General features: G+C 44.4%; 1 protein-coding gene across 2 annotated transcripts; it reads right to left on the bottom strand.

The window, feature by feature from the left end:
• Positions 1 to 26,123: 26,123 nt before the first annotated feature.
• Positions 26,124 to 98,546, bottom strand: LOC140103942 (uncharacterized). 2 transcript variants are annotated; one of them, XM_072127258.1, is made up of 15 exons: positions 98,487 to 98,546; positions 98,311 to 98,378; positions 84,642 to 84,698; positions 84,485 to 84,541; positions 83,824 to 83,880; positions 81,575 to 81,640; positions 80,934 to 80,981; positions 78,806 to 78,850; positions 78,096 to 78,143; positions 68,919 to 68,963; positions 55,524 to 55,574; positions 55,154 to 55,222; positions 45,333 to 45,368; positions 29,412 to 29,494; positions 26,124 to 26,262 (listed from the first exon to the last, which is right to left on the bottom strand). In XM_072127258.1, the coding sequence occupies exons 1-14, from the start codon at positions 98,533 to 98,535 to the stop codon at positions 29,450 to 29,452; spliced, it is 741 nt and encodes a 246-aa protein (XP_071983359.1). In that variant the 5' UTR covers positions 98,536 to 98,546; the 3' UTR covers positions 26,124 to 26,262; positions 29,412 to 29,449. The 2 variants fall into 2 exon arrangements, with proteins under 2 accessions (XP_071983359.1, XP_071983360.1); XM_072127259.1 differs by lacking the exon at positions 55,154 to 55,222.
• Between the last annotated feature and the right edge of the window lie 20,396 nt (positions 98,547 to 118,942).

Below are 118,942 nucleotides of genomic sequence, written 5' to 3'. Positions count from 1 at the left end.
AAAAAAAAAAAAGTGTCGCTCGACACGTGCTTACCTTCACTCGGCCCGGCTTGGTGAACTCCAGTGCATTCAGCGCAGCAACGACACGTGGTGAACGTCGGAGGAACTGCCTTAGTGATTTGCCGGAAAACCCGAATCCACCGCAGAGAACGCGCCGCTGGATCGCGAATGGACCGGGTAAGTAAATCTGCCCCAATGTATAAGACTGTCATGTCCCACAAGTCAATAGACTAGTAAAAGCTTCCAATTCCTATAATATGACTCATTTCACATTCTAAAGATGTGGCTGCAGACTCGAGACCTGCCCAAGTTAAGTTGAATTTGTATGCAAGTTGGAACTGTACATTTTATTGTAACCTCAGCCAAAATTTTTGCTGACAAATTAACAACATTTTTGCTAAATCTATATAAATGAGGTCTTTTCGTAATCGTGGCACCCCATAGAATAAAAATAATATACTATTTTTATGGTATGGTTAACGGCAAAAAAAAAAAACACATAAAAATTTTACTAAAAATTGATGATTTTCATTTCCTCCACCAACAAAGAGTTAATAAAATCTCACCAATTAGCTATAGATGCCCCAAAATTATGTACCAGAAAAGGGCATCTCATGTGGCAAAAAAATAAGCCCCTATAGGTCCACATTAAAAAAAGAAAAAAAATTATAGCCTGAACAATGTGACATAGCCAATCTGATCTGCATGGCGCCTCCTTCCCTTCTATGCCCGGCCGTGCGCCCATACAACAGGTTACCATCACATACGGGGTATCGGTGTACTCGGGAGAAATTGGGTATCAAACTTTGTGGAGCCTTTTTTCATTATACCTAAATTCTGAGCCTCATAACATTCTAGTAAAATATGTGGAATCTTAAAAAACCATGCCAACATAAAGCAGACATTTGGGAAATGTAAGTTATGAATTTATTTGGGAGCTATGACTATCTACATCAAAAGTAGAGAATTTAGAACATTGAAAATAGAGAATTTTTCCAATTTTTTTCCAAATTTAGTTTTTTTTCATTACTAAACACAAAAGATGTCATCCAAATTTTTAAACTAATTTGAAGTACCATGTGTCATGAGAAAACAATCTCAAAATCCCCTGGATATCTCATAGCGTTCCAAAGCTATAAGCACATATAGTGACACAGGGCAGATTTGAAAAATGGGGCCGCGTCCTTAAGGCCAAAAGAAGCTGAGTCCCTTAGGGGTTAATACAGCCCTGCACTCAGCGGTACCACTGCGCTTCTCATTACATGGAGGGGCTTAACTACAGCCAGGGGGAAAGATGGGCCCGGGACACACGGGCCAATAAGGCCCATGACCCTGCCGGGCCCTATAGCAACTGCTACGTCTGCTACAGCTGTAGTTACGCCCCTGATAGGGGTCCGAACAGTTTATGACCGAGTTGACAGACTTTAATAACATTTATGGATTGTATTTATAACTTACGGATTGTGTAAGTGAAACAGTAAGTTATGTTTATGTGGAAGCATCATCATTTCATCCCTGTCTCTGGCATATTTATCATCTGTATAACTTATGCTCCAACATAAAACAATGGGCACAGAAGCATTTGTTTAATGTTCTCTCTCTATTTACCAGGGGTGGAGGAGGTAAATGCTCAGATGCCATCCTGGCAGAGATGTCACAGGTGTAGTCAGGGTACAGAACAGGGGAAAGCGCTGTACTGAGATGCGCCCTGGAGTTCTTACATTTATTTTCTACTGAATAAACTGGGGCAAATTTACTTTCCCGGTCCTGTTGTGATCCCTGATCGGGGCGATCCGACGAAGATGAAGTCGGCGCGATTCACGTAGCTCGTGCCCCAAGTGCGGACTTCAATCTGAGACACAATTTGAATTTTAAATCCCGCGCGTAGTCCGAATCTGTTGAGTTCTCCAACGGCCATGCTTCCCGATTTGTATCGCATGAAAGTTGGTGCGATTGCGCCAAAATCAGAGCACGTGCGTCAAAAAACCCTGTCAAATGCGGCACAAATCTGAAATCGACGGAGAACCCGACAAAAATGTGGTCCGTGAACCCTTAGTAAATGAGCCTGGAGTTATTGGGAAACATGAGCAGTCACAATGTCATCCACAACACAGTATCACTGCCTGGTGTGCTATGGCTATATCCCATCAGTAGTGTAGCCGTGACACCGCACTGATCCACCACATTTCCAGGACACACAGACAACATATAGCATCAGCCATCAACTCCCAGATGCCATGATCCCATGTCCATCCACCTGCTCTCACTTCTCTTGGTTCTTTTATACCTGCTGCTTTTTTGGAGACTCATTTGCATATTTAAATCATAATTTGAGGATTTAACTTTCACCTAGCAAAGTTAGCCGCACAAGAATTTTTCAGTGCAGAGCCATGCAATATCTTAAAAAAATCAATGTGGGCATAAAAAAGACTCAATTTTGGCACCAATCACAGTAAAATGCCACAATTTTGGCACAAATAAGTCTTGAGCAGGTGTAAGCAAACTTTTAGAAGAGGGTTGCAGAAGAGTTTTGTGTGAGACTTAAAAAAAAAAAAAAAAACGTTAGGACACACAAACCATATACGGTATATATCACTTTCTAAGATAAATGAAATAATTCCAGAATCCAGAAAAGGCTAAAAAGACACTGTCAAATGTCCTGACTAAAGATAAATGACACCCAGCAGTTATTATTTTATATTTCTGTGTACATAGCCGTCTAAAAGTTTGTTTTAGGTAGAAATAATGCAAAATTATAACTGATGGTAAAAATGCAGATTGCAAACACATAAACCCAGGAATATTATTGTGTCTGCGCCATTTTTTTTGTATGTTTGCAGGTAAAAAAAAAGTGTCTTTGAAACTTACTCATGTATTTATTCTGTGCCTGTGCTACTATTGTTTCGCGGTTGCATTTTGACCAACACATTCGAAAACTTAGATCACCATTTGCAGATTCATATTGTTACAGTACACAGACAACGGAAGGTACTTGGGAGTACCAGGGATGAAAGTCTCTGTGGGAAGTCCGGAAAGTGGAGTCAGGGAACCAGTGGACCCTCTGGACCACTGCGGGAGATGTAGATGGTACTAGCTGACACCTCGGACCGGAGTCTAAGTGGCACCAGGTCGTTCCACGTGTGCGCCTAGGCCCGCGGTGGCAGCCTGGGAAACAAGGGTAGCAGGACACAATCCGAGCATGTGATGACAGCAGGAGTACGGCTTGGAAGGATGAGCTGGAACTCACGGCAGGCAAGAAGGCAGCTGGCACACAACCCAGGCAGACCAGAACGGAGAGGTCCTTGAGGGAGAGCTGGTGGCTTGGAGTGTCTCGGAACGCTGGAAACACGGGAGTCACCAGGAGCGTCTGCGAACGCTGGAGACATCAAACATGGTGGAGGAACAGGAAAGCGTCTGGGAATGCTGATGGGCTTTCTCTTTCTTAGAAGTAGCTTTAGGAAGCTAGGTCTGGAAACCCTGGAAGATCCTAGGAGAAGATCCGGCGAGGCAGGAAGGGAGGTGCCGGATTATAAGGGGAGCCGGATTAGCCAGCCCCAATTAGGAGGATGCTGGCCCTTTAAGAGCCGGCATGCACACGCCCTAGAGAGTGGGGATGCGCGGCCTGGTCGGGAAGCAGGAGCGTTGGAGAGGTGAGTCCGGGCACGGGTGTACCCGCGATCCGTAACGAGGATTGCGGGTGCAGTCGTGACTCATATGTTGAGTCTGCCTCAGATATTGAAGGACTCTACAATATTGAAGAAAACTTCCATCAGCTTGACTTCTTGTAAACCCCTTTTGCAGTAGAACATCATTCAGTTTAGTGTTCCAAGCTCTTGCCGATTGCCATAAAAAGATTTCTGCAGCTTACACATAAGTTGTTCTTCATCTTTCTTAATATAAACTTCTGGTTGAGACATATAAACCTCTTCTTCTATTTCACCATTTAGAGCTGTCCAAATGTCTTACTTTCATGTTGTGCACAGCTGCTACAGACGGAAGACTCTAAATGTTGTTTGTTTAGCAACTGGAGAAAATGTAGCATAATAATCTTCTCCATATTTTTGTAGGCACCCTTTTGCAACTAATCATGCCTTACATCTATGCACTCTACCATCAGAGTAATACTTGGTTTTGAAAACCCACTTACAACCGATTGCTTTCTTACCCTGTGGTAGTTTGGTAATCTTCCATGTCTGAAGCTGAAGGGATTCCATCTCTTCATCTGCAGCTTTAATCCATTTCTGCTTTTCATAGAGTGGCAGTTGTTGCATTTCTTCCCATGACTGAGGCTCTGTCTCACAAAATGTTTTCACTATGTAAGACAGGCGTATAGCTGCATACCTCCCAACCGTCCCGTTTTGGGCGGGACAGTCCCGTTTTTTAACCCTTGTCCCGCCTGCACGGATCGTTAAGTGAAAGTCCCGTTTTTTTTGCGTTTTCACGGATTTTTCCGTCTTGTCCCGCCCCCGAGTCCCGCCCCCGAGTCCCGCCCCCGAGTCCCGCCCCCGTCCTGCTCAGGATACAGAGAAGCCAGGGGGCGGGGTGCAGTGTCCTCCTCCTCTCCAGCTCCCGGGCTGTCTGCTGCAGAGCCGGCACCTCCCCCCATCCCCTCCCCTGGGAGGCAGAGCCCTCCCTGTCCTCAAGCTGCCACTTGCAGGCACATGGATGGATGGATGGATGGAGCAGTGCAGAGTGTCCTATTCTCTGCACTGCCCCTGCACAGCAGCCCCAGGGGATCAGCCTCCGTGCAGGCAGGAACTCTCCAGCTCTGCTACATCAATAGCTCCCTGCCCCCACCTCCTCCTGCTCTTCACTGAAGTTCGTCTGATGAAGCAGTGCCGAGTGTGTGCAGCTGCTGCAGTGTGATAACAGGTACTCTACAGGGACTGCAGGCAGCAGCTAAAGGGTTAAACACTTAACTTTCCTCCATAGACCCCCTGCCCCCATCCCTAATCCCCCCAGTGCCCTTCTATTCTGCTTTTATTGTACCATATACTTAATCCCATAACCCCTTAAGGACGGAGGGTTTTTCCGCTCATTTCTCGCTCTCCAACTTCAAAAATCCATAACTTTTTCATGTTTCCGTGTACAGACCTGTGTGAGGGCTTATTTTGTGCGTAACAAATTTTACTTTCCCGTAATGTTATTTATTTTAACATGCCGTGTACTGCGAAGCTGCAAAAAATTCCAAATGTGGAAATTTTTTTTAAAAAAACCGCACGTGTCACGTTCTCGTGGGCTCAGTTTTTTCGACTTTGACTGTGCACTCAAAATAACACCTCAGCTTTATTCTTTGGTTCGGTGTGATCGCGGTGATACCTGATTTATAGGTTTTATTGTGTTTTAATACATTTTCAAAAATTAAACGAATGTGTGCAAAAAAAAAAAATAAAAAAATTTTGCCATCTTCTGACGCTAATAACTTTTTCATACTTTGGCGCATGGAGATGTGTGAGGTGTCATTTTTGGCGAAATGAGCCGACGTTTTCATTGCTACCATTTTGAGGTCTGTGCGACATTTTGATCATTTTTTATTTCATTTTTTATGTGATGTAAAAAGGTTTAAAAGTCGACATTTGGGCGCCATTTCCCGCCTCGGAGGTCACCGCCGCCCGTAACCGTTTTTATATTTTGATAGATCGGGCATTTTGGGACGCGGCGATACCTAATATGTTTGTGATTTTTACTGTTTATTATGTTTTATATCAGTTCTAGGGAAAGGGGGGTGATTAGAATTTTTAATATTTTATAAATTTTTTTTATTTTTAAAACTTTTTTTTTCTTTTTTATTTCCACTATTTCTTAGACCCTCTAGGGTACATTAACCCTAGATGGTCAGATCGCTCCTACCATATACAGCAATACTTCTGGCTCATTGTAACGAATCTGCAGAAGCCATGTAGCCTCGTGTCAAAAGAAGACCCGAGGCTACCACGGCAAACGATCGCCGCCCCCCGATGACGTTCGGGGGCACAGCGATTCTAAAAAAGACTTTGCCGGCGACAATGACCGACCGCGGTTATTAGCGGTGGGGGTTTTCTGCAACATGCAAAACCCCCCACCTTGTATGAAGAGGACTCAGCCCGTGAGCCCTCTTCATACACTCCTTATACTCTCTGCGCCGTAGAGCTACAGCGCAGAGCGTTAAGGGGTTAAAGGGGTTTTCCCACAAATACAAGTTAGGCCCTATCCATAGGACAGGGCTTAACCTGCTGATGTGTGGGGGTTTCAGTGATGTGACCCCCACAGATCATGAAAACGAGGGGTCTGTTGGGGTCCACATAAGGTCCATGTCATCGCTCTGTGACAGTAATGGAGCAGAATGGTCATACACGGCCGTCTGCTCCATTACTCTGACGGAACGATTTTTGCGTTTCCATATTTCACTCCCCACTTTCAAAAATCAATAACTTTTTTATTTTTCCATGTACAGAGCTGTGTGCGGCCTGTTTCTGCATAACAAATTACACTTCCTAGTGACAGTATTAAATATTCCAGGCCCTGTACTGGGAAGCGGGAAGGAAAATATCAAATGTGGTTTTTATGGCTTTCACTGCGCGCTCCATAGGACCCCTCCCCTTTACTGCGCTCCATTGGACCCCTCCCCTTTACTGCGCTCCATAGGACCCCTCCCCTTTACTGCGACAACGAGCATGTCTCCCCCCCCCTAGACAACAAGCATGTCCCCCCCCTAGACAACAAGCATGTCCCCCCCTAGACAACAAGCATTTCCCCCCCTAGACAACGAGCATTTCTCCCCCCCTGGACAACGAGCATGTCCCCCCCCCAAGACAACGAGCATGCCCCCCCCCTAGACAACGAGCATGCCCCCCCCCCAGACAACGAGCATTTCCCCCCCTCTAGACAACGAGCATGTCTCCCCCCGACTTCTAGACAATGAGCATGTCCCCCCCCCTAGACAACGAGCATTTCCCCCCCCCCCTAGACAACGAGCATGTCTACCCCTGACCCCTAGACAACGAGCATGTCCTCCCCTGTGGCTGCGTGCCCTTTTTTGTGTGTTTGTGTTATTTTTGTCTTCCAGGACCGTGCCTGCTGTGGACTGCTTCGGATTCGAAGGATTACGTCGATGACCGACATTTCTAACAAATAAAATGGTCAACGAGGGTGTGTCTGCGTTTTTTGTTCAATAAAATTTTCTGAAAACGGTGTGATTATTTATTTTTTTGCGACACTCTTCATAGTTTGCCATAGTAGTGGTGCCGGCTAGATGACGGTGCTCATTACTAAGGGCTGGCCTTAGTGTTTGCCTTAATTTTTTTGGCAAATTCACACTAACGCCCATACCATTACCCCGGTACCCACCGCCACCAGGGGTGCCGGGAAGAGCCAGGTACAAACCAGTACCTGACCGTCTATAGATGGTCAGGTAGTGGGGCGGCTGCAGGCTGTTATTGTTGCGCTGGGATAGCCCCCTAACAGTGGCCTATCCCAGCGCAGTAATGGCGGCTGCTGCTGCTTTTTTGTATCAGGCTGATTTGAACAATAGGGGGCACCCCATGCCGTTTTTCACCCCATTTTTTTGTAAAAATGGGGGAAACAGCCTGGGAGCCCCCTTTAAAGGGGGAACCCCACGCATATTTTTGTCAAAAATTTGAAGAAAAAACGGCATGGGGTGCCCCTATTTTTCAAATCAGCCAGATACAAAAAAGCAGCAGCAGCCTGCCATTACTGAGCTGGGATAGGCCACTGTTAGGGGGCTATTCCAGCGCAACAATAACAGCCTGCAGCCGCCCCACTACCTGACCATCTATAGACGGTCAGGTACTGGTTTGTACCCGGCTCTTCCCGGCACCCTTGGTGGCGGTGGGTACCGGGGTAATGGTATGGGCGTTAGTGTGAATTTGCCAAAAAAATTAAGGCAAACACTAAGGCCAGCCCTTAGTAATGAGCACCGTCACCTAGCCGGCACCACTACTACGGCAAACTATGAAGAGTGTCGCAAAAAAATAAATAATCACACCGTTTTCACAAAATTTTATTTGACAAAAAACGCAGACACACCCTCGTTGACCATTTTATTTGTTAGAAATGTCGGTCATCGACGTAATCCTTTGAATCCGAAGCAGTCCACAGCAGGCACGGTCCTGGAAGACAAGAATAACACAAACACACAAAAAAGGGCACGCAGCTACAGGGGAGGACATGCTCGTTGTCTAGGGGGGGGACATGCTCGTTGTCTAGGGGGGGGACATGCTCGTTGTCTAGGGGGGGACATGCTCGTTGTCTAGGGGGGGCATGCTCGTTGTCTAGGGGGGGCATGCTCGTTGTCTGGGGGGGACATGCTCGTTGTCTAGGGGGGGCATGCTCGTTGTCTGGGGGTGGACATGCTCGTTGTCTAGGGGGGGACATGCTCGTTGTCTAGGGGAGGACATGCTCGTTGTCTAGGGGAGGACATGCTCGTTGTCTGGGGGGGGGCATGCTCGTTGTCTAGGGGAGGACATGCTCGTTGTCTAGGAGGGCATGCTCGTTGTCTGGGGGGGGGACATGCTCGTTGTCTAGGGGGAGTGGAATATGCCCCCCAATTATATACATAAATATACATTGGTGCCAGTGGATGCGTTGAAGGTATGAGCAGTGACGTGGCCAGGGGGTGTGGTTAGGGGGCGTGGCTAGGGTGTGGCTTCTGTGGGTAAAAAAATCGCTCTTTCTCCTCCACAAAAGTTGGGAGGTATGTAGCTGGAATACCTTTGTTGCATTTGTTGGATCTCCTGACTGCAGGTTCAGCTGGTATTACATTCTCCTCTCCAGTAGCTAGGGAGCTGACTCACACTTCAGTGTTTTCTTCCTTGTTTTCTTGAATTTGTGACTGTGGCTCAAGTGGAATTATTGGATTAACTTCATGAAATTTGACTGATACAGAGTTCTCATCTATCACTATATCTCTGCTGATTGTCACCTTGTTGGTCTCTGTGTGCAGGATTCTTAATACTTTTTGAGTTTCACTGTGGCCTACCAGGATGCCTTCATTTGAATGAGCTTCACACTTTGTGTGCTTTACTCATATGGAGTTTTCTTTGTAGCTTTCCCTGGTAATCTGTTTTGAAGATAGCAAGCAGCATTATTGCTTCTTCCCAAAATGTTATTGGTGGCTCAGCATCAAACAGCATACTTCTTCCACTTTCACAAAGAGTTTGGTTCTCTCTCTCAGCTATATCATTCTGTTCTGGGTGGTATGGCATGGTGGTCTGGAACACGATTCCATTTCTTCTTAATATGGCTTGTGTCTTACCACTTGTGTATTCAGTTCCATTTTCTGCATGTAGTGTCTTTGGCATTCTTCCAAATTTGTTGGATACTTCAGCTATGTACTCTTTTAGTTTCTCTGCAACTTCATCTTTGCTGTGAAGCAAATAGACAATTGTATATCTAGACTAATCATCAATAAATGTCAGAAAATATCTCTTCTTTTCAGGTGTTTGAGTACTCATTGGGCCACACACATCTGTATGAATCAAGTCCAGTGGCTGTGCTGATGTAATGGTGCTGTGTTTAGGAAATTAATTCCTTGTTATTTTACCTCTAAGGCAGATTGTACATTTCATCTTTTGACTGCATTGGTCAATTGTAACGCCCTTAGCAAGTGCTTCCTGAACTAGCTTTTTTATTGCTTCTGGGTCTCTGTCCGAAGATGCCTATGCCACACATGGATGCAATTCTCATGTTGTTCTTGTTTTACAGTATAAACAGCGTCTTGGTGTTGTAACAGGTACACTACAGTCATGGCCAAAAGTTTTGAGAATGACATCAATATTATATTTTCACATGATCTGTTGCCCTCTGGTTTTCATGTGTTTTTGTCAGATGTTTTTATCACATACAGAAATACAAGTGCAATCATATTATGAGTAACAAAAGCTTTTATTGACAGTTAGAATGAGTTAATGCAGAAAGTCAATATTTGCAGTGTTGACCTTTCACTCAACTTCAGGACCTCTGCAATTCTCCCTGGCAGCTCTCAATCAACTTCTGGACCAAATCCTGACTGATAGCCGTCCATTCTTGCTCAATCAATGCTTGCATTTTGTCACAATTTGTTGGTTTTTGTTTGTCCACCCGTCTCTTGATGATTGACCACAAGTTCTCAATAGGATTAAGATCCGGGGAGTTTCAGGCCATGGACCCAAAATCTCTATGTTTTGTTCCCTGAGCCATTTAGTTATCACCTTTGCTTTATGGCAAGGTGCTCCATCATGCTGGAAAAGGCATTGTTGATCACCAAACTGCTCTTGGACAGTTGGGAGAAGTTGCTCTTGGAGGACATTCTGGTACCATTCTTTATTCATAGATGTGTTTTAGGTAAGACTGTGTGAGAGCCGATTCCCTTGGCTGAGAAGCCACCCCACACATGATTGTTTCCACGATGCTTTACAGTTGGCATGAGACAAGACTGGTGGTATCGCTCACCTTGTCTTCTCCCAACAAGCTGTTTTCCAGATGTTCCAAACAATCAGAAAGAGGATTCATCAGAGAAAATGACTTTACCCCAGTCCTCAGCAGTCCACTCCCTGTACCTTTTGCAGAATATCAGTCTGTCCCTGGTGCTTTTTCTGGAGAGAAGTGGCTTCTTTGCTGCCCTCCTTTAAACCAGGCCTTGCTCCAAGAGTCTCCGCCTCACAGTGTGTGCAGATGCATTCACACCTGCCTGCTGCCATTCCTGAGCAAGCTCTGCACTGCTGGTAGCCCAATCCCAAAGTTGAAACACTTTTAGAAGACGGTCCTGGCACTTGCTGGTCCTTCTTGGACACCCTGGACCCTTTTTGGCAACAATGAAACCTCTCTCCTTGAATTCCTTGAAGATGCGATAGATTGTTGACTGAGGTGCAATCTTTTTAGCTGTGATACTCTTCCCTGTTAGGCCAGTTTTGTGCAGTGCAATGATGACTGCACGTGTTTCTTTAGAGATAACCATGGTTAAAAGAAGAGAAACAATGATGCCAAGCACCACCTCCTTTTAAAGTGTCCAGTGGTGTGATTCTTACTTAATCATGACAGATTGATCTCCAGCCCTGTCCTCATCAACACCCACACCTGTGTTACTGGAGCAATCACTGAAATCATGTTAGCTGCTCCTTTTAAGGCAGACCTGCAATGAAGTTGAAATGTGTTTTGGGGGAAAAAGTTCATTTTCTAGGCAAATATTGAGTTTGCAATTAATTGCTGTTAAGCTGATCACTCTATATAACATTCTGGAGTATATGAAATTTCCCTTATAAAAACAGATGCAGTAGACTTTGTAAAAATAATCATTTATATAATTCTCAAAACTTTTGGCCATGACTGCACGTCTTTGATATTTCCTTCTTCAAGAGTATGACCCTCTCCTGTGATGATGCAGTTGTCTTCCTTAAAAGTAACTACATTCCCTTCTCTTGTGAGTTTCTTCACTGATAACAAGTTGCTTTCAAGACTTGAAACATAGAGAATATCGTTTACTTGGATCTTTCTGGTTTCTGTTGGATAGACTTGGCAGTGGAGATAGCCATCTCCTATTCCTTCTGAAGTTATATACTGACCATTAGCTAAGATGACTTTTTCTGATTTGCATTGGTCTAGGGTAGAAACTTCAGCTATTTGTCATATGGCTTGTAGCACCAGATTCTATACACCATACATGCCTTGCTGATCTGCCTGTACTTGTATTAAATACTGATTCAACACACACAGGGGCAGATTTACTTACCCGGTCCATTCCCGATCCAGCGGCGCGTTTTGTGTGGAGGATTCAGGTCTTCTGGCGATTCACTAAGGTAGTTCCCCCGATGTCCACTAGGTGTGGCTGCTGTGCTGAGGTTAGTCGGAGTGCACTGAAGTTCACCATCCTATCCTAGGTGCAGGTAAATGCGTGTCAAGCGACACTTTTTTTAAAAAATGCGGCGGTTTTTCCAAATCCGTTGGATTTTCATACGGCCAAGCCCCCCAATTTCCATCGCGTGCACGCCAGCGCTGATGCGCCACAATCCGATCGTGTGCGCCCAAACCCCGGGGCAATTCAGGGAAAATCAGCGCAAAACACTAAAATTCGGGTAACCCACCGGAAAAACATGATTCTGGCCCTTAGTAAATGACCCCCATAGTGTCTATTTCTTCTTTAATTAGAAAATACAAAAGAACATGTGTGTAATAGCCAATAGGAGTAATCTTTATTAACAAATGAAACAATATATACAAAAACGACACACAGGACGGACACAAATGATTAAAAACTTCTAAAAGGGGAGGGGGATACAGCCCAGCTGTTTCCCTCACACAAGTATGGACAGAGGGGGGACAGTGGCACCTAATAATACCAACAAACTGTCACCCCAAGGCGACCCTGCTCAAGGCACTGTCAGGAACCCATGCAAGTGCAATGGATAATGTGAATACTACACAAAAAGCAGCTGGTAAGTAATGCTTGCTAAGCTATGCTGAGCACTCAAATAACAAGCAACCTGTCAGGCTGGATGAAGCGTGCAACAAATCGGCACAAGATGAGAGCCTGTTAATGAATGTCCAGGAATAATCTGCACCCCTAACATGCATAAGAGATGAAACTCTGCATAAACACCCAAGCAGAGGGAGCGAATAGCTCCTGGCAATAATTACGCTGCTGTGAAAATAATGGGTCCGGACAGTGCAGGGAGAGACAGGGTCGGAAAAAGATGGCCCACACGTATCGCCGCGGATTGTGGCTTCTTCTTTAATAGCACTTTTATCCTGGTTCATTTTTGCTTTTCAGACTCTGCAGTTTGACTTTAAGTGACCGGGTTTCTTGCATACAAAACATTCACGTGTTTTTTATGCAAGATTCTTAAGTGTTGTATAGTCCTGAGTCTTTAATGCAGATTCTGCGGTGGACACATCACTGCTGCTTGCACTCTCTGTTTTTCTCTTGTACTCATCCACAAGTTTGCCTTTAACATACTCTAATGTGAGCTCATCATCTGGCCATGCATCTAGTGCGGTGACAAGTGTGTCATAGCTTTCTGGGAGACCGCAGAGTAGCAGTGCAGCAACATGGAAGTCTTTTATGTCTTCTCCTATACCGCGCAGAGGCTCCACTATTTCTAGGGTTTCTCTGATGTAGTCCTGCATATTCTGGCCCGTGCTTAACTTAGACTGATAAAGTTTCCTCCTTAAATAAAATTTATTGCTGAGATTGGTTCTTTCATGCACTTTTTGAAGCTCCTCCCACATGTCCTTTCTTGTGGGTTCTGCTTTTACTGCTTTCATTTTGCACTCCTAATGACACCGTCCCTTTATTCTTAAAGACTTTTTTTTATAGTTCTTTAGAATATACTGCAAATCACAGATGCAGATTATAGATGAAAGTTATAGACCATGGGAAAAGAACCGGTCTGAGAATCTCACACAGACTCGCCACTCTCATGGCAGGGGATCGTCACTGCCTGATGACACTGTTTGGGGCATGACAATTCAGCCCAAGATGGGAGTGTGCTTGCACCACCACCATTCAAATACTGCTTGTCACTGTTATGCAGCATATCCGCAGGTTGGAAATATTGTCAAGTTTTAGGAAGGGTGGGCGCCATGCCTTGCCACCTTATGTAGAAAAACACGTGGAAGAGCCCTTTAACAATGTCAGGAGTTCTCAGAGATGAAATACAATAACATAGTTGGCTTTTCTTGCATCAGCTCCTTCGTCTGTTTCCTTCCCTCCGGCGTATTTCAGTTATTCCAATATCTATATACACTAACCTGCAACATCAAAAGATGGGCACAGAAGTGTTTGTTTAATGTTCCCTCTCTGTTTACCAGCGGTGTAATAGGTAAAAGCGTAGGAAGATGCCATCTGGCAATATTCATTGTCACAGAGAAGAGAAATGCGCTGTAATAAGATGCTCGCTGCACCCTGGATTTCTTAATGAATGTTTTGTCAATCAGGTGCACAACACATCTATAGCTAAAAGCCCAAAGTGACCCACACACCAGCGAGGCCAAGAGACTGATGATCTGGACATTGCTGCCTGCCCTAAGAATCCCTTCACTGCACAGTGACTATGCCCAATGCCCCTTAGCAATACCAGTACATTGATCCAAGCCACCTCCGGGACACCCAAGAGCCAACATATAGGACCAAACATCAAGTCCCAGCTGCCAAGCTCCTCAGGGTGCGGTCACAAGTTGCGTTTGACACATGCAGAAGAGTGATTTGCCTAATTAAACAGCTGTTAACACGTGTGTTTACAAAACGCTCAAGCATTTGTTATTTCAATGTTAACATTTGAGTTTTGTAAATGCAAGTGTTAACAGCTGTTTAATTAGGCAATCACTCTTCAGCTATTGCATTTTAAACGCATGCGTTAAACGCAACGTTTGACTGCACCCTCAGTCATTCCAACTCCTCTCACTGCTGTTAGACCTACAAAACCAATCCTAGTCTTGGTGCCGCTAATTAACCCCCAATGTACGTTAGATCTACAATGGGAAGAAGTTGGAACTGCATGAAAAGCAAGGAAAGAGAGGAATGTAGCCATAATACAGTCAGAGAAAGAAAAAAGGAAAGAGACTAATGTTACTTTCACATGATCAGGATAAGGTAATTTTTTATACCAATATTTAGAGAGAGAAAGATTTGTGCAATCCACACATTATACAATGATCTATTGTCGCTTGGCTACATTAACGAAACAAACCCGCTACCCACTAAAAGATGACCTTGTTTTAGTGAGTCATCACATGGTGTCCACTGTTGCCACAGCTCATCACTAGCAGTGACTGAGACCCATCATCCCCCAGTACCCATACTGTGAGGCTAAGTCCCCATGGTTTTGGGCCCCAGGTCCTTACCAGCACCACGCCACAGGAACAGGGGACCATGCAGTATGGCACCATGTGAACAGGTCTTGAATGGTCACCATTTACCATGTGGTCTCAGAACTGGCGACTATATGCAATCTCCTGAAAAGTAAAAACACTTGGGCCAGATGGGGAAGAGTGCTGGTGCCAGTGGAAAAAAATGTAAGGGGACAGAATTTAAGCGATGCCACCTCAATCAAAATATAAGAAAGAACCTAAAGTTTGCTTTTGTTAGGCAGCCTAGCGGCAATAGATCATTGTGTAATATGTGGATGTGCGGCCCAGATCTGTCTATCTCCAAATGTTTAGGTAATATATTCTCCAGCATTATTTGTAGCATTGTTGAAAGAGAAATATTGAGGCAAATTCTTAATGAGGTGGAATAGACAAAAAAAAAAAGAATTTGCCACCAATACCCTCTCTCCTCTTGATAAAGTTAGGGTTACAGTGAGGGCTTAGACTCATATGTCTGATGATTGCCCTTATCATTTGGCAATTATTGGTTGCCATTACAGCTGGGAGCATGTAAGAGACTACGATAGCTGTGATCCGGAATTATCTATTACAGTCTGCAGAGACAGACTGTAATAGAGAAACAGTAAAGTTGTATTGCAGTATAATGTATAAGTGATCAGAACCCTTAGGGTTCAAGGACTCTAGAGAGTCTGAAATAATTGTTAAAAATGCAAAAATATGAATAAAAATTCTAATGATCCCCTTTCCATAACAATTTTCATGAAAAGTGATCCAAATGCCATGTAGTTTTCCAAATATATCAATGAAAACACCATCTCAGCCTGGAAAAGCACAAAGTATAAAAAAGTTATGGGAGTCACAATAAAACCATACAATACATTTTTTCATGTTATGTGATTTCGGTGATGGTATGTAAGGTCCTTAACCCCTTCACGCTCCGTGGCGGATATATCCGCAGTGACTTAGCATCGGGAGACACGGGGTGCCGGCTGTAACTAATAGCCGGCACCCCAGTGTAACACCCGCGATCGGAGTTGTCTCCGATCGCGGGTGCTTAACCCGTTAAATGCCGCGGTCAGCGCGACCGCGGCATCTAACATGCATCTGGGGGATCTTTCCCCCACGATCGGCCCCCCCGAACCGTTTTCGGGGGGCGCCGATCGTTGCTATAGTAACTCTGGGGTCCGATCTGGACCCCAGAGTTACCTGCAAGAACTGCCAGTAAGATGGCGTCTGTGACGTCATCTTACTGGCACAGTGCCAGCCTATGCAAGTGTATAGGCTGACACTGATAATACTCTGCAATACATGAGTATTGCAGAATATTATCATGAAGAAGCAATCAGATGATTGCTTCTTCATGTCCCATGGTATAAAAGTGAAAAAGTTAAAAAAAAAAAGTTATTCAAAAAATAAAGTCATAAATCACTAAAAATGCCCCAAACTCCCAAAACATATAAAGAGACATATAACTCAAAAAAAAGTCTAAATCATAACACAAACCCCACATATATAGTATCACCGCGTCCGTAACAACCCGTAGAATAAAAGTAAATCATTATTGAACCCCCACGATAAACGCCGTAAAAAAAACTGCTATAAACCTTCCAAAAATTATGATTTTTACCTTTTCAATCCCACAAAAAATGCTATAAAATGCGATCAAAAAACCATATGTACTCAGACATGATACTGGTGCAAAGTACAACATGTCCCGCAAAAAACAAGCCATCAACCAGCTCCATAGCCAAAAATGTAACAATGTTATGCCACTTGGAAGACGGCAATACATAAATGATAGATTTTTCCCCACATTAGGGTTTTGTTTGACAAATTTAGTAAAACGTAAGAAAATATATTCATGTCTGGTATCCCCGTAATCGTATCAACCCATAGAATAAAGATAACATGATTATTAGTCTATACGGTGAACACCAAAAAAAAAAAAAGTAAAAAATCCAGTACAGAATTGATGCTTTTCTACTCCTGCCCTCAAAAAAAGTTCCTAAATTTTCAACAATAGGTGATACCAACCCCAAAATGGTAACAATGGAAAAAGCATCTCGTCCCGCAAAAAAAATGCCGTCACATGGCCCCAATAACGAAAAAGCGAAAATTTTATAGCCTTCAAAAGGGGCCAATGAGGAAACTAAAATCCTGGCAGCTGCAGCGCCCTCCTTCCCTTCTGCACCTCGCTGTGCCCCCATAACACAAGTCACAGCCACATGTGGGGGGTCTTTGTACTCAGGAGAAATTGCAGAACAAATTGTATGGTGGGTTTTCTCTTTTTATATTTTGGAAATGTGTAAATTTTAGTGCTAAATGAACGTATAAGGGAACAATATGACCATTCTAAATTTCACCTCCATTTTGATTCAATTACTATGAAGATCTCAAGGGGTTAACAATCTTCGTAAAAGCTGTTTCTGATAGTTTGAGGGGTGCAGATTTGAAAATGGGTAGATTATATAGGGGGTTTTGATGCTAAATATGTAAAAATTCATTCAAAACTGTATTTATCCCCAAAATAGTCAATCCTGAAAATCCGGAAAAGCGATATTCTATTTGCAAGCCGCGTGACATCAAAATAAATTATCCAAACATTTCAGAAATTATGAAAATGTAAAGTAGACAAATGGGAAATGTTATTCAGCAACTTATTTAGGTGGTAAATCTATCTGCCTGAAAACGCAATGACTTAGAATTTCGAAAATGGCAAATTTTTCAAAAAATTTATCATATTTTCTTTTTTTTTGTAAATAAACGCAAAACTTATCAGCCAAAATTTACCACTAAAATGAAGTACAACATGTGGGGAAAAAACAATCTCAGAATCGCTTTGATAAGTAACAGTGTTCAAAAGTTATAACCATATAAAGAGACGCAGGTCAGAATCCAAAAAATCGGGCTGAGCCTTAAGCTACAAAAATGGCTGCGTCCTTAAGGGGTTAAACAACTAACATTTGCTACATCTACCCCATGTATGTATCTGATAACATGAAATCACAGCATGCCTCCATGGACTTCTAGTCCTCATTGTGCCTTCATGGAGGTATGATGTGATCAGACTGTATCTAGGTACTGGTAGCAGGAAAGCAAAGTAAAGCAGTGAGCTTTCACTATGCAGGACATCATCAATATCATCTGACTCACCACAGGTGAGTTGCATAAAACTTTTAAAGCTGACTTTTTTTTAACATTGCAGCCATTTAGGAATAAGGGCAGTGCTTTTTAATCATAGTTTTTTATGAAGTATCTATTTTTGGTGGGTTAATTTGAATAGCAGGTCCCCATTGACAAACTGCAATAGCAAAGCAAGAATGTATTTACCATACATAAGATGTACAAAGAACAAGATGTCACAGGTGTCTCTGCGATGCCTGTCACGGATCGGGGGCACACCTTCGTTCCTCTCCATGGCGGCGTCTCTGCCCTCATCCCCGGACTTACCTATCCTTGCTCCTGGTCTCCGACGTGCAGGCCGCAGTCTCCTGCCTTCCAGGCTGTGCGCTCCCGCACCTAGGGCGCGCGCACTGACTCCTCAGAACTTAAAGGGCCAGCGTCCTCTCCATAGGCGCTGGTCACTTCCGGGTTTCCTATACAACCCGGCGATCTCCTTCACTCCCTGCCAGATCTTCAAGTCTTTCCAACTGAAGTGAAGCCTCCTGTGTGTATTCCACGGTCCCGTACCTGTGTGTATCCTGAGGTCCCGTTCTGTGTGTATCCTGTGGTCCGTATCCTGTGGTCTGTATCCTGTGGTCCATTCCCGTACGACTGTGCTCCTGCTGTGCCTTCCAGGGTTTCAGACAGTGATGACCTCCGTATCCGGTGGTCCGTATCCTGTGGTCCATGTCCGGTGGTCCGTATCCTGTAGTAAGTGTCTGGAGGTCCGTATCCTGTGGTCCTTATCATGTGGTCGGTTCCCGTACGACTGTGCTCCTGCTGTGCCATCCATGCAGCCCAGTGGTGACCTCCTGCCTTCCTGTTCTTCTGCCATGCCTTTCAAGGTCCCAGCCCAGCGGTGTCTTCACTCCGTACCAGCGTTACCAGTGCTTCTCTGCGATCCTGCTGTCATCTCAGGTTGTGATAGTTTCCTGCATTTATTACCTAGGCTGCCACCGCGGGTCCCATACCATCCCTCGGGGTGGTCCAGAGGGTCCACAGACTCTTCCCAAAGAGACTCTCAGACGCTACACCCCTCACAAACCTGTGACACAAGACAATGGGGCAGATTTACTTACCCGGTCCATTCGCGATCCAGTGGCGCGTTCTCTGTGGAGGATTCGGGTCTTCGGATGCACTAATGTAGTGTGCCCGATGTCCACTAAGTGTCGCTGCTGCGCTGAATTCCGTCGGAGTTCACTGAAGTTCACCAAGCTACGCTGGGTGCAGGTAAGTGCGTGTCAAGCGAAACTTTTTTTTTTTTTAAATACGGCATTTTTTCCAAATCTGTCGGGTTTTCTTACGGCCACGCCCCCCCCCCCCCCCGATTTCCATTGCGTGCATTTCGGCGCCGATGCGCCACAATCCGGTCGCGTGCACCAAAAACCCGGGGCAATTCAGGAAAAATCGGCGCAAAACGGTAATATTCGTGTAACCTGCGATTCGGGCCCTTAGTAAATGACCCCCAATGAGACAAAGTAATGTAAAGTTCTTGGAAGAAGGCTCCATCTTGTGGTGGAAGGAATAAGGGGCCGAGATCTATACGATAACATAAGGGATGCAAATGCAGAACAAAAAAGACACAAAAAAGTACCCTGGATGACAAATTCTAGAAATTTGTGTAATGAGAATGAAAACACAGAACAATGGCGCAGATTTACTCATAGTCCAGTGCATGGTCTTCATGAATGTGACCCAACCTGGGGGCGCCCAAAATGCCTAAACTGAGTGCACTTGTTTTTTTCTGGTGCATTCAGTTTAAGGGGCATTTAAAAAAAAAAAAAGGAAAAAGCAGTAAAAGAAAAAATCAGGGACACTATTAATGGTCTTTTATCTGAGACTTCCTTATAATGCAGCAATGTAACTTGGCTATGCAAGACGTGCGAGACGGCCATTGAGGGAGGTGGTGCTCTTACAAAAATCAGCCATAGATGCAGTCTTCATATCAAGAAGTCATAGAGTAGAAAATAAGTTGGCACTCACCATTGCAGACTTTAAAACGTCATTTTCTTTATTTCATATTCTTAAAATACGTACGTGCAAAGACAGGGAGAGAAAAGACCACAGGGCCTGAGGGAGTGAGAGGGATGCAAGATGAAGCACTAGGACAGCGCGGAACGACTCTCTCAGTCCATGGACCGGCTTGCTATGTACCAATGCTTGCTGGTTATATAAAAGGGGTGGATGGCTATATACTGAGGGCTGGCATGCAATATACAGGGGTTGGCTATATACAGGGGTCTGATTATATAAAAGGGTTGGCTAGCCATATACTAGGGGCTGGCTGGCTATATACTAGGGACTGGCTGGCTATAAAGAGGAGCTGGCTGGCTATAAAGAGGAGCTGGCTGGCTATATACAGGGGCTGGCTGGCTATATACAGGCAGAGTCTTGCTATATACAGGGGCTGGCTGGCTATATAGTGTGGGGTGAATGGCTATATAGAGGGGACTGGATACTGACTGTATACAGGGGCTGGCAGACAATATACTGGGGCTGAATATATGCAGGGGACTGGCTGGTTATATTTGGGGAACTGTATGGCAATATACTATGGGGTTGGCTGGTGATATACAGGCACTGACTGGCTGTATATAAGCTCTGGCTGGCTATATACAGGGTACTGGCTGGCTATATACAGGCAGAGTCTTGCTATATACAGGGGCTGGCTGGCTATATAGTGTGGGGTGAATGGCTATATAGAGGGGACTGGATACTGACTGTATACAGGGGCTGGCAGACAATATACTGGGGCTGAATATATGCAGGGGACTGGCTGGTTATATTTGGGGAACTGTATGGCAATATACTATGGGGTTGGCTGGTGATATACAGGCACTGACTGGCTGTATATAAGCTCTGGCTGGCTATATACAAGGGACTGGCTGGCTATATAGAGGGGCTAACTGGCTTTATACAGGGGACTGGCTGCCTTTATACTGGGGATGGCTGACTATATTCTGGGGTCTGGATGGCTATATACAGGAAACTAGCTGGCTATATACTGGGATTGGCAGGCTATAAACAGGAGATTGGCTGGCTATATACAGGGGATGGTTGCCTATATACAGGTGCTGGCTATATAAAAGTGACTGGCAGGCTATATAAAGGGAATGGCTTGCTATGTACAGGGGTTGTCTGGCAATATACAGGAGCTGGCTTGCGAAGTACCATGGCTGGTAATCTATATGCAAGGGACTATCCAGCAATATGCAGGGGTTGGCAGGCTATATACAGAGGACTGTCTAGCTATATACAGGGGCTAACTAGCTATATACAGGGGAATGTCTAGCATATCCAGCACGGGAACCACTGGATACCATTAATGATCCAGTACTTTGTGAACATTGAGTGAATACCCTATTAATTCCTGTTGAATATCATTTCAGTAGTGTTGAAATCCTTCTGAATAGTGTGTAACAGTAGTGTAACAATAGTGTATAACAGTGTAAGTGTCATCTGAATGCTATCTAAACTGTTCAAATTGTTTTAAATACTTAAACATCACTTAAATACCATATTGATATGCACTGAAACATCACATATTGGGGCAGATTTACTTACTCATTCGCGATCCAGCGGCGCGTTCTCTGCAGTGGATTCGGGTCTTCCGGTGATTCACTGAGGCAGTTCCTCCGATGTCCACCAGGTGTCGCTGCAGCGCTGAAGTCCGCATTTTTTTCTTAAATGCGTCGGTTTCTCCGAATCGTTCGACCACGCCCCCCGATTTCCATCGCGTGCACGCCGGCGACGATGTTCCACAATTCGATCGCGTGCGCCAAAAACCCGGGGCAATTCAGGGAAAATCGCCGCAAATCAGAAATATTCGGGTAACCCACCGTAAAAACGTGATTTGGGCCCTTAGTAAATGACCTCCATTGATGTCTATTAGAATTAGAGATGAGCGAGCACTAAAATGCTCGGGTGCTCGTTATTCGAGACAAACTTTTCCAGATGCTCGAGTGCTCGTCTCGAATAACGAACCCCATTGAAGTCAATGGGAGACCCGAGCATTTTTTTGCTAAAACAGAACAGTAAAAGAACAGTGCTTAATTAAATATTCCAGATGTTTCCTGATATTTTGCTTGTAAGAACACATTGAAATAACACTAGTCTTCACTTTGCAGGTGTGCGGTCTCCGAACCTATCGGAAGACACGCACGCACATCTGCAAAGTGAAGAATAGAATTAAAACATTAAAAACAGTGAATACAGGAGCATTTAAGTGCAGAACACATTGAAAGAACAATATTCTTCACATTCCAGATGTTCTGAACATTTCCGAACCTAGCGGAAGACACGCACGCACACCTGCAAAGTGAAGAATAATGTTATTTCAATGTGTTCTTACAAGCAAAACATCAGGAAACATCTGTAATATTTTATTAAACAATAAAAACACTGTTCTTCACTTAATTTATTGCTCGATCGCGAGCAGGGGAAATACTTGTCCGAGTAACAAGCCGGTCCGAGTATGCTAATACTCGACCGAGCAGTATACTCGGACGAGTATACTCGCTCATCTCTATTAATATACAATCCAACATACTCCAAATAATTTAATTCACATTTACAATTGCTCATTGTCCAGCAATGCTGTTTTTAAAGTATTCCGCAGTTCACATATAATATTTTAATAGGGTAAAAAAAGTTCTCAAGTAAATTAAAAAGGGATCTGTCCAACTCCGTAATGAAGCTGTATCTATATGGCAAATGGATGAGCTATGAATGATTCTTTTAAAGTGATTCTCTCTAAAATAAAAAAAAAGTTATATTTTATATTTATTTCCTGGTTCATTTTTTGCCACTTTTGGCTTAGTAGCCCTTCTTTTTCATTGCAGATTAATTATTGGAAGCATGTTGAAGTCTTGTTCTAATATTATTTTCACTGAAAGATGAAGTACTGATAATATAGTGGATGCCAAACTCACTCCTCACTACTCCCTGCAGTGTAATCATATTTGGGACATTTACATACATTTGCGCTGTATTTCACCGAAAGTGCATTGTCTGACAACAATGCATTGTGCCGCGATTCACTAAGATCATGCGCCCGATATCCTGCATGTGTCGCTTCCCTGCTCAGATCCGACGGAGTTCACCTTCTTTTGGATGGTGCATGTAAGTGCTTGGGCTTGCGACACAATTTGAAAGTTAAATCCCACGCTCAGTTCAGATCAGTCTGATTGTCCGTGGCACGCCCTCTAAATAGTGTCGCCTGAAAACCAGCGCAGCAGCGCCAAAAAAGGATTGTTTGCACCGAAATCCCAGCGCAGACACTTGTTAAATACCTGTGCAAGCCATGTAATCCCCGAAAAAGGTTAACAGTCTGACGAAAGTGAGCAACGCGACCCTTAGTAAATGAGCCCCAAAGTGTTTGAGTGCAAAAAGAGATTAATGGGGGGGCACAGATGTGTCATAATTAGAGATGAGCAAGCACTAAAATGCTCGAGTGCTCGTTATTTGAGACAAACTTTTCCAGATGCTCGAGCGCTCGTCTCGAATAACGTGCCCCATTGAAGTCAATGGGAGACTCGAGCATTTTTCAAAAATGTGTAAATTAATTGAAAAGGAATGTCTTCTGATAAGTTAGCAGATGTACACAAACATCTGCAATCTATTCTGTTCCGCGCGCATACTATCTCCCGACAAGTTAGCAGATGTGAAGAACAGCGAAGAATAGAATAAAAACAGTGACCAGAGGATCATTTAAGTGAAAAACACAGTGAAGAATAGATTGCAGATGTTCGGCACATCTGCTTACTTGTCGGGAGATACGCTGTCCCGGGATCCGCTGCTCTTCTTCCACTGAAGTCTCCCCGATCTCTTCGTGCTGCCACATGTCTCCCTGCTGCCCGATGTCTCCCTGCTGCCCGATGTCTCCCTGCTGCCCGATGTCTCCCTGCTGCCCCATGTCTCCGTGCTGCCCGATGTCTCCGTGCTGCCCGATGTCTCCCTGCTGCCCGATTTCTCCCTGCTGCCCGATGTCTCCGTGCTGCCCGATGTCTCCGTGCTGCTCCACGATGTCTCCGTGCTGCCGCTTCCCCGGTGTCTCTGTGCTGCTCCCCGGTGTCTCTGTGCTGCTCCCCGGTGTCTCTGTCCTGCTCACCGTGTTCTTCAATGTGTTCTTCACACATATATATTGTTCTTCATGTACTATTTTCGTTCCACACGTATCTTCCGACAAGTAAGCAGATGTACCGAACATCTGTAATCTATTCTTCACTGTGTTTTTCACTGTGTTTTTCACTTAAATGATCCTGTGTTCACTGTTTTTATTCTATTCTTCATTGTTCTTCACTGTGTTTTTTTAATTAAATGCTCGATCTCGAGCAGGGGAAATACTCGTCCAAGCAACGAGCCGTTTCGAGTACCTTAATACTCGAACGAGCATCAAGCTCGGACGAGTATACTCGCTCATCTCTAGTCATAATGTATAGGGCTCAAGGCAGTAGTCTATTGAGATGGGGTCACAAGGGGTGTCATAATCTAAAGGAGGGTGGGAAATGTGTCATAAGAGAGGAGTACATGTATATAGAAGTATGGAAACATTTGAGTGGTTATTCTACTTAAATGTGACTGTTAAATTTTACTGAGGGTAGCAGGGAGGGACTAGAACTGGGGGAAGCAGGGGGAGTACTAAAACTGGGGGCAGCAGAAGGGGGACTAGAACTGGGGGCAGAAGGGAGGACTAGAAATGGGGGAAAAAGGGGGAGATTAGAACTGGAGGCAGGAGGGGGTGGACTAGAACTGGGGGCAGGAAGAGGGGGACTAGAACTGGGGGCAGAAGGAGGGGGACTAGAACTGGGGGCAGGAGGAGGGGGACTAAAATGGGGCAGTAGGGGGGAATAGGACTGGGGGCAGTAGGGGGGACTAGAACTGGGAGCAGGAGGGAGAGCTAGAACTGGGGGCAGAAGGGGGATATCAGAACTGGAGGCAGGAAGGGGTGGACTAGAACTGGGGCAGAAGGAGGAGAACAAAAACTGGGGGCAGTAGGGGGGACTAGAACTGGAGGCAGGAGGGGCGGCTAGAACTGGGGACAGGAGGGGGGACAGGAGGGGGGACTAGAACTGGGGACAGGAGGAAGGAACTAGAACTGGGGGCAGGAGGAGGATCCATTTACTCTTGGGACCAGACCAAGTATACTTTATCCATGTGTGCACAGTCGCCTATGGCCTGATAATACGACCCATGGGCAAGCCGACTCTCTTTTTCTATTTATTTTTGGCTATTATAGTAGTTATAATTCTTATACACATAGGGCCATATTATAGTAGTTATATTCTTATACACTGTCAATGTCCCAGTAGTGGTCCCTTACCCTTCTCTGTAATTCTCTATAGTTCTTAATGCAGAAGAGAGAAACAAATGAGGGGCACTACGCTTCAGAAATCATCATCCCAGGTAACCCATTACTGGAGTTTTTAGTGCTGGGCATGGAGGCTTGGAAATGGCATACGGAGGTGCTCAGCTTTAGAAATAACACATCTTTGGAACATGTACATATTAAGTAAAAGGAAGAAAGCTGCCACTCACCTTTTGTATAAAATATTCAATCTTTATTCCAATGCGCTTAAAAGTCTTCCCTGTGGGAGAAGAGGGTATAGAAGGAGCCTGTTTCGCACTACAAGCGTTTATTCCTGCCTTCGAGGAGTTTTTCGAGGAGATTGGAGTTTTTTTGCATTTCCTAAGAGAATGCTATGGCTAGGTTTGTGCTCTTGTCCCGGTATCGGGAGCTATGAAAGGGTTAATATTTGAAAATTACCTTGCAAATGATAAGAATGGTTTAAGCCCTAGATAAAATCTCTATCACCTTGAGATTATCTTTTAAGACCCTAACAATACCCCTGATCTTTATCATATTCCCTCCATGTCCATTACAAGCTGGTACCTAGTTCTATGGATCTTAAAGGAAAGTTCCAGAGAAAACCAAAACATGTTTAACATATCCACATGATAAATCTCTTATATCCTTTGGAGGACCCGTTCTAAGTTTCTCTCACCTCGTTCTGGTTGCCTATCCATAATCTGAATGTATTAATAATAAATTGTACATGAGTTGATGAAGGACAGACCACAGAATTATTTCTCTGGTGGCAGAAATCTCCGTACAACTAAATAAAACAACACAAGTGGATTGATTAGAAGAAAGATTTATTGATTGGATGAAACATTAGATGTATAAGAAACAGATTGGTTGATCATCAAGAAAATCAAAAAGATTAATCATAACTTTTTATAATTTTGTATTCTTTTTTTATTGCTTGCTCTCATCTCTTCTACTTTTTAAGTCCATTGTCCCTAAAAAAAAAATAGATATGTAGGATAAATAATAAAGTAAAATCTAACATGATATAAACAGCTTTAACCTTTTTTGGAGAATACAGTAGTTGTATCTCCAGTGATATAATAAAGTCTGGGTGCAGGGTTACCTTAATAGTGAAACATTTTGGAGGAGAGATAATGGGACAGAAGGGATTGTGTAAAACACGGTTATAAAGGATTGTGCTCTGCTTTCTAAATCTCAGGTTTCGTCTCCCTGCGCGTTAACATGTACTGATCTCTGGCTGCAAATAACGGATCTGTGATCTACCTTTGTCCTCCAAATGTCATCAGTGTCTAATCTGTTGCAAAGCCGTATGTCAGCAGGAATAATTTGTGTGTTAACGGTGGCGTCACAACAGCCTTCGGCGGCTGCTTTGAGGCCCGCTGGTCAAGGGGCCCACGGTTCATAACTTTTCAAATGCTGTAGATGGCACAACTTCAATACAGGGACCCGCCATCCAGCAGAGAGGAGGAGGCAGTGTTGTTTCAGGTTTATTATCTTCACTCTTCCCAGGCCGTGGGCCTGTCCTATGTTCTGTCCCTGCCCGCTGAAGGTAGCCAATCAAACCCTTGCACTCCCCAACCACTTCCCCGCCACAAGGAGCGTGGTGCATTAATTTTATGCAGCCCCGGCACTCCCCCGCATCCCCTGATTCCTTCCCAGCGGAGAGGAGGAGGGAGCATGGTCTGCCCTAATACAGCTGCTCGTCCACTCTCGTCCGGGCCTCCGGCTACTTCGTTTGCGCGCACATGACCCGACGACACATGACCTGATGGCGCAGGATCTACAACCACGAAGCGTGATGGATACAAAGGTTGACAAGTCTGGTAAGATATATATATATATATATATATATATATATATACACATATTTGTGTGTGTGTGAATATGTGTATGTGAATATTCTGTATGCGTGTTTATGTATGTGGTGTATAAGTGTATATAGTATATACTGTATGTCCATGCATATTATGTGTTTGTAATGTACATGTACTATACTGTATCTGTATATACAATGTGTATAAACTATGGGGGAAATTTGTCACTGCTTTTAATCCACTTTTCTGGTAAAGAAACAGTGAAATAATAACAAATTTTTGTGCACTGAAAAAATAAGCATTCACTTTATGATTACGCCACCTACAGGCCATAGGGACGTGGGGGGGCATGGCCACTGGCGAAGTAGGCAGGAATGGGGCATTCTTGCCATGTGTCTGCGTACTTTTCAAAAACCGCAAACTTCTCAGCTGTGAGATTGTCCCGGATATTCCCTCCAGGTCCCACACTGTCTGGGGTTGTACCGGCTCTGTGTCCCGCATAGTAAATACTTTCAAAGCCAGAACTGAAGTGCTTCTACAGACATCGGGCAGGGAATCCTCTTGAGAGAAGTGTTGGGTTAGCAGTGAGCAGGGACCACATCACCATCTGTCCATATATGGTGTCTACTTAGGGCTTCCCCAGACACAAGTATCAGATAAATACATTTTGCCCATCCTGGGATTTGAACTCTAGACCTTCTGCCATAAAGACACAGCCTCTATCCATTAAACTATGAGCCCAGCAATTAACTAGCTGAGGATTTTTGGTAACTAAGAAGTTATCTGCAGCTGTTACACTGTCACACAGACTTAATGCCCTGATATATAGAGAGGGATCTTCTCAGAAGTTATTATTGTAATTATTGAGACATTTCTTCTTATTATAAATTTTATTATTTTTATAATTATAGAGACGATTATTAATAATAGTAAAAATAATAATCAACCCCATAATAATAACAAAAATAATAATAATTGTCTCAATAATTCCAATAATAATCTCTGAGAAGATCCCTCTCTATATACCAAGGCATTAAATCTGTGTCACAGTGTAACATTAGCAATTACCAGCTAGATAATCACTGGCATCATAGCTCAGTGTATAGAGGTGCTGTGTCATTAAGGCTCGTGGACTCTGCAGGTTCTAGGTTCAAATCCTAATCAGGTTAAAAAAATGTTTATTATTCAGAAGATTATTTTTATTATTATAATATGGTAAAAATTTGGGGCGTGGCCAGTGAGAGGTTGGGGGTGTGGCTTAGGGGGATCGCCGGTCATGACCCTCCCCCTTGCCGTGCAGGTGGCGGAAAGGGGAAAATTATCAGTAGTGCTAACATTTGCCATTATTTCAGGCTTCTATGCCAGTGTTCTGGCTCAGAACCCCTGATAAAGAAGCCTATATGAGTTTATATATAATGTATGTATTTTGCATATAATTTTTTCAAGGGGAAGGGGGTCCCCATGCAGAAATCTGCTCTGGGGCCCAGCCTCTCTTAGTTACGCCCCTGTGTGTTATCCATATCTGATCCTCTTGAGGAGTCACATGACTGTGTTACCTAGCAAGTGATCTGCAAACATGATCTGTTTCACATGACTCCAGAGTCACCCATGTGAAGTCAGGATTTGTCTCATGGGGAGCATCTGTCTTTATTTCTGCTAGCTAAATTGTCTCTTTTTTGCAACTTTCGTAGTTTTTTCAGAATTTTCAGTGCAACTTTTGCTGTCGTTTTTCAAGTATACCTTGGTCTGCATCTTTAGTTTCCAGGTGTTCTGTGCGGCTTTTCCCTTATATATCACTTTTTTACTTATTTTTGTGACTTTTTCATGGACCCTGTTTTAACATGTAAATTGGAATTATTTCACATGCTTTAAATGTTTCAAATTTTGCATAGTAACCTGTTTTTTTCTAAAATTCATCCATTTTTGCATTTACATTTAGGATAGCACACAGACAAGAAAGTCATTCATGTGGAATAAGATTGAATACTAACCATTCACATCTGGATGACATTGTTCCAAATCCATATGTGTACAGAGGGGAAATTTATGAATTTTTTTTCACTAGCCAAATACTTCCATAAATTGTGTATATATTGCATTGTTTCCCCATCTAATAAGCTCTGTGTGATTAATATAATGTATGCTCTACCCTATATGTACAGAGGTCCCTAGTAACACTGAGGCACAATACTACAGAGCAAGGTGAATATGTAAGGAAATGTATCCTCCAAATGGTCACTATTACCAATGAGACATAAATATATATATAAAGAAATGATAATGTTATGAGATTTTGTTTAGTTTACCGGATAAGTTGGGATTCGTTTTTGAATTAAACCAGACCTCAGGCAGTAATAGCATCACCAATACCGTCATCTACAATTGGTATCTAAATAAAATAAAATCATTTGGTTATTATTAGGTAATAGCAAAGCAAAATATATGTTTAAAAACACAGAGACACAACACTAGAGTCTTGTTGAAGCCCTGCTATAAAAATGCATCAGAAATGCTCAGATTTTTACAGGAAATAATTTAAAAGGAACCTGACAGCAAAATCATGACAAAGGCATGCGGCTGCAGATTCTGTTATATACAATACAAACCTGTATTTATCTAACTTATCCGCTGGTTTATTTTTCAGAAACTACATTTCCTAACTATTCATAGCCTGTGGGGAGGGGGTTCCACGCTGATTCAATGACTAGAGCTGTTGCTTAAGTACCCACATTAATATATATATACACACACACATATATTAACCCCTTCCCGCTCTGCTTCCGATATATCGGACGCTGAGCGCAGTGACGTAGCGCTCAACGCTACGGGAAACACGTGGTGCTGGCTATGACTCCAGTGTACCACCCACGGTCGGAGTGAGCTCCGACTGCGGGTGTTTAACCCCAAAGGCAAGTTAAATGCCGCGGTTGCACCGACCACGGCATTTAACTTGCCTTTGGAGGGTCTTTTCCACACGATCACCCCCCCCCCCCCCCTCTCGTGCGCCCTTTTCCGGCTATGGCAACTCTGGGGTCCGATCAGGTTACCTGTAAGTCTCTGACGTCATCTTAAAGGCACAGTGTCAGCCTATGCATCTGCATAGGCTGACACTGCTAATACCCTGCAATACACCATTATTGCAGAGTATTATCATGAACAAGCAATCCGATGATTACTTGTTCATGTCCCATGGTGGAAACTATAAAAAAAAGTTTTTAAAAAAAGGTTATTCAATAAAAAATAAAGTAAGAAATTAATAAAAATGCCCATAAGCCCCATAACATATAAAGAGACATAGAACGCAAAAAAAGTCTAAATCATGACACAAACCCCACATAAATAGTATCACCGTGTCCATGACAACCCGTAGAATAACAGTAAATAATTATTGAACCCGTGCAATGACGCCGTTAAAAAAATTGTTATAAACCCTCCACAAATTATGATTTTTACCTATTCAACCCCACAAAAAATGCTATAAAAAGCAAAGAACAACATGTCCCGCAAAAAAACAAGCCATTAACCAGCTCCATAGCCAAAAAAGTAACAATGTTATGCCACTTGGAAGATGGCAATGCAAAAATGATATATTTTGCCCACATTAGGGTTTTATTTGACAAATCTAGTAAAACGCAAGAAAAAATATTCATGTCTCGTATCAACCCATAGAATAAAGATAACATGATTATTAGGCTATATGCTGAACACCAAAAAAAAAAGAAAAAATACAGTAGAGAATTTATGCTTTTCTACTCCTGCCCTAACAAAAAAGTTCCTAAATTTTCAACAATAGGGGAAACCAACCCTAAAATGGTAACGCTGGAAAAAGCATCTTATACCGCAAAAAAAATGCCGTCACATGGCCCCAATAACGAAAAAGCTAAAATTTTATAGCCTGCAAAAGGGGCCAATGAGGAAACTAAAATCCTGGCAGCTGCAGGGTGCTCCTTCCCTTCTGCGCCTCGCTGTGCGCCCATAAAACAAGTAACGATCACAAGTGGGGGGTCTCTGTACTCTGTACTCTGTACAAATTTTATGGTGGGTTTTCTCTTTTTATCTTTTGGAAATGTGTACATTTTTGGGATAAATGAACATATAACCGACAAAATTTGACCATTCTAAATTTCACCTCCATTTTGATTCAATTACTATGAAGATCTCAAGGGGTTAACAATCTTCCTAAAAGCTGTTTCTGATAGGTTGAGGGGTGCCGATTTGAAAATGGGTTGGTTATATAAGGGTTTTGATGCTAAATATGTAAAATTTCATTCAAAACTGTATTTATTCCGGAAATAGTCAATTCTGAAAATCCGGAAAAGCGATATTTGATTTGTAAGCCGCCTGACATCAAAATAAATTATCCAGACATTTAAAAAATGATGAAAATGTAAAGTAGACATATGGGAAATGTTAATCAGCAACTTATTTAGGTGGGAATTCTATCTGCCTGAAGACACAATGAATTCGAATTTCAAAATTTTTCAAAAGATTCATCATTTTTTTTTTTTTGTAAATAAACACAAAACTTATCAGCCAAAATTTACCACTAAAATGAAGTACAACATGTGGGGAGAATCACTTTGATAACTAACAGTGTTCAAAAGTTATAACCATATATATATAAAGCGACGCAAATCAGAATCCAAAAAATGGGGCTGAGCCTTAAAGGAAACCTACCAGTTAGAATGGTAGGGGTAAGGGGGGGGCGTGTCCTGCTGCGCATGGAGACGGACGTGTGAGCCCGCAGCTCCGGAGCCCGACGGTCGAATAGCGGCACACTGCGACCATAGAGCAACCTCAAATACCGTAAAAGGTAGTACTTACCCTGCAGAAGAATCGGGAGGCATGGCCAAAGGAAAGCTTAAGAAACGGAGCCCGCTGAAGCTCACAAAGTTTTTTCCCGCCACGGAGCAGAGTCAAGATGGCGCCGCGCACTCTGAGCAAACAGAGCAGGAAGTTGGAGACAGAGAGGAGGTAGAGGCCCCACAAGCCACATCTAAGGACGACTTACTGCTGGAGGAACCTTTGCTGTCCTTGGAGTCCTCAGGCAGCAGTCAGGCATCCTCCCCAGCTAATTGCAGGAACCAGGAATCGGCAATTGATGCGGCCATACCGGTGACACCTGTACCGGCTCTGATAGATACCCCGCAGCGAGGCTCTCCTAACAAAGAGCGCAGAGCTAACACAGGTACGTGGGATAATATATCTGCCTCTCATACGGCGCAGAATGGTGCGACAGACACTGCACCGGTAACAATAGCAGCAATGAAATTCATGCTCTCTGAATTGCAGGCGAATATTACTAAAGAACTCCAACAGTCTCTGCAAGCTGTTAGAGCAGAAATATCCTCACTGGGGGACAGAACATCTCATATAGAGAGTAAAATGACTGAGATAACTACAGCCCACAATGATATGGCAGACATCACTATATCAATGGAGGAACAACTGCAAGCTATGCAGGCCAAGCTGGCAGATATAGAGGACAGGTCACGAAGGAACAACCTTCGGTTTCGTGGAGTACCGGAGTCAGTCAAACCCGATGACTTATCAGAGTATTTAACGGATTACTTCTCATTACTCCTGCCTCAAGCATCAGAAACTGACCTAATAATTGACAGAGCTCATAGGCTGCCTAAGCCAAAGCACCTGGCAGGTGATGTTCCGCGCGATGTCATAGCGCGAATTCATTTTTACCACATCAAAGAAAAAATATCGATGGCGGCTCGTTCGCACCCTACCCTACCGCCGCGTTATAAAGATGTCTCTGTCTTTGCCGATCTATCAGCAGCTACATTGTCACGTCGACGAGCCTTCCAGCAGAGCACTGCCATTCTTAGAGCGCATGGCATACAGTACCGTTGGGGTTTCCCGGTTAAGTTGCTGATTAACAGGAATGGCACGAAACTAATGGTTAATTCACCAGAAGAAGCTCTACAGCTGTGCAAGAAATGGAATCTTACTGAAGTAGAAGCTGAGGCTCATCCTCCGAAGCGTCCATTACCACCTCGTATTCAGGAAGAATGGAGCACAGTCGTTTATGGAAAGAAGAGGTCTATGTGATCAAAGGACTTCTCTCTAGTTATATTGTCCGCAGAGATTATGCTTTATTTTACAGGTTGTACCTGTGGTCTGTCTAAAAATGATCATATGACGACCGTCGTGGACACGTTGCATCCGGTCTTTATGGATCTGGATCCCGCATGAACATTTGCACTCTTTTGGGTTGGTTTTTTAATGTTGTCATGGTAAAGTATTTACCTAGTTTGGTTTTTTTTCCCCTTGTTTATGGTCATTACTGTATACAAGCATTGATAGATCCTAAGTGCTGCTGTAAGAATAGAGATGCGAGTCTAGTCCGGGGGGCTCAGCATCTCCTGATGGTAACACTGCAAATATTTAAGAATTTAGTATATAATCAGTGTTAAGGAGGTCGCACTTGTTTCGGACGCCATCTTGACTACTGTCTGCCATCTTAGATACAGCGGCCATGTTCCCTAACCATTGTCAAGTTAATGTCATGATTCAAACTTCATTTTATGTAACCTGTTTGCTCGCCTGTCAACTAATACCCTGTGACATGTAATGAGAAGCCAGTCTGTCCTCGATGCTGCATGATACTAGGATTCTGGAGCCACTTATCTCCTTCTCAGCAAACTAGTATAAACAATATCTGTGTACAAGGTCTCTGAGAACTGCGCACAATTAATTCACTTTCTTTTCCCAGAATTTGCTGATGACCAATAGCTTTGCAGTATACTATTCACGCCCCTTTGATGATTCTTGTGTTTGATATATATTATGCATTTTCATTATTAAAGGGGAAGATCTTGACTAAGAGATTGACATGTCTTGGTCTCTATGTTCAATCAAGGGTTAATTAGGACTCACCTTACAAAAGTCAAGAGGGCTGTTGGGGCCCTGCATAAAAATCCCTAACAATATTTGGCGTCCTTTCTGGTTGGGCTTAGAAGTCAACAACAACAACACCGAGACAGCCTCCATGAAGTGTCCCCGCCGGCTTGGTGAACAGAACTGACCAGAGAGCTCTCAGGGTAAGATATTAATTTTTGTTGTCTACCTTGATATGTCACTTCTGGTTCACTGGTTGGACTGACCGGGTAAGACTGTCTCTGTGTTATGTATTTGCCACTGTTGTTCACTGTAACCTAAGCTCATAGTTTTTGGCAAAGAACCACTTTGTAAGGTGATGGACAGAGACTGGACAGAGACTGGACAGTGACGGATGGTCAGACAGTCTGTGGTGTTAGCTGAAGCAGTGGGACGGGAAGTAGTTACCCTTAGATGTCTGCAATGCTAGAGTGGGAGAGTGGGAGATATTCTGTTGTGATTATCATAGTGTCTAGTACTGTTTGACTGGTGCCAATAGGGTTGCCCATAGAGGTATAGAGCTCAATTTGTGCACGTGCAGCGGAGACCCGCTCTGATCAAGTGTGTGTTTAGCTTTCTTTTTTTGGGAGTCTGAACAGCCTCGTGGGACTGTAAGAACTAGTAGTGACTTAGTAAAGAGTCGGTAAGAGAGTGGACTTGGTGTAGTCGTGAAAGAGTAGTGACAGGTCAGAGTTGACTTGGTGTAGAGTCCTCTGTGGAAGTCTGGTATCTAGTTTCTTTGGGGTCAGTAAATCGAGGTGTTGGCATTCGCTGTGTCTGTGGGGACAAGTTTGGTTGTGTTGCAGTAGTAGGCATTTATGATGAGTTGTGAATTGGAATTGAGCCAGGTGCATTGCAGACAAAAAGATGTAGGTAGACAGAAGATTGGCATGATGTAAGTAGACAGAAGGTTGTTGAGTTAAGTAGGACTGATGGAAAAGTGCAAGTTGATATGATCGGACATAAGGGCTGGTAGTTTTGTGTTGAAATGAAAGGTCATAGTGAAGGTTTGAAGGTTTTGGGATGTGTCAGATGATCTGATGATTGTACAAGTGAGAAAACTTGATCAGATTTGCAAAACAGACACTTAGAGCCTCTGACTGACGGACGGACCAGGACAGAGTGACAGGAATCCTTCAGAGTGCCCAATGAAGAAAGAGACAGGCGATAAGGGACATTTCAAAGTTTTTGATGTGGAAAGAATTTGAGAAAAAGAGATTTTATTATATTTTCCTTGGGAGAGAAAAATGGCCCCTGTAATCCAGACTCCACCCCTGTATCTGGTGGTTAGAGAAGATGACACGCCCTACCATTCTTCAGTGGCGGCCATTTTAAGTTATATTCCCTTCAAGTCGATGAAAGTTGATTGCTGTTGGCAGCCATAAAAGCTGTTGTGGGGCTTTGTAGGATAACAGCTGACCATGCTTGGGGCGTCTGCTAGGGGTCTTGGAGCGAGGGATGTTGTTTGTTTGAGTATTATTAAAATTTATTGATCCCGACAATTAGAGAAAAATTGCTATAAAAAGTGTTAAAATGTCTCCGGTACCTGGTTTCTGGCATTTAAGGGGTTAACAAAAGGGTGGGGGCTGTTGGAGCTGCGTTTTGTTTTGTGAAGAACTGACATGTGCTGTGTCTGTCAGTGACCTTGATGTTCACGGAAAACTGAATTTCTCCATATTGAGTTGCTTGGATTCTGTGTTCTGTTATCTCGTGGTTTACAGGCTAGTGAGAACATTTACATTTGGGAGGGGTAGATCGCTGCATTTAGACTTCTCCCTGACAATCTAAAAAAAGACTTGAAGGAATTTATTTGATTGTGGAACAAGAATACAGTATGATGTGATGTCCTCCTGTGTACCCCATGAACAGACTAAGCAAGAATGAGCCCCCCAACTGTATTACAGAGCCTATGACTGACTTTTGTTCCCTTTTGATTAAAAACCATCTTAAGTGTACCTGGAGTTTATTGAGACGTTGGAGTCTGGCCAGAACTTTATAGGTAGCATAGAACACTGGGCTGGAGATGTGGTGGAGGGACATTGACGTACAGAGGGAATCGAGGATGTTTCACAGACCACGCCAAAGTGAGACTGACAACATCTACGGAAGTCTCAACCGACCAACCCAAGTGGGCGTTGCGGGGAGGAGACATTACTGTAGTGAGTGGCGGAGACGGCCCCGACAGGGCAAGACAAGGGGGGTGGTTATGGAGAAGGATGTCAGCGAGAACGGCCCCCCCAAACAGAGTTAGTGCCTTTCATTGTAAAACTGATGTGTGACTCCCCTGCTAGCCTGATGATGATTTTAGCCCATTCCCGGTCAAGAAAAGACTCAGAAAGAGCAGCCGGATACATGTAGCATGGTCCATGACCTCCAAGCTGCCAATGAGTGTACTGAAGCCCAGTGGTCCCTAGCCCAAACTGGCAGCAGTCCCTGAGAGTGACATATTATTCACTGTTATTGATTTGGCAAATGTTTTCCTCTCTGTGCCCCTACATGAGGATTGCCAGGACCTATTTGCCTTTACCAGTTCAGTATTCCAGTACACCTGATGTAGATTCCCACAAGGGGGGTAAAATTCACCCAGCCAATACCCCATGGCCCTACAGGGAGTAGACTGGCAGACTAGCCCCTTACTGGATGTTCTCCTTTTCAGTATGCGGAGGACCTACTGTTTTTGTTTGCTAGGATGCATTTATTGACCTTATGTGTTTTCTGTTCCAGAAGGGTTACAAAGTTCCCAGAGACAAGCTCCAGTACTGCCAGGAGAAGGTGGTCTTCCTAGGCCACTGCTTCTCAGCCACAGGCAGACATCTGACAGAGGAGAGAAAGCTGGCAGTCCAGAATGTGCCCCTGCCCTGAGTCCCTAAGCCTCTTCACCTGTTTCTAGGACTGGCCAGCTCCTGCAGCCTGGGATAAGGTCTGCTGCCTCCAGCCTGATGCTGCCCCTCTATGACTGCATTGCCTCTTCCCCATTTGCCCTTAGTCAGGAGGCAATTGATGCATTCCATAGCCCTAAGCTGGCAAGTCTGCCCCAGCCCTAGGCACATGCCACTGAACCAGACCTTTTATTTTATTTTGCACTGAGTATCTAGGAGACAGGTGTCTTAGCCCAGGAACGTGGTGACCTCCCCAGTGGCCCACTATTAGGCCCGGTGAGACTCAGTCTTGAGGGGAGCTCCTCATGTGTCAGTAGCTGCAGTCAGCAATCTGCTCAGCAAGGCCAGTGAGTTGATCCTAGTTCCTAGATCACTCAGTTACTGTGCAAACCCCACATACCTTGCACAGTGTCCTCACCCAAGTACAGCCCAAGTATCTGAGCAAAGGCCAGACAGCTCAGACTCCAGTGTGCACTCCTGATGCCCCAGGATACACTGATAAGGTGCACAGCTCTGAATCCTTCGTTCTATCGCCAGTCTTCCAGGATTCAGAGGGGGGGAGAGAAGGGTGATTAACCCAGATGTTGAGTTTTTTCTCATAGATGGCTCCAGGTCTGCAGGAGAAGACAGACGGTTCTACACTGGATATACAGTGGTCAGTGGCGCACATGAGGTAGTACAAGCAGAACCTCTCCCTCCACACAGGTCAGCGCAGGAGGTGAAGTGATGGCACTCAGGGAAGTGCTACAGCTGGTGGAAGGTAAAAGGGCGAACATCTATACTCAAGGTATAGTTCTGGGGTCTAAACACGACTATGAACCCATATGGAAGGCTAGAGATTTCCTCACCTCTGCAGGGAACCCCTTTAAGCATGGCACGCTGGTTATAGAGCTCATGGATGCTCTCCTACTTCCACAAGAGGTGAGGATAATAAAAGTTAAAGCACACACAATTTGGTAACTCCACAAGCCAAGGGCAAGTATGTGGCTGATGGGATGGCGAAGGCAGCTGCACAGATGGAGCCCAGAGACTGTCCTGAAGTCTCAGCGGTGAGTTCTGAGCTAAAAGTTTGATCCACAGGTGTTCCAGTCCCTGGTGGCCCGAGTGTCATCAGAAGTGAAGGAAGTGTGGAGGAAAGCTGGAGCGCAGATGCCGATGGGACCTGGATGCTGGGAGAGAGGGTGTGCCTGCCCGGAGCCCTGCACCCGACAGTAAGTCAAGTAGCCTACAGACACATACACCAAAATGGCCATGCTAGTGCTCATAAACCATAAGTGGTTTGCCCGGGCGTTACTACCCCTGTCACTAGACTAGTGAAAGCCTGTATAGTCTGTGCACGCCACAACCCGGGTAAGGTGGAAAAGACCCCACAGAAGGTGACACCCAAGCTGCTGTATCCCTTCCAGAGACTGCAGATGGATTTTATCCAGCTACCAAAAAGTGGTACGTAGGAGTACTTGCTTGTGTGCATTGATCTCTTTCCAGGGTGGCCAGAAGCTTCTCCCATGACCAAGGCTACTGCCAGAGCTGCAGCCAAGAAGTTGGTGAGTGAGATTTTTCTGCAGGTTTGGACTTCCAGAGACCATAGAGTCCGGTCGCAGAACCCACTTCACTGGACAGGTAAAGACCTGAAACCTCGTCCCTCCTGGGTGTAGAACAGGCCCTGCATACCCCTTACCTTTCCCAAGTTAGTGGTGGGGTTGAGAGACTAAACGGCACTCTTAAGTTAGAGATGCGGGAGGCCATGGAAGTAACAGGGAAACCATGGCGTGAGTGCTTTCCTGCTGACCATCATTCAGTTAGGACCACACCCCAACAGAAAGATGGGATTGTCCCCCTTTGAAGTACTTTTTGGCTGTGCACCCAGACTAGGCCTCTACTTTCCACAGATCCTATAGCTGACGGCAGGAAACCAAGTGGAATATGCCGCACAGTTGAGCCAGGCCTTGGAAAAGGTCAGCAAAAGTGTTTCTGATTCCTTTTTCAGATTCAGACAGAGACCTCAGGATGCATAACCTGGAGCCTGGAGACTACGTGGTGGTGAAGAGAGACACCAGAGAGAGAGAGAGAGAGAGAGTCTGGAGCCTTGCTACGATGGTCCTTTCCAAGTCCTGCTGACCAGTGCCACGTCTGTGAAGCTAGAGGGAAGTCAGCATGCTGCCACGCTTTCTATTGCAAACTTACTTATTCTTCTTGCTAGCTGGTCTCTTCTGACTGACTGTATGCTCAGGGACACCCCAACCATGACTATCACTGTATCTATAGGGGTGACCAGGATGCCCCCAGGGTAGGAGACTTTACCTACGGTTGGTGCAACACGACAATGACCTTCTTTACCATTGACAGCACAGATAACCCTGTCTTAGCAGTGTCTGATGTGTACAGGATTTGTGGGGAGAGGAGAGTCGGGTCAGGCCTAGAGGCTGGGAAGGTGAGTGTACGGTGATAAAACTTGTGCATTCCTTCCTCATGATCCCCAGGGATAAGGTTGATCAGACACATAAGAAAAGGTAGAGAATCCCAAAGGATTCTGGAGGTCTGAGAAAGAAGCACCTAGATGACAACGTTTATATAGATACAGTGGGAGCACCAAGGGGGGTCCCAGATGAGTACAAGGCCCACAATCAGATATGGGCAGGTCTAGAGTCCATTATTCCCCAGAGAGCTATGAGCAAAGATGTTGGTTGGGTAACTGGTTTTTATTGTAATCAACAGAGATTTGTGAATTATATCGGAGATGCTTCCCAGAACCGCGTGGCTTTGGACATGATCCTTGCTGAGAAGGGAGGAGTCTGTAAGATGGTGGGAGTGGCTTGTCGCATATACATCCCAGATGACATCACCCCCTATGGATCCATTACCCATGCTCGTGAAAAGATTGAAGGACTGCCCAGGGAACTCAAGAGAAACTCTGGGGTGGACACTTTGTCCTTCACTTTGTGGGTGGGGGATTGGAAGGGTTTCCTTTAAGCGGGGGTGATATTGGGGATTGTGATTTTGCTCTTGTCACTTACTGCGTGCTGTGTGGTCCCCCTCATCAAGTCCACCATGTCCCAGATGTCCGTCCAGGCGGTAAGAACTACGACAGGAGTAGTGCCCGGAGCGGAGGATGATGCTGCCTGTTTACAAACCTATGGACTATGGGAACTCAGTGATGTGATTTGAGTGTGCGGGCCTGTAACCCCTGAGTGACCAGCCTCCAGGGGATCTGCTGAAGAGTTAACAAGTCCAGCAGGTACGGGCTTAGCCTACCTGTGGGTACCTGGAGCTTGAGGAGGTCGCTCAGGATGGAGTTACAGGCCAGCAAAGCTCAAAGGGGGGAATTGTTAAGGAGGTCGCACTTGTTTCGGACGCCATCTTGACTACTGTCTGCCATCTTAGATACAGCGGCCATGTTCCCTAACCATTGTCAAGTTAATGTCATGATTCAAACTTCATTTTATGTAACCTGTTTGCTCGCCTGTCAGCTAATACCCTGTGACATGTAATGAGAAGCCAGTCTGTCCTCGATGCTGCATGATACTAGGATTCTGGAGCCACTTATCTCCTTCTCAGCAAACTAGTATAAACAATATCTGTGTACAAGGTCTCTGAGAACTGCGCACAATTAATTCACTTTCTTTTCCCAGAATTTGCTGATGACCAATAGCTTTGCAGTATACTATTCACGCCCCTTTGATGATTCTTGTGTTTGATATATATTATGCATTTTCATTATTAAAGGGGAAGATCTTGACTAAGAGATTGACATGTCTTGGTCTCTATGTTCAATCAAGGGTTAATTAGGACTCACCTTACAAAAGTCAAGAGGGCTGTTGGGGCCCTGCATAAAAATCCCTAACATCAGAAATATGGTACTTAAGTTTATGTCACTCAATGTAAAAGGTTTAAATTCCCCACAAAAACGGTCCCTATTGTGGGAGACAGTGAAAAAGCATCATAGTGATGTCGTGTGCCTCCAAGAGACGCACCTAAACCAGAATGACGGCTTTCGCCTCAAAAATAAGAATTTTCCCATCATATTTCAGGCCTCAGCTGTAGGTAAAAAAGGAGGGGTTGCTGTAATAGTAAAAGACTCTGTAGCATTCCAACTCCAAGAGTCTTTAATGGATGAGAATGGGAGGTTTGTAGCAATTATTTGTCTAATCAATAACCAACAATACACCATTGTGTCAGTTTATGGGCCCAACAAGAAGCAACATACATTTATCAAGAAGCTTTTAAATACGATAAATAGGATTAAAAAAGGATATTTAGTTATGGCTGGTGATTTCAATCAGACACTATGGCCGTCAATGGATTCTACATCTGCTAACAGAGTGCCTGAGCCTACACCGTTTGCCCAAACTATATCTCAGAATGAGCTATACGATGCTTGGAGAACTAGAAACTCTACTGAAAAGGATTTCTCATTCTTTTCTAATTCAAGTAAGGTGTACACTAGAATTGATTATTTCTTAGTGGATAGATGGGTATTGCCATTAGTCGATAGGGCCTCTATAGGGGTTATAAGCTGGTCCGACCACGCTCCGGTGGAACTAACTTTGAGGGAGGAATTCTCCACTCCAACCAATAAAGTATGGCGCATCAATAATTACATACTCCATCACCCTAACTATGCGGTAGCATCACAGATGGAGGTGGATGAATATTTCAGAATAAATGATGACGGAGCAGTGGATGATCCCACCCTATGGTGCGCGCATAAAGCCACTCTAAGAGGGCATTATATAAAACAAGCGTCACATGCTAAGAAAATTCATACAGAAAAAGAGAATGGTTTACTCTCTCAATTAGCAGACTTACATAGGCTAAATAAACAAAATTACACTCCAGAAAGAGCAGCGGAAATTACCCTAATTGGCAACCAACTTAAAGAAATGAATGCTCATAAATATGAGTTTACTTTGAGGAAATTAAAAATGTCGTATTATGGGCTTGGAAATAGGCCTGGCGCTCTGTTGGCAAGGTGTCTTAAAGCTAGAGCAGCTAAGTCCCGAATCCCCTTCATTTATAACAAACATAAAGTACGGATTATGGACCCTCAGGGTATTATAGATGTATTTGCAGAATATTATGGGGATCTGTATAATCTAGCCAATGATCCAATGACGCCGCAACCCAGGGAAAGTGATATTGGCAAGTTTTTGGCACAACTAAAATTACCCAGCTTTTCAGTTGATGAAGCTAATATGTTGGCATCCCCTTTTACATCAGAAGAAGTTCTCAAAGTCATATCCTCACTTAAGAGCAATAAAGCCCCAGGGCCTGATGGCTTTTCTAACGAATATTATAAACACTATAAGGATAAACTAGCCCCATACTTGGTGAGGATTTTCAACAATTTTATGAGTCAAGGCAATATCCCTACCGAAATGCTCCAGGCCCTAGTGATAACCCTACCTAAACCAGGGAAATCTGCTGATTCTCCTGCTAATTTCCGTCCTATTTCCCTTCTGAACACAGATCTAAAACTGTATGCGTCAGTAATGGCTGGAAGACTTGCGGATATGCTCCCGAGGGTTGTGGCAAAGGATCAAGTAGGTTTTATTAAGGGGAGACAAACGGTGGATGGTACAAGAAGGTTTATTGATTTGATTTCAATTGCTGAGACCCGTCGGGCGCCTTCTCTGCTTCTCACAGTGGATGCGGAGAAGGCGTTCGACAGGGTACACTGGGGCTATCTAAACCAGGTACTTAATAAATTTGGAATAATAGGCCCTTTCCATAGTGCGATAATGGCTTTGTATTCCCAACCATCGGCCAGGGTATATTATTCAGGGACTATGTCACAGACATTTGGGATCACGAATGGCACAAGGCAAGGGTGCCCCTTGTCTCCGATGATATTTGCTTTGGTAATGGAGCCGTTTGCTCAAGCTATTAGGCAATCACCGGAGATTGGGGGCATACAGGTGGGAGATAGGGATCATAAAATTGGCCTGTTCGCCGATGATGTGGTGTTTTGTCTTACTGACCCTGAGCAATCCCTCAAGGGAGTTATGAATGTCATATCACAATTTAGTAAAATTAGTTATTACAAAATTAATCCAACTAAATCGCTCATACTAGATATGGGTATTCCTCCGGCAGTGAGGACTACCATTGAGGAAACTTACCCATTCTTGTGGGCAAAGGGGGAAGTTCCATATTTAGGAATTAAATTGACATATCCTATAAATAATATGTTCTCAGCTAACTATGTTCCACTGATCCCTTCATTGACAAAGGATCTCAGCACATTTTCAAATCTCCCTATATCGTGGTTAGGTAGAGTCTCCACGATAAAGATGATGTTACTACCCAAAATACTTTATAGTTTTAGGAATGTACCGATTCATGTGCCTAAACACTTTCTTAGGAAGCTTCAAGCTGTACTTACGTCGTTTATGTGGAAGGGACAAAAAGCTAGAATTAAGATGTCAATTCTATACCCATCTATAACTGAAGGAGGGTTGGGATGCCCGAATGTAGAGAAATATTACGAGGCGGTTATAGCGGACCAGCTACGAGTCTGGTGGCATGGAGACTCTGATAAATTATGGGTAGACATTGAAAAGAGTGTAGCAGAGGTACCATCACTATGTTCTCTGTTATGGGCGTCAAGATTTACATATAAGCCGCTTCCACGTGTAACCCCACCTATGGCTGCAGCTCTCACAGTTTGGAAACATGTATTATCCAGACCACATTTAATTCCATTGAGATTGAGTGAGATGCCTTTGTCGGTGATGGAGGTAATAATTCCTAACACTAATTATGAATACTGGATATTAAACGGGATCAGTGAAGTTGAGCACTTATTTAAGGAAGGTGTCCTGAAGTCCTTTAACGATTTGATGAGGGAGTTTGGATTACCTAGGGAGGACTTCTATAAGTTCCTACAATTGCGCCATTTTTTGCAAAGATACAACCCATCTGGCTAAAAAGAGGTCTCTAAGTACGCTAGGCACTTTCTATCTCCTAAGAATTTCAAGGGAATCTCTAATGCATATTCTGCGCTTTCAGTGGAAGGCAAAATTAACAAAATTCCATGTCAATCAAAATGGGAAGAAGAATTAGATAGCACATTTACTTCTGATCAATGGAACATGGCAATGCAGATTAGTCATAAGTCCTCGTACTGCATAAACCATTTAGAAGTTTCAAGGAAACTATTTTATAGATGGTATTACACTCCGTATAGACTGTCAAAAATTTTTCCAACTACGTCAAACAAATGTTGGAGGTGTAATTTAGAGACGGGTATCTTGCTTCACACTTGGTGGTCGTGTAAGGTATTGACTTCTTACTGGAAGGAAATTTTTCTTTTAATAACAAAGGTTCTAAATTATCCACCCCCATGGGGGGCACATGTAGCGCTGCTCGCTTTGGGATTAGAAGCAGTACATAAGCACGACAGAGCTATAATATTCCAAATCCTTACCGTAGCTAGAATTAATTTGGCTAGAATGTGGAAAACGGTGGAGGTTCCGGCTATACCAGTAATAACTAACGAAATCCAGTATAATTGTACTCTGGAGCAACTTATTTACAATAGATTGGGCTTACATGCAGCCTTTGCCAAGAGATGGGATAAATGGATAGCGCATAGGGGACTGATATAAGCATCTACAACTTGTATTTGTATACTTATGCTAATCGATTAATGTGTATTTACAATTAGCTGCAGTACGCACCAATGGATCGAAGCAAAATATGTTTATTCTGCGTAAGCATCAATTTACCTTGATACTAGTGATGACTCAAGTTAGATGTTATTTTGTTGTAATTTACCCTTTTTTGTATCTCTTCCAGTGTCCTTCCCTCCCTTATTTCCTCACATTTTCACCTGTTATGTAATAAGAGTTCGGAGTATGACTCCTGTGTAGGAATCATGCTCGGATGTTTGTAGTTTTTTATGTTTTAAACTCAATAAAAAATTTGTTATAAAAAAAAAAAAAAAAAAAAAGAATGGTAGGGGTAAGCTGTAAGTACCGAGCAGCAGCTCAGGGTGAGCTGGTGCCGGTACTTACTTTCGTTAGTGTTATTAACCGCTGTATCGCGGTTTTAACTCTTTTTAAATTTTAGAGCAGAAGAGGCTTCGGCGCTGCGCGCGACTGTGCGCGCGCAACATCTCCGGTATTTCCTATGTAGGCGCGTGCACGATCATGCGCACGCAGCGCCGAAGCCTCTTCTGCTCTAAAGTTTAAAAAGTGTTAAAACCGCGATACAGCGGCTAATAACACGAACGAAAGTAAGTACCAGCACCAGCTCACCCTGAGCTGGTGCTCGGTACTTACTGCTTACCCCTACCATTCTAACTGGTAGGTTTCCTTTAAGCTACAAAATGGCTGCGTCCTTGAGGGGTTAAGCAGCACAGTTATAAAAATGAGATGTCCTTTCCCAGGACATGATCCAAAAGGTCCACTTGTAATGAAACACAAAAACTGGTTTACTCAGGACAATGACACTTACCACTGAACATGCCAAATCAGATGGTCCCATAATTCCCTGTAACAACATAAAAAAGTTTTTAATAGTTTATGCTTTTTTATATGGTTTTATAATAGGCAAATAATATTATTGTGCAGTATTTGATATATTCCTGAATTGGTGAGATCAGAGAGACAACATATAAACTTAATAAATGGGGAAATATGTATCTTTTATTTGGTTTGGCTTTTTCTTCTTCATTCGAAACATTTTTTTGGCGCATGTGCACTTTTGCAACTTTTTTTGTGCTTAAAGGACACCTGTCATCAGGTCTCTGCCACTTGTCCTGTCACCTCTACCTGTTGGAGCAGCTCACAAGGATCCCATCCCAGCCTTTATCTAGTTATTTCATACATTAATCATTATAAAATCATCTATTATTTATCATGTAAATGAGGCTGGTCACATGGTCAGAGGCAGTGATGTCACCCCTGTTACCCCTCCCCTCTCCTCCCCCTGCTCATGTCTGTGTGTAATGTATAGTAAAGCATGGCTAGTGTCTGTGCTGCATCTGCTGACATGCTGCATCCTCCTAATATACAGGTGAGAGACACAGACATCAGCTACACATGAATCTGACATGTTCTGCTATAACATGGCTGCCTGGAGCTGCTGTATCTCTCCTATATACACACACATGCACACACAGGCTGCAGGAGGCGTGGCTGTCAGCACCAGGAAGCACATCATTATACAGCCTCAAATCATTATTCAGGCTGTCAGTCATGCACTGGGGGTGTGGCTGTGCCTCCCACTCATGAATAGAGTGGACAGCTTGAATATGCTAATGCTTCATTGGACATTTTACAGGTCATTTGCATACAGCTTTAGGACCTCATTGCTTAGGGTTACAGGCATGTAGAGGGACAATGAAGGGATAGAGGCAATGCTCTCTAATGGCAGTTTATGAAAATATATTTAGTTTAGAGGGGTTATTTTGCATGATGGGTTCTCTTTAAGACAATTGCAACACCCTCGCCGATGCAATGGCGAGGGAGTGTTTGCGAATACGTCCCACCTGCATGTACCCACATCACACTACATGGTCCTTATAGGACATAGGGGATATTGCAGTGGTGAATCCTGCCTGGCAAGGCAGAAGTTAAGTGTTTTGTATGATGCAAGATGCTATTGTCCAATGATCTGTGTTGCATCCTGTGTTCTGTAAGCTGGGATGTGATTGGAGGAGCAGCCACCACCTGACCAGGGGGAAGTAATAAAACCTCTGGCCAGGAATGTTCTAGAGATGAGAAGAGAGATTCCAGTGTAGGAGAATCCTAGAGATCAGTGAGTGAGTGAGTAATCTCTGTCTAGCCCATACCAGAGCAGGAAGAGCCTAGCCCCTGCCTCTGAAGAGTGGAGCAAGAAGACTAGAGTTAGTATAGTGAGGAAAGGGGTATCATCTTACCTTTAAAGGTGATACCTGAAGCCCTACAGGACAAGCTGAAGCTTCCTACCAGGACACAGCTGCCTTCCCAGCCTGCCCTCTACATCCAGGCTGGGGAACTATCTCCTGAGGCTCCCTCCAACTCACATCTCAGCACTCCATCTACCTGTTAAAGGCACGTTGATGCGGTTCCTGCCGGTTCAAATAAAGAACTGTAAGTTGTTTTCTTCAACTTCTGTCTCCGTCTGGTCCCTGCTAATACGGCTGCCTTCATCACCGGCACCCTGTCCATCACCCAGAGACTCACACTCGGGACATTGAGGGGTTGCCCCAGGGAGATCCGCTATAGCAGCCTCTCCCTCATCATTTCTTGCCAACACCACCCTGCTGGAGACCTGCCAGGCTGTAGGACAGCCCTCCGGTTCCCCCGTACTAAGCACCGTGACAATAGCGTGCTTAGGCCGCAAACGCCAGCCACTCCGGTACCGCGGGCCCCGGCTGTCTCCAGGCCTCACCTCAAGGGCTAGGCCCCGGTGGGGGATGTTGCACAATCTTGCTTCAAAGTTCTAGTTGGATAAATGTCCAGTACCATAAGCAGGCCTTTCTTGTGTTTGCAACCAGTTTTTCCTAAGTAAGACTTGGGCACCTCACCTACAAGGTAATATGTTCAATATGTAAATGTGACCTTCTGCAAGTATATTATTGTGCGGCTACACCCAATGATGTTGCCATGAAATAAAAGTGTTTTGCTGTGTACATTGCAATGAAAGTAATAAAGAAAAAACTATGTAACGAGACTGTAATAATACTTATTCTCTGTTTAAATGATGGACAAATGATAGAAACCTCTGATTGTTCTCTCTTTCATTATTATTGTGCTGCAGCCTCTTGTTCTAGGAGTCAGTAGTAAATCTGTGGACAAGTAACAAGCTCCACATAGGAATCTGGATCCCAAAAGTAAATTTGGGGCTTGACAAAACCATTAAAAATTGATATTGGAAAAATACCAGAGGGTCCATCTATTCTGTCCCAATATTATTTACTAATACTTATAGTCTTTTTGCAGGAAAGTTTACTGTATATTCTCTTGTTATAAATATTATAACCCAGTGCTAGTTGTATTCTTAGACCTGTACACCAGTATTATCTATTCTGTACATTATCTCAAAGTTTTGCTGCCTTGCTGTCCTATAGAACTTTTCCTTCTTCCAAATTTTCTGCACTAATCAGAAGTAGACTCTTCCTATTTTCCTTTTAAATCAGTTGGGGAATGAGAAATATCAGCAAGTATAACCTTCCTCCTATCTACCCCACAGAGAAATGAATGAATAATAACATGTACTATAACTAGAGATGAGCGAACATGCTCGTCCGAGCTTGATGCTCGTTCGAGCATTAGCGTACTCGAAACTGCTCGTTGCTCGGACGAATACTTCGCCCGCTCGAGAAAATGGCAGCTCCCGCCGTTTTGCTTTTTGGCGGCCAGAAACAGAGCCAATCACAAGCCAGGAGACTCTGCACTCCACCCAGCATGACGTGGTACCCTTACACGTCGATAGCAGTGGTTGGCTGGCCAGATCAGGTGACCCTGGGATAGACTAGCCGCTGCCCGCGCTGCTCGGATCATTCTGTGTCTGGATGCCGCTAGGGAGAGAGCTGCTGCTGGTCAGGGAAAGCGTTAGGGTGTTCTATTAGCTTACTGTTAGGCAGGAGTGATTCTCCAAGAACCCAACAGCCCTTCTTAGGGCTACAATAACGTTCTACTTTTTTTTTTTTTTTATTTGCATCTAGTACCATTTTGTGAGGAATTAGCAGGGGGACTTGCTACCGTTGTGTTTAGCTCTTAGTGGCACACATATCCACCTCAAACACCAAAGTGGGAAAATTTAGTAGGGGTTGGATTTCAATTAGGCACAGTCTGCCATTTGTCCTTTTTTATTTTACGTTTATTTTGTTTAATAACTCTGCGTCATCTCATCTGGCATAGTAGTGTGCTTTCATACTTGGCTAGAAAATAGCCATAGGAGAATCCAAACGGCTTACGCCTACAGTAGCGTTATATATTTGATTTCTGGTTGATCTGCTGGTGGCTGTACTTGCTGCAGTGCATCTACTAGCCAATTGTGAGCAATTTGTAGTGAGACTTGCGACCGCTGTGTTTTGCGCTTAGTGACGCACATATCCATTGCAAAGACCGAAGTGGGAAAATTTAGTAGGGGTTGGATTTCAATTAGGCACAGTCTGCCATTTGTCCTTTTTTATTTTACGTTTATTTTGTTTAATAACTCAGCGTCATCTCATCTGGCATAGTAGTGTGCTTTCATACTTGGCTAGAAAATAGCCATAGGAGAATCCAAACGGCTTACGCCTACAGTAGCGTTATATATTTGATTTCTGGTTGATCTGCTGGTGGCTGTACTTGCTGCAGTGCATCTACTAGCCAATTGTGAGCAATTTGTAGTGAGACTTGCGACCGCTGTGTTTTGCGCTTAGTGACGCACATATCCATTGCAAAGACCGAAGTGGGAAAATTTAGTAGGGGTTGGATTTCAATTAGGCACAGTCTGCCATTTGTCCTTTTTTATTTTACGTTTATTTTGTTTAATAACTCAGCGTCATCTCATCTGGCATAGTAGTGTGCTTTCATACTTGGCTAGAAAATAGCCATAGGAGAATCCAAACGGCTTACGCCTACAGTAGCGTTATATATTTGATTTCTGGTTGATCTGCTGGTGGCTGTACTTGCTGCAGTGCATCTACTAGCCAATTGTGAGCAATTTGTAGTGATACTTGCGACCGCTGTGTTTTGCGCTTAGTGACGCACATATCCATTGCAAAGACCGAAGTGGGAAAATTTAGTAGGGGTTGGATTTTAATTAGGCACAGTCTGCCATTTGTCCTTTTTTATTTTACGTTTATTTTGTTTAATAACTCAGCGTCATCTCATCTGGCATAGTAGTGTGCTTTCATACTTGGCTAGAAAATAGCCATAGGAGAATCCAAACGGCTTACGCCTACAGTAGCGTTATATATTTGATTTCTGGTTGATCTGCTGGTGGCTGTACTTGCTGCAGTGCATCTACTAGCCAATTGTGAGCAATTTGTAGTGAGACTTGCGACCGCTGTGTTTTGCGCTTAGTGACGCACATATCCATTGCAAAGACCGAAGTGGGAAAATTTAGTAGGGGTTGGATTTCAATTAGGCACAGTCTGCCATTTGTCCTTTTTTATTTTACGTTTATTTTGTTTAATAACTCAGTGTCATCTCATCTGGCATAGTAGTGTGCTTTCATACTTGGCTAGAAAATAGCCATAGCAATAGGATAGCATCGTTTGGTTTTAAAAACTCAAAAACACAAAAAAAAAAAAAAGTTAAAAAAAAATTAAAGCTATAACTCTCATTTTAAAAATGTTTAACCCGAGGGCTAGGGGTAGAGGACGAGGGCGGGGACGTGGGCGTCCAACTACTGCAGGGGTCAGAGGCCGTGGTCCTGGCCGGGGTGAGACCACTATATATCGCTGACGGCACATTGGGTTAACTTGGTGGAGGCTGGGACCGAGTCTGACCCTGGGGCTGGTCATATACTGCCGACGCCGAGGATTGCGGGGCCTACCTCGGTCCAGGTGTTTCAGGCCTACTATGCCTCCTCCTCCTCCCACCCCTCCTCCACCTCCTCCTCCGAACTACCATCCGTGGGCACGGCGCCATCAGTCGGTAGCTCTAGGCACAGCAGCAGTGCCGTTGCTAAGCGACAGCAGGCGGTGCTCAAACTGCTGAGCCTAGGCGATAAAAGGCACACCGCCCAAGAGCTATTACAGGGCATCACGGCGCAGACTGATCTGTGGCTGGCACCGCTGAACCTGAAGCCAGGCATGGTTGTGTGTGACAACGGCCGTAACCTGGTGGCGGCTCTGCAACTCGGCAGACTGACACATGTGCCATGCCTGGCCCATGTGTTAAATCTGATAGTTCAGCGTTTCCTCAAGACATACCCCAATCTGTCAGATTTGCTCACGAAGGTGCGCCGCATCTGTGCGCATTTCAGGAAGTCCAGCACAGATGCTGCCACTCTCAGGGCAGCGCAGCGCCGCCTCCAACTGCCCGCTCACCGACTGTTGTGCGACGTGCCCACGAGGTGGAATTCAACACTGACCATGTTATCCAGAGTTTACCAGCAGCGCCGAGCCATTGTAGACTGCCAGATGTCAACTTCCACCAGAACTGGTAGTCAGGTCAGTCAGCTTCCTCAAGTCTACAATGAGGAGTGGACGTGGATGTCTGATATCTGTCAGGTGCTGAGTAACTTTGAGGAGTCAACACAGATGGTCAGTGGCGATGCCGCCATCATCAGCCTCACCATCCCGCTGCTTGGCCTGTTGAAAAACTCTCTGATCAGCATGAAGTCGGAAGCTTTGCGCTCGTCACAAGAGACGGGGGAAGAAGATTCCCTTGTTGATAGCCAAAGCACCCTTAGGTCTGTTTCTCAGCGCATATCGGAGGAGGTGGAGGTGGAGGAGGATGAGGAGGAAGAGGAGGAGAATGTTGGCGAGACACAAGAGGGGACCATTGTTGAGTCCTTCACTGTTCAGCGTGTATGGGCAGAAGAAGAGGAGTTGGAGGAGTTGGAGGAGGAGGAAATGGACAGTCAGGCCAGTGAGGGGAGTGAATTCTTACGCGTTGGTACTCTGGCGCATATGGCAGATTTCATGCTAGGCTGGCTATCCCGTGACCCTCGCGTTCAAAGAATTTATTCCAGCACCGATTACTGGGTGTTCACTCTCCTGGACCCACGGTACAAGCAAAATCTTTCCACTCTCATCCCTGCAGAGGAAAGGAGTGTGAGAATGCATGAATACCAGCAGGCCCTGGTTCACAAGCTGAAACAGTATTTCCCTTCTGACAGCGCTAGCGGCAGAGTGCGTAGTTCTGCGGGACAAGTAGCGAGGGAGAGTAGGCGAGCAGGCAGCTTGTCCAGCACTGGCAAGGGTACGCTTTACAAGGCTTTTGCCAGCTTTATGTCACCCCAGCAAGACACTGTCACCTGTCCCCAGTCTCGGCAGAGTAGGGCTGATCTTTACAGAAAGATGGTGAGGGAGTACGTAGCTGACCATACCATCGTCCTAAATGATCACACAGCTCCCTACAACTACTGGGTTTCAAAGCTGGACATGTGGCACGAACTGGCGCTGTACGCCTTGGAGGTTCTTGCCTGCCCTGCCGCTAGCGTGTTGTCTGAGCGGGTTTTCAGTGCAGCTGGTGGCATCATCACCGATAAGCGTACACGCCTGTCGACTGACAGCGCTGACAGGCTGACGCTTATTAAGATGAATAAAGCCTGGATTTCTCATAATTTCCAATCTCCACCAGGTGAAGGAAGCTCAACCTGAATAATTGATCCACTCCTCCTCCTCCTCATTTTCCTCCTTCTCCTCCTCTTTGTACAGTAAAGCAGAGGAAACTGGCTATATTTTGACAGGGCCCACTGGCTCTAGCTATAGTACTTTATGCATTTAATTTTTCTGGAGGGCCACCGACCCGGTCCTCTGTTTTAAACAATTTTTGGGAGTGCCACATACAGGCACTCAATCTATTCAATTTTTCTGGAGGGCCACCTACCTGCTCCTCTGGTTTGAAAACTTTTTGGGACTGCCACATTCAGGCACTCAATCTATTCAATTTTTCTGGAGGGCCACCTACCTGCTCCTCTGGTTTGAAAACTTTTTGGGACTGCCACATACAGGCACTCAATCGATTCAATTTTTCTGGAGGGCCACGTACCTGCTCCTCTGGTTTGAAAACTTTTTGGGACTGCCACATACAGGCACTCAATCTATTCTATTTTTCTGGAGGGCCACCTACCTGCTCCTCTGGTTTGAAAACTTTTTGGGACTGCCACATACAGGCACTCAATCGATTCCATTTTTCTGGAGGGCCACCTACCTGCTCCTCTGGTTTGAAAACTTTTTGGGACTGCCACATACAGGCACTCAATCTATTCTATTTTTCTGGAGGGCCACCTACCTGCTCCTCTGGTTTGAAAAATTTTTGGGACTGCCACATACAGGCACTATCCAAATTAAATTGTCTCCATAGCAGCCTCCACACGTTGTCTCCATTGCTACCTCCAAAAGTCGTCCATATAGCTGCCTCCATACATCGTCCCTTTATCAAACGAGGTGTGTCAGGAAGAAATTTGGGTTGTTTTCATGGATTCCACATCAAAGTTGTTAACTTTGTCGCCACCCAGCTGTGTTATCCACAAAATATACTAATAAACTTTTATCATTTACCAATATTATTTCAGCGCTTCTTGCGCATCTGTTTACATTCCCCTCACCCGCCATATCCCAAACTTATAAGAACGCTACTACACTTGATCTTATACAAAAGGTTCTTAGAAGTGCTGTTTGGGGAGAAGCCTAGAGACAGGGGCTTGGATTGGCGAAAGCTCGCCTGGCTGCGGAGCGCCAGCTCCATCCCAAGATCCAACTAACATAGTTTTAACTGCAGCACCTTTAATCTACTACTAGTTCACTGCCTCCATAATAATAATAATAATAATCTTTATTTATATAGCGCCATCATATTCCGTAGCGCTTTACAAATCATAGGAAACAAATACAAATGTAATGTAACAGAGCACAACATTTGTATGGAACAACAGGAGTGAGGTCCCTGCTCGCCAGAGCTTACGGTTTATGAAGATGATGGGGTAACACGAGGTAAAAGAATATTTAATGGTCAAGCCATTCTTCTTAGGGAATAGAACAAAATATAATAAATGGAATTGCTGTCGCTTGAACCACTCAGCCGTCATCTTATATACCAGGTCCAGGGTGAATGGGACTGTAGAGAAGTCTGGTGCCTGTTGGTTGCTGGATAACAGATGGGAGGACGACACAGGACGGGTTAGTAGAAGAGTTAAAACTTCATGCAGTTAATGAGTGTTATAGGCTTGCCTAAAGAAATGGGTTTTAAGAGCACGTTTGAAACTTTGGAGGTTAGGTATTAGTCTGATAGTCCAGGGCAGAGCATTCCATAGAATTGGTGCAGCTCTAGAGAAGTCTTGGAGACGCGAGTGGGAGGTCCGCACTAGGGTAGAGGTTAATCTAAGATCACTGGCGGATCTAAGAGCACGGGTTGGGCGATAGACTGAGATAAGAGAGGAGAGGTAGGGGGGTGCAGCATTATACAGAGCTTTATGGATGAGGGTTATTATTTTAAACTATTCGAAAGGAGACTGGCAGCCAGTGCAGCTACTGGCATGAACTGTAAGCATACATGGTCCCCTTATCAAACGAGCTGTGTCAGGCAGAATTTTGGGTTGTTTTCATGGCTTCCACAACAAACTTGTTAACTTTGTCGCCACCCTGCTGTGTAATCCACAAAAAATACTGGCAAACTTTTATCATTTACCGATATTATTTCAGCGCTTCTTGCGCATCTGTTTACATTCCCCTCACCCGCCATATCCTAAACTTATAAGACCGCTACTACACTTGATCTTATACAAAAGGTTCTTAGAAGTGCTGTTTGGGGAGTAGCCTAGAGACAGGGGCTTGGATTGGCGAAAGCTCGCCTGGCAGCGGAGCGCCAGCTCCATGCCAAGATCCAACTAACATAGTTTTAACTGCAGCACCTTTAATCTACTACTAGTTCACTGCCTCCATACATGGTCCCCTTATCAAACGAGCTGTGTCAGGCAGAATTTTGGGTTGTTTTCATGGCTTCCATGTTAACTTTGTCGCCACCCTGCTGTGTAATCCACAAAATATACTGGCAAACTTTTATCATGTACCGATATTATTTGAGCGCTTCTTGCTCACCTCCTTTGGTTCCTCTCTGCCACCCATTGGTTTGAAGCCTGAGTCCATTTAGGGTATGTCGCCATGACACTCTCTAGCCTGCCGCTGCTGCCTCTGCATGCCGTCCCCTATAGTGTCAGGGTCAATTATTGGATGTTTTAGATGCTATCTAGCTTCATTCTGTCACTCTGTCATGGCCATGCTGTTGCCCATAATTTTGGCATAATGGTGCGATTATGCAGCCTCAGAGGCATCCATGCATGCTGCCCCTGCTGTTTCCTGTCCATTTCCGTGGTGTTTCCATCCTTTTCTGAGGTTCCCAGGTGTTTGGCCAAGCTTCCCTGTGCAGAGCCTTGGTCCCCTTGAAAAATGCTCGAGTCTCCCATTGACTTCAATGGGGTTCGATATTCGAGACGAGCACTCGAGCATCGGGAAAAGTTTGTCTCGAATAACGAGTACCCGAGCATTTTAGTGCTCGCTCATCTCTAACTATAACTATAAATGTTGTAGATTTGTGATTCTCACCAGTATTTGACAGATGGGTGTTATAATTACATCTTATTAGACTATAACAATACAATAATTACACAAAATGTAAAAAGAAACTTACCTGAAGTAAATCAAGGACATTCTGCACTAAACCTTCTAGACCTTGTCCAAGCGTTGTGACTAATTCTTCCTTAATACATTTGTCATGTAAATGTGTTAGTTATACAAGTGATCTTACTGTATTATCTTTATCAGACTGTAGAAACCTTTCTTTATTGTACTGAGGAAACTAATACTTTGTGTAGATGTTGTATATGAAAATATCCACTGTTACAGTTTTGGGTGACCTTTACATCTCCCTTTGAGGATTCTGTTCTTCTGCTTTGTTTTAGTGTATGAACACCGAGCCCACAGTATCACAAAGACTTATCTGAATGATTTGGACTGATGGAATGATTTTAAGATATACTAATAAGAGCAAGATTTCTTACCACTGTATCACCAGTGCCAAGTGCATCGTCCCCAAAGCAACCAATGTTTCTCTAATGAGAAAAATAGAAAATAAAATGTATGTTACCTTCTTATATTACTAGCGATGGAAGCAACTTAATAATATGAGAGCAATAATCAGCCAGTGATTAACTAGAAGAAAAAGTTGGATACAGGTGGAGGAGTTATGTTTGGGGAGATAGAGATCTTCACCAAATGTATACAAAGGCCAAATGTGTGGCCCTCACAGTGGTACCCCTATGTAATTGCGCACCTAGTTTTAAAAGTCCCCAAGATTCAAACAGGAAAAACATGTACGCTCCAACTGAAGGAAAGAAGGAGGACAAACTAGAAAGATACATACAAAATGGGTCTTTATTGGTTACACATAGAGATGAGCGAACATACTCGTCCGAGCTTGATGCTCGTTCGAGCATTAGCGTACTCGAAACTGCTCGTTGCTCGGACGAATACTTCGTCCGCTCGAGAAAATGGCATCTCCCGCCGTTGTGATTTTTGGCGGCCAGAAACAGAGCCAATCACAAGCCAGGAGACTCTGCACTCCACCCAGCATGACGTGGTACCCTTACACGTCGATAGCAGTGGTTGGCTGGCCTGATCAGGTGACCCTGGAATAGACTAGTCCCTGCCCGCGCTGCTCGTATCATTCTCTGTCTGGATGAGCTGCTGCTGGTCAGGGAAAGCGTTAGGGTGTTCTATTAGAATAGTGTTAGGCAGGAGTGATTCTACAAGAACCCAACAGCCCTTCTTAGGGCTACAATAACGTTTTATTTTACTTTTTTTTGGTTTGCCTGTGGCTGGGCTTGCTGGCATTAGTAGTGCAGCTAGTACCACATTGTGAGGAATTTGCAGGGAGACTTGCTACCGTTGTGTTTAGCTCTTAGTGACACACATATCCACCTTAAACACTGAAGTGGGACAATTTATTAGGGGTTTGATTAGAATTAGGCAGAGTCTGCTGATTTATTTTTTTTTACCTTTATTTCTTTTTATAGCTCAAAGTCATCTTGCAAAGCAGTGTGCTTTCAGTGTAGGCTAGAAAATAGCCATAGGAGAACCCCAACGGCTTACTTAGGCCTACAGTAGCGTTATATTTTCCTTTTTTTTGTTTGCTTGTGGCTGGGCTTGCTGGCATTAGTAGTGCAGCTAGTACCATATTGTGAGGAATTTGCTGGGAGACTTGCGACCGTTGTGTTTAGCTCTTAGTGACACGCATATCCACCTCAAACACCGAAGTGGGACAATTTATTAGGGGTTTGATTAGAATTAGGCAGAGTCTGCTGATTTGTTTTTTTTTACCTTTATTTCTTTTTATAGCTCAAAGTCATCTTGCAAAGCAGTGTGCTTTCAGTGTAGGCTAGAAAATAGCCATAGGAGAACCCCACCGGCTTACTTAGGCCTACAATAGCGTTATATTTTCCTTTTTTTTGTTTGCTTGTGGCTGGACTTGCTGGCATTAGTAGTGCAGCTAGTACCATATTGTGAGGAATTTGCTGGGAGACTTGCGACCGTTGTGTTTAGCTCTTAGTGACACGCATATCCACCTCAAACACCGAAGTGGGAAAATTTATTAGGGGTTTGATTAGAATTAGGCACAGTCTGGTGCATCAGCGCCAAATGTTGCCCGTAGTCAAGCTCCCGTGGCGAGGGCTAGATTTCCAGAAGTCTAGAGGTTCTTTAAAGAAACACCGGATGACCGACGGACTGTGATGTGCAACCTGTGCCAAACCAGGATCAGCAGGGGTTCCACAACTACTAGCTTAACTACCACCAGTATGCGCAGGCATATGAATGCTAAACACCCCACTCAATGGAACCAAGCCCGTTCACCTCCGGCCGGGCACACCACTGCTCCTTCCCCTGTGTCATCTGCTAGTCAGCCCCCTGCCCAGGACCCCAGCCCAAACACCTCCCGTGTGAAAACCCCATCTTCGCCTCCACGATCCTCCACAGCATCCACCAGCATTCAGCTCTCCATACCCCAGATGCTGGAGTGTAAAAGGAAGTATAGCGCAACCCACCCACACGCCCAAGCCCTCAACGTCCACATCTCCAAGTTGCTTAGCCTGGAGATGCTGCCCTATAGGCTGGTAGAGACCGAGGCCTTTCGAAACCTCATGGCGGCGGCCGTCCCTCGGTATTCGGTCCCCAGCCGCCACTACTTTTCCCGATGTGCCGTCCCAACCCTGCACAAGCACATGTCAGACAACATCATCCGTGCCCTGACCAACGCCGTTTCTGAAAAGGTCCACCTGACCACGGATACGTGGACGAGTGCTGCCGGGCAGGGCCACTATGTGTCGCTGACGGCACATTGGGTTAACTTGGTGGAGGCTGGGACCGACTCTGACCCTGGGGCTGGTCATATACTGCCGACGCCGAGGATTGCGGGGCCTACCTCGGTCCAGGTCTCAAAGGCCTACTATGCCTCCTCCTCCTCCCACCCCTCCTCCACCTCCTCTTCCGAATTACCATCCGTGGGCATGGCGCCATCAGTCGGTAGCTCTAGGCACAGCGGCAGTGCCGTCACTAAGCGACAGCAGGCGGTGCTCAAACTGCTGAGCCTAGGCGATAAAAGGCACACCGCCCAAGAGCTATTACAGGGCATCACGGCGCAGACTGATCTGTGGCTGGCACCGCTGAACCTGAAGCCAGGCATGGTTGTGTGTGACAACGGCCGTAACCTGGTGGCGGCTCTGCAACTTGGCAGACTGACACATGTGCCATGCCTGGCCCATGTGTTAAATCTCATAGTTCAGCGGTTCCTCAAGACATACCGCAATCTGTCTGATTTACTCACGAAGGTGCGCCGCATCTGTGCGCATTTCAGGAAGTCCAGCACAGATGCTGCCACTCTCAGGGCAGCGCAGCGCCGCCTCCAACTGCCCGCTCACCGACTGTTGTGTGACGTGCCCACGAGGTGGAATTCAACATTAACCATGTTATCCGGAGTTTACCAGCAGCTCAGAGCGATTGTAGACTGCCAGATGTCAACTTCCACCAGAACTGGTAGTCAGGTCAGTCAGCTTCCTCAAGTCTACAATGAGGAGTGGACGTGGATGTCTGATATCTGTCAGGTGCTGAGTAACTTTGAGGAGTCAACACAGATGGTCAGTGGCGATGCCGCCCTCATCGGCCTCACCATCCCGCTGCTTGGCCTGTTGAAAAACTCTCTGGCCAGCATGAAGTCGGAAGCTTTGCGCTCGTCACAAGAGACGGGGGAAGAAGATTCCCTTGTTGATAGCCAAAGCACCCTTAGGTCTGTTTCTCAGTGCATATCGGAGGAGGTGGAGGAGGATGAGGAGAAAGAGGAGGAGAATGTTGGCGAGACAGAAGAGGGGACCATTGTTCAGTCCTTCACTGTTCAGCGTGTATGGGCAGAAGAAGAGGAGTTGGAGGAGGAGGAAATGGACAGTCAGGCCAGTGAGGGGAGTGAATTCTTGCGCGTTGGTACTCTTGCTCATATGGCAGATTTCATGCTAGGCTGCCTATCCCGTGACCCTCGCGTTCAAAGAATTTATTCCAGCACCGATTACTGGGTATTCACTCTCCTGGACCCACGGTACAAGCAAAATCTTTCCACTCTCATCCCTGGAGAGGAAAGGAGTGTGAGAATGCATGAATACCAGCAGGCCCTGGTGCACAAGCTGAAACAGTATTTCCCTTCTGACAGTGCTAGCGGCAGAGTGCGTACTTCTGCGGGACAAGTAGCGGGAGAGAGTAGGCGAGCAGGCAGCTTGTCCAGCACTGGCAGGGGTACGCTTTACAAGGCCTTTGCCAGTTTTATGTCACCCCAGCAAGACACTGTCACCTGTCCCCAGTCTCGGCAGAGTAGGGCTGATCTTTACAGAAAGATGGTGAGGGAGTACGTAGCTGACCATACCATTATCCTAAATGATCACACAGGTCCCTACAACTACTGGGTTTCAAAGCTGGACATGTGGCACAAACTGGCGCTGTACGCCTTGGAGGTTCTTGCCTGCCCTGCCGCTAGCGTGTTGTCCGAGCGGGTTTTCAGTGCAGCTGGTGGCATCATCACTGATAAGCGTACACGCCTGTCGACTGACAGCGCTGACAGGCTGACGCATATCAAGATGAATAAAGCCTGGATTTCTCAGAATTTCCATTCTCCACCAGGTGAAAGAAGCTCAACCTGAATAATGTATGCACTCCTCCTCCTCATTGTCCTCCTTCTCCTCCTCTTTGTACAGTAAAGCAGAGGAAACTGGCTATTTTTTACCAGGGCCAACTGGCTATAGCTATAGTACTCTATGTATTTAATTTTTCTGGAGGGCCACCTACCCGGTCCTCTGTTTTAAACAATTTTTGGGAGTGCCACATACATGCACTCAATCTATTTAATTTTTCTGGAGGACCACCTACCTGCTCCTCTGGTTTGAAAACTTTTTTGGACTGCCACATACAGGCACTCAATTTATTTCATTTTTCTGGAGGACCACCTACCTGCTCCTCTGGTTTGAAAACTTTTTTGGACTGCCACATACAGGCACTCAATTTATTTAATTTTTCTGGAGGACCACCTACCTGCTCCTCTGGTTTGAAAAATTTTGGACTGCCACATACAGGCACTCAATCTATTTAATTTTTCTGGAGGACCACCTACCTGCTCCTCTGGTTTGAAAACTTTTTTGGACTGCCACATACAGGCACTATCCAAATTAAATTGTCTCCATAGCAGCCTCCGCACGTCGTCTTTTTAGCTCCCTCCACACGTTGTCTCCATTGCTACCTCCACACGTCATTGCCATAGCTGCCTCCAAAAGTCGTCCATATAGCTGCCTCCATACATGGTCCCCTTATCAAACGAGCTGTGTCAGGCAGAATTTTGGGTTGTTTTCATGGCTTCCACATCAAACTTGTTAACTTTGTCGCCACCCTGCTGTGTAATCCACAAAATATACTGGCAAACTTTTATCATTTACCAATATTATTTCAGCGCTTCTTGCTCATCTGTTTACATTCCCCTCACCCGCCATAACCCAAACTGATAAGAACACTACTACACTTGATCTTATACAAAAGGTTCTTAGAGGTGCTGTTTGGGCAGGAGCCAAGAGACAGGGGCTTGGATTGGCGAAAGCTCGCCTGGCAGCGGAGCGCCAGCTCCATCCCAAGATCTAAATAACATAGTTTTAACTGCAGCACCTTTAATCTACTACTAGTTCACTGCCTCCATACATGGTCCCCTTATCAAACGAGCTGTGTCAGGCAGAATTTTCAGGTGTTTCACCAGATACATTGTGGAACTCGGCCCATCTGTCGCCGCCATGCTGGAGACCTGAAGTTGCAATCATAGCAGCGCAATATAGATGCCCCATACTGTCGCTCTTAATCATGGAACCATTTCCGAAAAAACAATTAAAAATAGAACCACTATGCTATTCCATTATTCCTAGGTGAAATATTCAAACGACCCGGCCTGCTCTGAAAATTATAATTTTTTCAAAGTAAACGCTTCTGGCCCCCAGGCCCATTTTGGGTGGGGAGGAGCCGAGAGACAGGGTCTCGGACAGGCGAAAGCTCGCCTGGCAGCGAACCGCCAGCTCCATCCCAAGATTAGGCGCAGCCTCAGAGGCATCCATGCATGCTGCCCCTGCTGTTTCCTGTCCATTTCGCCTCCACAATCCTCCACAGCGTCCACCAATGTCTCCATGCGCAATTTTCAACTCTCTATACCCCAGATGCTGGAGCAAGAGAGGATATGCAGCACATCATCCCCTTATCACCACATACATAGTTACATAGTGGAACTCGGCCCATCTGTCACCATGCTGGAGACCTGAAGTTTCAATCATAGAAGCAATATGGATGCCCCAGTAGTCACTCTTAGTTTCAATAATTTTTATTGGTTTTTGTTCAAAAGTATAACAATACATGCAAAACAGTTAGCCTTCAGATTTGCGTTGCAAACGCTACAATTAAAGAAGGACAAGATCCGAGTACAGGCATTGAGATTTCATAAGCTATACAAATAAAACCTTCTAGTGCATTGCTTCGCCCATCCTAGTCATCTATCCTCCTCCCACCTTTGGTCACATACAGTTACCAGTTGTTGAATATTCTGTCTGAGGCCAAACAGCTAGTGCAGCTTAATAGCGTTGCTGGCAAATAGAAAAACAACTAAAACTGTCGAAGACAAAAACAAGAAACAAAATCAAAAACAAGATCTAAAAACAATCTCACAGATACCTCTGACCTCCTTGCCATCACATAATACTTAGTAACCTGTACTTTAGGGTTACCTTAACAATTTACTTGTTTTATACCACTTTTAACCCAAGGAAGGGGGGTTACTTCCCCCATATACTGGTCAGACCACAATAGGATCACACAGCTTATATGTTGTCCATGGTGCCCATATTTGTTGTATAGGTTGTCCCCTGAGGAGGCTATTTGCAAGGCATATCTCATATCTGTAGCAAGTGTTCATTTCTCTCACGAATTCTGCTATATCTGGGGGTGTAGACGCTTTCCAGTGGCGAGTAATAACATTTCTTGCTATTGTGAACAGTTTACATAGGAAATTCCTCCCAGCGTAAGTATATTGTTCCAAGCCCAAATGAAGGAGTGTTTGCGCCGGTTCGGCAGAGAAGGGTTTCTCAAGTGTCTGTTCCACAATCTCAAAGACTGCACTCCAAAATTCTCGGAGTCTAGGACACTCCCATAGAATGTGGAATAATGTACCTCTAGATCCGCATTGTCTCCAGCAGAGCATAGAGGAGTTAGGATATGCTTTATGTATGCGATCTGGTGTGTAATACCAGTGTAATAGTACCTTAAAATAATTTTCCACTTGGGAGCTGCATCTGAGTGCTTTGTGAGATATGCGTATTGCCCTAAGCCATTCCTCATCACTGATCGAGCATTTTAAAATGCCTTCCCATTTCTGATAAGGTTTGGACTTGGTGAACTCTGTGCAACCTGTGATATGCTGGTAGTATGGTTTGAGACCCGATCCTTTAGAGGACAGGATCCTTTCAAGTTTTGCGTCATACCCCACTTTCTTTTGTGCAATAGAGTCTAGCAAGTGTTTAACTCGGAGATATAAGAAGACATCTCTGTTTGGAAGCTTAAAGTTTTCCTGGAGCTCTGGGAACGGTTTGGTTTTGTCGCCTGCCAAAATTTGGGCGATATTTAACACCCCCTTCTCTTTCCAATGATGTAGCGCTCGGTGTCCCAGTGCTTTTTCCAAGATTTCTAAAGGCAATAATTCTGCTATCTCCTCTGAGCTTGAGATATGAGATGCCTGTGTGTTTAGATCTCCCCAGCATGTATATAGGGCTTTAGTGAGTGGAGATCCTAAAACTGTTGTGGAATTTTGCCATAAATTTGCCATAAGACTAGTTTTTAGTGGCATATTGTGTGTTAAAGCTATTTCTGCTCTTATCCATGGCATATCTTTTTCTCCCTTCCACCATTTTACTGCCCTAGCTAGTACTGATGCTTGGAAATATGCCTTGATGTCAGGTAGGCCTAGACCTCCCACATATTTATGTTTTGTCATTATATTTTTATCAATTCTAGGTTTGTGTCCTCCCCATATACAACGGGACATCATGGATTGTGCTTCTACAAAAAAGCGGTTAGCGGGATCGGCAAAGTGTGAAAAAGATAGAGTAGTCTAAGTAACAACAGCATCTTAAAAGCAGCTATCCTTCCCGTCCAAGCTATTTCAGCTTTTTGGATATGCATGGCTTCTATGCGAAGCTTGGAAAGGATAGGTACATAGTTTTGTTTAAAAAGATGTTGTGTGGTTTTAGTTACTTGTATACCTAGGTATTGTATGTGGTTCTGTTGCCAGTCAAATGGGTAGGTTTTGCGGAGTTGGTGTAGCAGGCTTTCTGGAATGTCTATGGGCAGTGCTTGTGTCTTTGTTGTATTTAGCTTGTAGTATGATATTTTACTGAAAGCTTCAATATTGTCCATAGCTTTGGTCACTGACGAAATTGGGTTAGACATGGAGAGTATGATATCATCGGCGTAAAGAGAAATAAGATGCTGTTCCCCCCCTAGTTCTATGCCCTCTATCTCGGGAGTGGCCCTCAGCTGTGTTGCCAGTGGTTCTAAGGAGAGTATGAATATTAAGGGGGACAATGGGCATCCCTGGCGTGTGCCATTGGTGATTTGGAAGGAATTAGAGAGGGTTCCATAAACGAATACCTTTGCCGATGGGGCTGAATAGAGGGCTTTTATACTTTTCAATATGCTCCCTTTAAAACCCATTGCTGCTAGAGCCGAGAAGGCGTACCCCCAGTGGATGCGGTCGAACACCTTCTCGGCGTCTAATGCTAGCAATAAAGCTGATAGCTTTTGGGTCTCTATGGCATGTATCAGGTTGATAACCCTTCTTGTATTGTCTGCTCCTTGTCTCCCTTTTATAAATCCGGTCTGGTCAGTGGTTATTAGATCAGGTAGTAAATTCATTAGTCTAGCCGCTAGCATTTTTGCATATATCTTTGTGTCTACGTTAAGTAGAGAGATAGGGCGGAAGTTTTGGGGGATATCTGGCGTTTTACCAGGTTTAGGCAGCGTGATAATTAGTGCTTGCTGGTTTTCTGCTGGGAGCGTTCCTGTGGACATGGCTTGTGAAAATGTTTTGGTCATAAGATCAGATAATACATGTGCAAAAGCTTTATAATACTCCCCTGTAAGCCCATCAGGACCTGGTGATTTATTTGCCGGTGAGGTTTTGATAGCCCTTATCACCTCAGCTTCTGTTACCGGGGAATTGAGGCCCTCTAGTTGTTTGGGTGACAGTTGTTTCAGTCTTAGTTTGCTTAGAAACCCTTGGATTTCATTTTCACTAGGCTGATTCGTAAGGGGGTCATCTCTCAGGTTGTATAATCCCTCATAATATTTTTTAAAGCTATTGGCTATATCGGTCGGGTGTATTATCTTTTCCCCATTTTGTGGGTTTTTTAAGAAAGGGATTTTTGATTTTAAATGTCTTGCTTTGAGTTGTGCTGCCAATTTTTTCCCTGCCTTATTGCCTTGGGAATAGTACCAAGCTTTTGTTCTCTGTAGTTGTCTCTCATATGAATGAAGCAAGAGGGTTCTTAATTGGTCCCTTGTAGTTTTTAGTTTTTCTGCTAAATCAGAGGAGGGGGAGCTTTTGTTTTGTTTTTCTATTCTTTGGAGTGTTGTTAAGACTACCTCTAGTTGGCCTTCTAATTTCTTTTTGGCTATGTGTCCCAATTTTATGCCAATCCCCCTTATAAACATTTTATGGGCATTCCACAAAGTAGAATGGGATTGATTTTCAGGGGGGTTTCTGCTAAAAATTCTTTTAGCTCTTTCTCCATGGTTTGTTTATTTTGGCAATTGTTCAGCAAGCGAGGGCTACAACGCCATAAATAAGTTTGGGGGTGTGAGTTGGATTCAGTCAATGTGAGGGTTATAGCTGCATGGTCTGACCATTTTATTGTTTCTATCGTCGATGCTGTGGCATTAATCAGTGTTTCCTTGTCTGTCACAAACATATCTATTCGTGAGTAGGAGTTGTGTACTGGGGAATAAAACGTGTAGTCTCGTTCTGAGCTATGTTGGGCCCTCCATACGTCAAATAAATCATTTTTCCACCATATTGTATTTAGGTTTATGTTCTGTTTGTTTTTCTTTGAGGAGCAGTCATATATTGAATCGGAAGGGGCGTTTAAGTCTCCTCCTATTATGAGAGCCCCTTTTTGGTGTTTTTTAGCAAGTCGTATGGTTTTATTTAAAAAATGTGTCTGTTTGCGATTCGGGGAATACACTACTACGAGGGAATAAGGGATGTTATTAAGAAGGCATTTCAATATAATGTATCTCCCCCCTTTATCCTTGATAACATCAATCTCCTGGAATGCTACTGTATTTTTTACTGCTATCAACACTCCACGACTCTTCTTTCCAAAGTGGGACATATAGATATGGGGAAAGGACGCATGACCGATCCTGTTGGCATCTTTTTGCACAATATGGGTTTCTTGTATAAATAAAACATCACAGGACAGCAGGCGTGCCTCTCCCCATAGCTTATTTCTCTTATAAGGTGTATTCAACCCCTTAACGTTAAGTGACATAAATTTCACTACCATAATTACTCCATCATGTAATGCTACCCATGCCCTTGTATGACACTCTCATGTTGCAATTTACCCTCTTGTTTACCTTCCTTGAGTTAGCTTCCCCTTTGCTATTTTCTTGTGTTGCTTGCCAGGGATCTGTGAGATAATAACAACTATAACTTCGTATATGTCCAACAAACATAAATGGTGACAATGGAACAGTAGGAGTCCAGACTGATCCGATTTTCGGAGTCGTAAATTTCTTCATGAAATTAAAGATGGAGACCATGGTCTCTTCACCAATTTGCTGTCCGGTGTTGTCTTTGGACGGTACTGGGTCATGAGGGAAAGAAGCTCTCACCTCTCCACTTTGCATTTACCCTGATGTTGGATGTCCTTGGTTCCTCCGGTCTTTTCTGTGTGGGACAACTTTCCATTCCTCCTCCACTCTGCGGTGTGGCGGGGCCGTTGGTGCATCCAATATGTCTGGCAGCTTTATGCCCCATGCCTGGAGAAGTTTTCTACCCTCTTCTGGGTTCCTGATGGTGTTGATCCTTCCATTTCTGTGTACCAGCAGGCGCACCGGGAAGCCCCATTTGTAGGGCAGTAGATTAGCTCTCAGCACAGATGTTATAGGTGCTAGCTGGCGCCGCGCTCGTAGGGTGGTAGCAGATAAATCTATGTACAAAGCAACATCCTGAAATGGTGTTGGCAGAGGATGGTTTTTTCGGGCTGCTTCCATTAGCTTATCTTTTGTGGCATAGAAATGTATGCGCGCCAGAACATCGCGCGGGGTGGTTTCATCCAGGTGTTTGGGTCTGGGTAGTCGATGGGCTCTGTCTATTTCCAATTCTTGCTGTGTGCTGTTTGGTAGCAATGTTTGGAACAAATTTTGTAGGTATTTTATGAGTTCATTCTGAGATATCAATTCCGGTATTCCGCGAAATTTGATGTTGTTCCGACGTGACCTATCTTCAAGGTCTGCAATTTTAGCTTGCATATGCTGAACTTCTGTCTCTAGTCCATAGTGTGCGTCTATGAGTTCATTGTGGGACGAAACCAAATCTCCCATTTTATTTTCTAGCTTATTAACTCTGGCGCCAGTCTGTTCTAGTTCTGCTGTGATTGGTTTCAGCAGGGAAGTGATATCTATCTGGAATGACCGCCGAAGTGCACCTAGCATTTGTTTCATGGTAGATTCTGTCATAACCTTGTCTGATGCTGGTATTTGCATAAGTGCATCATTCTCAATTGCCCCATCTTGTCTCTTGCTCTCTGCGCTGCCTCTGTTTTGCTGGGCTTGTAGATGGCGTCTCAGCCTGCAACGTACCTCGTGGTGACTGAGGGCCTCCGACTTCCGCTTCCCCTGTTTGTCGATTTAGCTCCTCTGGAGCCATCTTCATCCTCCGAGTTATCCGTGCTGTTGTTCGGGGAGGCCGGAGCGGACAGCGATCTCCGCTGTCTCCTCTTAGATGCCATCAGGAGGTATGTATATGCTTCCCACTCAATGCTGGGTAGTTTTGTAGCTGGATATGCTGTGGTAAGTCGCTTTTTCCAGGGTTTGGCACGGGAGCTCCTTCCTCACACGACCATCCGGCTCTGCTTCCAGGCCACAGTAGTCACTCTTAATCATGGAAGTCATCTCCATGGCTGCCTCCACATGTCATCCCTTTATCAAATGAGCTGTGTCAGGCTAATTTTTCGGGTGTTTCACCAGATACGTTATGGAACTTGGTCACTATGTTGCCACCATGCTGTGTTATCGACTAAATATACCGTCAACCTTTTGTTCACATAGGAAATCATTTAAGCGCTTCTTGCTCACCTCCTTTGGTGAAACCTGAGTCCATTTAGGGTATGTCGCCATGACACTCTCTAGCCTGCCACTGCTGCCGCTGCCTCTGCATGCCGTCCCCTATAGTGTCAGGGTCAATTATTGTATGTTTTAAATGCTATCTAGCCTCATTCGGTCACTCTGTCATGGCCATGCTGTTGCCCATAATTTTGGCATAATGGTGCGATTAAGCAGCCTCAGAGGCATCCATGCATGCTGCCCCTGCTGTTTCCTGTCCATTTCCGTGGTGTTTCCATCCTTTTCTGAGGTTCCAAGGTGTTTGGCCAAGCTTCCCTGTGCAGAGCCTTGGTCCCCTTGAAAAATGCTCGAGTTTCCCATTGACTTCAATGGGGCTCATTATTCGAGACGAGCACTCGAGCATCGGGAAAAGTTTGTCTCGAATAACGAGTACCCAAGCATTTTAGTGCTCGCTCATCTCTAATAAAGACCCATTTTGTATGTATCTTTCTAGCTTGTCCTCCTTCTTCCCTCCAGTTGGAGGGTATATGTTTTTCCAGTGCTTACCTAAGAATATAGTCTATATAGCTAAAAAATGATGTCATTGATCTAGATATCCATGGCCCCTCCCCTATCCCAAAACGGGTAACACCCACCTAGGTGACTGCACGGAAGAATAAATAGAAGTGACATATAATACACTTATAGGAAAAGATGCTTCAGAATTGGTATATTATGGGGAATAACAGAAATGACAGGAGAAGTGTCTGGTCCTCTGTGAAAGTTTACAGCATGTATAAGATATTAATAAGTGACTGTAGATGTGGAGGTGCTGTACTATTACATTTACAGTCACAATTTATACATACCATGGAATAGAGCATATTTATCAGATGTTAAGTTAGTTTTGTCTCTATTTTTTTATTTTTTTTCCAAAAGTTTTCCTTACAATTTTGATCTGGTGATTCAGGTTTTCAAGTTGAAAGAAATAACTACAACTACCCATAGCTTTCTCTCCCCTATATTTGGAAAAATGAAGGATTGTTGGTGACAGTAAGCATGAAGGCAGAACATGCAGCTTGTATGGGGCTGGTGAAAGAAGGCTATCCAGGGATTCATTTCTTCCCCATACATCTCTACATACACTCATATCATTTTACTGGAGCCACCACTAGGAGAAACTCGGAGCAAACACATTTTTACATATTTAATTGTGTTGAGCCTATGCTAGACATGAAGCACAGTGGTGGGTGTAGCAGCCTGGTTTATCCTTCAGAGCTATACAGGGGAAATTTATCATTGCATTTATACCAAGTTTTTTGTGTACAGCATGATAAGAATGAGATTCCCATTTATAAAGCACATATGGAGATTGATCTTACATATGTAAAGATATTTGGCAATTCTGTTTCCAATGAGATTAGTATTTAGATGAATTAGTTTCTATAAATGGACACATCTGTTTTGTGTGACTAGGTCTTTACTCGTTACTATAAATTTGAAGTTTTAAAACTTACCAAGAGCTGCTCAACGTCTTTTGCAGTTACAGCATTTCGATCTCTCTAAAAAGAAAACGCAGCAAGTTACATGGGAATTTCCCTTAAGCTCTAATCAGTTAAAGGGATTTTCCTATCTTGTGTATTCATGACCTATCCTCAGGTGCAGGTACTTGCCATAGCTGTAGAGTTTGGCATGCATAAGGAACAAAGTATACAGACTTGGTTATTTTCTGTGCTCCCATAGACTTGAATGGTTTACCATTAGAGATGAGCGAACACACTCGTCCGAGCTTGATGCTCGTTCGATTATTAGCATACTCGAAACTGCTCGTTGCTCAGACGAATATTTTGCCAGCTCGAGAAAATGGCATCTCCCGCCATTTTGCTTTTTGGCGGCCAGAAACAGAGCCAATCACAAGCCAGGAGACTCTGCACTCCACCCAGCATGACGTGGTACTCTTACACGTCGATAGCAGTGGTTGGCTGGCCTGATCAGGTGACCCAGGAATAGACTAGCCCCTGCCCGCGCTGCTCGCATCATTCTGTCTGGATGCCGTTAGGGAGAGAGCTGCTGCAGGGATAGCGTTAGGGTGTTATATTAGCTTACTGTCAGGCAGGAGTGAGTCTACAAGAACCCAACAGCCCTTGTTAGGGCTAGAATATATATTTTTTTTATTTGCTTGTGGCTGGGCTTGCTGGCACTAGTAATGCAGCTAGTACCATATTGTGACGAATTTGCAGGGAGACTTGGGAGCGTTCTATTTAGCTCTTAGTGACACACATATCCATCTCAAACACCTAAGTGGGACAATTTATTAGGGGTTTGATTGAATTAGGCACAGTCTGCTTTTTCTTTTTTTTTTTTATAACTCAAAGTCATCGGGCACAGCACAAAATCCAGTTTTGTGCTGTCAGTGTAGGCTAGAAACTAGCCATACGAGAACCCAACCGGCATTCTTAGGGCTACAATAGCGTTATATATATTTTTTTTTTCTTTGCTTGTGGCTGGCCTTGCTGGCACTAGTAGTGCAGCTAGTACCATATTGTGATGAATTTGCAGGGAGACTTGGGAACGTTCCATTAGCTCTTAGTGACACACATATCCATCTCAAACACCTAAGTGGGACAATTTATTAGGGGTTTGATTGAAATAGGCACAGTCAGCTTTTTCTTTTTTTTTTATAACTCAAAGTAATCGGGCACAGCACAAAATCCAGTTGTGTGCTGTCAGTGTAGGCTAGAAACTAGCCATACGAGAACCCAACCAGCATTCTTAGGGCTACAATAGCGTTATATATATATATATATTTTTTTTTTTTTATTTGCTTGTGGATGGCCTTGCTGGCACTAGTAGTGCAGCTAGTACCATATTGTGACGAATTTGCAGGGAGACTTGAGAACGTTCTATTTAGCTCTTAGTGACACACATATCCATCTCAAACACCTAAGTGGGACAATTTATTAGGGGTTTGATTGAATTAGGCACAGTCTGCTTTTTCTTTTCTTTTTTTTTTTTTCAAAACTAAAAGTCATCAGGCACAGCACAAAATCCTGTTGTTTGCTGTCAGTGTAGGTTAGAAACTAGCCATAGCAATAGGATAGCATTGTTTTGTTAAATAAACAAAAACGCAAAAAAACACAAAAAAAATTTACAGCTTACACTTTAATTTTGAAAATGTTGAACCCGAGGGCTAGGGGCAGAGGACGAGGGCGTGGGCGTCCAACTACTGCAGGGGTTAGAGGCCGTGGTCCTGGGCGGGGTGAGACACCACCTGCTGATGAGGACGCAGGGGAACGCCGCAGAGCTACACTCCCTAGGTTCATGTCTCAAGTTACTGGGACTCGTGGTAGAGCACTGTTGAGGCCAGAACAGTGCGAACAGGTGATGTCGTGGATTGCGGACAATGGGGGTCATTTACTAAGGGCCCGATTCACATTTTCCCAACGTGTTACCCGAATATTTCCGATTTGCGCCGATTTTCCCTGTATTCAGGGATTTTGGAGCACGCGATCGTATTGTGGCACATCGGTGCCGGCATGCTCACGACGGAAATCGGGGGCATGGCCGAGTGAAAACCTGATGTATTCGGAAAAACCGCCGCATTTAAAAACGGAAAATGTGTCGCTTGGGATGCGCTTACCTTTACTTGGTCCGGCTTGGTGAATTCCAGATGCTTTTCAGTGCAGCAGCGCCTCCTGGTGGACGGCGGAGGAACTACTTTAGTGAATCCTGGCCGGACCCGAATCCACTGCAGAGAATGCGCCGCTGGATCGCGAACGGACCGGGTAAGTAAATCTGCCCCAATGCTTCTAGCCATTTGTCCACCAGTCAGTCTTTCACGCAGTCCACCCATGTCACCGAAATCAGCACTCCTCCAGCTCCTCCACCTCAGCCTCCTTCCCCGCAGTCTGCCCCCTCCCAGGAGAATTTGACATTTGAACCAGCATACTCTGAGGAACTGCTTTCCGGACCCTTATCAGAGTCACAAACCACTTGTCCGGTTGCTGCTGAGCTCTTTTCCGATGCCCAGGTTTTCCACCGGTCGCAGTCTGTGGGTGATGATGACATTGTTGACGTAGTGGAAGAATTGTGTAAAGAGGTGTTGGACGATGAGGAGACACGGTTGTCAGACAGTGGTGAAGTTGTTGTCAGGGCAGGAAGTCCGAGGTGGGAGCAGATCGGAGGATGATGAGTCCTTGACGAGAACAGGTTGGAAGAGGCAGTGGTGGGGCCAGATGGAGAGGCAGGGCCAGAGCTGGTGCATCAGAGCCAAATGTTTCACGTAGTGAAGCTCCCGTGGCGAGGGCTAGATTTTCGGAAGTCTGGAGGTTCTTTAAAGAAACACCGGATGACCGACGGTCTGTGGTGTGCAACCTGTACCACACCAGGATCAGCAGGGGTTCCACCACTACCAGCTTAACCACCAGCAGTATGCGCAGGCATATGAATGCTAAACACCCCACTCAATGGAACCAAGCCCGTTCACCTCCGGCCGGGCACACCACTGCTCCTTCCCCTGTGTTATCTGCTGCCTCTGCTAGTCAGCCCCCGGCCCAGGACCCCGGCCCAAACACCTCCCGTGCGAAAAAAACACCTTCGCCTCCACGATCCTCCACAGCATCCACTAATGTCTCCATGCGCAGCGTTAAATTCTCCATACCCCAGACACTGGAGCACAAGAGGAAGTACAGTGCAACCCACCCACACGCCCAAGCCCTCAACGTCCACATCTCCAAATTTCTTAGCCTGGAGATGCTGCCCTATAGGCTGGTAGAGACCGAGGCCTTTTGAAACCTCATGGCGGCGGCCGCCCCTCAGTATTCGGTCCCCAGCCGCCACTACTTTTCCCGATAAGCCTTCCGAGCCCTGCACCAGCACGTGTCAGACAATATCATCCATGCCCTGACCAACGCCGTTTCTGACAAGATCCACCTGACCAGGGACATGTGGACGCATGCTGCCGGGCAGGGTCACTATATATCGCTGACGGCACGTTGGGTTAACTTGGTGGAGGCTGGGACCGAGTCTGACCCTGGGGCTGCTCATATACTGCCGACGCTGAGGATTGCGGGGCCTACCTCGGTCCAGGTCTCTCAGGCCTACTATGCCTCCAACCTCCACCCACCCCTCCTCCACCTCCTCCTCCAAATTACCAGACGTGGGCATGGCGCCATCAGTCGGTAGCTCTAGGCACAGCAGCAGTGCCGTCACTAAGCGACAGCAGGCGGTGCTCAAACTGCTGAGCCTAGGCGATAAAAGGCACACCGCCCAAGAGCTATTACAGGGCATCACGGCGCAGACTGATCTGTGGCTGGCACCGCTGAACCTGAAGCCAGGCATGGTTGTGTGTGACAACGGCCGTAACCTGGTGGCGGCTCTGCAACTCGGCAGACTGACACATGTGCCATGCTGGCCCATGTGTTAAATCTGATAGTTCAGCGTTTCCTCAAGACATACCCCAATCTGTCTGATTTGCTCACAAAGGTGCGCCGCATCTGTGCGCATTTCAGGAAGTCCAATAAAGATGCTGCCACTCTCAGGGCAGCGCAGCGCCGCCTCCAACTGCCCGCTCACCGACTGTTGTGCGACGTGCCCACGAGGTGAAATTCAACATTAACCATGTTATCCAGAGTTTACCAGCAGCGCAGAGCGATTGTAGACTGCCAGATGTCAACTTCCCCCAGAACTTGTAGTCAGGTCAGTCAGCTTCCTCAAGTCTACAATGAGGAGTGGACGTGGATGTCTGATATCTGTCAGGTACTGAGTAACTTTGAGAAGTCAACACAGATGGTCAGTGGCGATGCCGCCATCATCAGCCTCACCATCCCGCTGCTTGGCCTGTTGAAAAACTCTCTGGTCAGCATGAAGTCAGAAGCTTTGTGCTCGTCACAAGAGACGGGGGAAGAAGATTCCCTTGTTGATAGCCAAAGCACCCTCAGGTCTGTTTCTCAGCGCATATCGGAGGAGGTGGAGGAGGATGAGGAGGAAGAGGAGGAGAATGTTGGCGAGACAGAAGAGGGGAGCATTGCTCAGTCCTCCACTGTTCAGCATGCATGGGCAGAAGAAGAGGAGTTGGAGGAGTTGGAGGAGGAGGAAATGGACAGTCAGGCCAGTGAGGGGAGTGAATTCTTGCGAGTTGGAGCGCATATGGCAGATTTCATGCTAGGCTGCCTATCCCTGGAATTTATTCCAGTAACGATTACTGGGTATTCACTCTCCTGGACCCACGGTACAAGCAAAATCTTTCCACTCTCATCCCTGGAGGGGAAAGGAGTGTGAAAATGCATGAATACCAGCAGGCCCTGGTGCACAAGCTGAAACAGTATTTCCCTTCTGACAGCGCTAGCGGCAGAGGGCGTACTTCTGCGGGACAAGTAGCGAGGGAGAGCAGGCGAGCAGGCAGCTTGTCCAGCACTGGCAGGGGTACGCTTTACAAGGCCTTTGCCAGTTTTATGTCACCCCAGCAAGACACTGTCACCTGTCCCCAGTCTCGGCAGAGTAGGGCTGATCTTTACAGAAAGATGGTGAGGGAGTACGTAGCTGACCATACCATCGTCCTAAATGATCACACAGCTCCCTACAACTACTGGGTTTCAAAGCTGGACATGTGGCATGAACTGGCGCTGTACGCCTTGGAGGTTCTTGCCTGCCCTGCCGCTAGCGTGTTGTCTGAGCGGGTTTTCAGTGCAGCTGGTGGCATCATCACCGATAAGCGTACACGCCTGTCGACTGACCGCTCTGACAGGCTGACGCTTATCAAGATGAATAAAGCCTTGATTTCTCAGGATTTCTATTCTCCACCGGGTGAAAGAAGCTCAACCTGAATAATGTATGCACTCCTCCTCCTCATTTTCCTCCTTCTCCTCCTCTTTGTACACTAAAGCAGAGGAAACTGGCTATTTTTTAAAAGGGCCAACTGGCTATAGCTATAGTACTCTATGTATTTAATTTTTCTGGAGGGCCACCTACCCGGTCCTCTGTTTTAAGCAATTTTTGGGAGTGCCACATACAGGCATTCAATCTATTTAATTTTTCTGGAGAACCACCTACCTGCTCCTCTGGTTTAAAAACTTTTTTGGACTGCCACATACAGGCACTATACAAATTTAATTGTCTCCATAGCAGCCTCCACACGTCGTCTTTATAGCTGTCTCCACACGTAGTCTCCATTGTTACCTCCACACATCATCTCCATAGCTGCCTCCCAAAGTCTTCCATATAGCTGCCTCCATACATTGTCCCCATAGCAAACGAGCTGTGTCAGGCAGAATTTTGGGTTGTTTTCATGGCTTCCACATCAAACTTGTTAACTTTGTCGCCACTCTGCTGTTTTCCACAAAATATACTGCCAAACTTTTATCATTTACCGATATTATTTCAGCGCTTCTTGCGCATCTGTTTACATTCCCCTCACCCGCCATAACCAAAACTTATAAGAACAGTACTACACTTGATCTTATAAAAAAGGTTCTTAGAAGTGCTGTTTGATGCCCCCGCCTGCTTTGAAAATTATAATTTTTTCAAAGTAAACGCTTCTGGCCCCCAGGCCTATTTTGGGTGGGGAGGAGCCGAGAGACCGGGGCTTGGACAGGCGAAAGCTCGCCTGCCAGCTCCATCCCAAGATCCAACTAACATAGTTTTAACTGCAGCACCTTTAATCTACTACTACTTTACTGCCTCCATACATCGTCCCCTTATCAAACGAGCTGTGTCAGGCAGAATTTTCTGGTGTTTCACGAGATACATAATGGAACTCGGCCCATCTGTCGCCGCCATGCTGGAGACCTGAAGTTGCAATCATAGCAGCGCAATATGGATGCCCCATACTGTCGCTCTTAATCATGGAACCATTTCCGAAAAAACAATTAAAAATAGAACCGCTATGCTATTCCATTATTCCTAGATGAAATATTCAAACGACCCCGCCTTCTTTGAACATTATAATTTTTTCAAAGTAAACGCTTTTGGCCCCCAGGCCCATTTTGGGTGGGGAGGAGCTTGGGGAGGAGACAGGGGCTTGTACAGGCGAAAGCTCGTCTGGCAGCGGACCGCCAGCTCCATCCCAAGATTAGGCAGCCTCAGAGGCATCCATGCATACTGTCCCTGCTGTTTCCTGTCCATTTCGCCTCCACGATCCTCCACAGCATCCACCAATGTCTCCGTGCGCAACTTTCAACTCTCTATACCCCAGATGCTGGAGCGCGAGAGGATATACAGCACTTCATCTCCTTATCAAACGAGCTGTGTCAGGCAGAATTTGCAGGTGTTTCACCAGATACATAATGGAACTTGGCACATCTGTCGCCGCCATGCTGGAGACCTGAAGTTTCAATCATAGCAGCGCAATATGGATGCCCCATACTGTCACTCTTAATCATGGAAGTCATCTCCATGGCTGCCTCCACATGTCGTCCCCTTATCAAACGAGGTGTGTCAGGCTCATTTTTCGGGTGTTTCACCAGATACGTTATGGAACTTGGTCACTATGTCGCCACCATGCTGTGTTATCGACTAAATATACCGTCAACCTTTTGTTCACATAGGAAATCATTTCAGCACTTCTTGCTCACCTCTTTTGGTTCCTCTCTGCCGCCTTAACCAGGCAAAATACTAATACATACAGTGCTACACATTTTTTAAATTGGTTTGAAGCCTGAGTCCATTTGGTGTATGTCGGCGTGCCACTCTCTAGCCTGCCGCTGCTGCCGCTGCCTCTGCATGCCGTCTTCTATAGTGTCAGGGTCAATTATTGGATGTTTTAGATGCTATCTAGCCTCATTCGGTCACTCTGTCATGGCCATGCTGTTGCCCATAATTTTGGCATAAGCAGCCTCAGAGGCATCCATGCATGCTGCCCCTACTGTTTCCTGTCCATTTCCGTGGTGTTTCCATCATTTTCTGAGGTTTCCAGGTGTTTGGCCAAGCTTCCCTGTACAGACCCTTGGTCCCCTTGAAAAATGCTTGATTCTCCCATTGACTTCAATGGGGTTCATTATTCAAGACAAGCACTCGAGCATCGGGAAAAGTTCGTCTCGAATAACGAGCACCCAAGCATTTTAGTGCTCGCTCATCTCTATTTACCATATATTTGTGGCTACTCTCTATGCAAGTCTATGGGAGCAACGAAAACAGCAGAGTTATTTTCAGCGCTGCCATAGGTCTGAAAATTAAAAGAGGAGGCAAATGTGGTGAAAGCTCTGCGATCAGCCCGGCCGCAGGAAGGGGTCAGTAAGCTCCAATGATGTATTTATAACATTTCCTTGTATATGTCCTTCATATAAAGGATAGAAAGCCCCCTCTTACAACTTCTAAAGCAGATAGCCTGGGGGTCTCAGCAGCCAGAATGTGGTGGTGTCTGTGACAATTGGATGTCCACAACAAACTGTTTATTTTAGCCTTAAAATATATATACCCTATATACTCGAGTATAAGCCGACCCGAGTATAAGCCGAGACCCCTAATTTTACCATCAAAAACTGGGAAAACCTATTGACTCCAGTATAAGCCGAGGGTGGGAAATGCATTGGTCACAGACCCCCCCAGTGTATAGACAGCCAGCCCCCAGTAGTTTACAGCCTGCCCCCAGTAGTATACAGCCTGCCCCCAGTAGTATACAGCCTGTCCCCAGTAGTATACAGCCTGCCCCCAGTAGTATACAGCACTGCCCAGCCTGTCCCCAGTAGTAAACAGCACTGCCCAGCCTGCCCCCAGTAGTATACAGCACTGCCCAGCCTGCCCCCAGTAGTATACAGCACTGCCCAGCCTGTCCCCAGTAGTAAACAGCACTGCCCAGCCTGCCCCCAGTAGTATACAGCACTGCCCAGCCTGCCCCCAGTAGTATACAGCACAGCCCAGCATTAAAAACAACAATAAAAAACTTATATACTCACCCCGATGTACAGCGCCGCTCCCCCGATGTCCGCACGGCTCGTCTTCTGGCATCCCGGCTGCTCTTCTGTCTTCTCTATCATCGTGCTGGGCGCCGCATGGCGGCGCCCAGCACGGTGATAGGGAAGACAGGCGCGGAAGCCAGAAGAGGACCCGTGCGGACATCGGGGGAGCAGCGCTGCGCTTCGGGGCCACCGGAGGGTGAGTATATAAGTTTATTATTTTTTAAATGGGGCGTATTGACTTGTGTATAAGCCGAGGGGACGTTTTTCAGCACATTTTTTGTGCTGAAAAACTCGGCTTATACACGAGTATATACGGTAACCTTTCAACAAACCAGTCCTGCCCTCATCACTATAGAATCATACTATAGAATCATGTATAATTACCAGACCTAGTCCATGTAAAACATCTGTAAGGTTCACAAAGTAATAATTCTGATTGAATTAAGCTCTCAGCGGTACATTAAAAATACACATTTTTTACAACTATTAACTACAATCATATAAATATTTTATATATTTTAGTTATTAAATAGTAAACCAGTGCAGGCGGGATCAGATCTGTCACTTCCACAGAAAAGATTCCATCCTCCCATTAGTGGCCTCATCCCCAAATGGCTGTGAATATCAGTCTTCTATAAGAACTTCTTACTCCTGAGCGTTCTATACCCACAAGTAACATATCTGTAGATATCCAGGCTGTGTCTATAAGACTTTTATATCTAAATAAAGTCTGACAAAACCAAACTTTTAACTTATTTAAAACTGTTTTTTTTACCATTACATTAAAATTTATATTTTTACCTTACAAATGAAGGCCTTTAAGTTGTCGGGCAATAGAGAGACATCATTCTAAAATAAAGAATATACAAGTAAGTTGTAGTTGCTATAAAAGTCATGTGATCTAGGGATTTATTTCAGTCCAGTACAGGCAGTCCCTGGGTTACATACAAGACAGGGTCTGTAGGTTTGTTCTTAAGTTGAGTTTGTATGTAAGTCGGAACTGTATATTTTATCATTGTAATCCGAGCGAGAACTTTTTTGGTCTCTGTGACAATTGGATTTTAAAAATGTTGGGTTGTCATAAGAACCAGGATTAATAATAAACTTCATTACAGACACCTGTGATAACTGTTATAGCTGTTCATTGTAGCCTACGACTAAAGTACAATAAATTACCAATATCCGTTTGTAACTAGGGGTCGTATGTAAGTCGAGTGTTCTTAAGTAGGGGACCGCCTGTATTAAATAATATCCATCTATCTACAAAAAAGATAATTCAGTGTGATATGTGTAAATTACTGTAATAATACCACGACTGATCCACTGCTCCCCCTCCATATACATAACTTTAGTGTTTATGTGTGCGTATTCAAAGAGTAGAGAATTACAATAGATAACATTATTAAAGGTAAAGTTTGGTAGAAAGCAACATAATCAGCTTGATTAAATAAACTTTTTAGACATTATTACATTTTTCTATCTACAAATATGTAAGTACAAATTGATGATACCCTCAGGGCACTCGTCATACTCTTTGAAAGCAAAGCATCATCGGCCTGTAATGATAAATATAAAAAAAATTCTACAGATATAATAATTTTTATTATTAACACATGTCCATATGTGACACATTACCAGAGAGATAACTAGAATATATTTCATAATAATATTAACCACCACTGTCTTATTGACTTCACGCTCTGCGCCATAATGTACGGTGCAGATGTGTGGAGGCTCTATGAAGAGGGCTCAAAGAGTGATCGCAATCGCGGATATCAACCTTTCCAAGTGGCATTTAAAAGACAGGTGTGTGTGGGCGCTGCCATCTTTGTTCTGATCGTTGCTCCCCGGGGCGTCATCAGGGAGCGCGATCGGTTGCCATAAAAGCCTTGGGTCTTTGTGAGACCCTAGGCTGTATGCCATCTGCAGTTTTGCCAGTGGCTCATTGTAATGCATACTGTGTAAAAATGTCATATACTGCAATACAGTATAAAAAATAGTAAAAAAAATTTAAAAAAATAAAAAAGCCCAAATGTCCAAAATGCTACTTTTACACCATATTTTACATCATATACAAATGTAATAAAAAGTATTCAAAAGCTCGCACAGTCCATAATAAAAATGTCAGCTTATTTAGCAAAAACTACGTTTTCACACAGCTCGGTGAGAAGATGGTGAAAAACATTTTTAAAATTTTTTTAAAGTTTATTAAAACACAATAAAAACCATATATATTTTACATCACCATGATCATACCAAATCATGTTATTTGGAGCGCAGTGAAAGTCGTAAAAACTGAGCCCACAAGAAAGTGATGCAAATGTGGGTTTTTTTGCCAATTTCACCACTTTTGGAATTTTTTCCGACTTGCCAGGACACGGCATAGAATAAATAACGTAACTGAGAAATAAAATTTGTTACGTAGAAAATACTGTATATATAAGTGTAAGCCGACCCGAGTATAAGCAGAGGTACCTAGTTTTACCACCAAAAACTGGGAAAACCTATTGGCTCAATTATAAGCCAAGGGTGGGAAATGCATTGGTCACAGCCTCCCAGTATATAGCCTGCCAGCCCCCTGTAGTTTATAGCCTGCCAGGCCCTGTAGTGTATAGCCCCCCAACCCCCTGTAATGTATAGCCTGCCAGCCCAAGTAGTATATATTCGCAAGCCCCCTGTAGTATATAGCCTGCCAGCCCCTGTAGTGTGGTATACAGTCTGCCAGATTCCTGTAGTATATAGCCTGCCAGCCCCAGCCCCTGTAGTGTTTAGCCTGCCAGCCCCAGACCCTTTAGTGTATAGCCTGCCAGCCCCAGACCCTGTAGTGTATAGCCTGCCAGCCCCAACCCTTGTAGAATATATCCTGCCAGCCCCCTGTAATATATAGCCTGCCAGCCCACTGTAATGTATAGCCTACCAGCCACTTTAAGCATGTAACCTGCCAGCTCCTTAAAATATATAGCCAGCCCACCCTTTAGCCTATATTACCTGCCAGCCTCCTGTATGGTTTAGCTTGCTGGTAAAAAAAAATAAATAAACTTACAACTCAGCATTCTGATGGCCCGGGCAGCTTCCCTTCATCGTCATGCCACAGGTCGACTACAGTGCCGTGGCCACGCCTCTTCTGTCTTCACGTGCACCGGCAGCTCTGACAGCTCCATGCGCACGGCCCAGCTGGGGCACTCTGTGACATCAGAGTTGTACGCCGGCTGGGCCGTGCGCACGTAGCTTTAGCTGACCTGCAGATGGCATGAAGACAGCAGAGGCGCGGCTACGGAGCTGTCACGGACCTGAGGCATAAAGATGAAGAGGAGCGGCAAGGGCTATCGGAATGATGAGTAGTAAGTTTATTTTTTTTGCATACCGACTATAAGCCGAGTGGGGAATTTTCGGCTTACACTGGAGTATATATGGTAAGCCCTCGTACAGATCTGTTAAAATGAAAACGGTACAGATTTTTGAAGGTGGAGAGTGAAAGATGAACAAAAAAACACCCTGCTTCCTTAATTGGTTAAAATAGATAATCAACTAATTATATGGTTATAAAATCTCTTTAGATTCAGCAAATTTGACTTTAAAACTGGCCAAATAGTCTATATAAATCTCTGTGAAGGCTATAACACATAATGGCATACTTACCAGTGTACATAGTAAATCTGTTGCACCATCACTCAGTTGTAGTGTGTCCTGGAAAAATACATTGATGATGATGATTTTCTATATTTACATTTTCTACATAGAAAAGTTGTAAGTCTGTTATTACACCATGTCTAAAAGGGAATAAATTACATAGAAATAATAATAGGCATAATCAGTATTGTTCTCTGTTAGTATTTGAAGAACTTTAAAAAGATTTATCAGAGCCTTTAAATGTTTTGGGGATGGGTCTTCCTCATCTTCTGCGCTGGAATTAAATCTGGTCAGGTAGATTTCAGCTATAGACTCCCCCAGTATTACAGTGCAGGCGATCATAAATATAGTGTATAGGTCAACAAAACCTTCCATAAAACTGGTGTACCAGGCATGATAAATCTGCCCTAATATGTCTTACATTGTGAAACTCGCAATAAAATAAATCTGGATCGAATAAGAATTTCTTTACTGTGAAATATGAAAATATGAAAAACTATTGATTGTTCTAATTCCACACTAAGCAACATTGTTGAAAATGATAAAATGTATCCCTCCTCGAATTTTTCATTTCATAGAAATACAAATTCTATATCTGAATCCCCCAGTAAGGGCCGTGCTGTGCAATCACATTTAAAGGAAAAACTCACAAGCAATTCGAACAATTCACGAGCCACATCCTCTAGAGTCTTTCTAGCTGCTGCTAACGCTTCCTCCTGTAGCGGAAGTAAATTTTTGAATATTTTACACAGTTTGACAGAATGATATCCTCAAAAGCTTAAAATAAAATGGTAAAATATTAAATGTACATTTTAAATAATTTGTGCAACTGTATATAAACATATAGGGGCAGATTTACTTACCCGGCCCATTCGCAATCCAGCGGCGCGTTCTCTGTCATGGATTCGGGTCTACCGGCGATTCCTCCGCCGTCCACCATGTGGCGCTTCTGCGCTGAAAAGCATCTGAACGCGCAAGAATTCACCGAGGCCGGCTGAGTGAAGGTAAGCGCAAGCTTCGCAACAGATTTTCGGTTTTTAAATGCGGCGGTTTTTCTGAATACGTCGGGTTTTCATTCGGCCACGCCCCCGATTTCCGTCGCGCGCATGCCGGCGCCGATGCGCCACAATCGGATCGTGTGCGCCAAAATCCCGGGGCAATACAGGGAAAATCGGCGCAAAACGGAAATATTCGGGTAACACGTCAGGAAAACGCGAATCGGGCCCTATGTAAATGACCCCCATAAAATATAAAGCAGTCACTTACATTTCCTGTGAAGATAAGTTGATAGAAGGGATCTTTTCCCCTAATTGTCACATCCCAAAAGAATAAGAGGATCAATTTACAGTGATTGGGCAGGAGGCACAGGGAAGAACTCTGCTTTCTGTTTTCTCTTGTGCCTTCAGTCTTCTTGGCTCTCAGCCAGAACACAGCAGAGAAGCAAAATTGGCTGCTCTCCCCTTCCCGTAGAGTATAAGAGAGTTGTAACTCACAATACTACCTTTTTTCTAGCACCTTGGCCTACTACCATGCATGTGCAGGCCGCTTCTAAGAATCATTAGGCTGTAGAATTGATAGGTGGTTTGGTTTGGGTGATGATGAACCCTGCACTATAGTCTGTGTTTTAATAGTACAGAGAGAGTTAAAGTTGTCAGTGACATCTCATACAGCCCCATATAAATAGTTGGAACAGATGTCAGGCCTCCATACCAGTACTACAATTTTAATGTTTTGATGGCAGTTGACCTCAATTAACAGCTGTTCTGTTGGCTTTCCAAATTTCTGCGAATTACAGCATATACTGAAGTATAAGCCAAGATTTTCAGCACTATTTTTGTAGTAATTGAGTCAATACTCACACTCCGGCACTCAGACCCGCTGTCCTCTTCTACCCAGCACCTCTTTGGGTTCCCAGCTGGGCTGGCAGATGCCCGTCTATGTGAATTGCCAGCACAGAAATCAGTGTTGCTGCCTGCTGACGTCATAGTTTCTTTTACAGCAGATTACATAGACGTGTATCTGCCGGCCCAGTCGGCAACCCGAAGAGGTGCTTTGGGGAGCAACGGTGGGTTAGTACTAAGTTTATTTTTTTAAAGGGGCCCTCTGCTGGACATTTTATTAATGGGGGTACTGGGCATTACATTTAAGGGGCACTCTGCTGGACATTACATTAATGGGGGCACTCTGCTGTAAATTACATTAATGTGGGCACTCTGCCGGACGTTACATTAATGGGGGCACTCTGCCGAACGTTACATTAATGGGGGAAAATCTGCTGGTGTTACATTAATAGGGGTACCCTGCTGGACATCACATTAATGGGGGCACTCTGCTGGACATTACATTAATTCGGGTCCTCTGCTGGACATTACATTAATGGGGGCACTCTGCTGGACGTTACATTAATAGGGGAACTCTGCTGGAAATTAAATTAATGGGGGCTCTCTGCTGAACATTACATTAATGGGGGAACTCTGCTGGACATTACATTAATGGGGGCATTCTGCGGGACGTTACATTAATTGGGACACTGCTGAACATTACATTAATGGGGACACTCTGCTTGGCTTTGCTGGACATTATATTAATTGGAGGGGCTGCTGTGGACATTTCATTCATGAGGAGAGACTACTGGACATTTTATTAGAGAGTAACGGCTGCATTTCCCACCATAGGCTCAAATCAATAAGTTTTTCCAGTTTTTTGTGATAAACTTAGTTGCCTTGGCTTCTACTCGGGTCGACTTATACTTGAGTATATACGGTAAGTATATTCTGTACTTTTTCTGTTTTTATCATTTACAAATGGAAGATCCTCCATTCATTTCCATACTTTCAATTTTATTTATCATGAGATGTTAATGCAATTTTGCACATAGTCTTAGCAGCTGTTAACTTACGAATGTCTGACCGACAGGAATATCAAGAACTGCTTCCAGATTACAACAGACAGATTTCTACGACGAGATTAGAAGAAAAGAGAACCTATTATTTAGGTCATCAGCCACAAACCATATGTTCTATGTCATATAACATCATTTATAATTTGCAGTAAACTGTGTGGGAAAAGATTTAGGATTGTTTTTTAGGATACTGTTTTTTATACCAGTGTCAAGTATTGTATATGTCATCGCCATCCATAACTTTAATTTCTTCCCTGGTTTAGTCAGGGATTATTGGAACCATTACCTATAGTGCTAAATAGCTGATAATTATCAGGACACTATTGATGGAAGTGATCTAAAAATTGAGATGGGACTTCCAGACATTTCTCTACAAATGTTTCTTACTTATACCCTGCACAAACTGTAATGTACTTTTGAAGGTACCAAATTATAAGAAATACAAACAGTGCTGCAACAGAAAGTAAGATGATTTACTCATAAGCCACCGAAATATTAGAAACATAAAGCTCTACTGCAGAAATGTCTATCAGTGTCCATTGGAACTTGACAAATGTTTCACTTCTCTCGCTATGTAAGTAATCTAGTGTAATTGTATGACTATATATGTATATATTTGCAGCATCTGTTCTTAAACAATGGTAAAGTCATATCTTACCAGTATGAGTATAAGTTCTTTCGTAGCTGCCCTAAATTTCTCTTCATTTCGTGTGATCTGTGGGTTAACAATAAGGAAAAATAAATATATGTACAATTATACAATTAACTAACACATTCTTCATTGATATTGAAGACTGGAAAAGAGAATTACTTACCTTTCCTTGGTAGGTACCCAGAAAAATTGCCAGATGTATAGTGAAAGCTGGAACATTCTACATAAAAAGAGACAATATAAATATATTAGTCACTGTAGATCAGAACTACACTACCAGATCTAATACATATATTCATATTTTTATGTAAAACAATATGAGGTTTCCATCATTGTAGTCACTAACCAAAATGCTAATTAAATCTTATAACAGTGAACAAAGAGTTGTTGCCGACTGGACTATATGTGGCAGATAGCAGCGCGCCAGTCTGTGGAGCTGATGCCCGGTTATACTGATGCTTTCCTCAGCAACAGGGGCAGATTAAGACTGTCATAGGCCATGTACTATGTGAATATTATAGCCCCTACAAGTCTGGAATTCACTTTATACATATGGCACTAGAATCAAGCTTCTTGTAGATTTGAGGATGTGTCCCTTCTGCCTGCTTTCAATTTGCATTTTGTGCACCTTTGGATTTCCTTTAAAGGTCCAGAAATGGCTCTTGTGTACATTTTTATTGAGCGCAGGAACAGATGTACAAGGATTTCATGGGTGAAGGTCCATCTCAATATAAAATTTGAGGTGGTTTCGGTGGCCATGGGCAGCAATGTTCAGCAATCACAGAGTATATGCTTCAGGGGGTTCTTTCTGCCTCTTTTACCAACAGTCTGTGGTTTGGGTCCTCTAAGGTCCTCATATAAGCACCAGGATCACAAGCAAGTACCTTAACCTCTTCCCAACAAGTGCTGTACTATAATGGCACAACATCAGGCTAGTTGTATGGCGAGGTCTCATGGGTTTGGCTCTCTCTATACAGGGCAGTAGTTTGCTGTAAATTATTATTATTATTTTTTTGAGTTTTAAAAGGTTTTTATTGAGAAAATTCAACAGAACATATCCAAAAAAAACAGGGGCAGAGAAAGGTATACTCGCAGGTATCCCCTCTTGTCCCGAAATTGAGGCATATATATACTTGCTACACATAAAGCACCTGTTAAACAGAATGTTTCGAATTAACCATTTAATATACAGTTAAGGTGAGATCATGATGGAAGAGAGGGGGGGGGGGGGTTGGGGAAGGAGGGGGGGGGGAGAGGGGAGGTAGGAAGGGATACAGATGTTAGGTCTAGAGTAGCACATCTTGTTCGTCAGGAGCTAAGTATAAAAGTTATAGTTAGTCCACTATAAGAACTTATGTCTGAAGATTTAGTTACATTTAGGTTACAAGGGTTATGCTACAAGCATTTTAACTGTCATTGTAGAGATCCACTAAGTTTAGTGCCCATATCATGAAAAAGTATTATTAAAGACAAAGAAGGTCAAGATAGGTTGTTAGGTAAATACCTCTAAGTATATAGCTTTATGCTTGTTTCCTAAATTAATGCCATGGGGCCCATAATTTTATAAATGTGTCATGTTTTCTGTCCGACCAACTCGTTAATTCTTCTAATCTGCACATCTGATCTACTTTGTTTAGCCATTCTGGAATTGTAGGGGGGGATTTACTAAGCCAATGAAGAGGAATAAGCAGTTTGGCTGTTTGGACTAAGATTGTGGCCAGGTTGTGTTTGCCTGGGGTCCAAGTTTTATTAGCTAACCATAGGAGTACACTACTCAGGGTGAGGTGCAAAGCTTGAGAGCAAATTTGATTGGTGATTCTAGAAACATCATTCCAAAACTTCTGGATACTTGGACAGTACCAAAAGATGTGGGCGTGCGATCCATTTTTATGTCCGCATCTCCAGCAATCCTCATTAGAGGATAGGCCGATCTGCTTAAGAGTCTTCGGGGTTCTGTACCACCTTGTCATTAATTTATATGAATTCTCCAGAACTCTTACACATTTGGAGAATTCGTGTGAGTCTTTGTGTATTTTAGAAATCTCAGCGTCACTAAATGTGACTCTTAAGTCTTTTTCCCAGTTGGCAATATAGTCAGGTTTTACATCACCCAAAGACTCTTCCAGTAATTTGTTATAGATAAAGGAGATTAGGCCCTTAGGTTTAATTGGTTTACTCATCGTTTCCTCGATCCATGTTGAGCTATTGAGATTGAATGATTTGGCTGATATTTGTCTCACAAAATTGTTTACTTCTAGCTTATGTAAGAAATGCAAATCGGGTAAAAGATTATCTAGATAAATCATTAGTTCCTCTTGATTCCCTATTTTTTCCAGGATCTTTCCTGTAGGGATAGATTCCAATCTAGCCCAAATACCAGACAAATTGTTAATATGTGGTCTTATATGATAAGGGAGTAGGCGAGCTGGCATTGCCGGTGAAGGGGAAGAAAAGAGGGAGGTGTTGTTTCTTATTACCGTTAGAATACCCCTAGTCAATAGGTTGTCTGTCATTCCTCCCTGATTCTGAGTAATTCCCCAGGCCCATGCTAATTGGGAATCTGTGATATTCTTAAGTTCTATGTCTACTCCTAACTGTCTACCAAGAGGAGAATTGATCTGGCACCACCTCTTAATATGGACAGCCGTGTAGTATAGTAGTGGATCTGGGAGCCCTATACCCCCCTTTCTTCTATGTTGAGTGAGCCGTGTGAAATTCACTCTAGCCCTTTTGCCCTGCCATAAGAACCTGCGGAAAGATGCTTGCACTAATTGGAAGAAGTGCTTCGGGACATACAGGGGTAACATTTGGAGCAAGTAAAGTAGTTTCGGCATAATATATGTTTTTAGGAGGTTTTTTCTACCAACCCAAGAGACAAAGGGGATTTTCAGTGAGGTCAGATGTTGATCAATTGATCTCAGAAGGGCTTTATAGTTAGAATCAAAAAGATTTGTAGGGTCTCTAGTAATATTTATCCCAAGATATTTAATATAATCGGGTTGCCACTTAAAAGGGAATTTCTTTTGTAATTCCGATACCAAGGCATTATGGGCTGTGATGTTCAGTGCCTCCGATTTAGTAAAATTAATTTTAAAATTGGATAGTGTGCCGAATTCGTGGAATAATTTCATTATATGTGGGAAGGCCGTTTTGGGATTGGTGATAAGTAATAAAAGATCATCGGCAAACGCTGCATTAAGATGGGTTGTGTTTCCCACTTTCAGGCCCTTTATATTTAGGTGTTCTCTCAGGGCTTGAAGTAGCGTTTCCATTATTAAGACAAACAAAGCTGGGGAGAGGGGGCAGCCTTGTCTTGTTCCATTTTTGATTGTAAAGGGAGCCGAAAAGTGGTTATTTACTCTGACTCTCGCATTAGGACGGGAGTATAAAGCCATTACTGAGTTTATAAATTGTTGAGGCAGCCCGAACTTCCCCAGAGTGGCAATCATATAATCCCAGTTAATTCTATCAAATGCCTTCTTGGCATCTGTGCCGAGTAGGATTAGAGGGATTCTATGTTTTTTAACATGAGAGATAGCATGTATTATTCTAGTGGAGTTCTGATTGCCTTCTCTCCCTAGAACAAATCCCGTCTGTTCTGCATTAATTAAGGCAGCACTTTATTGAGGCGTGTGGATAGGATTTTTGCCCAAATTTTTGCGTCCACATTAATGAGTGATATCGGGCGGTAACTGCTACATTGTTCAGGGTCTTTCCCTTCTTTGGGTATCACTGTAATAATAGCCTCAAGAGCTTGTGCTGGTAGGGGGGCCCCTTTCCTCAGCGCATCGCACCATTCTGTTAGGTATCGTAGCAGGACATGCGCTAGTTTGCGATAGTAAAAGATCGGGAGACCATCTGGTCCAGGTGTTTTGTGTAAAGGTAAGGAATTTAGAATTTTTTCCACCTCCTCTTTCGTAACTGGCCTAATTAAGTCTTCTAAGTCAGACTGTGCTACTGTGGGTAATTTAAGCTTACTCAAGAATGAGTGGATAACCTCTTTGGTCTGGATACTATTTGGTGGGTAATGAGGTGTCAGGTTGTACAGGTTCTCATAGAAACGTCTGAACTCCTCGGCAATTTCATGAGTTTTGTCAGTGCTTTTGGTGGGGTATTGGGCAATACTAGAAATTAAAGAGGTAGCTTTTTGCTTTTTTATCAGATGCGTCATCAGTTTGTTACCTTTGTCGCCGTGGGCATAATGTCTGAATTTGGCATATAAATATCCCTTGGCTGCTTTAGCGTTTAAAATATCCGCTAGTTTACTTCTTTCAGAGCAGAGTTCTGAGTATACAGCTTCCAATTTGGATTTTTTAAAAGTGGATTCTAACTTATATATCTTGGCTAAGATTTCATCCAATATTTTGGCTTTCTCTTTCTTGTAGTATGCACCCAGTGCCCTAAATTCTCCCCCATAAAAACTTTGTGTGCTTGCCAGTTAATTTGAATGGACGTATCCTCTGCTACGTTTCTTTCAAAATAGGAGTTAAGTTTATCACTTAATTTTTTGACTTTTTCTTCAGAGTCTAGTAAAGACTCGTTTAGTCTCCACTTACCTGCTGGAAAAGGCAGTGATTGTATGCAAATGGAGAATGATATAGGTGCATGGTCAGAGACTGTGATAGAGCCTATTTCTGTCTTACTGATATAGTCAATGTAGTTGTCAGTGATAAATAAGTAATCTAGTCGTTGAAATGAGTGATGCACTCTTGAGTAAAAGGAATAATCCTTCTCTGAAGGGTGCATGAGTCTCCAAGTATCAATTAGAGAGAGGGTGTGTAGCGTTTTTGTGAGACTAGCCAATGTTCTTTGTGAGTGTACTGATTTATTGGTGGATGAGTCTAGCAACGGGTTAATTGTGAGGTTCAGGTCACCTCCCTCAATCCAAAGTCCTTCTGCAAAGGTGTGCAGTTTCTCAAGTGTGTCTTTAATCCATTTCACTTGATTAACATTGGGGGCATATAAATTGGCCAGTGTAATTTTGGTTGAGCCCACTTTGCCCAGTATAAATAGGAAGTGTCCTTCTGGATCTTGATAGGTTGATATGTGTTTAAATGGGACTTTTTTACTGATGGCAATAGTGACGCCTCTTTTTGCTTGTGTGTGGCAGCTGTGAAACCATTGGTTAAAATAGCGTAAGGGTAAGTTTGGTAATTTGTTGATCTTGAAGTGCGATTCTTAAAAGAAACAAATATCTGAGCCCATTCTCCTAACTAAAGTGAAAATTTGTGAACGTTTTTGGGGTACATTTAAACCCTTGACATTGAATGAAGATTTTTTAAACATCGCCATTGTTCCTGATGTGTTCTGCAAGAGGTTTATAACCTATATAATTACTTAGCATTCTCTTTCCCGTGACATCTGTATGGTTTGGGGGTGTAGGTATGAAACAATTGAATACAAAACAACCAATTGGGCAACAAATAGCAAGTAATACAAAAGTCACTACCAGAGTGACCCTATGTACCAACTTCTAAAGTATCTTATAAGTATTGAAAGAGTAGGTAATTCCACTCACTCACTCCACTAGTGTGGAGGGAGGTAGGAGGGGGGGTGGGGTGGGGGGAGATCTAGTGTCCTGATCGAGGCAGAGCTATGTGACCCTTCAGGAGACTACAGCTGAGAGGGGGATTTTCTGAATGTCTAGAGATTGCTTTCCTGTATGATAGGAGAGTACCTCTTAATGTCTGGATGTGTACATCCAATGTACTGTGGTAATTATAACTCAAAACCACCGGTACAATTTTAAATGTTACTAAACAGAACCAGCCTAAAATACACATTAACCTCATGTGTTAAGGGTAGTATGGTAGAACAAAAAGAACATTTCCATGTCAGACCGTACATCACCATTAGTGCACTTAAGGAGAGAAATCCTGACGCATCTGTGAGCCTTTTTTCGCCCTTGGTGACTTCTTGGAACCAGCTACTGACCACTGCTGGAGTTGCGGGAGGTCAGGAAGGTCCATTAAGTGTTCCGGTACAGCGTGCCAGGATTGAATCCCCAGGGGGTTGATGTCAAGAATGTCCCAGGCTTGTGGAAGATCCTCTGGGATCCTTATGGTTCCTCTTTTCCCTCTGAATTGAAAGGTGAGTCCGAATGGGTAAAGCCAGCGGAATAGGATTTTGTGGTGCTTTAGATAGTCCGTTAGCGTTTCATTATTCTCCTCTTGTTCAATGTGGAGGAGGAAAGATCTTGAAAAAATATAATCTTATCTCCTTTGAAGACGAAATCTCCTCTCTCTCGTGCTGCTTTCAAGATGGCCGCCGCATCTACATAGCTCAGCAAACCACAAATAACATCCCTCGGGGGATCGTCTTGTTTAGGAATAGGTCTCAGGGCTCTATGTATACGTTCTATGCGAATAAGATTGGCTCTCTAAGGAGATAGGAGTTCAGCGAAGGTCTCTAATGCAAATTTCTGTAAATCTATATAGAGGACCGACTTAGGAATCCCCTTAATCCTTATATTTTTACATCTACTACGATTCACTTGATCCTCTAGCAATGAGAACGCTGAGTTGATTGCTCTTAACTGAGCTCTGTAGCCCTCCTCCATTGCAGCGCTGTGAGTAATAATGCCTTCCTGGATCTCTTCCAGGGCTTCTACCCTTCTCCCTATTTGCTTGATCTCCGCTTTGAGCTCTGCTAGCTCTTTAGCTACAGGGGTAAGAGCCTGAAATAGGGTTTTCTTAAGAAAAGCTCTAGAGAGGGGTACCTCTGATGTTGTAGCTATATCGCTATTGCCTGCCACGCTTTCCAGGTCTGATTCGTCTGAAGCGTCTGATTCGCGCGCTTCCTCCCGTGCCATCTTGCGTCCCAGGGCCGGCGGAGTTGTGAGTTTCTTTCTGAGGAATTTATCCAGGTCCCCCTGTTTTTTTCTCGCTCTAGGGGTTTCCAGTTTGTCCCCGGCTCTCTCCTTGTTCGATTTACCCATCTCGGCTGGAAGAAGGCTGCTACTATATGGCGGGTCAAACAACTCCACAGCGGGAGCTCACTCACATGCGGCCGTCTCGCCCAACGGTCAGGCTCCGCCCCCGTTTGCTGTAAATTTCAGCAAACACCCGGGAGTAAATATAAATCTGGTGGCGCATCAGTGCCACCATCTTGGTTTATTAGGGGGTTCCTATCAGTTACTATGCTAGATTCTCAGACCTATCATTCACCCTAACCTTAAACTGCCAGAGACAGTCACATAGAGCTCAGTCATATAACTACCATATACTGCATTTACTTCAGTATTGCAGTATATGGTAGATTTGATCAAAACCCTAAAAAAGCACTTGTCTATACACTGCAATATGAAAAAGTAATTGGCGATAAAACATGGGAAAATGAAAAAATTAATTTTGGAAGAATTTTTTAGGATCTATAAGAATTTATTCATTGTTATATAAACTTGGTTTCCTGTGACTGTACCAACCCAAGGAATAAAAAGAAATTGCCATTTGGAATGAAAAGTAAACAACATTAATATAGAGCCCACAAGAAAATGGTGCAAATGTGTTTTTTCGTAAATTTCAACATATTAGTAATTTAATTCCCAGTACATGGTATGGGATATTAAATACACTGGACATTACAATTGTTTAACAATAAAAACAGGCCCTTAAACGGCACTGTACATGGAAATATAAAAAATATGGATTTTTGAAGGTGGAGAACAAATAACAGAAACACAAAAACAAAAAAAAGGGCAAAGTCATTAAGGGGTTAATATTAGAGATGAGCGAGCACTAAAATGCTCGGGTACTCGTTATTCGAGATGAACTTTTCCCGATGCTCGAGTGCTCGTCTCGAATAACGAATCCCATTGAAGTCAATGGGAGACTCGAGCATTTTTCAAGGGGACCAAGGCTCTGCACAGGGAAGCTTGGCCAAACACCTGGGAACCTCAGAAAAGGATGGAAACACCACGGAAATGGACAGGAAACAGCAGGGGCAGCATGCATGGATGCCTCTGAGGCTGCTTAATCGCACCATTATGCCAAAATTATGGGCAACAGCATGGCCATGACAGAGTGTCAGAATGAGGCTAGATAGCATCTAAAACATCCAATAATTGACCCTGACACTATAGGGGACGGCATGCAGAGGCAGCGGCAGGCTAGAGAGTGTCATGGCGACATACCCTAAATGGACTCAGGTTTCGCCAAAGGAGGTGAGCAAGAAGCGCTGAAATGATTTCCTATGTGAACAAAAGGTTGACGGTATATTTAGTTGATAACACAGCATGGTGGTGACATAGTGACCAAGTTCCATAACGTATCTGGTGAAACACCCGAAAAATGAGCCTGACACAGCTCTTTTGATAAGGAGACGACATGTGGAGGCAGCCATGGAGACGACTTCCATGATTAAGAGCGACAGTATGGGGCATTCATATTGCGCTGCTATGATTGCAACTTCAGGTCTCCAGCATGGCGGCGACAGATTGGCCGAGTTCCACTATGTATCTGGTGAAACACCTGAAAATTCTGCCTGACACAGCTCGTTTGATAAGGGGATGATGTGCTGCATATCCTCTCGTGCTCCAGCGTCTGGGGTATAGAGAGTTGAAATGAGACATTGGTGGACGCTGTGGAGGATCGTGGAGGCAAAATGGACAGGAAACAGCAGGGGCAGCATGCATGGATGCCTCTAATCTTGAGATGGAGCTGGCGGTCCACTGCCAGGCGAGCTTTCGCCTGTCCAAGCCCCTGTCTCTGGGCTCCTCCCCACCCAAAATGGGCCTGGGGGCCAGAAGTGTTTACTTTGAAAAAATTATAATTTTCAAAGCAGGCCGGGTCGTTTGAATATTTCACCTAGGAATAATGGAATAGCATAGTGGTTCTATTTTTAATTGTTTTTATGGAAATGGTTCCATGATTAAGAGCGACAGTATGGGGCGTCCATATTGCGCTGCTATGATTGCAAACTCAGGTCTCCAGCATGGCGGCGACAGATGGGCCACGTTCCACTATGTATCTGGTGAAACACCTGAAAATTCTGCCTGACACAGCTCGTTTGATAAGGGGACGATGTATGGAGGCAGTGAACTAGTAGTAGATTAAAGGTGCTGCAGTTAAAACTATGTTAGTTGGATCTTGGGATGGAGCTGGCGCTCCGCTGCCAGGCGAGCTTTCGCCTATCCAAGCCCCTGTCTCTCGGCTACTCCCCAAACAGCACTTCTAAGAACCTTTTGTATAAGATCAAGTGTAGTAGCGTTCTTATAAGTTTGGGTTATAGAGGGTGAGGGGAATGTAAACAGATGCGCAAGAAGCGCTGAAATAATATCGGTAAATGATAAAAGTTTGCCAGTATATTTTGTGGATTACACAGCAGGGTGGCGACAAAGTTAACAAGTTTGATGTGGAATCCATGAAAACAACCCAAAATTCTGCCTGACACAGCTCTTTTGATAAGGGGACCATATATGGAGGCAGTGAACTAGTAGTAGATTAAAGGTACTGCAGTTAAAACTATGTTAGTTGGATCTTGGGATGGAGCTGGCGCTCCTCTGCCAGGCGAACTTTCGCCAATCCAAGCCCCTGTCTCTAGTCTACTCCCCAAACAGCACTTCTAAGAACCTTTTGTATAAGATCAAGTGTAGTAGCGTTCTTATAAGTTTGGGATATGGCGGGTGAGGGGAATGTAAACAGATGCACAAGAAGCGCTGAAATAATATCGGTAAATGATAAAAGTTTGCCAGTATATTTTGTGGATTACACAGCAGGGTGGCGACAAAGTTAACAAGTTTGATGTGGAATCCATGAAAACAACCCAAAATTCTGCCTGACACAGATCGTTTGATAAGGGGACTATGTATGGAGGCAGCTATATGGACGACTTTTGGAGGCAGCTATGGCGATGACGTGTGGAGGCTGCTATGGAGACAATTTAATTTGGATAGTGCCTGTATGTGGCAGTCCAAAAAAGTTTTCAAAGCAGAGGAGCAGGTAGGTGGTCCTCCAGAAAAATTAAATAAATTGAGTGCCTGTATGTGGCAGTCCAAAAAAGTTTTCAAACCAGAGGAGCAGGTAGGTGGTCCTCCAGAAAAATGAAATAGATTGAGTGCCTGTATGTGGCACTTCCAAAAATTGCTTAAAACAGAGGACCGGGTAGGTGGCCCTCCAGAAAAATTAAATACATAGAGTACTATAGCTAGAGCCAGTTGGCCCTGGCAAAAAATAGCCAGTTTCCTCTGCTTTAGTGTACAAAGAGGAGGAGAAGGAGGACAATGAGGAGGAGGAGTGCATACATTATTCAGGTTGAGCTTCTTTCACCTGGTGGAGAATGAAAATCCGGAGAAATCCAGGCTTTATTCATCTTGATAAGTGTCAGTCTGTCAGCGCTGTCAGTCGACAGGCGTGTACGCTTATCGGTGATGATGCCACCAGCTGCACTGAAAACCCGCTCGGACAACACGCTAGCGGCAGGGCAGGCAAGAACCTCCAAGGCGTACAGCGCCAGTTCGTGCCACATGTCCAGCTTTGAAACCCAGTAGTTGTAGGGAGCTGTGTGATCATTTAGGACGATGGTATGGTCAGCTACGTACTCCCTCACCATCTTTCTGTAAACATCAGCCCTACTCTGCCGAGACTGGGGACAGGTGACAGTGTCTTGCTGGGGTGACATAAAACTGGCAAAGGCCTTGTAAAGCGTACCCCTGCCAGTGCTGGAAAAGCTGCCTGCTCGCCTACTCTCCCTCGCTACTTGTCCCGCAGAAGTGCGCCCTCTGCCGCTAGCGCTGTCAGAAGGGAAATACTGTTTCAGCTTGTGCACCAGGGCCTGCTGGTATTCATGCATTCTCACACTCCTTTCCTCTCCAGGGATGAGAGTGTAAAGATTTTGCTTGTACCGTGGGTCCAGGAGAGTGAATACCCAGTAATCGGTGCTGGAATAAATTCTTTGAACGCGAGGGTCACGGGATAGGCAGCCTAGCATGAAATCTGCCATATGCACCAGAGTACCAATGCGCAAGAATTCACTCCCCTCACTGGCCTCACTGCCCATTTCCTCCTCCTCCAACTCCTCTTCTTCTGCCCATACACGCTGAACAGTGAAGGACTGAACAATGGTCCCCTCTTCTGTCTCGCCAACATTTTCCTCCTCTTCCTCCTCATCCTCCTCCACCTCCTCCGACATGCGCTGAGAAAAAGACCTAAGGGTGCTTTGGCTATCAACAAGGTAATCTTCTTCCCCCGTCTCTTGTGATGAGCGCAAAGCTTCCGACTTCATCCTGACCAGAGAGTTTTTCAACAGGCCAAGCAGCGGGATGGTGAGGCTGATGGTGGTGCCACTGACCATCTGTGTTGACTCCTCAAAGTTACTCAGCACCCGACAGATATCAGACATCCACGTCCACTCCTCATTGTAGACTTGAGGAAGCTGACTGACCTGACTACCAGTTCTGGTGGAAGTTGACATCTGGCAGTCTACAATCGCTCTGCGCTGCTGGTAAACTCTGGATAACATGGTTAATGTTGAATTCCACCTCGTGGGCACGTCGCACAACAGTCGGTGAGCGGGCGAGTGGAAAACCTGGGCATCGGAAAATTGCTCAGCAGCAACCGGACAAGTGGTTTGTGACTGTGGGAAGGGTCCAGAAAACAGTTCCTCAGAGTATGCCGGTTCAAATGCCAAATTTTGCTGGGAGGGGGCAAAGTGGGGGGAAGGAGGCTGAGGTGAAGGAGCTGGAGGAGTGCTGATTTCGGTGACATGGGTGGACTGCGTGGATGACTGACTGGTGGACAAATGGCTAGAAGCATTGTCCGCAATCCACGACATCACCTCTTCGCACTGTTCTGGCCTCAACAGTGCTCTACCACGAGTCCCAGTAACTTGAGACATGATGAACCTAGGGAGTGTAGCTCTGCGGCGTTCCCCTGCTCCCTCATCAGCAGGTGGTGTCTCACCCCGCCCAGGACCACGGCCTCTGACCCCTGCAGTAGTTGGACGCCCACGTCCACGCCCTCGTCCTCTACCCCTAGCCCTCGGGTTAAACATTTTCAAAATTAAAGTGTAAACTTCAAATTTTTTTTTTTGTGTTTTTTGTGTTTTTTTTTTAAACAAGACGATGCTATCCTATTGCTATGGCTAGTTTCTAACCTACACTGACAGCACACAACAGGATTTTGTGCTGTGCCAGATGACTTTGAGTTATAAGAGAAATAGACGTAAAAAAATAAATAAATCAGCAGACTGTGCCTAATTCAAATCTAACCTCTAATAAATTGTCCCACTTCGGTGTTTGAGGTGGATATGTGTGTCACTAAGAGCTAAACACAAGTCTCCCTGCAAATTACTCACAATATGGTACTAGCTGCACTACTAATGCCAGCAAGCCCAGCCACAAGCAAACCAAAAAAAAAGGAAAATATAACGCTATTGTAGGCCTAAATAAGCCATTGGGGTTCTCCTATGGCTATTTTCTAGCCCACACTCAAAGCACACTGCTTTGGCAGATTACTGTGAGTTCTAAAAAGAAATAAACGTAAAAAAAAAATAAATCAGCAGACTCTGCCTAATTCAAATCAAACCCCTATTAAATTGTCCCACTTTGGTGTTTGAGGTGGATATGTGTGTCACTAAGAGCTAAACACAAGTCTCCCTGCAAATTACTCACAATATGGTACTAGCTGCACTACTAATAGCAGCAAGCCCAGCCACAAGCAAACCAAAAAAAAAGGAAAATATAACGCTATTATAGGCCTAAATAAGCCGTTGGAGTTCTCCTATGGCTATTTTGTTGCCTACACTGAAAGCACACTGCTTTGGCAGATTACTGTGAGTTCTAAAAAGAAATAAACGTAAAAAAAAATAAATCAGCAGACTCGGCGTAATTCAAATCAAACCCCTAATAAATTGTCCCACTTCGGTGTTTGAGGTGGATATGTGTGTCACTAAGAGCTAAACACAAGTCTCCCTGCAAATTACTCACAATATGGTACTAGCTGCACTACTAATGCCAGCAAGCCCAGCCACAACCAAACCAAAAAAAAGTAAAATAAAACGTTATTGTAGCCCTAAGAAGGGCTGTTGGGTTCTTGTAGAATCACTCCTGCCTAACACTATTCTAATAGAACAGCCTAACGCTTTCCCTGACCAGCAGCAGCTCTCTCCCTAGCGGCATCCAGACACAGAATGATCTGAGCAGCGTGGGCAGGGACTAGTCTATTCCAGGGTCACCTGATCTGGCCAGCCAACCAGTGCTATCGACGTGTAAGGGTACCACGTCATGCTGGGTGGAGTGCAGAGTCTTCTGGCTTGTGATTGGCTCTGTTTCTGGCCGCCAAAAAGCAAAACGGCGGGAGATGCCATTTTCTCGAGCTGGCGAAATACTCATCCGAGCAACGAGCAGTTTCGAGTACGCTAATGCTCGAACGAGCAACAAGCTCGGACGAGTATGTTCGCTCATCTCTAGTTAATATCAAACTTGCACAAGCTGAGCTGCTAAAAGTCTATGTTCAGGGCACAGTAGTTTTGTAATGTGCACATCTACCTGCAATTTCCTTGCCTGTGATTTTTCCCTGCTTTACCTTGAACCTTAACTGCATTTGCCCTGTCACATAAATATTTCTGTACTTTGATTATTATTATTACTTTTTTGCTGCTGTAGTTACAGTTAACATTTCTATGGGCTGAAACATTTCTCAAAAAAAGGTAAAGGTAAAAATTTGGTCAAGAGAATGGAACAAACTGCATTAAAATAAAAGCTTTATGGTTTCTAGATGTAAAAAACCTTTAGCTATATTGAGATTTTATACTGGTCACTGAGGCCCAAATATACATTTTGTTCTGAAAAGTTTGAATATATTAGTACTTAAATATTAGTATTTATTTAAACTTACATTTAGAGCAATTTCCACGCACTCAGCATCTGTTGGTCTACTTCCTGATGTAACATAACATGATCTTTCTAAAAAAAAAAGACACTAGTCAGCTGAATATACATATACTGTATGTATGATCTGTAGATTCTATTAATACATTAGCATCTAAATTACAATGTATTATATCTACATACCCACAGCCAGGCTGAGACCGGCCAGAGCAAAGAGTATGATGATCTTCATTCTGGAGATTGTGGAGATCAAGGAGTGAATGGTACAAGCCACTGCTCTTCTTTTATAGGATGAAATGAGGTGACCTCCCTAAGATCTCATGATGGCACTGCCCACATTGGAAATGATCCTAAATTCCAGGAGCTTTGATGTCTGAATCATTTTAATCCCTTTTATTAGCATAGTTAAGAAAACATTTAGCATCTGCCAAAGTTTCACATCCTGCTTTGCATGTAAACATTAATAAAACAGTAGGAAGATTTTTACCCTTTAGTTTTCTGTCTGTCATATTTTTCCCTCATTAAAAACTTGTGAAGGATAAACGCATTTGAGAAAGGTTCAAATATCCTAAAATATCAAATAATTCGAACTATGAAAGTCTGAATTGGGTTTCTAAAATTCATGGAAAACCAAACTAATCACCTTATTCAAATGTATGGGATTGATTTTGAGGTACAGAAATTTTTTTAGCACAAGTTAAAAGTTAAAGGGATTGGCCACTGTACTATATCAGCAGCAGGATGCTATTTAAAGGAGAATCTCCATGAATACAAGATCCTTATAAATATACTTAAGATAACAAAATAACACAATGGGGCAGATTTACTTACCCGGCCCATTCGCGATCCAGCAGTGCGTTCTCTGCGGTGGATTCGGGTCTTCCGGCGATTCACTAAGGCAGTTCCTCCCACGTCCACCAGGTGTCACCACTGCGCTGAAGTCCGCCGAGACCCGCCGAGGCCCGCTGGAGTGCACGAGCCTATACTTGGTGAAGGTCAGCGCATGTCCCGCAACACTTTTTTTTTTTTAAATGCGGCGGTTTCTCCGAATCCGTCGGGTTTCCGTTCGGCCACGCCCCCCATTTCCATCGCGTGCATGCCGGCGCCGATGCAGCACAATCCGATCACGTGCGCCAAAACCCCGGGGCAATACAGGGAAAATCCCCTCCCCTCTGCATTACAAGACCAGCTCAGACATAGGCACTTCCTGCAAGCAAGCAGTGTGCTAAGTTTACTCTACAAGCTACATATACGATAAGGTATAGGTGAGCTAGCAGAATTGAGTGTCTCATTGTGTTTTATAACCATCTCATGGATCTCATCATCTCGCATCTCTGATCTGTTTCATCTCTCTTTTTCCGTGTTCAAAAGCTAAATAAAAGTGTAGATAAACCCTGTACTATGACAATCTAAGCACATTGTCAGCACACAGCATCTCAAAGCACAGAAGAATCATAAAGTGTCTGCTTACAGAGCAATCAGCGCTAAAAATGCAATAAAAATGTAAAATTGTAAAGTAAGGGGTTAAAAATTATATTTATTGTGTAAACATCACTAGAGGATTGAAATTTGAGAACTTTCTTTCATGGGCAAACTTCTTTTATTTGACAAATATACATCTATTAAAAGTTTTAGACCATTTTCTTGAAATCTAAAGTAGATCTAAAGCCAGACATTCCTGTCCGTAAAATGGTGGTAGATGGAGGGTCATGGGATTCTAAGTGTTCATGACCAATCTACCTTCCAGGACCTTAAGATTGCATTCATGAATACTATCATAAGGTCCTGTTTCAGGCTTCAGGGGTAGTGGACCCCAGGGGCGGACTGGGAATTTAAAGTGGCCTTGGAAAAAACTGTAAAAGTGGCCCCATTCTGTGGGCGGGGTCAAAACAAGTAGGCGTGGCCTTGTGATGTGGATGGAGTTACTAAACTCTATAAAAACTGTTTACAGATGGTCTAAATCAACATGTACACTGCAGAGAAAGAGACTCATACTGCCTCCTCGCCAAGGTATAACACTTCTATTTTAAGAGCACACAACTTAATACTGCCATATATGTACACTAAAAACATACTACAATACCTTCTCTGATAAACAAGAATGTAACTATTATAATACTGCCCCTGTGTACAGGAATATAACTACTATAATACTACCCCTATGTACAAGAATATAACTACTATAATACTGCCCCCTATGTACAAGAATATAACTACTATAATACTGCCCCCTATGTACAAGAATATAACTACTATACTACTGCCCCTATGTACAAGAATATAACTACTATACTACTGCCCCTATGCACAAGAATATAACTACTATAATACTTCCCCTTATGTACAAGAATATACCTACTATAATACTGCCCCCGATGTACAAGAATATACCTACTATAATACTGCCCCCTATGTACAAGAATATAACTACTATAATACTGCCCCCTATGTACAGGAATATAACTACTATAATACTGCCCACTATTACTAGAAGCCAGCCACCCCCCCAGTATATAGCCAGCCACCCCCCAGTATATAGCCAGCCACCCCCCAGTATACAGCCCGCATTCCACCCCAGTATACAGCCAGCCCACTGTAGTATATAGCAAGCTAAGCCCCCCTTGTATAGTCAGACCGCTTAGTAAACAGCCAGCCCCCCCCCCAGTATATAGCCAGCAAGCCCCCCCCAGTATATAGCCAGACAGCCCCTGCCCCAGTATATATAGCCAGACAGCCCCTGCCCCAGTATACAGCCAGACAGCCCCCCCAGTATATAGCCAGAGAACCCCCCGCCCCAGTATATAGCCAGACAGCCCCCCCCCCAGTATAGAGCCAGACAGCCCCCTGCCCCAGTATATATAGCCAGACAGCCACCTGCCCCAGTATATATAGCCAGCCAGTCGGTCACCCCTCTATACAGCCAGCCCCCGGTATACAGCCAGCCCAGCCCAGTACATAAAAATAAAAACAAATGAAACTCATCTCTCCGATGCTGCGCTCCTACTTGATCCAGTCTGGCCGTAGTGACAGGTCCGTACACGCTGGAGTCGCACAGACCATGACGTCAGCCGCTTGCCGACGTCATGGTCTGTGCGATGCCGGTGCGTACGTTGTTGTCACTGCGACCGGACTGCATCAAAAAGGGGTGCAGCGTCGGAAAGGTGAGTTTCATTTGTTTTTATTTTTTCACCGGCCCCACCAGTAAAGGACCGGCCCTAAACCAATCGGCCCACCGGGATTACTGCCCCCTATGTACAGGAATATAGCTGCTATTACTAATAGCCAGCCACCCCCCAGTATATAGCAAGCCACCCCCAGTATATAGCCAGCCACCCCAGTATACAGCCAGCCCACTGTAGTATATAGCAAGCCAAGCCCCCCTTGTATAGTCAGTCCGATCAGTAAACAGCCAGCCAGCCCCCCCAGTATATAGCCAGACAGCCCCCCCCCAGTATATAGCCAGACAGCCCCTGCCCCAGTATATATAGCCAGACAGCCCCCTGCCCCAGTATATATAGCCAGACAGACCCCTGCCCCAGTATATATAGCCAGACAGACCCCTGCCCCAGTGTATATAGCCAGACAGCCCCTGCCCTAGTGTATATAGCCCGCCAGCCCCTGCCCAAGTGTATATAGCCAGACAGCCCCTGCCCCGGTGTATATAGCCAGACAGCCCCGCCCTAGTATACAGCCAGACATCCCCCCCAGTATACAGCCAGACAGCCCCCCGCCCCAGTATATAGCCAGACAGCTTCCCCCAGTATATAGCCAGACAGACACTTGCCCCAGTATATAAGGCAGTCATCCCACTGCCCCAGTATATATAGCCAGACAGCCCCCTGCCCCAGTGCATATAGCCAGACAGCCCCTGCCCCAGTATATATAGCCCGCCGGCCCCTGCCCCAGTGTATATAGCCAGACAGCCCCTGCCCCAGTCTATATAGCCAGACAGCCCCCGCCCCAGTGTATATAGCCCACCAACCCCTACCCCAGTGTATATAGCCAGACAGCCCGTGCCTCAGTGTATATAGCCAGACAGCCCCTGCCCCAGTGCATATAGCCAGACAGCCCCTGCCCCAGTGTATATAGCCAGACAGCCCCTGCCCCAGTGCATATAGCCAGACAGCCCCCGCCCCAGTGTATATAGCCCGCCAGCCCCTACCCCAGTGTATATAGCCAGACAGCCCGTGCCTCAGTGTATATAGCCAGACAGCCCCTGCCCCTGTGTATATAGCCTGCCAGCCCCTGACCCAGTGTATATAGCCTGCTAGCCTCTGCCCCAGTGTATATAGCCAGACAGCCCCTGTCCCAGTGTATATAGCCAGACAGCCCCTGCCCCAGTATATATAGCCAGACAGCCCCTGTCCCAGTTTATATAGCCAGACAGCCCCTGCCCCAGTATATATAGCCAGACAGCCCATGCCCCAGTGTATATAGCCAGACAGGCCCTGCCCCAGTGTATATAGCATGCCAGCCCCTGCCCTAGTGTATACAGCCAGCCAGTCGGTCACCCCTCTATACAGCCAGCCCCCGGTATACAGCCAGTCCAGCCCAGTACATAAAAATAAAAACAAATGAAACTCACCTTTCCGACGCTGCGCCCCTACTTGATCCAGTCTGGCCGCGTGCCGACGTTATGGTCTGTGCGACGCCGGCGCGTACGTTGTTGTCACCGCGGCCGGACTGGATCAAGTAGTGGCGCAGCGTTGGAAAGTTGAGTTTCATTTGGTTTTATTTTTTCACCAGCTCCACCAGTAAAGGACCGGCCCCACCAGTAAAGGACCGGCCCCGGACCGACCCTAAACCAATCGGCCAGTCCGCCACTGGTGGACCTCCTGGACCACCGCGGACGATGACACAAGCCGGCACCTGAGACCAGAATCTAAGTGGCACCTGGTTTTCACCAGAGCCTGCCGCAAAGCGGGTTGGACATGCTGCAGCGTGTAGGCTGATCACATGTGTTCCCCAATTTTTATTTTTTATAATATAGAGCTGTCTTGTTTTTTGCAGGACAAGCTGTATTTTCTATTGTTTTCATGTTGGGGTAAATGTTACTTTCTGATCACTTTTTATCCTTTTTCATTTGTGAAAATATCTATCACAAAAAAAAAATGTTTACAATGTTCACTGTACCGATCCAATAACAGTTTGATTTTATTTATACAGAACTCATCAAAGATAATTGCATAAACCGATGCTCCATGGGTACAGACACACAGAGCAGGTAACTTCACAGAACAGTTTGGTTTTTTCATAGATATGTAAAATCGTAGACACTGCACTTGCAGCTATACAGGCAGTCTTCTGTACTTACCCTGCCATGTTTGCAGCCTCCCTTGTCATGCACTCAGCCCCACTCTCCATTTGTCTTGTTCTCAGACTTACCACAATACCATTGGGTAAATAGAGTACTACCAAAAAGAAGGTTCAAAGACCACAGATCAATTAATTATGCATAAGTTCACTTTATTTCAATTACTGTAAATATTAAAAATAGACATAATACAGCAGGAAAGGACAGAGTACAATGAATTTAAATTGTGTGTATATCAAATAACGGTAGTAACCAGCCTATACAACAATGGCACACTGAATACGAATTGTGCAGATACAGTCTAACATATACAGGGAAATAATACAATATCAAAGGCTGTAATACTATACCAAGGAAAGGACCACACATTTTTCAGTTGCATTTTTTAAAGCCAAAAGCAGAGGTGGATAATAGTTGGCGAGGACATATAATTGAGAGGGGATACTTCTGTATTTTCACTCTACCCCTAGTTTGGACATAGAAAACTGCATCTGAAAAATATAATACAGGAAGCATAACACACCACAAAAGGCTGAGTATACATGTGATTATTATTTGTATAATTGTATACAATTTTCCAATATACGTTTTTTATCCTTTCCTAATGGATCTCTGCTTGCTGTAATTCAAAAGAAGTTTTCATCCCTGGCCATGTGATATCACACAGGTGATTGGCTCTTTACAGTAATCTTAGCTGTGTGCTGCATCAAGTCGTGCACCTGTGTGACATCACATAACCAGGGATATAATGAGCCATGCACCTGTGACATCACATGAGCAGTAAATAAACAATAAAGTTTCCTATAAAATGACAGCAAGCAGAGATGTAGAAAACTGTGAGAAATTTATACGAAAAGTATATTGGGAAATTATATAACATTTCATTATCCCAAACAAATGCATTTAACATGCCCCTACCCTTTTCCAAAAAAAAAAGACAAATACTGTATATACTGTGTATAGAATGTGCTGAAAAACCTCACCTCCGCTTATACACGAGTCATTAAAAAAAATAAACTTACATACTCACCCTCCGGCGGCCCCGATGTCAGCGCGGCTTCTACTTCTGTCTTTGGTCTTCTGTAACATCGGCAGGGACGTGGCCATGTTATCTCCTGGACGGCGCATACTATGATGCAGCTGCTGATGACGTCATATTATGTGCTAGCCAGCAGATAAAATGGCTGCACCCTGCCGGCTTTTATAAAAGATCGAAGAAAGAAGAGAAGCCATGGGGAAGACACAAGAGGAGGCACACTGAGCATCAGGGCTGCTGGAGGGTGAGTATGTAAGTTTATTTTTTTTAAGTGCTGGGTGGGCTGGCTGTATACTACTGGGGGCAGGCTGGCTGTATCCTACTGGGGTCTGGCAGGCTGTATACTGCTGGGGGCTGGCAGGCTGTATACTACTGGGGGCAGGCTGGTTGTATATTATAGGGAGCTGGCTGGCTGTATACTACTGGGGGCTGGCTGGCTGTATACTATTGGGCGCTGGCTGGCTGTATACTACGGGGGGCAGGCTGGCTGTATACTATAGGGAGCTGGCTGGCTGTATACTACATGGGGGCAGGCTGGCTGTATACTACTTGGAGCTGGCTGGCTATATACTGGGGGGGGGGGGCTGTGACCATTGCATTTTCCACCCTATATAGATGCTTTTTTTGAACTATGGATCCACACGAGTACATACAAAAATACAGTTTATACAACTATATTTCATACATTATGGTTTTAAAACTTCACACAGAAACTCACTTACTGTTCCCGGAGGAAGACTGTGTGATGTGAGAAATCTGCAGCTTTTTGCTACAGTGTGTTGCTGGCAGGGATGAGACCCTGCCATTCCCTGTGGAGCCCACTGCTTTATCTCAGGAGTGGCCTCCTGAGGGAGAAGCAAGGTGGGTGAGGACCTTGGTGCTTTCTATGCCCTTGTCAGGCAGAATGAGAAGCTCACAGAGCAGCTACAAAGGCTGACAAGTTGCAGAAGTCTCAGAAGTTGCAGGGTTTCAGTCCTGCCGGTACGTTATGACTACTGTACCAGTTGCAGCAATGGTCCGCCACTGAAGGTGGATAGAGATTTTTATCTAGGGCTTAAACCGCCCTTATCAGTTGTAAAGGTGACTTTCAAATTAACTCCTTCATGGCTGCCCGGCACTGGGATGAGAGAACAAAACCAAGACACAGACACGGTCTTCAGCTGCACTCAAATCACACTGTTTTATTTCAAAACCGCAGTCATGTATATAAAAACAGAAAAAGTAGCATTGGCCATAATGAATTTTACCAGGACATTCTGCAAACACATTGGGGGTCATTTACTAAGGGCCCGATTCGCGTTTTCCCGACGTGTTACCCGAATATTTCCGATTTGCGCCGATTTTCCCTGTATTGCCCCGGGATTTTGGCGCACACAATTGAATTTTGGTGCATCGGCGCTGGCATGCACGCGACGGAAATCGGGGGGCGTGGCCGAATGAAAACCCGACGGATTCGGAAAAACCGCCGCATTTAAAACAAAAAATGTGTCGCGAAAATTGCACTTACCTTCACTCAGACCGGCTCAGTGTATTCCAGTGCGTTCCGATGCTCTTCAGCGCAGCAGCGACATCTGGTGGACGGCGGAGGAAGTACCTTAGTGGATCCCGGCCAGACCCGAATCCACCACAGAGAACACGCCGCTGGATCGCGAATGGACCGGGTAAGTAAATCTGCCCCATTCTATCAAAGGATTAATGAAGTGTAAACTATTCTCTGTTCTCAGACTAATTGGCCTTGTGTTAGCTCTGTTAAGTCACAACATGGCCTTCAAGCAGAGAGAAGCGAGAACACAATGAATTCTAAACACTTTCACACTGGATTAAGTTTGAATAGTGACATTAGCTGTACACAGGTCAAAAGCACTCCCGGCTAAAACTAAAATGTCCACTTGATTTTCAAAATGGCTTCTGTTTGGTTCTCTTGGTCCAAGATGGCCGCTGTAGAGGAATAGATCATTAATAGGGCCCATTTGAGGATGGAGGGTCCTGGAAACTTCCATGCTCCTCTTTCCTAACCTCTGAGGCTGGTTTAGCTGACCTGCAGTCAGATGCACAGCTGAACAGAGGAAACAGCTTATTTCTGCTCAGGACCTGTTTACAACTACATGTGCTTCTCACACAAGTATTGAGGTATCAGGAGGCGGGGCCCATCGGAGAATTCTCCGGTCCTCCGCTGTGCCAGTCTGACCCTGATTCTAAACCAGATATGAACAACCCACTGCCCGCAAAGACCAATGAGAGCTGCTATCAATGATAAGAAGATTACCGCAGTCACGGTGCCAGGATCTAGGAGTAACTGTCCCTGGTTTATCTAAGCTTGGTTTTGATGGTTTATTTCATTACACTTTAATATTTTTCTGCACAAAAAGATTTGTAATTGCACCATAATAACCCTGGAAATGTATTTTAAATGTTGATTAGAAAAGCATTCAGCATGCTGCAAATATTAAGAGGAGAAATTGTATGTTAAAAGTCTCTTCCATAGCAGTGGTCTCAAAAACAACGAACCAGCGCTTCAGAAGGTATCCAATGATATTTCTTTATTCCAATCCTTTAAAAACACATTCCACGGCAAGGTGCACAGATGTACATGGGATCACCAAGGCAAAAAACCTACGCGTTTCGCTCCAGGGAGCTTAATCATGGTATGCCGGTGCATAGAATCCTCAGGCTCTTTTAACCCCTTAAGGACGCAGGGTTTTTCGGCTCATTTCTCGCCCTCCAACTTCAAAAATCCATAACTTTTTCATTTTTACGTGTACAGACCTGTGTGAGGGCTTATTTTGTGCGTAACAAATTTTACTTTCCCGTAATGTTATTTATTTTAACATGCCGTGTACTGCGAAGCTGAAAAAAAATTCCAAATGTGGAAAAATTGAAAAAAGTTCTTGTGGGCTCAGTTTTTACGACTTTCACTCTAGGTTTTATTGTGTTTTAATACATTTTCAAAAATTAAACGAATGTGTACAAAAAAGAAAAACATTTTTTTGCCATCTTCTGACGCTAATAAATTTTTCATACTTTGGCGCACGGAGATGTGTGAGGGGTCATTTTTTGCGAAATGAGGCGACGATTTCATTGCTACCATTTTGAGGTCTGTGCGACATTTTGATCATTTTTTATTTCATTTTTTATGTTATGTAAAAAGGTGTAAAAGTCGCATTTCGGACATTTGGGCGCCATTTCCCGCCTCGGAGGTCACCGCCGCCCGTAACCGGTTTTATATTTTGATAGATCAAGCATTTTGGGATGCAGCGATACCTATTGTGTCTGTGATTTTTACTGTTTATTATGTTTTATATCCATTCTAGGGAAAGGGGGGTGATTTGAATTTTTAATATTTTATAAATTTTTTTTATTTTTTTAACTTTTTTTTTCACTATTTTTTAGGGTACATTAACCCTAGATAGGGTACATTAACCCTAGATAGTCAGATCGCTCCTACCATATACTGCAATATTTCTGTATTGCAATATATGGCATTTTTGCAGCACATTCATTACAATGAGCCACTGGCTCATTGTAACGAATCTGCAGATGCCAGATAGTCTCGGGTCAAACGAAGACCCGAGGCTACCATGGCATCCGATCGCCGCTCCCCGATGACGTTCGGGGGGGCGGCGATCGCAATAAAGATGGCGGCGCCCGCGCGCCGCCGTCTTTTAAGCGCCGCTGGCGACTTTGCCGGCGGCGTTGAAAGGGTTAATAGCCGCGATCGGTGCAAGCACCGACCGCGGTTATTAGCGGTGGGAGTTTGCTGCAATATGCAAAAACCCCCACCTCTGTATGAAGAGGACTCAGCCCGTGAGCCCTCTTCATACATCCCTTATACCTCTGCGCCGTAGAGCTACGGCGCAGAGCGTTAAGGGGTTAAACACCGCGCTCGCTACCAGCGTGTGACGTCATGAACACATAACCAAGTCATGTGATTGTCAGAAGACATGCCCTTAGGATGAGAGCGGTGCAAGTCCGAGTTATTTTAAAAACATAAAGTTGCTAAAACAAAATCCAAGAACGGGGATAGACATAAAGAATCGAGAAGACCAGAAGGGTGAGTCTTGTATATGGATATGACATTGAAAGGAATGTAATTCACCTGTGGACAATGGGAAAGAAGGAGAAACATTCATTAACATAGGAGTTTTGTATTCTAAATAATCCGGAGGGCAAGATACTCAAGTGAAAAAACATAGATAAGTATATCGTATTAAAAATAAACTCACAATGTAGAAATATATATTCACAAGATAGTTTTTGTCAAAGATTACTTTCTTCGAGGAGACACATAGGGGATCATTTACTAAGGGCCCGATTCGCGTTATCCCGAGGTGTTACCCGAATATTTACGATTTACGCCGATTTTCCCTGTATTGCCCCGGGTTTTGGCGCACGCGATCGGATTTTGGCGCATTGGCGCTGACATGCACGCGACTGAAATCGGGGGGCGTGGCCGAACGAAAACCCGACGGATTCGGAAAAACCGCCGCATTTAAAAAACCGAAAGTGTCGCGGAGCTTGCACTTACCTTCATCCAGGATAGGCCTGTGTACTTTCCAGTGCGTTCCAATGCGGTTCAGCGAAGCAGCAACATCTGGTGGACGTCGGAGGAACTGCCTTAATGAATCCCGGTCGGACCCGAATCCACCGCAGAGAAGGCGCCGCTGGATCGCGAATGGAATGGGTAAGTAAATCTGCCCCATTAAGTAGTATTATAATAAAAAATTGTTTGCACTACATCAAAGCCAATAACCATGTATGCAGATACAAACAAAATCATGCATAGCATAAGATGAGATCCTGTCTCAAATTGAGACCATCAGGTTGGATGGATTTCAAAATGAACATCCAAAATGTTTCTCTATTTAATAGTTTTTTCTTGTGATCCCCTCCTCTAATAGGTCTCTTAACTTTCTCTATTCCTTTCCACTCAAAAGAAGCCACATCTCCTTGGTGACTTTCCCTAAAATGCCTGGACACTGCTGATATATTGGTTAGGTTGGTGTTTCTGATAGATGTTTCCTGATGCGTGTTTTCAAAGAGTTCGTTGTACAGCCCACGTACTGTTTGTTACAAGTGGTGCATGTAATTAAATACACAACGTAAGTTGTATTGCAATTTATATAGGTATTGATGTTGTAGTTTATATTTGTTACGCATGAGGAAAAATTATTGGTTGTGGATAAATATCCACAAACCAGACAACGTGCATGTCCGCATTTATGGTTGCCTGGGTAGTGTAACCATGTATATGTTGTTTGATTATCTCTAGTACTGGAGAATAAACTAGGGGAAAGCATGGAGCCTATGGTTGGAGCTTTCTTGGAAATGTATCTAACCCCTTGTGATAGGCATTTTTTAGCATCCTTGTCCTGTTCTAATTTAGGTAAAAATTTGTTGACAATTCTCTTAATATGATAAAATTGTTTACTATATGTGGTTACGAAGGACATTGGTGTAAATGTGTCATCTGGCATGCTCTCATCGTTGTTTTTCCGTTTGTCAGTTAGAAGTGTGTTCCTCTGCACCGATTTAATTCTTTTTTTAGCTTAAGACAGGACCTTAGTGTTATAATGCCTCTCTTTGAACCTTTGTTCCCAGGCCCCCAGTTGTTGTTCAGATATAGCATTTGTTGAACTGTTCCTACGAATGCGAATTAGTTCCCCATAGGGAATATTATCTACTACATGTCGTGAATGACACGATGTGGACAAAAGAACAGTGGTCTCATATGAAAATAGAAGGGCTCGCAGAGAAATCAAAATCTTGGATAATGCACTACTTTATGTGGGGCCACATTTATTATAAAGTTGGCCTGAAAGGTCATTTTACATTTTTAGGTAAGCACCTGCTACTATGCATTAAGACTGATGCAAGAAGCAGAAAATCTTTCCTTCAAGGAAGTCAATCTCCTCATCCGAGATCCCTACAGGCACAAGGTGTCACATAGTGGAAGATCGGGGACTGTTTACTGTTCCACTTATTATTTGCATTTTATTATTGGGTTTGTTCCTTTTGGAAGTGACTGTTGGATTGCCAGGAATAAAATGATGAGATGTTTGCTCTGCACTGATGTGACTTCTTCCAGAGAACATCAGACACCACAATCTGTTCCCATATGAACAGTGTTATAGAGGACACGTGTCATATAGAGGAACCACGTGTCATATAGAGGACGTACGTGTCCTTATGCTGTATCTAACCTCTTGTGCAGTTTATTTTGTAACACCATTATCTAAAATTGAATATCATTTGTTGAATTTAAAGTCAATTTAATGTCTTAAGGTCTAGGTTTGGGGCTTACATTCCTTGTTAAGGTTTTAAACAAAGGCATTTAAAATGGACATAAGGAGAATATCTACAGGTAGATACATAGCACCTCTGACAGTGTGTATCACAAATACAACTAGATTCCAACAATATCACATCATTTATTTATATATTTTCTTGCTTTGTTAATGTTATACCATAAAAACCCGCTTCTTCAAATAATTTTGCATCTTCCACTCAAATGTCTAACATTTTTATCTTTATACCAATGGAGCTCACTCACATACCGATACGACTTTACAGAGTATATTTTGCTTTTTGAGCAATTATTTTTAAGTGTTTTTACACTTTTTTAAATTTATTACCATAAAAATATTTAAGTTTAATAGAGGAGTGATTTATAGTTTAAATAGAATTGTCACGGGTGGTCCTGCGATCCATATTGCTGATCGCGTGGTCACCCGTGCCTCTCGCTCCCCGCCTGCGCGCCGCAGGCGCAACTTACGAGTCCCGGCTCCAGTCCTTGCCTCTTCGGTTCCGGCTGCCGCTGCTCCTCCGTCCTCGGCCGTGCGCGCGCGTCCCCGGCTCCTAGGGCGCGCGCGCACCAACTTCTGCAGATTTAAAGGGCCAGCGCGCCGCTAATTGGCGCTGGCCATTTCAGGTAAACTATTTATTCCTGCGTCTTCCTGTGATCCCTGCCGGATCTTTGTGCCCTGTGCCTTGGAGAAAGCTTTGTTTATGCCGTGTGCTGTTTATGTGATTTCCCGTTGTGACCCTGGTTCTGCTTTTGACTTTGCTCCTTTGCCGCCTGCCTTGACCTATTGCTACGTCTTTGACTCCGATCCTGTGCTGCCCGTCCTGACCTCCTGCCTGTCCCCGACTACGAGTTTGCCTGCCGTTTCTGTACCCCGACCTTGGCTGCCATTGCGGACAAGTCACGCCTGTGGAACGACCTGGTGGTACCACGCCGCAGCAAGACCAACCTGCTTTGCGGCGGGCTCTGGTGAAAACCGGGTATCACTTAGACTCCGGTCCCAGGTTGTGGCTTGTGTCATCGTCCGCAGTGGTCCAGAGGATCCACAACCTCGATCCCTGACAGTAAGATCCGGCCATGGATCCCGCCGAGGTTCCACTTCCCACTCGGCCGACTCTGGCTACCATCGTGGTCCAGCAATCCCGGGAGGTTGCCGCCCAACGTGAACAACTGGAACAGGTTACCGCCATGCTGCAGCAACTGCTAGCCAACCAGCAACAACAACAGGTTCCTGTGGCTGCTCCCGTGGCTCCCGTTACCCCGGCTAGTCTTCCCGCCGTTGAACCCAGGCTACACTTGTCTATGCCCAGCAAGTATGACGGTGATCCTAAGATGTGCAGGAGCTTTATAACCCAGTGCTCCCTGCACATAGAATTCATGCCATCCCAATTCATCACGGAGCGTTCCAAGGTGGCATTCTTCATCAGCCTCCTCTCCGGGAAAGCCCTGGCCTGGGCTACCCCACTTTGGGACAGAGACGACCCAGTCACGGCAAATTTGACGGCATTTCTGGCAGAGTTCCGGTCTGTCTTTGAAGAACCAGCACAGGCCTCTTCTGCTGAGACGGCACTGTTGAATCTACGCCAGGGGAACTCTTCCGTGGGAGAGTATGCCCTCCAGTTCCGTATTCTGGCTTCGGAACTCTCCTGGAATGATGAGGCTCTGTCCGCAGCTTTTAAGAAGGGACTCTCCTCTCACGTTAAGGATGCTCTGGCCGCCCGGGATTTGCCGCCTACCCTGAATGCTCTCATTACCTTGGCCACCCGTATTGATGTGCGTTTTAGGGAGCATATCGAGGAGTTACGTCTTGAACAACCCCAAGTCCGCCCACGACGTCTTCCCCGCCTGGCACCTACTTTCCACAGGCCGCTCCAGCCTCCTGTAGCACCATCTGCCGAGGAGCCTATGGAGGTGGACAGGGCCAGACTCTCTTCTCAGGAACGCAATAGAAGACGTCAGGGTAACCTCTGCCTGTATTGTGCCAGCCCCGAGCACTTCCTTGGGACTTGTCCCATCCGTCCCCAGCGTCCGGGAAACGCCAGCACCTAGGGTTCTTGGGAGAAGCGTCCCTAGGTGCAAGTAAAGCTTCCCCACGCCTGATGATTCCTGTTCTTCTCTGTGTTGGTACCCGCACCCAGATCCAAGTCTCAGCTTTCTTGGACTCCGGTTCTGCAGGGAACTTCGTGGATGCCGCCCTGGTCTCCCGGCATCACATCCCTGTGGTTCGTCTAGAAAAGCCTTTGGTCATCTCCTCTGTCAGAGGCCAAATCCTCTCCGACCCAGTCCAGTACTGCACCAAACCTCTGTCCATGCAAGTTGGTGTGCTGCACAGGGAGAGTTTGTCTTTTTATGTACTTCCGCGCTCCACCTCCTCCATCCTGTTGGGCCTACCATGGTTGCAGCTCCACACACCCGTTCTTGACTGGAAGTCGGGGGAGATCCTTCAGTGGGGACCTAATTGTCTGTCCCGGTGTGTGAAGATGTCTCTTCCAGTACCAGTCCTGGCTTCAGCTGTGGCTCCCAAGACCCTGGAGGGTCTTCCTGTTTGCTATCAGGACTTTTCTGACATCTTCTCTAAGAAGCAAGCCGAGACATTGCCACCTCACCGTCCTTACGATTGTCCTGTGGATCTGCTGCCGGGTACCTCTCCTCTGCGGGGTCGTGTGTACCCGCTATTAGTACCTGAAACAGCAGCCATGTCTGACTATATCAAGGAAAACCTGCAAAAAGGATTCATTCGTAAGTCCTCTTCTCCGGCTGGTGCAGGTTTTTTCTTCGTGACCAAGAAAGACGGGTCACTCCGTCCGTGCATTGACTACCGCGGACTTAACAAGATCACAGTTAAGAACCGCTATCCATTGCCGCTGATCACGGAATTGTTTGACCGTCTTCATGGAGCCAAGATTTTCTCCAAATTGGATCTTCGAGGGGCCTACAATCTCATTCGTATCCGCCAGGGAGATGAGTGGAAGACAGCCTTTAATACCCGTGATGGTCACTTCGAGTACCTGGTAATGCCGTTTGGACTTTGTAACGCACCGGCCGTCTTCCAGGAATTCGTTAACGACATTTTTAGAGACTTACTTTATGTCTGTGTTGTGGTCTATTTGGATGATATCCTGGTTTTCTCTCCGGACCTTGAGACCCACCAAGTTCATGTACGGCAAGTCCTCAGTCGTTTAAGGGCCAATCGCCTCTATGCCAAACTAGAAAAGTGTCTATTCCATCAGCAGAGTATCCCGTTTCTTGGCTATATAATCTCTGACAGAGGCCTCCAGATGGATCCTGCAAAGTTGTCTGCGGTTCTTCAGTGGCCCCGTCCAGTAGGACTACGCGCTATACAGCGGTTTCTAGGCTTTGCGAATTACTACCGGCAGTTCATCCCACACTTCTCCTCGCTGGTATCCCCTATTGTGGCGCTCACCAAGAAGGGTGCTAACCCCCGACTCTGGCCTTCGTCTGCTGAGGAGGCCTTCACGAACTTAAAGTCCAAGTTCGCTTCAGCCCCAGTACTGGTACGTCCCGACACAGAGAAGCCTTTCCATCTGGAAGTAGATGCATCCTCGGTGGGGGCCGGTGCAGTGCTCACGCAGAAGGGTCCCAAAGGCCGAACTGTCACCTGCGGATTTTTCTCCAAGAGTTTCTCCTCCGCTGAGAGGAATTATTCCATAGGAGATCGTGAACTGTTGGCGATTAAGCTTGCCTTAGAAGAGTGGCGTTACCTCCTGGAGGGAGCTCGGTTTCCGGTCAGCATTTATACGGACCACAAGAACCTTCTCTACCTCCAATCTGCTCAGCGACTAAATCCACGTCAAGCCCGCTGGCTTGTGTCATCGTCCGCAGTGGTCCAGAGGATCCACAACCTCGATCCCTGACAAGAATTTTATATATATAAGCATCCAGAGAGCTTCGTCAGATGTCATAGTGGGCAGAGGGGTCTGTCTGTAACAAAGGGTTGTCTGTCAGTCCGTGGTCCTTTAGTAGGGGACCGCCTGTAATAAATTACAGTTATTTACATGCTGCCACAGACTTTTTCTGTCCATCTTGCGTCACAAAAACAGAAATAAATAAAAATCACAAGTTGTTCTGCAGAAATTAATCCCGATGGAACACTGACCCAGGGTTCTACTCTAAAAATTCTCTGATAATTCCAAAACAATCCAAAGTTTATCCATAGAAACTGTAAAGGCTGTAGAATCCCTTAACCTCAACAAAAATTGGAGTAACTGTAAAATACAGAAAACAAATTGGATAAGATATCCCCCCTTGTGCTTATCCCTGCTTGATGTGGACAGTGTAGGTTTGGTCCTCCCGATATATTGTCAATTGCAATACAGATTTCAGAAAACTAAAAATAAGGATATGTTCTTTAACAGGGGCTTGAAATTATTTCTAAACTCACATCACCAAAAATGTAACTTTACTAATATATAGACTTATAAAAGATAAGGTGACTAAAAGTGGGCATGATATTTTAGTGTTTTCATACTCTCATTTTTTTGTGTTGGATTTATGTGTCTTGTGTACTAATAAAATAAATTTAGTTTTTTGTGATTTTGCCTTTATGACGCACTTTTTTTTCCCTTTTTTGTAATTATTGAAGGGCTGTGTGTCGGCATAGTCTACTATACTATGATTTGCTTGTGCAGGGCCCTCATTCATATTTGTTACTAAAAGTTTAGTGTATGTTAGTAAGAGGAAGTGGGAAAGGGATTTTGATATAGAGAAAGAAATCTGCAGGGATAATGTGCTCAGAACCATTTCTGCTTTTCTTTTAATAATGTTCATAGACTCATTCTATTTAATATAATTTACAGACTTTTTAAAATTATAATCCGGCAATATTAACCCCTTCACACTCTGCAGCAGATATATCCGCCGCAGTGCTATGAAGGGTGTATGAGGATAAGTCCTCTTCATACAGAGATGGGCTTTGCGGCATATTGCATATTTTTCTGATTATTTAAATTGATTTAAAAACAAATAGAACACTGAATTGAATTGCTCAAAACATGGGTGCCATTTACTGCCATCAAATGGGGCTGTATTTATTATTGATGCTTTCATAGACACTTAAAGAGAACCCGTCAGGCAAAATAACCCCCTAAACTAAATATATTTTCACAAACTGCTATTAGAGAGCATTGCCTCTATCCCTTCATTGTGCCTCTACATGCCTGTAAACCTAAGCAATGAGGTCCTAAAGCTGTATGCAAATGACCTGTGAAATGTCCAATGAAGCATTAGCATATTCAAGCTGTCCACCTTATTCATGAGTGGGAGGCACAGCCACACCCCCAGTGCTTGACTGACAGTCTGTATAATGATGTGAGGTTGTATAATGATGTGCTTCCTGGTGCTGGTGGCCATGCCCCCTGCAGCCTGTGTGTGCATGTGTGTGTGAATAGGAGAGATACAACAGCTCCAGGCAGCCATGTTACAGCAGAACATGTCAGGCACTTGTGTAGCTGACGTCTGTGTCTCTCACATGTGAATTAGGAGGATGCAGCGTGTCAGCAGATGCAGCACACACACTAACTATACATTACTATACTTTACACACAGACATGAGCAAGGGGAGGGGAGGAGAGGGGAGGGGGAACAGGGGTGACATCACTGCCTCTGACCATGTGACCAGCCTCATTTATATAATAAAGAAAAGATGATTTTTATAATAATTAATGAATGAAATAACTAGATAAAGGCTGGGATGGAATCCTTGTGAGCTGCTCCAACAGGTAGTAGTGACAGGACTAGTGACACAGACCTGATGACAGGTGTCCTTTAAAGGGCTTTTTTCCTATCTTGACAACATACTTACGCAGTCTGTAACCCCCTATTCCCCCCGACTTTTTACTAGAAGAGAACAGCACTGGACCCCAGGGCACATCAAGCCCTTCTGCTACCTGGGGCAAGAATGTTAGACGCCAACTTTATGCAGGGACATTTATCATACTGAACATCAGTGCTTGTGAACTGCATATGATGATGTCCCCACCCTGCCGGCCCCACAGGATACATGAGGAGGCTCTATGACCTCCCTATGGCTTGCCCTGGCATCCAATTCTATGCCAGGCAACGTTTGTAGTAGTATTGCACCATTACCTACTGACGTTAAGTCACACAAGGAATGATTTCATCTTTACATTGTATAAAGTTAAATCAGAGAAGAAAATTGATGCTCTATGGGTGCCAACAAGGCAGGTAACTTCACAGTACAGTTTGGTTTTCTCACAGATTTGTAAAATCATAGACACTGTACTTGCAGATATACAGACAGTCTTCTGTACGTAACCTACCATGCTAGCACCAACCACAGGTACCAACCCTACAGATGCTGCCAGTGGAGCAGCTGGTATCATTAAAAAGATACTGTAAAAAGTGCGTATGCTGCAATACAGTAGTATTGGAGTATGTGGTAGGAACAATCAGACCATTTAGGGTTAAAGTATCCTAGATTGTCTAAAAAACAGAAAATTAAAAAAAAAAATAAAGGTTAAAAAATACTAAAAAAATTAAAAATTAAACATCTCCCTTTCCCTAGAACTGATATAAAACATAATAAACTGTAAAAACTCACTAAAATGTTAGGTATCACCTTGTCTCAAAATGCCCGACCTATCAAAATATTAAAACTGTTATTCCCTGTGGTGAACCATAAAACGGAAAATAGCGCCCAAATGTCTGAAATGCTCATTTTACACCACATAAAAAATTTAATAAAAGGTGATCAAAAGGTTGCACAGTTGTCAACAAAGGTAACAATGAAAACATCAGCTCATTTCACAAAAAATGACACTTCACACAGCCAGGTACACCAAAGTATGAAAAAGTTATTAGCGTCAGAAGATGGCTAATGTTTCGTACACATTCATTTAATTATTAAAACACAATAAAACCCATATAGATTTGGTATCGCCGTGATCATACCAAACCAAAGAACAAAGTAGATTGATTATTTAGAGCGCACAGTGAAAGTCATGAAAACTGAACAGCAAGAAGGAGACGCAAACACGTTTTTTGACAATTTCACCACATTCTAAATTTTTTCCAGCTTCCCAGTATACAGCATAGAATAATAAATAACATCATTTAGAAATAAAATTTGTTTCACAGAAAATGAACCCTCAAACAGCTATGTACACGGAAAAATGAAAAAGTGATGGATTTTTTAAGGTGGGGAGTGAAAAATAAACAAAAAAACTCAGTGACAGTGGTGCTATAGAAAGGGATAGTCTTGTGCCTGGTGTGATGTGTACTGGCCATAGTGTAATCGATCAGTCTTTATTTTTGGTGACTATACACCTGGATGCCTTTTGCTGTGTTGTGTGCCCTGAGCTTTTGTGCATTATTGTCATCTTGCACCTCACTTTACTTATTGCACCAATTTGCTCTGTGACACATTGGGGCAGATTTATCAAGCAGTCTGAGGCCCCTTCTACACTGGCGTTTTTCACGCGCGAGTTCTGCGCGTGCATTTGACGCGCAGAACTCGCATTGCACTCTGTCCCATTGTATTCAATGGGTCTTTCTCCATTTGCGTGGTTTTCAACGCGCGTGCTTGCAATGTGTTCTTTACACACATATATATTGTTCTTCACATGCTATTTTGTTCGCACCGCTCCGCGCGTATCTCCCGACAAGTAAGCAGATGTGCCGAACATCTGTAATCTATTCTGCACTGTGTTCTGCACTGTGTTTTTATCTTAAATGATCCTGTGGTCACTGTGTTCACTGTGTACAATGATTTTATTCTATTCTTCACTGTTCTTCACATCTGCTAAATTGTCGGGAGATAATATACGCGCGGAACAGTGAAGAATAGATCGCAGATGTTTGCAAATTATCAGAAGACATTATTTTTCAATTAAATAACACATTTTAATCCCAAACCATGGTCCCTTTGAAAACTGCTCGAGTCTCCCATTGAAACGCGCGTCAAAAATGCGCCGAAAACGCAAAAACAACGCTAACAACATGCGCGTGAA

The sequence above is a fragment of the Engystomops pustulosus genome, chromosome 10, assembly GCF_040894005.1.
Source record: "Engystomops pustulosus chromosome 10, aEngPut4.maternal, whole genome shotgun sequence".
Lineage (NCBI taxonomy): Eukaryota > Metazoa > Chordata > Amphibia > Anura > Leptodactylidae > Engystomops > Engystomops pustulosus.
The sequence above is the reverse complement of the archived record's forward strand: the minus strand, read 5'-3'. Positions and strand labels throughout refer to the sequence as shown.

Coding starts and splice junctions, on each gene's coding strand:
- LOC140103942 (XM_072127258.1), bottom strand. CDS start 98,535: ATGAAGATCATCATACTCTTTGCTCTGGCCGGTCTCAGCCTGGCTGTG. Junction 84,542..84,641: donor TGGGTACCTACCAAGGAAAG/GTAAGTAATTCT, acceptor GTTAACCCACAG/ATCACACGAAATGAAGAGAA. Junction 81,641..83,823: donor TTCCTGTCGGTCAGACATTC/GTAAGTTAACAG, acceptor CTTCCGCTACAG/GAGGAAGCGTTAGCAGCAGC.